The sequence below is a fragment of the Rosa rugosa genome, chromosome 1 (genome assembly GCF_958449725.1).
Source record: "Rosa rugosa chromosome 1, drRosRugo1.1, whole genome shotgun sequence".
NCBI lineage: Eukaryota > Viridiplantae > Streptophyta > Magnoliopsida > Rosales > Rosaceae > Rosa > Rosa rugosa.
The window spans coordinates 34,494,179-34,638,357 of NC_084820.1; the positions used below are offsets into that span (position 1 = coordinate 34,494,179).

The 144,179-nt window shown below is 38.7% G+C and overlaps 5 protein-coding genes, 6 long non-coding RNA genes and 1 pseudogene across 37 annotated transcripts in view; 5 read left to right on the forward strand and 7 right to left on the reverse strand.

The window, feature by feature from the left end:
* The window catches only part of LOC133735967 (uncharacterized), a 2,231-nt gene extending 528 nt beyond the window's left edge, over positions 1-1,703 (reverse strand). The window contains exons 1-2 of the long non-coding RNA XR_009859369.1: positions 1,144-1,703; positions 513-589 (exon numbers count right to left, since the gene is read on the reverse strand). This is a non-coding gene — a long non-coding RNA (uncharacterized LOC133735967). The remainder of the gene's footprint in view (positions 1-512; positions 590-1,143) is intronic.
* Positions 1,704-5,814: 4,111 nt separating this feature from the next.
* On the reverse strand, positions 5,815-8,835 carry LOC133735972 (uncharacterized). Its single transcript, XR_009859370.1, has 3 exons — positions 8,290-8,835; positions 7,659-7,735; positions 5,815-6,779 (listed from the first exon to the last, which is right to left on the reverse strand). It is a non-coding gene; the product is annotated as an uncharacterized LOC133735972 (long non-coding RNA).
* Positions 8,836-20,530: 11,695 nt separating this feature from the next.
* On the forward strand, positions 20,531-23,845 carry LOC133724733 (uncharacterized). The gene is made up of 6 exons (XM_062151562.1): positions 20,531-20,885; positions 21,255-21,361; positions 22,199-22,307; positions 22,401-22,562; positions 22,770-22,943; positions 23,567-23,845. The coding sequence occupies exons 1-6, from the start codon at positions 20,631-20,633 to the stop codon at positions 23,594-23,596; spliced, it is 837 nt and encodes a 278-aa protein (XP_062007546.1). The 5' UTR covers positions 20,531-20,630; the 3' UTR covers positions 23,597-23,845.
* On the reverse strand, positions 23,808-26,992 carry LOC133724734 (protein PECTIC ARABINOGALACTAN SYNTHESIS-RELATED-like). 12 transcript variants are annotated; one of them, XR_009853939.1, is made up of 7 exons: positions 26,878-26,992; positions 26,511-26,654; positions 26,403-26,433; positions 25,746-25,891; positions 25,185-25,230; positions 24,968-25,046; positions 23,808-24,130 (listed from the first exon to the last, which is right to left on the reverse strand). XR_009853939.1 is itself a non-coding variant. In XM_062151563.1 (7 exons), exons 1-7 carry the CDS (start codon positions 26,907-26,909, stop codon positions 24,117-24,119), a joined length of 489 nt encoding a protein of 162 aa, XP_062007547.1. In that variant the 5' UTR covers positions 26,910-26,992; the 3' UTR covers positions 23,808-24,116. The 12 variants fall into 12 exon arrangements, 3 of the variants coding, with proteins under 3 accessions (XP_062007547.1, XP_062007548.1, XP_062007549.1); XR_009853937.1 differs by having other exon boundaries at positions 25,185-25,347; XM_062151563.1 differs by lacking the exon at positions 25,185-25,230 and adding an exon at positions 24,713-24,755.
* A 7,537-nt stretch (positions 26,993-34,529) lies between these two features.
* Positions 34,530-34,843, reverse strand: LOC133723303 (uncharacterized). Its single transcript, XR_009852929.1, has 2 exons — positions 34,804-34,843; positions 34,530-34,723 (listed from the first exon to the last, which is right to left on the reverse strand). It is a non-coding gene; the product is annotated as an uncharacterized LOC133723303 (long non-coding RNA).
* Positions 34,844-35,497: 654 nt separating this feature from the next.
* Positions 35,498-41,712, reverse strand: LOC133724736 (uncharacterized). 15 transcript variants are annotated; one of them, XR_009853952.1, is made up of 10 exons: positions 41,177-41,702; positions 40,703-41,070; positions 40,525-40,617; positions 39,700-39,847; positions 38,729-38,779; positions 38,483-38,614; positions 37,030-37,313; positions 36,566-36,591; positions 36,230-36,270; positions 35,498-35,878 (listed from the first exon to the last, which is right to left on the reverse strand). It is a non-coding gene; the product is annotated as an uncharacterized LOC133724736 (long non-coding RNA). The 15 variants fall into 15 exon arrangements; XR_009853954.1 differs by having other exon boundaries at positions 35,498-36,111; XR_009853959.1 differs by adding an exon at positions 39,516-39,593 and having other exon boundaries at positions 36,230-37,313; positions 41,177-41,712.
* Positions 41,713-48,108: 6,396 nt separating this feature from the next.
* On the forward strand, positions 48,109-49,361 carry LOC133736270 (uncharacterized). Of its 2 annotated transcripts, none has more exons than XM_062163713.1 (4): positions 48,109-48,538; positions 48,620-48,695; positions 48,781-48,837; positions 49,143-49,361. In XM_062163713.1, exons 1-4 carry the CDS (start codon positions 48,408-48,410, stop codon positions 49,200-49,202), a joined length of 324 nt encoding a protein of 107 aa, XP_062019697.1. In that variant the 5' UTR covers positions 48,109-48,407; the 3' UTR covers positions 49,203-49,361. The 2 variants fall into 2 exon arrangements, with proteins under 2 accessions (XP_062019697.1, XP_062019702.1); XM_062163718.1 differs by having other exon boundaries at positions 48,109-48,511.
* A 119-nt stretch (positions 49,362-49,480) lies between these two features.
* On the forward strand, positions 49,481-50,320 carry LOC133712642 (uncharacterized). The gene is made up of 3 exons (XR_009847523.1): positions 49,481-49,566; positions 49,838-49,964; positions 50,076-50,320. It is a non-coding gene; the product is annotated as an uncharacterized LOC133712642 (long non-coding RNA).
* Positions 50,321-61,013: 10,693 nt separating this feature from the next.
* LOC133726642 (uncharacterized) lies at positions 61,014-62,485 on the forward strand (annotated as a pseudogene).
* A 2,224-nt stretch (positions 62,486-64,709) lies between these two features.
* On the reverse strand, positions 64,710-67,233 carry LOC133724737 (uncharacterized). Its single transcript, XR_009853961.1, has 3 exons — positions 67,065-67,233; positions 66,480-66,540; positions 64,710-65,435 (listed from the first exon to the last, which is right to left on the reverse strand). It is a non-coding gene; the product is annotated as an uncharacterized LOC133724737 (long non-coding RNA).
* Positions 67,234-87,197: 19,964 nt separating this feature from the next.
* On the forward strand, positions 87,198-91,199 carry LOC133735979 (uncharacterized). The gene is made up of 2 exons (XM_062163420.1): positions 87,198-87,373; positions 88,762-91,199. The coding sequence occupies exon 2, from the start codon at positions 88,788-88,790 to the stop codon at positions 89,949-89,951; it is 1,164 nt and encodes a 387-aa protein (XP_062019404.1). The 5' UTR covers positions 87,198-87,373; positions 88,762-88,787; the 3' UTR covers positions 89,952-91,199.
* A 5,993-nt stretch (positions 91,200-97,192) lies between these two features.
* On the reverse strand, positions 97,193-122,966 carry LOC133724738 (ferredoxin-dependent glutamate synthase 1, chloroplastic/mitochondrial). Its single transcript, XM_062151567.1, has 33 exons — positions 122,536-122,966; positions 121,070-121,382; positions 118,993-119,435; positions 118,757-118,888; positions 118,000-118,098; positions 117,072-117,142; positions 116,622-116,718; positions 115,554-115,646; positions 113,751-113,896; positions 112,475-112,634; positions 111,508-111,618; positions 111,156-111,371; positions 110,325-110,482; positions 107,967-108,096; positions 107,388-107,446; positions 107,071-107,176; positions 105,672-105,768; positions 105,249-105,364; positions 104,883-105,080; positions 104,669-104,779; positions 104,090-104,329; positions 103,900-103,998; positions 103,087-103,182; positions 102,789-102,986; positions 102,301-102,375; positions 102,015-102,143; positions 101,827-101,925; positions 99,711-99,853; positions 99,513-99,606; positions 98,789-99,027; positions 98,617-98,695; positions 97,868-97,951; positions 97,193-97,699 (listed from the first exon to the last, which is right to left on the reverse strand). Exons 1-33 carry the CDS (start codon positions 122,797-122,799, stop codon positions 97,538-97,540), a joined length of 4,857 nt encoding a protein of 1,618 aa, XP_062007551.1. The 5' UTR covers positions 122,800-122,966; the 3' UTR covers positions 97,193-97,537.
* Between the last annotated feature and the right edge of the window lie 21,213 nt (positions 122,967-144,179).

Genomic DNA, 144,179 nt, shown 5'->3' on the forward strand with positions numbered 1-144,179 from the left:
ACTCTCAATTTCCCTCATAAGGTTACCATATATATATTGACAATTATGAGTTACTCTCAATTTCACTCATAAGTTCACTCCACATTTGGCAGACAGACTAGAGCTCTAACTAAACGTAACCACTCGTCTGGCCACAGACGTGATTACGATTTAATACTATTAATAACCACCAGCCCGGTACGAGAGCGTGATTCACTAATAGATGCCATGGTCACCTCGTGACCTAGTGATCTCCACAGATCACAACAATTTATTGTTCCTCAACAATAAAACTCAACACCTCTCACAATATATTGTTTCTCAACAATAAACTCAATATCTCTCACAATATATTGTTTCTCAACAATAACTCAACACAACTCCAACAATACATATTATTTCACGTAATAATATATATACAGACATTCACACAGGAATGTCTAGTAACACCAACAATAGTTCATATGATTGCAACAAAATAAAGCAATTAATTGTATTGGGTTCGTAATATGAACCACGTGAGGTTTACTCACCTCTAATTCCCGTTGCGTCTTCTAAACAGCTCAACAACGATTTTACGAATCGTCCGCCAAATCAATCCGCCAATCACCTAATCAAATGTGACTTGAATTTAGCTAACAATTCCAAAACATACTTAAACGACAATCCAACGGTCGGATTCTAACTTATATAAAAATCCGACGGACGGATTCTCACGAATCGCCTCCCGAATCACTGTTTTGCAATTATACGAAGATCCAACGGTCGGATCTTCGCCCATGAACACACAAGGTCATTGGGACAGTCATACGATCAACATATCAAAACTACAAGTCCATCAGACGGTCCGATCTTCACAGATCATTAATCGAACAATCGAAATCGTTCGAAATCGTAAAATTCATAACTAAATCATACGATATCCGAAAATTGCGTATAATATATCGAAATGATCGTATTGAAATATAGAATCTAAAAATGCACAGAAACTATATTTTTGACCCCCGGAGTTGGCCGGAAAGGGCCGCCGGAGTTAGTGGCAGAGCCGCCGCCGACCACCGCCAATGGTGTCGGGGCCGGGCTGCTCCTCTTCATCTCATCAAGCCCAACCACTTTCCTAACTAGCATGAAGTCTAAAAATGACCGGAAGTGGTCGAAAATTACCTCAAGAAGAAAGAGGCCGAAATCGCCCAAAATCGCTCAAATCTGAAATTCGTCTTCCTCGGGTTGAATCGAGATGTGAAACTTGGTGAGTTTATAGAGCATGGCAAGGCGAACAAAGCCCAGTTGGTCTCCCCTCCTACCTTTGCCGGAGTTGGCTGGAATTTGAAGAAATGCATGAAAAATGGTCTGACCTTCTTTGCTTCGATTCGTTGTCTATGGTGAATGATAGGATGCAAGACATATATGAATGGAAAGCTGGTTTCAAGGCGAAGAGATTGATATCAATTTCATGGCCATAGGTGGCCGGATGAAGTCGTGGCGACGCCGTGAAGCCAAGGCAGCGAGGAGGAGAAAAATCTGGAAATTTTCGGGTTTCCTTATTGAGAAATCTGATTTTTTGTATTTATAGAAAATTCTCAATTTTAAAATATTCATAACTTATTCATACGAACTCCAAATAATGCGTTCCACATGTCCACGAACTCGTATCGACGAGCTCTACAACTTTCATGAAGGAAGTTTTCCCAAATTTTGAACGTATAAAAAGTCAACTTTGTTGACCCCCTAAAAACGTTCGTTTTCGAAAATAAAATCGTTCGAACTAATTCCACAACTTTTCCAAGCTTCGTACATCGCTCCTACTATCGTGAAATCATTTCTAAAAAACCATGGAATTTAATTTGGATTTTTCGGGGTATTACAATCTACCCTCCTTAAAGAAATTTCGTCCCGAAATTTGAGCGTAAGTCAATTCCTCTCGATTAAGGTTGACCTAATCATAGAATCTCCATCTTTTCCAAATCTGTAGTAATCTACAAAGCCACAATCCTTTGTATAAAAATACATTCCTAGGGCCACTAAATCCTTTCATCACAATGTAAATTCACAAAACAACTGCTCAACATCACTCCACATCAATTACACAAAATCATCACGTGGATCATCTCATAGATCCTTACATAGATCTTCACATAGATCATCACATAGATCTTCACATAGATCATCACTCTGTACTGGCATACAAGCACAGTAAACACTCCCACAAAGTGTTTCGCTACTCAATTAGCATCACGGTAAATCTCTATAGTAAAACTCAAGCATGCACCATTCTTCACAACAATAGAGATGCATCACTCAAAACAAATCATCCCCAAAAGCACGCCAATAAAATATGTCACCCAGTGACGATGACTTGGGCTTGTTCAATCCTTGGGCTAAGCATTAGGGCTGGTCAATTGGGCCGAAGAAACCGAACCATCCAAATTTCGAACCGGCCCAAACCACTTTGGGTTTAACATTTGGGCCTACTATTCGGGCCGAACAATTGGGCTTACTATTTGGGCCTACCAATCGGCCCACCAACTTCCAGCTCGGCTACGGTATGAAATTGTACATACCGTATATACGTATACATACCGTACAGATCGTGTATACGTATGCATACCGTACAACTGTATATACGTATGCATACTGTACAGACCGTATATACGTATGTATACCGTACATACCGTATATACGTCCGTATATCAAGCATATACGAGACCCAAAAATATTTGTAAGAGGTAGGGTTCGAACTCCCGACCTCAAACACGAAGGTTTTGCTCCCAACCACTGAAGCAAGAGCTGCCTTCATTAATATATGCTCACGTGTTATATTTATTATGTCATAAGCGACATAAATAAAATAACGGGGGAGGCAAGGTTCGAAACCTCAACCTGCCGCACGAAACCTTTGTCCCCCAACCACTGGAGCACAAGCTGTGCTTAATATAATGTGTACAAATTTTATACTTATTATGTCATAAACGAACATAATAAAAATAAACAAGAGGCGAGGTTCGAACCTCAGACCTCTTGTACACGAACTGTACACTCAACCACTCGAGCACGGCTGCTCACGTTATTATCCATACCAATCCTTTTATTTAAACCAACTGTTTCAACTGTTTCAACAATTCGGCCCAAAACATCCAAGACTGTTGCAGAAACCCAGCCCAACGTATCCAAAACTGTTACAGAAATCCGGCCCAACTCATCCAAAACTGTTTCAGAAACTCGGCCCATCATGTCCAAAACTGTTTCTGAAACTCGGCCCATCAGGCCTCCACCCACAGCTACAGTGATGCCTTGATCCGAGACAGGCCCAAGTACGGCCCACTTGTGTCACGGCTTATCCCTTCCGTGATTTACGGCAGTCAAATCTGCTTTCGGCTAAAGCTGTCTGCCACAGCATCTCGAGGTTCGGCCTGTCCCCTTACACGCTCTCCACGCGCCAACAACTTTTCCGGGTTTTCGGATGACTTTAATCCAACGCGTGGATTCAAATTCTGAGATCGTTCATCCAACGGTGGAGATCTGCTCACCTTGTTCTATAAATAGGTGCATTCTGGGGAAAAACTGTTCACTCCAAAAGAAAAGAAATTTTCTTCCGAGCTCAAGCCTTTCTCTCTCAACTCTTCAGCCTTTCTCTTCTCAAATCCTTTCTTCATCAATTTCAATCCTTCTCTTCTGATCTTCTCTCCCATCTAGTTGATTCAATCCCATCTTTCCTCTGAACTTTCAGATCTTCAATCTTTTCCTCCAAATCTTCAATCCTTCTTTCTCAGATCTTTTCTTCCATTTGAAGATTCGATCTCATCTTTCCTCTGAGAATCTCAGATCTCCAATCACCAGTTCAACAACTCCAATCCTTCTAACAAAATCTCCCTCAAACACTAAACCATGTATTCCTCGATTTCCACATCCTCTCACCCCATGACCCAAGAGCCACGAACTCTGCAACTAATGGAGCTCCAAACCCCGCAACAAATGGAACCACAACAACAGCAACCAACAGAGGAGGGAGGAAACACCCAAGCAGCTGGAAGTAGTGCCAACATGGATTTCTGGCGAAGCCGTACCAGGTGGATTCCTACTCCAGAACAAATAAGAATCCTCAAGGATCTTTACTACGTCAAGGGATTTAAGTGCCCAACTACAGAGCAGATCCACGAGATCTGTCTCCAGCTGAACCAGTATGGGTATGTTGAGGGTAAGAACATTTACTTTTGGTTCCAGAACGTCAGGGCTCGAGAGAAGCAGATGAATAGGTGTAATCAGGCTGCTCCAGTGCCCATGAGAACTAGTTCTCTTGGTACTGGTAGATCCATTGATCTCAATTTTGGGTCCACTGGTTCTACTGGTGCTGGTGGATCCATCGACATCAATTTTGGGCCAGCTGGTGGATCCATTGACATCAATTTTGGGTCCACTAGTTCTACTGATGATGGTAGATCCATTGATCTCAACTTTGGTTCCACCTATTCTACTGGTAATGAAGGATTTCTTGATTTAAATTCTGTTTCATATTCTTCCTCACACTTCAACACTAATACTAGTACAACTCTTTTGGCACAACAGGAGGACAAACATCCCTGCAACAACGAGGAGGAGATCACCAGGAGGTTCAAACTCTTCCTCTGTTCCCCGTGCACGGCGAGGACGTCTTTGGTAACCTGAAGGCTACTTCCGAGGAAGGTAGCGCTTTTGGTTACTATTCTGGTGGCTCAGGCGGTTACCACAGTGGCTCAAACGTTTCTCTTGAGCTCAGCCTCAACCCATCCGGAGCTGCTGACTAGGCTTAGTATAGCATAGTCCTCGTTTCCCTTTTTGTAATATAAAATCAATAAGATTGTGTGCATGTTTTCTTTTTCTTTTTTTGTTTAACCACAACAACACCAAGGATCGAACCTTGGTCACTTAATACTCTTTTCAAAACCATCGAGACTCTGCTGCACACATCTTTCAAAATGATTTATCACAAACAATCATTCAAAACCTAGCAATCAATTAAGTCACACAGAGGTCAAGCTAGTATCCTCTGAGTCAAACCAAACACAATAATTTCGTCGCTAGAATTAGGGATTAATAAAGCTAAACACTTCCTGAGTTAGCTAGGAAAAACCCACATCTTTAGAGTTACACTTACAACTCTAAAAAAAATCTCGATCACTCCATCTATCAATTGCTTCAACAAGCAATATGTACCATCTTAGCATCCACTAATCGATACTGGTACCACACTCAGTATCTCACCCACGAATCACCTCACTGCTCATTTGGTGGTAAGTCAACATCTAGTGGGTCAAAATTCTGTGATTATAGCACTTCACACTAATCACGTCATAATCCATAATCTGTCCTCACAACAGTATCTGGCCTCATAAATTAGTTATACAACCCTAGCACTCCTAGAGTTGAAAACAACGTTATTACCTAAGCTCATACATCAACACAATGTCTCTTCACAGTCAATCCTATCACGAGGTCATATCAATCTTCCCATAAGTCAACCATACACAAAATCCATCATAGTAACAACGAATTATGCATTACTACTCAACAATAGTCAGTGAACCAGCACTCCACAATAATTTCCAATACCATCCGCAGATCTCAAACCACACCCCGACATTTAGCTAATATATAGTAGCTATCCTAAACACCAAACAACTGTGCATGAATGAATGCTCCATTATAACACAATTCCATCACTAAGCAACCAATAACTGCTAAGTATTCTTCAACTCAAAACATCTGCATATCCAACTAATGGAAAGTATCACAACTACTAGTCAAATACTCGTAACGACTTTAGATACAAGCATTGGTCAAACACCATGACCCCAACAACCAACGACTACAATGCACATAAGGATACTGTTTTTCGTGAAAACCATCCTCAATAACTCCACCAGAGTTTAATCCAAAGGTTCCCATTCCTCAAAGGTGATAACTCAAAGAAGCTACACAAGCTCCACCACTTCACTTACAAAGTCAACCTATGCCATGATCACTTGACATACTACCCTTATTAAAGGTAACATAAGTATCTCCCAAATTACATCACTACACTCGAACACCAATATAGTCTTGAGAATTCTGTCTCATAATCTCTCACACTCCTATCATCTTGAGTTGGTGAGATCAATTCTCTTTTCAACTATTCCTAGGGTCTCAATCTCTTTCACCATTTCAACCCAAGAATAACATCCATCACATCAACTACAGGTAGACTAGGCAACTCAACCTCTAATGCCTCCACCTCATCCTCAACTGTCTCCATAGAAAGGTCATGTCCCTACATCAGACTCGACCTCTACCTCACCGACTCATCAGAGTTAAATCCAGAGGTTCCTATTCCTCGAAGATCACAACTCGCGGAAACTAAACTTATTCTAATACGAACTTAGTAGACAACTCTACCGTCCTACGGACTTACACGTTGTCTAGACCCCATACTAAGACATACCCAATGATTTTACCAGTACCGAAGAGTATATGATGGGGATCCGCTGCAGACGGGCCATCACTCGGGAGGTACTAATTATCACCAAATATGTACCTTACGCTCTGATACCAAACTGTCACGCCCCGGATTTTGAATGATAAATTCAAATCCGAAACCTGAATAATTACAATTACAAAAAAACCAAATCTCGAAACTTCGAGTTCATTATTACAATTCACTCTCACAATATATTATAAAGCTCAAATGAGCATAACACACCTCACAACTTACAATTGTTGTAAAACTCTAACAATTGCTCTAACCGCACGATCACCGTCCTGGTTCTCCTGTCCTGTAGGATTACCCGCTACACAATTTGAATAGTGTACCGGGAGTTGCAACAACACAAAACCCGGTAAGCTTTTTACAGCCAGTATGAGTAAACAAGAAAGAATTGTTGATTTATTAGATTTCAAGACTACCACAAACCCACGTTACTTTCTCACTCTCATATATATATATAGACACTTATGAGTTACTCTCAATTTAGCTCATAAGATCACTCACTCTCATATATATATATAGACACTTATGAGTTACTCTCAATTTAGCTCATAAGATCACTCACTCTCATATATATATATAGACACTTATGAGTTACTCTCAAATTTGCTCATAAGATTTCCCAACATTTGGTAGACAGACTCATATATATATATAGACCCTTATGAGTTACTCTCAATTTCCCTCATAAGGTTACCATATATATATTGACAATTATGAGTTACTCTCAATTTCACTCATAAGTTCACTCCACATTTGGCAGACAGACTAGAGCTCTAACTGAACGTAACCACTCGTCCGGCCACAGACGTGATTACGATTTAATACTATTAATAACCACCAGCCCGGTACGAGAGCGTGATTCACTAATAGATGCCATGGTCACCTCGTGACCTAGTGATCTCCACAGATCACAACAATTTATTGTTCCTCAACAATAAAACTCAACACCTCTCACAATATATTGTTTCTCAACAATAAACTCAATATCTCTCACAATATATTGTTTCTCAACAATAACTCAACACAACTCCAACAATACATATTATTTCACGTAATAATATATATACAGACATTCACACAGGAATGTCTAGTAACACCAACAATAGTTCATATGATTGCAACAAAATAAAGCAATTAATTGTATTGGGTTCGTAATATGAACCACGTGAGGTTTACTCACCTCTAATTCCCGTTGCGTCTTCTAAACAGCTCAACAACGATTTTACGAATCGTCCGCCAAATCAATCCGCCAATCACCTAATCAAATGTGACTTGAATTTAGCTAACAATTCCAAAACATACTTAAACGACAATCCAACGGTCGGATTCTAACTTATATAAAAATCCGACGGACGGATTCTCACGAATCGCATCCCGAATCACTGTTTTGCAATTATACGAAGATCCAACGGTCGGATCTTCGCCCATGACCACACAAGGTCATTGGGACAGTCATACGATCAACATATCAAAACTACAAGTCCATCAGACGGTCCGATCTTCACAGATCATTAATCGAACAATCGAAATCGTTCGAAATCGTAAAATTCATAACTAAATCATACGATATCCGAAAATTGCGTATAATATATCGAAATGATCGTATTGAAATATAGAATCTAAAAATGCACAGAAACTATATTTTTGACCCCCGGAGTTGGCCGGAAAGGGCCGCCGGAGTTAGTGGCAGAGCCGCCGCCGACCACCGCCAATGGTGTCGGGGCCGGGCTGCTCCTCTTCATCTCATCAAGCCCAACCACTTTCCTAACTAGCATGAAGTCTAAAAATGACCGGAAGTGGTCGAAAATTACCTCAAGAAGAAAGAGGCCGAAATCGCCCAAAATCGCTCAAATCTGAAATTCGTCTTCCTCGGGTTGAATCGAGATGTGAAACTTGGTGAGTTTATAGAGCATGGCAAGGCGAACAAAGCCCAGTTGGTCTCCCCTCCTACCTTTGCCGGAGTTGGCTGGAATTTGAAGAAATGCATGAAAAATGGTCTGACCTTCTTTGCTTCGATTCGTTGTCTATGGTGAATGATAGGATGCAAGACATATATGAATGGAAAGCTGGTTTCAAGGCGAAGAGATTGATATCAATTTCATGGCCATAGGTGGCCGGATGAAGTCGTGGCGACGCCGTGAAGCCAAGGCAGCGAGGAGGAGAAAAATCTGGAAATTTTCGGGTTTCCTTATTGAGAAATCTGATTTTTTGTATTTATAGAAAATTCTCAATTTTAAAATATTCATAACTTATTCATACGAACTCCAAATAATGCGTTCCACATGTCCACGAACTCGTATCGACGAGCTCTACAACTTTCATGAAGGAAGTTTTCCCAAATTTTGAACGTATAAAAAGTCAACTTTGTTGACCCCCTAAAAACGTTCGTTTTCGAAAATAAAATCGTTCGAACTAATTCCACAACTTTTCCAAGCTTCGTACATCGCTCCTACTATCGTGAAATCATTTCTAAAAAACCATGGAATTTAATTTGGATTTTTCGGGGTATTACAATTTAGCCCTTTTTTTAAAATCAATCAAACTTTCTAAGTGTTTAATGCGTTGAATGTGTTTGTTATTGGATTGGTGACTCATTAGCATACATGTTTAATAGGGTTAACTATGGTGCGTTCATCTAGTTAATTTAACTAAGGAAAGTAATAAGAACTTATGCATGCGTTCATGGTTTGTTCTTGATTGATTTCGTTCAAGTATGTGTTTGATTCGAAAGTTATGATTTGTGTCCTTGGATTCGTGTTAAAGGTTGTTAATTACATCACACATTCTCGTCCGTCCATCTTATCTTGATTCTTGGTTGATTGGTCATTGTAATTAGTTAGTTAGGTAATTAGTTTAGAAATAAAAACAATTCGAAACCCCCTTATCCCTTGTATATTTTGGTAAATATTGTGTAAATATACTAATATTATTTCTTTGATGCTTAAATGACAGGAGCACCCTCAATCCCCGGACAGAACGGTCCCTATTTGCTATATACTAACAATTGACAATAGGGTTAATTTTGAGAACTCATTTTGAGATCATCAATTTTTGGCGCCGTTGCCGGGGATTGAAAAGTCTTTTTGCATTTGTTGCGTCAATATTGTGTATATATATGTGAAATCGTAAAAAAAAAAAAAAATTAATTTGTTTTGTGTTTTTCGTTTATGATGATATTTGGTAGAAATAAGAGTTTTATTATAAGTTTGAAATTAATTTTGGAAATAGGTGAAGTCTCTTTTGTTAATATTGGCCTAAACCCTTTAAGGGCACCTAGTTCAGGTCCCTTAAGGTTGAGGGCGACCTTTATTAACACTTGTTGAACTGTCTTCACACTTATGACTTTTCTTATCTAAGTAAGTATAGCCTATGTGACGTGGTGTCTAGAAAGGGGACAACGTCCATAATGGGTTTTGAATTCAGAAGTGCATACAATTGGGCGTAAACCACTATGTGGGAGTAGCCCAAGCCAAAATGAATTCTACCTCTTGTGTTCGTCCTCCCCCACCTAGCCATTTCAGTAAGGTTGCCCAAAGAATTTGAAGGGAAGTTTGTGTCTAGGCGACTATACTTGGGCCGCACGTTCCAACCTTGATTTTGGATTTATAATCGAATTTTTGTTTTTATTAAACATTGGAAGAAGCGAAAAATACACTTGTAAAAAATATTGTAAAGTTATACCCCACAAAATACTTGTAAATTTCGTGTAACATGTATAATTAAACCTTATACTTGTGTTTTTCTTTACTTCTATTTTACTAACTTATTCTTTGAATTCCAGGAAAATCAAATGGCTGAAGGAACTCAGTCTATTAAGGACCTTGTGTCCTCCAATGTACCTGGTGGGCTCCCTAATGCAATTGTGTACCCTGCTGCTGAAAATGGGAAGTCTGCTCATTTTGAAATGAAATCTGGATTACTCCAAGCACTGCCCATTTTCCATGGCCTCAGCGTTGAAGATCCTAACAAGCACTTGATATGCTTTGAGCAAGCGCATAATTTAACCCTGAAAATATCGTTAGTAGTATAAGCAAATAGGGATCGTTCTATTCCGGGGATTGAGGGTACACCTGTCATTGTCAAACAATTAAACAATTAAAATTAAAACAAAGTATAATATTCACAAGTATAAACATTATTTACGAAATTAGGGGGGATTTTGTTTTGATTTTCGAAAATTAAACTAAGTAAAGAAAAAAAATAAAACACAAAAACATAAAATCACAAATGGAATGAGAGAACAAAGATCAAAACCGAAACTATGATTAAAATCGATTTAAAACCCTAATATTGTTCATCTAAGTCATGAGAAAGTGAAATATTCGAAAGCAAATAATTTCCCATATTTTACTTTTCAATGCTAATTAACCTAAGTGAAAGCACCTAGATTAATCTTATCAAACATGTAATCAAACCCTAGAAAGCTAGTCAATCATGACATGTTTAACGCATTAAACATAGAGGAAGGCTATCAACTCAAGTGTACAACTTAGTATGGAAAAATCCACCTAATTGCAATCCTCTTTAATTAAATTCGATCTTTGTCCATGTAGATACCTCTACTAGCAAGGCTAGTTTGCTATCTCACCAAGCATAAGTAACACCCACTTTGGGACATCCACAAGACATGGCAAGGCCCAACCGAGACATGCATCGTGTAGCCCTATGTTCGGGCTACGCGGCGGTATCAGGAAGTCGCAAATCCGCCACCGGGAAGCCACCTTCCCGCCCTTGCCAAGTTGCCTCCACAACATGGCTTTCTACATGCTTCTTGAACTAGCTAGAATTGTATGGTTGCTTGTCCCACATCGAAGAACAAGTAGAGGAGATGGCTTCCTTGACTTATAAAAGGAATGCCTCCTCCCACAACTCAACACATTCCATTACACCTCTTGTAATCTTGTTGGGCCGCAAGGCTCGACACACTAGTACACATTCAAGTGGACGTAGTCTCCCGCTCATGCGGAGGCGAACCACTATACTTCGCTTGTGTCACTCTCTCTCTTTACTTATCGTTAATTAGATCCCCACGGATCAAAGCATTAACATTGGCGCCGTCTGTGGGAAGCCAACACAAAGGCTTCGTCACGTACCATGAACTTCGGTAAACATCAAATAGGGGCCGGTCAATGCCCGGCGGAGTCGGTCAACGCCCAGCGGAGCCGGTCAACGCCCATAGGGTCCGGTCAACATCTGGTCAACGATGACAAGGTTGGTCAACGCTGAACCTTAAAAAAAATATATATATATCTGGGCGGCAAAAATTTCTCTGGGCACCTAGACATTTTTTCTGGACACCCATCTTCTTCTTCTTCACTGCGTTGTCTCCTTCCTCCGTCCAACCTGCAACTCCAGGGCTCCGTCCAGCTTCGCCGCTGGGAGTTCCTCCGCCCAACTTACATCTCCGCCGAACTGGTGATCCGCCGAACTGTAGCTCCGTCCACCTTCGACCGAGCTCGTGGTCTCCATCAAGCTCCATCTCCGCTCCACCGAACGCGAGCTCGGAACCTCCATTGAGTTCCGCACCGCTCCGCCCAACTTGCATCTCCGCCGGACTCGAGCTCAGAGCCTCCGCTCTACTTTGCAGCTCCGCCGGACCCGACTGCTGCTCCCTCTGTCAGCGACACCCAGCGGCAACGTCAGCCACCTCCGCTAGAACCTACCGCTGGCGCAGCAGCAGCTTCTGCCATGGTCAGTCCGCCTGGGCCCAGTGCCGGGGGCTCCTCTAGAAATTCCAGTGGCAGCGTTGTCAACCAGCACACCCAGCGGCTACTCCTTCCGCTAAATGTCCGTCAGCGGCCCTCCGCCGATGGTCAAACTCCATCTCCGCCAAGCTGCAGGCCTCCGCAGGCCTCTGGGATATCTTCGATCACCGTGGGGCTTCGCTGGGCACCATAACACATTGGCGGAGCTCCGCCGCTGGCAACATCCGCTAGCCTGGCTCGCCGGACTCCCTCTGCTGAGAAAAACCACCGCTGGGCACCGTGCTCTTCGCTGAGCTCCGAGTTTCCACCGTACTTCGCTCCGCTAAGCTCCGCCAGCAGCCCTCCCCGCGCTCAGCAGCAGCAAGCCCAGGCACCGCCGAACTCCCGCTGAGATCCGGATTCCGCCAGCCTTCTTCCTCCGCTGACGAGTTTTCTCCGCCGGACTTCTCAGCTTTGCACGTCTTGTCCGCCAGATTTCTCGGCTGGACGAGCTTCCTCCGCCGGCCTGCCACCTCCGCTGGACTTTTCACTGCTGAGCTTCACGTCCGCCGGCCAAAAGCTCCGCTGATGAAGCCCACTCCGCTAAAAACTCATATTCATCGCACCCAGCCACCGAGCAATTAGCTCTGTACACTGACGAGCTAAGTTTCTATTCCATTTATGGTCTCCTCCTTACTGTGCAAGCACCACGTGCTTCGGCTCTTTACATAATCCAGGAGACAGCTGCCTGCATATATACTTCATACATATATATCTTTATGCATGGGCCACTTATGCCATCACCTATGGACAATTATATGTTTAAACCTCTGTCAATTATCTCCTACACAAATACCCACTGTTCATTTATAGTTACAAGAATATGGGCACCGCTATCTCATTTGCTATTATGGGCCATATATTTATATAGTTAAATATATGTTGTCATCCACTTTGATTAAACAGAGCATGCCCACATATTTGGCCAGTCCAAAATTGCGAACTACAATGCATATATAGCATGCTCATCTATGCAAAATCATTAGGTATACATGTATAGGCTCCAGCGCCTACTACACATGATACCTTATTTCCATTGTTACTTTGAAATTCATAATTTCGTGGTTAAAATTGAAATGCATATTAGAGCACATAAATAAATGCCATTTGTTGCCAACTACAATTTTGCATATACACTTTGTTTAAAATTTTATCAAAGTACATATGCAAATTATTGGTGTCGATTTTACAAATCCGCATACTAATCATCCATTTTTGCAAGGAAATTCAACTATTTCTATCAAGCATTCAAGCGCAACTACGAGTTGACGGACATTATCGGAACACTTTATCCGCCACAAGCAATGGACCGTCATGCTTGGCCAACTCCGCTAACCTTCAAATCGGTATAAGATAAGTCACTATATCTTACCTCTTGCGCTCTTGCAATTAGAGCCTTTGCCATGACTATACATGTCTCCATGACACTTAAGCATGCCTACAACATGTTATTAGCAACTTTACTACAAGTACATGCTACACACATACATGCTTAAATGCACTTTCATGTGACACTCATCTAGAAGCTTGTGACACTTACGACTTAGTTAAAACATGCTCGGATAAACGACTTGCTTGGGTATCGAGTATGGCCACGACTTGCGCTTGGGCCACGCCTCGCATGCTCGCACAGCGCCTACACACTCAACTACACCCAACTTGCTCGAACAACCCAACTTGCTCGATCATGTCCAACATGTTTTACGTAAGCCCCAAGTTCACAAACGCTTCATTCTATGTCACCGGGACTACTCCCACAATTTTATATGGACACCCATTACACTTGCCACTATCTATTGTGCGTGTTATATGGCCATACGATCCACATATGCAACTACCAATATTTTACATGTTCATACACATTAATGGAATATTGAATTCTTCTACCATTTGTTGCTCACTACAAATCGAATTCTTTTCGCATTCCATTAATACGAACGGTAACCAATACAACAAAGCATTCTACATATGCGCGTTTTTTGTCTCATTGTGCAGGATCAAACGAGTCCCTTCTTGCTTACGGAGTTCGGGGACTTGTAGGGGCTCCGTACCGCCCGGTTACTTATGCTTGATGACTTCATGATTTGAACTCCCCAACCAAGAAGCTACTCTTACTTGGGGACTTCGGGGACTTGTAGATACCTCTACTAGCAAGGCTAGTTTGCTATCTCACCAAGCATAAGTAACACCCACTTTGGGACATCCACAAGACATGGCAAGGCCCAACCGAGACATGCATCGTGTAGCCCTATGTTCGGGCTACGCGGCGGTATCCGGAAGTCGCAAATCCGCCGCCGGGAAGCCACCTTTCCGGCCTTGCCAAGTTGCCTCCATAATAGGCATTTCTAGACTAGAATAGTGATTTTAGTCATCCCACATCTAAGAAAATGTAAAGGAGAAGCATTCTTTCACCTATAAAAGGAATGCCTCCTCCCACTTAAACATCGACTCCATTACAACACACTTTGTAATCATGTTAGGCCGCAAGGCTCAACACACACTAGTTAAGCTTTCAAGTGGACGTAGTCTCCCGCTAAGGCGGGAGGTGAACCACTATACTTCGCTTGTGTCGCTCTCTCTCTCTTTACTTATCGTTAATTAGATCCCCAACGGATCCAAGCATTAACATTGGCGCCGTCTGTGGGAAGCCAACACAAAGGCTTCGTCACTTACCATTGAGTTAAGTCATATTAACCGAGCTCAAAATAATTTCTTTCTTTGAGTTATATAATTGAAATTCTTAGCGGTAACTTGTGCCATCGGGGCCTGTCAACGCCCAACATGGCTGGTCAACGCCGGTCAACACGTAGTCAACGCCCAAGGAGTGGTCAAAACTTGCAGAAACTACTCAAAACACCAACATATGGGCCGGTCAACACGTGGTCAACGCCCGGCGGAGCCGGTCAATGCTTGGTCAACGCTGGAGATGGTTGGTCAACGCCAGCGGGCTGGTCAACGTCTGGTCAACGCTGAACCTAAAAAAAAAAAAAAAATATCTCTGGTGCCAATTCTCTCTGGACACCCAGAGAACTACTTTGGCCACCCTCCTTCTTCTTTGCTGCATCAAGCCGCCAGCAGCAGCTCGCACAACACCATCACCTCCGCCGAACTTAGTTAGCGGCACCGCCGAACTCAAAAACCTCCGCTGAGCTCCGAATTCAACCGACCTTCCACCTCCGCTGGACTGTTCACCGCCCAACTTCCTCAGCTAGGAACCAAGCGGAACCACCGCCCAACTCATAGGCCAAAGCATCTCCGCTAGCCAACTCCGCCGAGCACCAAGCTCCGCTCCGCTGGACTGCACTAAGCTCCGCTCGCCGGACTATCTCCGCTAGCCTGCATCCACCGAACAACCTCCTCCGGGCAATCCCCGCAATCCAGATCCGCCGAGCTCCAAGTCTGCCGTCCCTGCTGAACTCTGACTTCCGCCGGCCTTCTTCCTCCGCCGGACTTCTCAGTTGGACGAGTTTCCTCCGCCAACCCACTGGCCACAACAGCCGCTGCCTCTGCCAACTAGCAACCGCTGGGCAAAGCTCCAAATTGTACACACCCATAGCTCTCTTCATTCCGCCTCCGCTCTCTGCCATTATGCCGGTGTACAAACTGTGCTCAACCTGCAAGCATAGTCTGCGGAGTCGACCCACCCAGATCGGCTCTCAAATAGTGCAGCACCTTCAAAAAAAACAACTTGAACACCGACTCCCACTGGACCACAAAAAGATAAGCTCTCTTATTAATATCATTATTGTCCAGCTCTTACTAAGCTTCACATGCTACGCATTACAGCAACCACACACTCTTACATAGTTGCGCACGTGATTTGCCATAACATGCTTTTCTCTGTGGCCCATATCTCATTTTTCAACTCCTTACACTCCACAAGCAAAGTGCCACGCACTAATGGCATGGGCACTTGCCTGCCTATAAGCATGAACAACGTACACCTACGTACTCACCTACTCACCTACTCAGTTGCTTGTCACATGCAACATAATTTATATAGGGGCCTACTCACCTACGTACTCACCTACTCACCTACTCACCTACTCGGAGTGCAATGGGCTGTAACAACTACCTTTCCATGATTATGTTTAATCCAATACACCTTAATGTATCACAACATATTCTTACATTTTCTTTTTGTCATAAATATTATTGACATCAAATCTAATTCCAAGCGGTAAATCAAGTGGACGTGCGGCCCAAGTATAATCGTCTAGACACAAAGTCCCTCCTACATCCTTTGGGCAACCTTACTGAAATGGCTAGGTAGGGGAGGACGAACACAAGAGGTAGGATCGATTTTGGCATAGGCTACTCCCTCATTGAGGTTTACGCCCATTTGTAAGCACTTCTGAATCCAGAACCCGTTATGAACGTTGTCCCCTTCCTAGACACCATCTCACATAGGCTATACTTACTTGGATGTAAAAGGTCCTAAGTGTGAAGACAGTTCAATGAATGTTAATAAAGGCCGCCCTCAACCTTAAGGGACCTGAACTAGGTACCAATAAGGGGTTTAGGCCAATATTAATAAACACGACTTCACCTATTCCTTCTTTAATTTACAACTCACAATTAAACTCGTGTTCAATAAAATAAATAACAACCTAAGTAATTAATTAACTAATTTTCGACAATTACAAAATAATTAACAACTATTTTTTTTTTTTCGATCACAAAATAAACAAAACATATTAATCACAAAGTGACAAATGATTTTTCAATCCCCGGCAACGGCGCCAAAAATTGATACGCTTTGAGCAAGCGCATAATTTAACCCTGAAAATATCGTTAGTAGTATAAGCAAATAGGGATCGTTCTATTCCGGGGATTGAGGGTACACCTGTCATTGTCAAACAATTAAACAATTAAAATTAAAACAAAGTATAATATTCACAAGTATAAACATTATTTACGAAATTAGGGGGGATTTTGTTTTGATTTTCGAAAATTAAACTAAGTAAAGAAAAAAAATAAAACACAAAAACATAAAATCACAAATGGAATGAGAGAACAAAGATCAAAACCGAAACTATGATTAAAATCGATTTAAAACCCTAATATTGTTCATCTAAGTCATGAGAAAGGAGTTGATCATGTGAAATATTCGAAAGCAAATAATTTCCCATATTTTACTTTTCAATGCTAATTAACCTAAGTGAAAGCACCTAGATTAATCCTATCAAACATGTAATCAAACCCTAGAAAGCTAGTCAATCATGACATGTTTAACGCATTAAACATAGAGAAAGGCTATCAACTCAAGTGTACAACTTAGTATGGAAAAGTCCACCTAATTGCAATCCTCTTTAATTAAATTCGATCTTTGTCCAAAACCTTTACTACTTTGATTCAAGTTTACACAAAACAAAAAGTTGATTTCATGTTCTTAAACCTAGCAACATTCATATCAAAACCCTAAGTGTTTTGAACCACATAAGATTAAAATACAAAAGATATCTATAACGCAAATTTAATTAAACAAACTCACATAAGCAACTCTCGAATTACAATATTGAATCTGAAAATTCTCAATTAATCATAAAAATTCCAGAAATTAATATTTGTTCAAACATATATGTCAACTAGAAACAATTCCAACGAAATCAAACAAGGTTACAAAGAAAGAGGTTGAATTACACCGTGAGATGGAGATGGGGATGAAAGATAAAACGTATGGAGTCTTGAATCTCGAAAGCAAGCTTCAAGGTGGAGAATGGATGATGATGATGCTCACGGCTTGGTTCTTCTTCTTCCTTGGCCTTGCTTGAACTTCGTGGATTGCTCTAGAGGATGGAGAGGCTCACGGCTATGCTAGAGAATTTCTGATTTTTTTTTCTAAAGTGTAAACGTTAAAAGACGGGAACCCTTGACGTTGAGAAAGAGGGAGTATATATAGGAGCACGGCCTCCATGCTCTCCAAGCCATGCACTCCTCTTTATTTTCCACGAAATTAATGTGATAATTCCACATGACTTCCTCCAATGCTAGCTTGCCACATAAGCCCTATGATGTGGTCCAACCAATCACAAAATTCTCTAAAATACCTCCCTAAATATTCTTGCCGAAATTCCTTGAATATTTTCTGATTTTATCTCTCTTATTTCGGAGACATTTGGGAAAGAAATGGAGAAATGGAAACTTTCCTAATCCAAAACAGGAAATCCTAATTGAAGTAGGAATCCTAATGCAACTAGGAGTGAGCTCGGAAAAATGATGTTCAGAAATGAGAAATGACAGAGTCTTAGTTGGACTAGGAAACCTGATGACATGAGGAGTCCTGGTGGTGCTAGGAGATGCTGTGGCTTCAAGATGACTCAAGATAGTTCAAGAATGTTCTAGAATGCACAATGAATTTCGGCAACAAAGAAATGGGCTTTGAATTTGTCCAATTGAGAAGCCTGGCTCAAAGATTGAAGCATGTGACTTTCACATGAGTTTCTAGATCCTTCTTGGCTTTTTGGGAGAACCCTAAATCAATTATTATTGATTTTTGCCGAAAATTAATAGAAGATTCATGAAGATTTCGGCAAGAGTCCAAGTAGGGATTATTTCGATTACTTTGGAATTCTTGGAGAGAAAATAGAGGAAGAAGAATTGAAAGATGATTCTACATACAAGGAAGTCGAAATAGAGACTAGATACATGGAGAATTCGGCCAAAGAGAAGGTGACTTGTTCTCTTATTCAAATGGAATTTTCTTATTGGTTGAATGATGTCACACAAGAGAGAGTTCTTAGGGAAGTAAACCCTAGGCCGTGCACTATATAAAGGAGGGGATAAATTGCCGTGAAGATCATCATGAAACCCTGAATCAAAATCGCAATACCTCCCCTTTACTCTCTCAAAGTTTTAGTCTCTCCAAGTGTTCAAGGTTTTGAAGCCGTGAAGCAAGTTCTTCCTTCATCCTCCATCCTTGCCGTGATCATCCTTGCCGTCCACCACCTTTGAAGATCTTCTTGCGTTCTTGAAGCTCCTTTAAAAGTGTAACCATGAACCTTAGAACTTTGTTTTGGGTTTTGCTTTCTTGTAACTTTGAAATCAAATTGTGTAGCGTTCTATCTTTTTGGTTTTCTTGGATGATGCGATTTCATGTTAGATCAAAGTATATGTTTTGATGATTAATTTCCAATAACCTTGAAGCATGATTTCGTTTTAGGATTTTCAGATTTATAGTTTTCGAAATCTTTATATGTTCTTGAACGTTTGTTGGTTTTGTTCTTCAATCCCATCTTTCATGTTTCGATTTCTTTGTTGACCACCTTAGGTTTCGAGTTGCATGATTGAATTCATAATGAGATGCTAGCGTCTAGGTCTTGTTAATTAAAGTGAAAACCTATAACTACTTAGGTAAATCAACAAAGAGAATTGCATGCTCGATTAGCGTTCTAACTTGTGTGTTTTTCTTAAATCAATCAAACTTTCTAAGTGTTTAATGCGTTGAATGTGTTTGTTATTGGATTGGTCACTCATTAGCATACATGTTTAATAGGGTTAACTATGGTGCGTTCATCTAGTTAATTTAACTAAGGAAAGTAATAAGAACTTATGCATACGTTCATGGTTTGTTCTTGATTGATTTCGTTCAAGTATGTGTTTGATTCGAAAGTTATGATTTGTGTCCTTGGATTCGTGTTAAAGGTTGTTAATTACATCACACATTCTCATCTGTCCATCTCATCTTGATTCTTGGTTGATTGGTCATTGTAATTAGTTAGTTAGGTAATTAGTTTAGAAATAAAAACAATTCGAAACCCCCTTATCCCTTGTATATTTTCGTAAATATTGTGTAAATATACTAATATTATTTATTTGATGCTTAAATGACAGGAGCACTCTCAATCCCCGGACAGAACGATCCCTATTTGCTATATACTAACAATTGACAACAGGGTTAATTTTGAGATCATCATACTGTAATGAGAATTATGGCAACATTGTTTTAATTGAGAAATTTACATTAATAGAGAATAGATTCAACCTCACGCGTGTTATTATTAATAAAAGAAGAATGATTGTATAGTGAGGGAAACATACATATTATTATTATTAAGAGTTCGAGTACTGATATAGGAATCCTGATAGAGTACATATTGAATAATCACAATGAGTCTTATCTGATAAAAAAATTTGATATGTTAAAGATAAGAATATACGTTGTTGAAAGAATGCGACTGGGAGTGGAAGGAGACAAATGCGTTTGTATCACACACAATAATAGAAGAAAATGAGTAGCCAAGTGTGGAGGGTATTTTGGTAATGCTACGGGAAAGTTTCTAATATAAGTTCCCCACATGAAGGAATCTGTTGCTGAGTCACACCTCGTAGAGAGAGATTAGACTAGAGATAGAGCCAAAACGGAAACGAAGTGTGCTAATAAGTAGACCCTCAAATGAAGGCCGGCCATGGCGGCAATAATGTCAACCAGAACAAACCTCTTTAGGCTTCTCACCGCCGGAACACCAATTTTAGGATTCTCAAATGTTCGGCTGCGTTATTCGTCGTCTGCTGCTGGGATTGGGTCGAGGCAGATAGACATGGGGGCCGGCGTGAAAGATTATGAAGACTATAGGAGGTCTCTTTACGGTGAAATCACGCACAAGGCTCTGCTTGTTGATGCTGTAGGCACCCTTGTTGTTCCTTCTCAGCCAATGGCTCAGGTTCCTTGTTTTTTCTCACACAAGCATAATCAATATTCTTCTGCCTGTGTTCAACTTTTTGGTCAATTTCTGGTGGGGTTTTGATATGCATAGGAATTGAATATTTGGGCTTCTTTTTCTACTTTTCTTCTGAGCTTTGTTTATAATACATGCTAAAATAACAAGCAACATACTTGTTCTATAGGCATGGAAACATTGTACTAATGATATCATGCATGAACTGAGTTCCTGGGTTATATGTTGGCAGTGGGATTGCCTTTTCAGAGTTACATTTTACTATTTTATTAGTGGTTTTTTTTTTTTTATCTTGTGCCATTATCTGCCGAAAATTTGTTTACTGATGTGGTGAATATTGTCTTCTTGTCATAGATATATAGGAAGATAGGGGAGAAGTATGGGGTGGACTACTCAGAGGCTGAGATTTTGGATAGATACAGACGGGCTTACCAGCAGCCTTGGGGCAGATCTCGTCTCAGGTCTCTTCCCATTTTGCTTCCACAGATTTCTATTTTTCCTAGTAACAGGGGGTCACATGGTTTCAAATGATTTGTTTGCTTGTTTTGTTACAAGTTCAATATCACGTCTGTGTCTTTGTTTCACAATTTGTTATCATGAATTTCTGTGTACTTTCGGATTTGGTTTGTCATTATCTGGACTGTAATTCAGACGGGTTGCACTTACCTTTATGAGAAAGACATAATGAATTTAATTTCTGCCTTTAATAGCTATAATTTTACAGTTTGGTAGTATGGCTCAGAAACTGTCATGACTTTCTATAGTTTGACAATGTTGGTGGGTTTCTGGTACCCATCTAATACTTCCCAACATTCCGTTGACCTTCTTTTGTTACAACTCAGTATTGACTGGGATAGATCTATCAAATTAAGTATTTTGTGGTTCACTTTTTGCATTTTGTAAAGCGTTTTGCCTTTCCCAAGTTGTATGACTAGGGTCATACAATTTTCCCTGTCTGTCCAAACTCCAAACAATGGGTTTGATCAAGGGAGCAATCAAAGTTGACTAAACAATCAAATGTATAATCTCTCAACTAAATGGAAATAGGAAACAGTCTCGTCATGATTGAATCTTTTTGTTCCTTGTAAATTTGAGATTGCGTGATGGGTGTTAGTTGTTATTTTCTGGTTTTACTTTCTTTCTTATTGAAGGATCAAATACAGTTTCAAATGGCTTTATTATGGTAATTGGCACTCCGATCAGAATGTCTGGTTCTTGTTCATTCATTCTGTCATCATTGGAATGACTTTGATGTTTGTTAGAATCGAAGTGAGCCAGTTTATCTTATTCCCTTTCAGATATGTAAATGATGGGAGACCCTTTTGGCAACATATAGTCCGTTCTTCTACTGGTTGTTCAGATTCTCAGTACTTTGAAGAACTTTATAACTACTATACAACTAACAAGGTTGGGTAACTTATGAATTATGATAACTATATTCTCCATGTAATGTACAAAGCAAATTTAACAATCATATCTGTGCATTTTTTTTTCCTGTAGGCTTGGCACCTCTGTGATCCTGATGCTGAGAAAGTATTTGAAGCTCTAAGAAAAGCAGATGTCAAAGTAGCGGTTGTGTCAAATTTTGATACCCGGTTAAGACCTCTTTTGCAGGCTCTAAATTGTGAACATTGGTTTGATGCAGTAGCAGTGTCAGCAGAAGTAAGTGGTTTCTCCCTCCCCCCACCCCCTTGCAAAACAAAAACAGGATTCTTAGAAATTCCCTAATTGTATATACATACAGAAAACAAAGGCACCTCTTTTTCGTTACATAATTTAGCTGATTGGTAATTCTGATGAAAAAGTAGTTCTGTTGTTAGTATCCACCCTTGAACCATTGCTGATGACTTGGTTCTCTCCGATGAACAGGTAGAAGCCGAGAAGCCAAATCCCACAATATTTATTAAAGCTTGTGAGTTATTAGGGGTAAAACCTGAGGATGCTGTGCATGTGGGGGATGATCGTAGGAATGATATATGGGGTGCTAGAGATGCAGGTTGTGATGCTTGGCTTTGGGGAAGTGATGTTCATTCCTTTAAGGAGGTATGTTCTGAACATCTGATCCCATCTCTTCTAGGCTAAGGGTGTTTGTGTTGTGTATTTTTAATCCTATCTCTTTGACTGCTGGATAAACCATGCCATCTTCCGGTTTAAATTTTTCCTACCACATTTTCACTACCTTCCCTACTTGAAACTATGTATGTCGGGCTTGATTCTGGGTTTCTACTTACTCTAGTACAGTTTAAGAATAGTATCCTCAAGAGACCTGAATTTGATATTTAGTTATATAGATACATATGCTTTATCTGCCTCTAGCTCTGCATTTGTGTATTAGTTCAATTCTGAAAATTCTAATTTGCTGAACTTGTGGATGTGATGAAAGGATTTGACTGTTGATAGGAAACATGTCAAACACTCTTGGCATTCATCCTCATCATTGTTGTCCTTGTTGTTCTTGTTTTTGACATTTGTTATTGTCTGTGTGGTATATCTTTGGATTGCAAAGCTGTTGTGCTTTAGTTTTCTATGCCATCAGTTTCCTTGCATTACTGTTGTGTCTTTCACCCGTGTTGATAAAAGCTCTTTTTTTATGAAAAATATACATAATGTTTTGTTAGTCACTTCTCTTAGTCTAAAATAATTGTATTAATATTCTACTGATGCAGGTGGCTCAAAGGATAGGAGTCCACGTTTGATTTAATGTCTTCTGAAACATGAATCGTGGTCTCTTTGTATATTCTTCTGTGCTGTAATCTGTATAAGAGAGACATGAGGCAACAACACTGAAACTTGAACGAGTACACTTCAGAATTTGTTCCTTTCTGTCAAATAATGGTGTGCAGTTTTTTCCCTTTAAGACCTAACTAGCGAAATAGCCCGCGCGATGCTGCGGGTATATTATCAACATTATTGAATTCGACGATATACAATATTGAATTCGACGATATTGAATTTACAAACATTAGGTACACTATATAAGTGCGTTATATATTACATATTTACATTAGACATTGTTTTACATGATCCAAAATCTGGTAGTTTAGCCAGATTTCAAAATATGCTAACCAAGTAGGTGTATATGTGCATATTACAAAAAATGGTTAAACTTGGCAAAAAACTTGTCTATGACGCAGTTCAGACTCCGCATCTTTAGCTGGTTCCTTGTTCACAGCATTTGTTGGTTTTGAGTCTGCAGATCCTTTAATTTACAACTCCTCACGAAAGGTCACCTAATTAGCCAAGACAAAGTAAGAATGCAGCAGAAGGGAATAAGAATGGATACCAGTTGAATATGTAGCAAGTAGCAGCAAGTTTGCAGATAAACAGAGAAAACAAATAGTTCTTAAGAGAGCCATATTAGTAACTTCAAGAAAGTTCAGGTTATAAAGAGCTCTATCAAAACCTACAGCAAAGGCTAATCATTAGAAGAAAATTCAATGCCCAGAGCTGCAATGGAACTAAAAGTTTCTAGTGCATCCAGCAAGTATCAAACCACAGTAGTCACACAGCTAAAACTGACTCTTCCAAAGAATATAAGGAATCGACAGTGCAATTGTATAATGTAAGGAAGGAAAAGGGGAGAATCATCAAGGTGATTCAAATGCATGTTAAGAAATAACAAAAACAATGTGTTTTGCAAATATGTGACGATCACCAGCAAAAAAATTTGCAAATATGTGACGATCACCAGCAAAAAAACAAAATCTCAGGCATTTATTCTTTCAATTATAAGCAACAAAATCTCATAATTTCAATTATACAAACACTACTTGCATATCCATGGTCAAACTGAAGCATGCATCCTTCCTTACAGGTTTGAACAGATGAGGCAAATCCTTCTCCTTTGTTTAATGACTGCTCCAATGTCAATTTAAAGTTTTTCAATGCTTGAGCATGGTAGTATCAGCAGGGAACAAAAATTGGAAAGCTCAAACAAAAGCAACATTTAAACTACAATACGCATGGTAATGAAACAAAAAATGTAAACTGATTTCCAGGAGCTGTTTCAAACTGGAAAAACTTAACCAAAATTTGTTATATTAGAAACATAGAGAGAGTAGTCATACATCCAATGCTCTTGTTTCCAGTTGGTGTTGTCTTGAGTTCCTTACACCTTCATCAAAGTAGATGGCCTCCATGCCATATCTGTGATGTACATAAAACATCAAGGTAATAAAGTCAAAAATAGAGACAATAGAAGCCTATAAATCACTGACGATAAGAGTTGCTAATGCACATAAACAGAAACACAATTAACCACATAAAAACCAGAGTAGAACTTACTCAGAAAAATAAGTGTCTAGGAAGGAGCTGAGCTAGTCGCCAAAACCTGGTACCAGACATATTTCTTTATCATTTTCTTGATACCCGGCGACAAAAAATTTATTGATACTCTTTTGTGGGTTCTAAGCCAACCAAAGAGATGTGTTCTAAGCCAAAACCTAATCTGGAAATATCATGTATATAATCAAAAACAAACTATGCTCTAAATCTGGCGAGGCTTCTAAATCACTCTTGAAACAGACTATGCTCTAAAGCAACTACTACCTAATATGCCATTCAACTGATGAGAACATATCAGCCTATTCGACAAATATCCAATGTAAGTAAGATCTTTTCCTACACCATAAATGAGTTATTGACCAATCATAAATGAACTAACAAAAGCATTGACAAAAACGAAAGCTTCCACCCTAGCAAAACTGAAAAAAAAAAAAAAAAAACCAAAATTCTTTTTTGAAGCTAAACTTTCTTTAAGGCAGGAATAAGCATTGCCAAACTTGTTGTGCTCAATAATCCGATCGAATAAAAGTAGTAAAAATTAAAGAACAAAAGCAAAAGTACCCAATTGAAATGCAAGCAAAGCAATCTGGAAAGAGAAGGTTGCAGTAGCTTAGCTTATTACACAAAATGCAAGCAAAGCACATAAGCTTCTCCAAGGCCGGTCCTCCATCAGCACCCCTCATCTCCAAGTATCTCTTCAACCTGACCTGAATATTGGAAAAGACCAACATTTCAAATATACTATTAGTCAATCTAAAGGTGCTTATGATACCAGCAAATCTATGAGTTAAATTCCTATAGCCTCTCCCAGATAACAAATGTATACCAAAAGACACTTCTAAATAAGCTTGATAGCCAAAAGAGCAGTGATGGTGCAACCAAACTCTACTTTATGATCAAGGAACTACATATATGTTTTAATATCCAATAAAATAATCAACTCAAACCTATGGTCCTTATAATACTGAGAAGTCTATGAAGTAAAATTCCTATAGCATCTCCAACGTAAGGAGTCACATTTCTAAATAGGCCTGGAATGCAAAAGGGTAATGCTGGTGCCACTAAACTGTAGTCATATAATTGCAGAACCATATATATACTTTTTTTCCGGTAAGACATTCACCTTGAACTAAGTTTGCGTTTTCACTTCCAAGTACTATACAAACCGAAATTTGAATACCTTAGCATCCCCAAAAAATCACAGAAGGATAGACCTACCATCCCCTTCTCAAACCTAAGATGCAGGGCCCTGCCGAGTGGAAAGTTGTTAGAGAGAACCTAGCAGGAGTTTGAGCAGTTTTTCCTATTAAATGGAAATGCACATACATATAAGGATTGGAACTTCCGGTGCGGTTTCTCATCCTTGATGCCAATAAATCAGCCATCTGCTCTATTTCAGGAAGAAATTTAAGAGCGTGATAGTTCACCCCGCACCTCAGCCTGTTGATTTCTTGAGGAACATTGACATACCTGAAACAAAAATGGAATGATATTGTAAGGTTAAATATAGTTGAGTCATTCCCTAATAGCTTAAGCTTATATCTGGAAAAAATATTACAGCTTTACCAAATCAATAATCAGATTTCATAATAGAAAAGCAGCATGTAAATCTTTTTTTTTTTTTCTTTGAACCAAAATGTAACTTCTGAGTTCAGGGTAGGTCACACGTATATAAAATTTGTGACTAACGTACCCAAGTTGATTAACAAAAGGCTTCAGGGCCATTATCTTCTTCTCCTTGATTCGAGGCAGAACATTGTCAATGTAAAATTGTGCTGGTGCATGTTTTGGAATGTTTTGCCTAAAAGGAAAACATTTCACTGATAGGAGCATAATGTGCGACGATATTAATGAGTATATGCCCCATTTTAGCCTTGTTTCTCCCTTTAGTTTCGTGTTTTGAGTCATTGAGTCGTTTTTAGAGTCTTGTAGAGTGTTTGGTGTGAAATAGGCGGAAAACACAAAATTCATGAAAAATCCTAGCTGGATCAAGATTCCTCACTATCGACTGTTTTTGCGGTCTTTACATTTTAATTCCCTTTATTTTCTCTAGAAAATTCTGATATTCTCCTGCTTGTTGTAGGAAACCTTGGCTGGTGGAACTCTTGGAAACAACAACGATGGAGTCATAAAATAAAGCATTTAAGACATTTGACCAAGCAATGAAGAAGGGAAATAAAGGAGAAAGACGTTTTCAGTTGGAGAATAAAGGAGAAAGACGTTTTCTCAGTTGGGGAATAAAGGAAAAAGATGTTTCATCTGGAAAATAAATAAAGGAGAAAGACGTTTCAGCTTGTTAAAAGACCCCATTATGAGAGGAATTAAGGCCATAAAGGAGACGTTTCAGTTGGGAAATTAAAGGAATTATGATGCAATCCCATCCGTCCAATGATGAAGGGTATGATCGACAAAAGCCAACCAATGCTGCCCTATAAATAGGCAACGTCCAGAACAGAATTATCATCACTTCCCGGCGTATCACTTCCCGGCCAAAAGCTATTCCAAGACTTTGCCCAATTCACTCCTTAAACTTCCATCACCTACAAGACCGTGACCACCATCCATCCATCAATCTACGAAGTTCTTAGGCGCTGAGTCAAGGACGCTCCACCACCATAGCAGAGACGAGTTCATCACCTTGTTGCTAAGCCGCTGAGGAAAGCTTCAAAGTGTAACTATGACTCTACTTACAATTTTTGTTTCGGTTTTGTGTGTTTGGATTTGTGAGTTGTGTAATTGGAGACATGAAATTTTCAGAATATTTTTATTAATATTTTTGAGATTTTCAGTTTATTATTAAGTTAATTTCGAGAATTTTTTTATGATGCATGTTACAATCTTGTGCCCTATTACGTGTTTAGGTAATTTTCAGAGTTAGGTTCATAAGTTTGCATGCTAGAATAATGGTGAGAGTTCTTGTGTGTTTGCTTAATTTGCCAAGAGTAATTGTTATTTGTTAAGGCGCTGAGTTAAACAAGTAGCAATTAGTTCTAAAAAGTGGTAAAAATCATGCTTTAATGATTAAACGATTCTGGAAATTACGTGTTAAATTCTATGTGTAATGGTTAATTTGCACGTGTGAGTTGATTCGAGGGTTAGATAATACTACTAGTTAAGAGAATTACGCTGAGTGTTTTCGAAAATTAGTAGTATTAGGCTTGGTAAGGACTTTTCCGATCCAAGCCTACTTTAGAACGAATCAGATAAATGGATTGATCCGCTGAGGCTTTTCATTTGGGCTCTTATCTATGCATTCAAGATGGGCACAGTTTTGTAGCATGTTGAAATGAATTTCTGAGTGGTATTGGTCTAGGTTAGGGAAGTCGATCATTGTATATAGGTTTATTTGTTTCATTTTTTTTATTTTAAGTAGATTAGGAACCAAATCTCAAAACCCCCATTTTATTCTTTTATTTGTTAATTGACCTTTTTGTGTAGGTGTACCCTACAATCCCCGGACTGAACGATCCCTGCTTATCCTATACTGACAACTACATTTTGCAGGGTTAAATTGTGAGGCTATTTTAGCCGCATCAATTTTTGGCGCCGTTGCCGGGGATTGTTAAAATCCCTAGTACTTAAAGTGTCATTGATTTTGTTGTTTATATAGAATGCATGCTCAATTTTTGTACTATACTTGTGGAATGGTGACAAATTGCGATTTATGTTAGGCCAAGCTATAATTGTGATTTAGTTTAAGTTTTATGAGTGTTACAAAATTAAGCATGTCTTTTATAATTGTTGTACAATTTGTAGAAGTTTTTAAGCATGTTGTAAATTGTATGTGTTTCACTTAGATTAATATACTTAATTGTTGTAAATTGTATGTTGTCATGAATTTAGTTAAATACTTAATTGTTGTAAGTGTGTACAATCGTATTAGTAGACAAGGGCCCTTTTGTTAATATTGGCCTAAACCCTTCATTAGTACCTTGCTAAGGTCTCTTGAGGTTGAGGGCGGCATTTATTAGCACTTGGAGAACGGTCTAACACATAAGTTAATTTCCCAGCTGAGTAAGGGGCGCATACGGATGGTGTCTTAGGTTGGGACCCTGGGTGATGGGTTCAATTGGATCTCAGAGATACTATAGAATGTGCGTAAACCACTATGTGGGAGTAGCCGATAGGGGCCTAAACCTCAATGAGGGAGTAGCCTCCGTAGTATCACCAAAATGAGTCCTCCCTCTCACTTACCTCTTAATCTGGCCATCCAGCCTTCTGAAACAAAGGAAAGAGACTTATGTCTAGGCGACTATCCCTATATCGTATCTCACCAATAGTAGTGTATTCTATTGGGCTCGACTTACAACTTGGGATCAATTGAGATATTAACTATGTTTATAACAAACTCAAAAAAAAAAAAAAAAAAAAAAAAAATTATTGTTGTGTGGCATGCTTAAGGTATATTGGATCCTCTGTTCCAGTATCTTAGTATGTAAATGTAAATGTAACTTAGAAAGTTAAGGCATACTGTTTGTATCCGAATCTTGTATATGCTACTAACACTTGACCCAATGAATGAGCGCGTGTGAACAAGGGGAAGAGTCCCGGCTGAAGGACTATAAATATCAAGCGCTGCATGGGAGGCAACCCATTTCAACCGAAGCTGTGGAGGAGCCATCAACGAGAGTTTGACATTTCTATCCCTTCACTTGCTTAGGTTGAATTGTACTTGTGTCTTTGTTTGTTTATTTTACCCTTCCCTTATTTTCGTAGCCCCCCATATTTAGGGTCTATATACCATATTTCTTGCCTACATTGAGGACAATGTAGATTCTAAGTGTGGGGTGGGTTTACACCTTTATTTTAGTTTAAAAAAAAAATGTTGGTTTTATAGAGTCTTTTTGTTTGTTTGAGTCTTAGGATGCTCCTAACGTCTAGGATGAACATGTCTCTGAATTCATGGCTGAAGGTTTTCACAATCGAAATAGGACTTAATTGAATTCTGTGGTTAATCGACATTGTGATACTTGTATGAAGATTTGAGATAGGATTGCTAGGGTGCTCAACAGAATGCTAGTTTCAGCTTTTTCATTCTCTTTGAACTTTTCCGCATTTGAGTCATGATACTCTCTTTCCGTTGCCTTATCTGGGAAACTACCCTTCACAACGTCACTCATAAGCCTTTTCATAATCAACAGAGACATCTTATTGGCTCTAATCCACTCAACAGACTTCACCCTATCCTAGGCTGTGCTCTCATCAATGATCACATGTGCCTCTTCAGTCAAACAATTATCAATATTGTTCAACCCTAGGTACAGCTCAATATCAGACCTCCACTTCTTAAAGTTGTGTTCATTAAGTGGCTTGATCATAGCTAGACTTAGTCCTGAGTTGTTCATTGCTGAAAAAGAAAAGACAAGAAGTCTAAGTTTTCTTTCATGAAGTTTTATGAGAGTTTTAGTTTAAAGAAAAAAAAAACAATCACAAAACAAAAGCAATCTACAAGTCATGTAGCAATCAGATATATAACTTAAAATAGAACAGAATCAATCCCTAGTTTTTCTTTATTTTCATCTAGTCTCCCTATGTGTTAGAACATGATAAAACGTAGGTTCCATATCACAAAACCAATATTAATCAAGCTGCTATATTATATGTTCAGTCATAATCTGTGTGATAAGAAAAGAACAAGTAAACCTGATGCATGCTTGATCAAAATGAAGTGTGCTATTTTGCATTCGAAAGTATAACAACATGTAATCCTCCTGTAAGAGTCACAGTTGCAATTTAAAAGCAAAATACAATTTTCTTGATCCTGTAGCTTCATGAATAATAAAAATTTCAACAATTGTTTGCTATGTGCAAAATTCATCATCAAAACATCTACATTCCAGAACCAGCAACTGGTACTTTATGTCTTCACCTGTGAATATAGTTTAGAACACTAGCTATTCCTGCAGTTTAAAAATTTTAACAGAATATGCAGTTTTTGGGAGACTTTAGTTGTTAAAATCTTTTGCAGGCATATATACAGATAATAGAGATCGTATAATTGCAGGATTATGCATTCCATAGCACGCTTTCAACCGATAACACAATCACATAAGCAATCATATCAAATCACAATCCATCAAAGAAGAAACGTAAATTCCATCTAGGTTAACCAAACCTACAGATGAATAAATACATGCTTTTCGAAATTGAGAGACTAACCAATTAGCCATAACAAGCAAGAAAAAAATCAAATTGAAGCACATCACGTATGAACCCTAAAGCCCCAAAGTTCAGAGTGGAAGGAATGGCTGTTGTGAAAACAATGTTCAAATTTTAGTTTTATAGTTCTTAATTTTGTTTTAAAGCTGAAGCAAATCACTTCCATTTACTGGGGTCAAAAGCCAAAAACTCTAAACCCCATATTTGTTTCTTAACCCAATTGTAAAGAAAGAACAATTTACAAACTCTAAACATTTTCATGCCAAAATCGGTTTATGCTTTTATGAAATGAGCTCTGAAACCAAATGAAAACTGAAAACATATATATGTCATATATATGCAATTGTTTGCCTCAAAATCGTCTCAGTCAAAATGAGAGGCCGAGAGACTTGAAGTCCAATGTCCTTCTAAGTTGCACGAGCGTGCCATCTCGTAGTCGGTTGGCCAAGCGTGGTTTTGATTAAATTTGCGTGTGATCTGACCTCTATCAAATGACTGTGGACCGAGGAAGGAATAGTCTCGGCCACTGGGATCTCTTGCTTATGTTGCAAGGACTTTTGGTGTTTTCACCTTTGCTTTATTTATTTATTTATTTTTTATTTAAGTTTGTGAGAAATAAAGTGTGGAAACTAAAAGAGCAAGAATCTAAATGCGAGACTTTAAATTGCATGAAATTTAAAGAGACTGAAAACTAAATTGCAAAAAAGATAAAGCGCAGAAGGTAAAGAAAGCGATAAAAAATTAAGGTAGACTAGAGCAAGAATGAAAAGAATTGCAGAGAATTTGATGTGTTGTAATTGAGTTGTGTTGTGTTGGTCATGGACCATTTACAATGAGCTAGAGGGTCATTTTTATACAATTACATACATAATATTTTGGAAGGAAAGAACAATTAAATTAAATGAATATTTCGGTCTTTAATGACCGAAGAAGCTCACATAATTTCTTGCTATTTGCCGCTTCATTCTCCTTGATTTGCTAGTTAGTATAGCTATAAATATGAAATATAGCCCTTCAATGCCAATTAGCTCATAAATGCCAATTTGTTGCCATGTAACGCCGTTGCTCCTATAATAGGTATGCAATGCCATTTATTGTTGTTAAATACCAAATAATGAATCTCAGCGAATCTCAATGAATAGGGAGAGAATGTGTAGTGACCCGAGAGGGGGTCCCACAGCGCCGCGACTCCGAGCCAATGAGGAATCGACATGTCACGAATGGCATCTCGATAGCTCATCAACCCGAAACCGCAAGGCCTTTTGAGTTAGGTTGTTGGTTTACAAAACACTTTCTTGGACAAATCATTCTAGCAACCTAACAACACATTTTCAAAAGCGGAATTCGAAATGGGCTAAGAGTTTTGGGCTTGCGATCGGAGCCCAATTTGGAAAATAAAACTGTTCTCTAAGTAACGACAAGTATGGGAGACGCGCCCCAGGGTTACGGGTCTCCCGGAATTTTTGTAAACGAGTAGGAAATAAATAAAAAGTAAATAAACAAGCTACTACAAAATCCGATTAAGGACCAAAACCTTCTTTTGATAAAACTAAAGAGAAATGCGCCAAGCCGTGCCATGTGCCTCCCCTGTACGCTTCCCGACCACATGCTCGAAACCTGCACACTATAGTAGGGGTGAGCTTTCGTCCTCGCATGCCCAGTAGGGGCCGACCCAACCATGCTAGGTTTGAAAAATAATATACTTGAAAATATTTACTACATAATATTGTGCACGTTTATCGAAAATACTTTAAAAAGAGGCAACCACAAACATTTATTTCTTTTATAAAGCATATGCAGTATGCTTCACACAATTTGGAGCTCCGAGATACTTACCTGCCGGCTAAAATAAGATAAATCAGTGACCGACCTGGTTCGTCCTGAGTACGAGAACCAGCCAACTACTCTGTAGTCCTTGTGACTACAAGTAGCGAAAGTGTCCATTTCCTGGCTCTGAGTCTCCTATGACTGGTTCACTGTCTGTATTTGCCTTTCCTTGACAAACATAGGAGCACAGCCCCCTCCGGAGGTTCACGGTTATCGACACCGTGGGATCCCTAGGAATCAAAGCGTCTAGGTCCCATTCACTTTCAGGTCACAAGTACACACATACAAGGGTACAGTATCTCAACATGCAAGTCTAGCCTCGGTTTTCACAATTTGCAATTATCAGTTCTGAAAACACATGTATCACGAGGCATCGACTAATGAACAACCAAAACCGTTCTTACAGGCAACATACTATCTTAGTATAGCATTCCACATATATTGAAAAGCCTCTAACAAGGAAGGGACAGCTCACCCTACCTGGAATTGGAGTGCTTGCCCACATTCGGGTTCGTTCCCGACTTTCGATCCTTTATCCAAATCCAAGTGCACACGCTCGGGTCCTTTATAATAAAATTAAACCAATGAGTAACTTGACGTCACTATAACCAATTAACCGAGCAACCAAAGCATTCATTCAATTCTCTTTAGGTCCATCGAATTATCCTTTAACAAAAAGTATATTCGATAAGTAACTAATTCATAACTCATTTGCTCAATTTCTTTGAGTCACCAATTTATTCTAAAGCGATACTTAATGGTAACCATTCCCGAACAATTCACTTAACGGAGTAAGCTCATTCGGGAGATGGTGATCACACTTCTTTCCATGTTAAAATTTCGGTCAACCAATTTGACGTCAATTTATTTAGCTTCTAAACCTTAAGCAATTAAATAATAATTACCATTCCCGAATGATTTCGCCTTTCAAACTCCTTTCGGGATATGGTCATTATACTTATTTTCTTAATGTATTCCAAGTCAACCTGTTTGACCCTTTTTACTCAATCGTTAAATAATAGCAAATAAATAGTAATTACCATTCCCGAATGATCACATTCTTACGATAACTTCGGGATATGACGACACTAGAATACTCCGATTTTTAACCTTATTTCATGAACATTAATCCAACATCCTAATCTAGCTCGATCAAATAAAATCCACCATTTTCATTACCCATTTCCACTCAACATTGATAATTACTCAAGCTCCTTATTTTCTTTCACAACATCCGTTTACTTTACAATATGACAAACTCAAACTCCGTCATCATTTTAACTAATGACACTAATCTTCTCCACACACATTTAGCCATTTCATGCTTGTCCACAATTAAGTTAAATTTACAACAATCGATCACTTAAAGGAGCATTAACCATTCAAGCAGCATACCAACTTTTCATTCCATTCAATAACAACCTCTAGAATTTTACAATCACCATACCAAAACCCACAGTTTGGCAGGGACCAACACTTACCATTTCTTCTTTTCCAAACGGAGACTCGAGTCACCATAGCTGCATTCCCACCATCTTCATCCATTCTGATCCCTAACAGGCACAACACCATTAACAGTCCATCTATTGATCAATTTCTGCATTCCAAAACAGAATCTGAACATAATCCTTACCATTTCCCACTTCAATCGAAACAGACTCAAGAGCTTCTCCTCTCACTACACCAATTTTGTTATCAGACAACGGCAGAAAACCGTTGTGTGATTTGAAGACCCACCGTTGTAGAGTGAGCCGTTGTCTGATGAAAAATCAGACAACGGTGGAACACAGTTGTGTGATAAACACACAGACAACAGGTATGTGTTATAACTGTTGTGTGATAGCTCGGCAGATGCCAAGCGCGCAGCTGCGCAGCAGTTGAGGGGCGTCTTCAGACAACAGTGCCAGTTTGCAACCGTTGTATGTTAATCATGTCAGACAACATTTTTTTATTTTGTCTGTTGTCTGATTGCTCTTCAAACTTCAGTTCTTAGACTATATTTGTTGTGTGATTAACTTTAGGACAACAGAGTTCAATTGCTTCTGTTGTGTGATTAACTTGTAGGACAACAGAGTTCAATTAATTCTGTTGTGTGATTAGCTTTTAAGACAACAGAGTTCAATTAATTCTGTTGTCTGAGTATTAATCAGAAGACACTGATTCGTTAAAAATCGATGTGTGATATATTGATTACAATGTGTTTTTCTCCCATTTTTGGTCATTCAGACAACAGGCAGTGATCATTAGCTTTGGTCTGTTGTGTGATCATTTGAACATTCCATTCCTGAATTAGATTGTGCATTCATTTGGTATATTTATGAAATGAATAGTACTCTATCAAATACAAACATTGCAAACCATCAAATGATTCATATAACCATTACTTTAAACTTCAAAAGCAAAAGGGATGCATTTCCCAATCATTGAAACCAACATTTTACACAAGAAAAGCATTCTAGTGCAAGCCCATCTACTTGGGACATCAAAAAGCTGATACACATATATTGTTCCAAAACATGCCACACATGGTGCATGACAATGTACCAGCAGAGAAGCACAAAAAAGATGCTTTCCTTATCTAAAATGTACCAGAAACAAGTGCGCTACTTCATGACTCGTGCACATGTGTTGACAACAAACTTCCCCTACTCATTTCGCACTTGATCAATATCCGCTTAGGTGTATTGGTTGCTGCCTCTCCTCTCCCACTGAAATCAGTTTATTATATCAAAAGGATTAGTTAATCATTTTGGTGAATGAGGCATGGACATAATAACAATGTGCTAGTACTGTGTTTTTTGTTCTTCAAACATAACTTCCTTTGCTTTTCTTTCTTCTAATTTCCTTTGCTGTTCTCTAATCTCTACTAAGTTTTTGTTCTTGTCACCCAACTGATAACATTGAGCTTTCCTCTAACCTTTCAACTCAAAATTAGCAGCATCTGTCCATATATAAGAAGCAATATATATCTAAGGCAGGACAAGTTGAGCATGACAAGTTGCTTTTAGAACCTAGTTACTAACACATGAAACATTCAAACTAAGATATTGAGTACTGACCTCTGTTCAGAGTCTTTGCTTATTTATAACCAATGATTCTCCTACAGTAGCAAAATATAACATTAATCATATTGACAATATCAAACTAAGCATGCAAGAAAGATACTGTGATAGGACATCTCCGGAAACTAATAATTTTTCTTTAAAAAGAAACTTAATTTCCAATTTAGTAAATCTAACAGCTCAAACTAAAACAATTGTAGGGGTGATAGGAAGTTGGAACAAATTGTTCAACATGTCAAAAATTCATTCAAAGTATCCCAGTGCTGACAATAAAAAGTGGTCTCAAGGGGGCAGGGAGGAAAAAAAAAATTTGAACAATGCATCAAGTTTCACCTCTTCATCAGCTCTTGTGCCCATCACTGAAAATCACAAAAAAGGAGAAATGGTACCAATATTAAGGTCAAAGGAAGTTCCATAGCCATAGATAAGGGGCAATTAAATTCTCAAACTTGTAAAAATTTGCCTGAAAGAAACAAAACAAGGCTAAAAGTATATGTAAGTTTGAACTGCCTGAAATTCAGCCATCTTCTCATTTAATTTCTTTTTCAAAGCACTATAAAAGATGAAAGTGGGCAAAGTAAGATTTGATTGAGTTGGCATATACAGTTCTAACTTGTACCACCAAGATGGGCTATTAACTACATTGACCAATAAGAATGATTTAATCTACATAGTAATTCAATACCAGTCACCAAGAGAAATTCCCGTGCAAACATGGTAAATTCAATACTAGTGTGCCTTGAAGTAAATTGTGAGGAAGTAAAGAGATGCGAAGAAGAGAGAGAAGAGAAGCTTACCAATTCTAAAGTGTTCCTGGGGATATACTCCTGAGGCGGCCATGAATTCTTCCACAAATTTGAATTCATGCAAGTGATTTAGAACCCTAAACTTACAGTAGAGGGCATGGCAGTTGAGCCCATTGTAGGTGCTCTTTCTTTTGGCTGCTCAGGCCTGCCTGACACGTAAAGACCATTGCTAAGCTGATGAGATGGGAATCTGGAAGTCATCAAGCTTCTCTCGCGGTCGTAGAATAGATATACGAGATGACGGATATCTAAGAGATGAGATATTCAAAGTCCTACTGAGAGAGAGAAACAGAGGGATAGTCAAGTACTGTTCTTAATTATAATTCATAAACTAGCATGAACAATTGAGCTAACTATCAATTGTGAAATGATAACTTTTGAGAAACGACCAAATCAGCCACACCAGCATATAGCAAAGATCAAATACCGAACTCTTTATACTATCTCAGATTTCAAACTTAACCAAAGTATTAGCAGTTTCTGAACATATACTGTATATTAGGCATGGACTCAGAGATCACTTCAAAAGAACTTTTCTTTTTAGGAGGCACAAATGTATCTACTAAAATGTAATTTAAATTCCAATATTGCAATGGTAGAAACCTATGAAACTTGACAAAATTACCTAAATGAACAAAAGACTACCAAGGAAAATAATACCAACTCCATTAGTTCCTAAGATTCAATCAGAAATCTATCACCCAAGACTTAATTTTCATCAAAGGAAGATCTGAAGCAAGAAGATCAGTGATTCTAGGATATGTGTCTCCTCATGGATCTCAGGAAAATTCACAGGCAGAAAAAATAAAAGCTCTCAAAAATCCCAACAGGTCTCCGTTTGTCCTTTTTTCCAGCTCTCCCAAAACCCACATTCAATAGTCACTCTTTCCTTCACACATTTCGCTAATCCACCGACCAGAGTGTAAAAAAGAACTAAATCTATGACGTGTAATAGATAATACAGGAAAAACCAGACAACCCTCCACACTAAGCAAGGTACATTAAAGACAAAAACATAAAAAACCAATCATTGACATCCAAAATCAGAGAAATAAGCATACCCATATCACCATTTAAAGGTAAAATTCCTGGAAGTTCAACAACTACCAAGTATTAACTGTGACTTTTTACAGTCAATATTTTAGAAGTGTAATTAAGGTGAAAATAATCGTGTAAAAAAATTAATGTGAAAATAACTAGCTTAAAACAATAGCAGGTTGTAAATTAATGCTTCCTCCCGTACAGTAATCAACCAAAGTTACTACACTGTTGATTAAAGATTCAAAATATATTGCAAGACTAGTACATAGCAGAAACTCAGAAAATTATTCCAAAAAGAATAATTATCCTTTATGGCTCCTTGTTTTCCATGGACATCTGATTTGAACAAATGGGGTACCAAGATAATTAGATAATGCATGAGTAACACATGTAAGACATTTACCAAACACTGGGGGAGAGATTCCATATCAACTAGCTGCATAGTTGCTTCCTTGCTCTCTTCTTTCAACCTATCCAGCGATTCAAATCTTGCATTCCCAACTTCCACTCTTAAAGTGGGATACTGCTTTAATTCCTACACACCACAGGGAAAACATCCCATTAAAAATAATAGATTAAACAAATTTAGGATATAATGAATAACTAATAGCTATCCTCTTAGGTAAATTCAGTATATTCAAGAACATACCATGGTCGCATTGAAAGACTTCTGAGCCAGCTCCTTCAATAAGGCATGAACCTGAAATCACGAGGAAAGAATATCAAGCAAAATGATTTGAAGCACACATAGTGCATTTTATGATGTTATTCTAGCAGCAGCAGTAACCCTGAGTCTGAGACAATGATCAACATAAACATATATGGCTGCTGTTGAAACCAAAAAACATTCACAAATCCAATTCGATGAGGGGGCAGCTGTTGAGATAAAAAAAAAAAAAAATTGGTGCTACATATATGGCTGCTGTAAATTTCCTTCATATGCGAAAAAAAAAAATCAAGAATCTTTGTAATTAAGGCATGATTCAAAGAATGAATCAAAGCCTTCATGCCGCACCTTTATTCTGAAAAGAGACAAAAAATGCAATTGAATCACAGCTTGAAACAGTGGTCAAAAGTGATGTAGTGAACAAGAAGACAAAGGACCATGTTTAATTATTCAAGTATGCAAACACAAAGAATGGTGGAAAAATTTGTTAACACAAAGCACTCAGTGGTGGATGTGTGCTTTCTTCGGTGGTGGCAATCAAAGTAATATAAATATGGCATGATAATTAATTGATCTTTTGAAGTGGATGACAACAACAAAAGCAATGTCCAGCAATATTAATTTTTTTTGCAAGTTGGTTTTGGTGCAAAGAAATATAATGCTATGTGCCCATCTCCCAATGGAGGAGGAAGGAAAAAAACTACAGTAGAGGAGAGGACGCACAGAGCAGAAACAAAGAGAAGAAGATATGAGGCATTTTCACAAACACCTGGTGGGAAAAACAAAAATGCAAGCAACCCTCAGACCATAAATTTAGCTTAAGCAGATTTGGAATCCTCTTTCACTGCTGCAAAAATGCATTGAAACAAATCAAATAACAAAAACCAATCGGACCCTGATTCCCTAAATCCCTAAACCCAAATGTGAAAGAGAGCAAAGCAGTGAGAGAGTACCAATTGGGGAAGTGGGGCTTCTCTGTAGATGGCTTTGAGTCTGGCGAGGGGTGAGTGAGTACTGACCTACATCTTAAAAGGTGCAGATGAACAGAGGAAGTGGCGATAAAAGCACAGCTAATACAATCATCAAACGAGAGCATATTCTCTGCAATCATGCAAATCACCAGAATCACATAAAGCATCAGCTCCCAACAAGCAGTCATACACCTGAATCAAATATTCATCAACTCAATTCATCATTCAATTCAACCATAAACCACGCAAACTGCTCAACACAATAACCATGCAAATCAGAGTTCACCCAAAATGAAGTAAATAATCAACAAGAAGCATGCAATGTGTTTTTCCTTGGAAAATAGGAATTGGAACGAATACCAAATATTTTGAATGTTGAGGTGACAAAACAAAGAAAATTGGCTGGTAAAGCCCGACCCACCGTAATTTTAAGCACCATTCCCCGGTCCCTGATTTCCCACAAATGACAGCCCCGGTCCACCCAGAGGATGATGCCCCAGCGGAGGTTGGCCACCCAAAAACCCCCCATACCCAAAACAATCTATGAATGACATTTTCAATACCTGTCAAAGAACTAAATGAAGCAATCTAATTTCAGATTTATCAATTATCAGTCCTAACAACAATGTGACCTTATCGGACATCAATATACTTGAAATACTTTGATGCAAGCAAGTCTACCAAGAAATTCGGCTATGTTGTAGAGTACACCTAGTGATAACAACAGAATTATCATAAAGATCTCTTCAAATAGCAATAGAGGAAAATCAAAGCCTGGTCAAGTCTATAGAGAAAACCATAACTTACAATGTTACTAAGAAACCTAAGGACTATAGCAGAGTGAAACCTTCTTCCATTTCCCAACTTCAAAAACTCCATCAATGTATCCAACACCACCTCCTAACAACATTATCAAATTTCAAATTAGAAGCAGTAAAGATATCTATAATTATCTGAATGGCTGTAAATTTAAAAAAAAAAAAACCTTGAGAGTTTCATCGGATTCCGGCAAAAGAAGGAGCTGGATGAGGGACTCGACGAGCTCGTCAAACTTGGACCAGAGCCAAGTGCTGTATATGAACTCGGGGTCGTCATCCTGGGAGTGATTGGGCTTGGAAGAAGAGGAAGGGAGGTCAGGCAAGACGGGAGTGAAGAAGGCTTGGATGGAGAGGAGAGATTTGACGACGTACTAAGGCGGTGAGGTTAGGGTGACGTAGGAGAGGAGCTTGGGGAGGTTGTTGATGTGGGTTCTGGAGCTTCCGAGCTTGGTGGTTTTCTGCTTCTGCTTTTGCTTCTTCGGGAGAATGGAGGCCACAAATTTAGCTTCGGTAGATTTGGAATCCTCTTTAACTGCTGCAAAAATGCATTGAAACAAATCAAATAACGAAAACCAATCAGACCCCGATTCCCTAAATCCCTAAACCCAAATGGGAAAGAGACCAAAGCAGTGACAGCGTACCGATTGGGGAAGTAGGGCTTCCCTGTAGATGGCTTTGAGTCTGGCGAGAGGGATGAGAGCAGAGTCGGTGTTGGCTTCAGCGTAGAGCTGTTGCTTCCAGTCCCACACTCCCACATGGTCTGCTAGGTGGCCTTGTTCGATTTGATGAGGGAGTCCTTCTCCGCCTCTAGAGCTTCGATTTTGTTTTTGCTGCTTCACTGACCTTGCGCTCAGAGCGATGGGGACCCCGCATGGGTAATAAGTTGGAGAGAGCGAGTTAGGGATTTGATGGTTGACGAAATTTTGGGGTTAAGAGCTGAGGGGTTGATGATTAGGGATCGGGGATGCAGGTTTCAATGGAGAGATGATGAAATCCACTGGACGCTTCGATTGGAAGCCCGATTTTCATTTGAGTCGGACACGGAGGTTGGTTGTGGATGAAGATGAAGGTACTTGTCTTTCGGGGAGAGAAGAAAAGTGATGAAGAAATAGTGCTTTGAGGTGATCTGTCTGGGTGTTGGAAATAAACAAAGTGGGAGACAAAAGTCACTAGCCCTAGCCAATTAAGTTGTCAAACGCACCGGTTGTTGGCTATTTTTATTTTGTATTCATGTATCAGACAACATAACTTTGCTATGTGTTGTCTGATTCCGCACAAATTAAATTTGAGTTGTGGCAGCAAAGAGGAAAGTTCCCGCTATGTGTAAGTAAAGTTCAATTTGGGAGCAAAGGAATGAGTGGCGTATGGAGATGCATCGAAACCTCTAATATATTTTCCTTGATCATACAACACAAAAACAAAAACTGTTGTGTGACAATTTGCAAACTACACTCATACAACAGATATAACTATTCTGTTGTACAATGAAGTACCAATTTGGAGCCAAATTTGGAGTCGATCTAGGAGGGAAATCTACCGCTATTTTTTTTTCATTCACACAACGAACTATTCTTATAACTGTTGTGCAATGATCTACTAGCTAAAAAGTTTAGAATTTTAACCACCTTATACAACGCAAGTTTTGTAAACGTGTTGTGTGATTCACTTTTCTTCATCACACAACACTTTTTTTTTTTTCGTTGTGCAAAAAGTGTTGTGTGTTAACGTTTTTGGTGTAGTGTCTCCAGAAATCCCAAATTCGCAGACTCCACAAAACCTCATACAATCCCAATTAAATGACAGCATTAGGGTCCTTAATCCAATTCAAGATAACCAAGATGGACTTGACGAAAATCCAGCTTACCGGACGAAGTGAATGACCTGGTGGTGCTCACGGCGGCGCTGGGTAGCTCATACGCGTTCGGTGGCCCTGGTCGGAGACAGAAGTCGGAGCCATGGGTTTTGGTGATTGGTGAGGCGCTGATCCTATTTCTGGGGGTGGTGTCGCTCAGGAGAGGTCGGAGGTGGTATCCCTGGTTTTGCAGATGCCCAGATCGCCAGCGAGGGTGCATACGGTGTTCTCCAGCTTCGGGTTAGCGACGAGGCTTTGGGGTGATGCTTAATAGCCTACCCCGAGCTCGTAGGCGGCGGCAGAGTGTTGGAATGATGGCCGAAAATTGACGAAGCTCGAGGAACAGTGGCGTCGCGGTCATGGGTCGGCGAGTGTAGAGGCTGCCGGCGATGCATGTCGGTGCTAAGGCTCGGGTTGGGTCGGATTTGGATGAAGGTTCGATTGGTGGTGGCGGTGACATGAGGTGGTGGCCAGAAATGATGTTTTCCGGTGAAGGCAGAGGGAAGAAGAAGAGAGAGTGAGGTCGGGGGAGAAAGAGAGAGATGCGGCCGAGAGAGGAGAGAGGGAGAGAATGGGAATCTAGGGTTTTTCCCTTGCCAACTTTCTATTTATACTTGCGTGTGTGAAATATCCATTTTGCCCTTGTGACAAATTACGAAACTCTTCTTGCTAATTGCTTTCGGTTTTGGGTTCGTAACTTTTCTTTTACTCATTTTTCATCGAAAACTTCTTAAATTACTTCTCGATTTCGCCCTAGGCCCAAAACTCGATTTTGTAAAAACTCAAAATCCAAACATTGTTACAACTTAACTTATCGTCTTCGAAAATTCAACAAACTGTTGCCTCACTAAACTTTTGTAACCTTCTGGGCCCAAAACGAAGGACTCTGGCCCAAGCTTAATTTATAAGGCCCAATAGGTGGTCTCGACACCAAAACAATTTCCAAAATCGATTTCTTCACTTAAATCACCTTGCGAAAATCTTATTAGCGAAAAATTACATTCTAAAAATTAAACAAAATTTTCGGGGGCTCACAGAATGAGTTGCATGTGCTTTCATTGATAATAGGGGTCTCTTTATATAGAGGATTACAACAAGAGAATATGAGTTTTACAAGGAAACTGAATCATACAATGAATAAGATATCTCTGAAATATCTGTAAGACTAACCCTATTACAACTTGGACAAGTCACTAGAGTTTGGGCCAGACACATAAATTAGATGTCCTTAAACACTCCTCATTGTGTCGCCCAAACGTGGTGCCCCTCTCGTTGCCAAGTCAAAAATCTTGCCAAGTAACAAAAACCCAGTAGGACAAAAATAACCTTGGTCGATGGAGAAAAAGAGTACAACACACCCTTCACGATTCGAGACCAAAGATGTAGACATCTCCCCCTGATGACTACTCTAATGGAAGTTCGGATAACTTCCATAAATGATGCTACCAATGTGTTTCTCGAATGAGGAATTTGATACGCTCAAAGCAAGCATATAATTTAACCCTAGAAATATCATTAGTAGTATAAGCAAATAGGGATCGTTCTATTCCGGGGATTGAGGGTACACCTGTCAATGTAAGACAATTTAAACAATTAAAATAAAACAAAGTATAATATTTACACATATAAACACTATTCACGAATTTAGGGGGGTTTTTAGATTTTTGGTTTGTTTTTCGAAAATTAAAAGAATTAAAACTAAGTATAAACAAAAACACAAATACAAGGATGAAATGTAAGAAACAAAGATTAAAACCAAGTTCATGATTAAATTCGAATTAACCATACATTGTTCTTCCAAGTCATGTGAAAGGAGTTGATCATGTAAATTGTTAGAAAGCAAACAATTCCCATATTTTACTTTTCAATGCTAAATTAATCTAAGTGAAAGCACAAAGACTAATCCTATCAAACATGCATTCAAGCCCTAGAAAGCTAGTCAATCACACATGTTTAACGCAAGAAGTTCAAAGAAAGGCTATCAACTCAAGTGTACAACTTAGTATGGAAAAGTCCACCTAATTGCAATCCTCGTTAATTAAATTCGATTTTTGTACAAAACCTTTACTACTTTGATTCAAGTTTACACAAAACGAAAAGTCGATTTCATGTTCTTAAACCTAGCACCATTCATATCGAAACCCTAAGTGTTTGCAACCAGATAAGATTAAAATACAAAAGTTATCTATAACGCAAATCTAATTAAACAATCACACATAAGCAACTTTGGAATCACAAAGTATGAATCAAAATCTTCATTCAATCATAAAATTTCAGAATATAAATCTTGTTCAAACGTCAATGTTAACTAGAACAACATCCAACGAAATCAAACAAGGAGAATCAAAAGTGATTACAAGAAAGAAGGTTGAATTACACCGTGAATGGAGAGATGGATGAATGATTTGAATGATGAACTAATGAAACTTGAAAGCAAGCTTCAAAGTACACGGCTTCAAGGTGGAGTGGATGATGATGCTCACGGCCTAGTCTTGCTTCTTCCTTCCTTGCTTGAAAACGCCGAAAGTTGAACTAGAGAATGGAGAGAGCTTCCGCGCGTAGAGAGAATTTTCTGAATTGTGTAGTGGTCCCTTCTGCGCGTATATATAGGAGACGTCAAGTCTTGGCCTCCAAGCCGTGAATTTCTGATTTATTTTCCAAGGAATTAAATTAATAATTCCACATGCCTTCCACCAATGAGAATTTGCCAAGTAAGCCCTAGTGTGTCATCCAACCAATCATAAAACTCCAAGAAGATACCCTAATATATTCTTGCCGAAATTCCTTGAATATATTTCTGATTTTCTTCTTGATATTTCGGCCAAAACATGCTTAGGGTTTCTAGGAATGAATTCTTTCCATAAACTTCACCCTAGAAAATCTCTTGCATAATCTTTTATTCTTTCTCTGATTTTCACGCCACTTTGCCTCTCCTCCCTTTGGTTTTCACGGCAAAGCATCCCTAGGGTTAGGGTTTTGCGTCACAAACCCTAATGTCATGGGCTTTGATGGGCCTTGATCCATTTTGCCGAAAATCCATAGAGTTCTTGGGCCTCATTGCTTCATCTTCAAGCCTTCTCATTTTCCAACGCAAAACACATTGTTTTTCCATTTCTTTTTCATAGTTGTGTTGGAAACTTGCTAGGGAAGCCTTCCTCCATTTCGTAGGATTTCCTGGTTGGACTAGGAAAGCTTATTTCTTCATTTCTGCTCAAATGTGTGGGCCGTTTTCTCTCATATTCGTTCGTCTTCATGTTCGCAGGCTCCTCTTTCCATTCGTGCGTTCATTTCCACTTTTTAGCTCGGAGGTCCTGAAAATAGAAACTGTATTAAAAACAGAAACTTTCTAAAAATGAAAAATAGAAACTTACTAAAAATGAAAAATAGAAACTTTCCTAAACTGAAAATGGAAACTTGCCAGAAATGAGAAATGAAAACTACAAAAATGGAAACTTTCTATAATAAGGAACTTTCCCAATCAAAGAATGGAAACTTTCCAAAACAAGGATTTTTCAAGGAAATGGCGCAGAAAAATGTAGGAAAATGCATTTAAAATGTCGCATTAAAATGCTCCTATCAGAATTAGGCAATCACTTAGTGAATAAGTCTGCCACACTGTCCTCAGATCGAACCTAGTTCGCTTTGATCTTGAGGAGAGTCTGTTGTTGCTAATTATGCTTGGTGTTGTCGCTTTTGATGTAACCTTGCTTCATTTATTCAAAACAAGCAGCATTATCCTCATAAATGCTCGTAGGCTCATCTATTGTAGACTTCAAACCACAATTGCTTCGAACATGCGTAATTATGGATCCAATCCAAATACATTCAAGAACCACTTCGTGAAGAGCAATAATCTCTGCATGGTTCGAGGATATAGTGACAATGGTCTGTTCAGTAGACCTCCAAGATACCGCAATCTTACCCATGGTGAACACTTAACCAGTTTGGGAATGACCTTTGTGTGGGTCAAAAAGATACCCAACATCAGCAAAACCTTCCAAAACACATGTCGTTTTGAGATGGGGATAGAGGACGCAGGCCAGTGTTGGCGGCGTTCCTGATGTGTGATGGGTCCGAATCCATCGTCTCTCTGTATGGATAGAACAAGCCCATGTCAATTGTACGTACATCTCAAGTACTGAAAGATATCTTTTACACCAATCCAATGGCGTCCTGTTGGCGCAAAACTATATCTAGCTAACAAGTTCACGGTAAATGAGATGTTCGGTCATGTGCATTGAGCTAAGTACAATAATGTGCCTCTAGCACATTTTCGTCATCATCCTTTGGACAAAGAGGATCCTTTTCAAGATCAAGACTACGGACGATCATGGAAGTGCTTGAAGGCTTGACCTTGTCAAAACGCCTAAGCATCTATCAACACGATGCTCAAGTTTCAAACTGAGACATAATCGTGTTCTCCCAAAATCTTTCATCTCAAAATCGGATTTCAAGTGTTCAGCAGTTTCTCTTAACTCTTTAAGGGCTTCCAATGAAGATCATGTCCAACATAAATCGCCATAGAATCCGAAACATGTTATGGAAACACGTGGGCATATCCCTTCCCAATCTTATTGTAAATGCGCTCTGTGGTCTAGAGCCACTTGGCATGGGTAAATGAAGTTCATCATGAACCTTCATGTATATTCCGTATCTAGATCCCCATAGAGATATGTAGTGACCACATTCGTAAGCTATATGTTTAGTTATTCGGAAACTACCAAACTGACAGGGTAGTGGGGTGCAATGACATCCATTACGAGAGAATATGTCTCATCGTAGTCGATTCCAGGGCATTTTGTGAGAAGCCTTACGCCATAAGGCGAGATTACCATATTTTTTTCTCATCAAGCTTTCTAACGAAGACCCATTAATCAATATGTTTTATGTTAGGAGGTGTTGGCATCACTGGCTCGAAAACCTTTCTCTTCGTTAGAGAATCCAACTTAACGTGGATCGTATCTTTTCATTTAGGCCAAATTTCTCTACATTGGCATCCATTCATCAACGGAGTGTGGTTCGATATCATCGGACTCAATGAACTCATGCGCAATGAAATGCGCGAATACATCATCAATCATGATGGAGTTTCTATCCCACGTCCCATGTACACCAGTGTAATTTTCATAGAGCTCTATATTCTCAGGAATAGGTTTCTGATGTTGAGGCGTCCCTCAACGATAAACATAATCTGGAAGATTCTCATGAGATGGATTTTGAGTGTCGATGATCAAAGGATTGAATTGTGTCAAAGTATCATTTGAACCCACGGGCCTCCCACGCATCCTAACCAGGGCCATGGCCTATAACGCCAGAGTGGCACTCCCTATGGCGTTGGCGCCATGCCTACCTCCGTGTAGGGTGGTGATACATCTTCTCGTAGGGACTTCCATCACTACCAGAAAAGTTATCTTTTACGGCGCGAAATTTACGGCGTGCATATATTGTGCGCCGTAAAAGATAGTCTTTCACGGCGTGTTTCCATGTGCGCCGTAAATGACTTCCGTTTCTGGTCTTTTACTGCATGTTTTTAATGTGCGCTGTAAATGTTGCATTACATTTACGGCGTGTTTTTTTTTGCGCGCTGTAAAAGACTTAATCTCTGGTCTTTTACGGCATGTTTTGAATGTGTGTCGTAAATGTGATAAAATTTTAGGACCCGCTCAAATTTTTAGCCAAATTCTAATTTCCCTCTTTCATATAGAAACTGACGCCAAAAAATATAGATAAGGCTCTCCTCTCAAGCCTTAGCTCCGAGCTCAGGCCACCACTACAACCCTCTTCTACTCCTCTCTCTGAAACCCTAGAATCATGTACGGCGGCGGTGAGTACACTCAAACCCTACCAAAACCTACATTCTCTTAATTTCTCCGTCTCTCTATATCCCTGGAGTTTGACGGCTTGATGCCCTAAATCCAAAACGAGTCGTCCTCCGATGTCCCTTCTAGATCCCCATCACACTTTGCTGAATTCGAAATCCCCAGTTTTCTAGGGTTTCAATTTTCAATCTCAAGAGGAAAATGTTGAAGCGGAAGGCGTCACAGAAGAAGATGTTCTCCCCTATCATCTCCGGTGCGAGCCCTTCAAGGCCATCACCGACCACAATCCAAGCGGTCGTCATCAGGTCTGGGAGCCCAATCTCTAGTCCAAGGTTATGATTTATATATACTGCTGATCCTCTCCGTCGATTCGGTCTGGGTCCTTCAATTGATATTCACTCTGTTTGTTTTAGGTTGACCCAAATTTCAAAAGAGGCGGAGCAGACCACACTCACCACAGTAGTGATCCATTTGAGGCTACGTCACCGAGTAGGTTTTGTTTTTATTTGATTTGATTCATTGATTAATCAGTTTTAATTGATTTAATTAAGTGAATTCTATTTTCGATGTTTAGGCTTCGGCACAAACCTACAATCTCGATGCGAATCTCTGCCTTCTTCGTCTCTATCAGGTGAGTGGTATTGTTCTATTCTCTACCGATTTACAATTTAATTGTTTCCATGAACAATTGAGTAGTGCACTAGTTGTTTGTAACTCATTAGTGGTGGGATTTCTTCTGCAATTGTGCTGGGATTTCTCTTCTGCAATTGATTAGGGTGTTTTATTTTCTTCTCTTGGTGAATGATAACTCATTAGTGGTGTCTACTGGTCAATGATGGTAGAGGGGTGGGTGAAGCCCTTGATGAAACAGTGTGCATCAAGGGATTACAGAGAATGTGTATTTTACACTGAAATTTATTGACCTTTGCTTTTCAGAGTAGGAAAGGAATCAACTTCCGGTGGGAGAGAAGGAAAGGAATCAAATACAACAGATAAAGTGACTAGCGTTGGCCGGCCTTGGTTTCATGCAAATATAAATGTTTTAGTCCTAGACAGTGAAGGAGATGCTGAATATTTTACAGGTTATGACTCAGACAGTTGGGTGCAAGCCTCAAGCATACAAGCTAGAAATTCTCAGAGATATCAGTGGCATCATCAAACCATCAAGGTTAGAATTTACGAAAATGCGCTTGATAAAATCGGTTTTTTTTATTTGCTTGACAAGAGTTTATGGGTTGCATTTACTTACTGCCTTACTGGTCTCAATTTGTACAGGATGACTCTATTGCTTGGCCCTCCAGGCTGTGGGAAATCCACTTTATTACAGGCGCTTGCAGGGAAACCTAACCATTCTCTCAAGGTTAATCATTGCACTATTCTACTGTTTTAATAAACTAATAACAAAATTGAAAAGAAAAGCATTAATGTATACATCTGCTAGCATTACTTCTATAGTCTTTGCTGACTTCTAAATAAATGGGTTCATTTGATGATGTTAAGGTGATGAAATTGATTCAGTTCTCATTTTGTGCCTGATTCAATATATACTCTTAAGAGTCTAGATCGTAGAAGAGATGGAAGTCATTATATCCCAACCATTGGGAAATTCATGGCGTAAGTCTTTATTTCAGGTCAAGGAGCGGGTACCACTAGCAAGGACACAAAAAACATCGGCAAAGATCAAGCAAGGTCGCATGTTTCTTCAGATTGTACTCTCAAGTACATAATAGAACACCCATAACCTATATGTGAGTTCAGGTAAAAAGAAAACAATTGGGGCATTTATATTACCCGCTGCAAAGCGCGGGCTCTGTAACTAGTGACAGACTAGATTTCATTGCTCTGTTTCTGTTTGTTTTGGTTATGCAGGTAAAAGTTGGCATCAAACATAATATGAAGATATTTAAAAGGCCACAGCATGGATCACTGACCATTTATCTTTTGCAATCAACAAAGACAATTCTAATCTAGGATGCTCTCTGTTAATCTAGAATGTTTTACATTTTAGGACGGTGATGATAAATTGTTGGTTAAATTAAGTTGTTTTTATACAGTATTGTTGTCGGCATATTAATTTACATTTTGTAATGTGATATTGCAATTTGTTATCTCTATTTTCATCTCAATAAATTGTATAGATTTATATAGATTTTGAAATGGTATCCAAAATTTACAAGAAAAAAAAAAATCGGTGCAAATATTACATGCTGTAAATATATCCTACAACCACATTTACGGCGTGTTTCAGATATCAATTACGGCGTGCTTTTGACATCAATTACGGCGTGCTTTCTTATTTTGAAATGAAATAAAGAATCTCTAAAACTCTTTTACGGCGCTCATTGTTGTCTTTTACGGCGTGCTTTTGAGATCAATCACGGCGCGCTTTTGATATCAATTACGGCGCACATATTTGGTCATTTACGGCGCGCTTTGTATTTGAAAATTGAAATTAAGAATCTCTAAAACCCTTTTACGGCGCTCTTTTATGTCTTTCACGGCGTGCTTGTATGGTCTTTTACCGCGTTTCAGAAACACGCCGTAAAAGATTTTGGTCTTTTACGGCATGTCCATTTACGGCGCATTTTTGTGTGCCGTAAAATGTCTTTTACGGCGCTCTTTGCGGGCCGTAAAAGACCATTGTTCTGGTAGTGCATCCTTGCAGGCATGTTTGTAGCATATATGTGTGATCTCGTCACTTTAGCTGGGATTGAGATGAGACATAATGGGGATAGACCACAACAATTCCTGTCGTTCCTAGTGAACATTCGTGGTCTTATCTCCCCCTAACGATGGGAAGCATCAAAGTGATAATCCGCAAATCTAGCGGTAAGGAGATCGCCTAGCAAGGACATTAAGTGGCGGACAATTGTTGGAGTCTCAAATCCAACGCAGTTGCCCATTCGTTTCTAAGGACCCATCATTCTGTGCTGTGGCGGCGTAATTGGCACATGATACGCTTTGAGCAAGCGCATAATTTAACCCTGAAAAGATCATTAGTAGTATAAGCAAATAGGGATCGTTCTATTCCGGGGATTGAGGGTACACCTGTCATTGTCAAACAATTAAACAATTAAAATGAAAACAAAGTATAATATTCACACATATATACACTATTTACGAAAAGGGGGTTATTTTTTATTTTTGGTTTTCGAAAAAAAATAAACTAAGTTAAGAAAACAAATAAAACACAAAAACATAAAAACACGAATGGAATGAGAGAACAAAGATCAAATCCAAAACGATGATTAAAATCGATTCAATTTCTAACATTGTTCATCAAAGTCATGCAAAAGGAGTTGATCATGTAAATCGTTAGAAAGCAAACAATTCCCATATTTTACTTTTCAATGCTAATTAATCTAAGTGAAAGCACAAAGACTAATCCTATCAAACATGCATTCAAGCCCTAGAAAACTAGTCAATCATCACATGTTCAACGCAATAAGCACCTAGAAAGGCTATCAACTCAAGTGTGCAACTTAGTATGAAAAAGTCCACCTAATTGCAATTCTCTTTGATTAAATCCGATTTTTGCACAAAACCTTTACTACTTTTCGATTTAAGTACACAAAACCAAAAAGTTGATTCATGTTCTTAAATTCATAGCACCACTCATACATAAACCCTAAAAGTTTCGAACCATTTAGAATTAACATACAAGAGTTATCAATTAAACAAATTTAATCAAACAATCACACATAAGCAACTTTGAATCGCAATAAAAGAATCTGAAAATTCCTCAATTAATCATAAAATTTCAGAATTAATTATTTGTTCAAACACATATGTCAACTAGAACAAAACCAACAAAATTCAAAGCAAAGGTTACAAAGGAGAATCAGATTACACCGTGGATGAAGATGAGATGGATGATTCACGTTGTGGTTTCTTGAAACTCGAAAGCAAGCTTCAAGGATGGATATGGATGGAAGTGCTCACGGCTTCTCTTCTTCTTCCTTGGGCCTTGCTTGAACCCGTGGAGATGACTAGAAGATGGAGAGTCTCACGGCTATGCTAGAGTATTTTCTGAAATTTTCAAGTTTTAAACGCAAAGGAGAGGACCCCCAGACGTCTTCATTGAGAGAGTATATATAGGGAATGAATTCCTTGCTCTCCAAGCCGTGCACATCTCTATAAGTTCTCACGGCAACAATGATAACTCCACATAATTTTCCTCCAATGCTTGCTTGCCACATAAGCCCTATGATGTGTTCCAACCAATCACAAAATTCTCTTTTAATTCCCTAATATCTTGGCCGAAATTCCCTTGATAATATTCTGATTTTTCTCTTTGAATTCGGCCAAACTACCTTTAGGGATTTTAGGAATGTCTAGATACATCTTTTAGCACTTTTCTTGGTCTCCACACTTTTGCTTTCCTTAAAACTCTCCTCTCTTGCCGTCCAAAGCTAGGGTTTCACGTTGCTTTCTCTTTTCTCTCTTCATTCTTCACGGAAAAACCTTCTAGGGTAAGTCTCCAAGTATATTTCTTTCCATAAAAATAGCCCTAGAAAATCTCACCCGAAATCTTCTAGGTTCTTCTTGATTCTCACGCCTCTTCCCTTATTTATCTCTTGATATTTCACGGCAAAGGCTTCCTAGGGTTTCATCCATTGCGTCACAACCCTAATTCCATGGGCTTTGTGGGCTTTTGATCCATTTTGCCGAAAATCCAATAAGTCTTGAGAGTTCTTGGGCCTTGTTGCTTCTCATTCAAGCCTTGTCACCTTCCAACGTCATAACACTTCATTTTTCTATTTCTTTTTCATGGTAACGTTGGAAACTTCATTGGTAAGCTTTCCTCCTTTTCGCAGGGTTTCCTGGTTGAAGTAGGAGAACTTCTTTTCTTCATTTCTGCTCATTTCTGTGGTCCATTGTTTCTCATTTTTGCTCCCCTTGATGTTCGCAAGCTCCTCTTTCCATCTATGAGTTCATTTCCACTTTTTAGCTCGGAGGTCCTGAAAATAGAAACTAATAAGAAAAATAGAAACTTTCCTAAAATGAAAAATGGCAACTTTCCTAAACTGAAAATGGGAAACTTTCTAAAAATGAAAAATAGAAACTACCGAAAATGGAAACTTACTAAAAATGATAAATAGAAACTACAAAAATAGAAACTTTCTACAAATAGGAACTTTCCCAATCAAAGAATGGAAACTTTCCTAATCAGGGTTTTAATAAGGAAATAACGCAAGAAATGTAGGAAAAGGCAAGTAAAACGTCGCATTAAAATGCTCCTATCAACACATAAATGGCACACTGAAACTAGCTGTAACGCAGAGGTAGATTGAGTGGCGGTGGGTCGTAGACGAATTAACATAGCTGCATGCGATATTGCATCACCTCAAGCGGATATAAGGATATTGGTGAGCATTACCAATTTCCAGGCTAGTATCGTAGTCGTTTTCGCGAGACCATTTGGGTGTGTTCATGGGAATATGATGTCCAACATCAGTCCCAATGCAATAACCATCGAAAGTCTTCGATGTAAACTCTCTAGCATTGTCAAGTTCAATTGACTGAATATGATGATTCGGGGAGTGAGCCCGTTGTCATATGATATTGACACGCTCAAAGCAAACGCATAATTTAACCCTGAAATATCGTTAGTAGTATAAGCAAATAGGGATCGTTCTATTCCGGGGATTGAGGGTACACCTGTCATTGTCAACCAATTAAACAATTAAAATTAAAACAAAGTATAATATTCACAAAGATATTCACAAGTATAAACAATTATTTACGAAAAAGGGGGGATTTAGGTTTTGGTTTTCGAAAATTAACTAAGTTAAGAAAACAAATAAAACACAAAAACATAATTACACGAATGGAATGAGAGAACAAAGATTAAAACCAAGTTCATGATTAAATTCGAATTAACCCTACATTGTTCTTCCAAGTCATGTGAAAGGAGTTGATCATGTGAAACGTTAGAAAGCAAACAATTCCCATATTTTACTTTTCAATGCTAAATTAATCTAAGTGAAAGCACAAAGACTAATCCTATCAAACATGCATTCAAGCCCTAGAAAGCTAGTCAATCACACATATTCAACGCAAGAAGTTCAAAGAAAGGCTATCAACTCAAGTGTACAACTTAGTATGAAAAAGTCCACCTAATTGCAATCCTCGTTAATTAAATTCGATTTTTGTACAAAACCTTTACTATTTTGATTCAAGTTTACACAAAACGAAAAGTCTATTTCATGTTCTTAAACCTAGCACCATTCATATCGAAACCCTAAGTGTTTGCAACCACATAAGATTAAAATACAAAAGTTATCTATAACGCAAATTTAATTAAACAATCACACATAAGCAACTTTGGAATCACAAAGTATGAATCAAAATCTTCATTCAATCATAAAATTTCAGAATATAAATCTTGTTCAAACATCAATGTTAACTAGATCAACATCCAACGAAATCAAACAAGGAGAATCAAAAGTGATTACAAGAAAGAAGGTTGAATTACACCGTGAATGGAGAGATGGATGAATGATTCGAATGATGAACTAATGAAACTTGAAAGCAAGCTTCAAAGTGCACGGCTTCAAGGTGGAATGGATGATGATGCTCACGGCCTAGTCTTGCTTCTTCCTTCCTTGCTTGAAAACGCCAAAAGTTGAACTAGAGAATGGAGAGAGCTTCCGCGCGTAGAGAGAATTTTCTGAATTGTGTAGTGGTAGTTGAGACGTCTAGGGTAGAGAGTATATATAGGGAACGGCCAAACTTGGTCTCCAAGCCGTGAATTTCTGATTTATTTTTCAAGGAATTAAATTAATAATTCCACATAGCTTCCACCAATGAGAAATTGCCAAGTAAGCCCTAGTGTGTCATCCAACCAATCATAAAACTCCAAGAAGATACCCTAATATATTCTTGCCGAAATTCCTTGAATATTTTCTGATTTTCTTCTTGATATTTCGGCCAAAACATGCTTAGGGTTTCTAGGAATGATTTCTTTCCATAAACTTCACCCTAGAAAATCTCTTGTGTAATCTTTTATTCTTCTTTTGATTTTCACGCCACCTTGCCTCTCTCCCTTTTGATTTTCACGGCAAAGCATCCCTAGGGTTAGGGTTTTGCGTCACAAACCCTAATGTCATGGGCTTTGATGGGCCTTGATCCATTTTGCCGAAAATCCATAGAGTTCTTGGGCCTCGTTGCTTCATCTTCAAGCCTTCTCATTTTCCAACGCAAAACACATTATTTTTCCATTTCTTTTTCATAGTTGCGTTGGAAACTTGCTAGGGAAGCCTTCCTCCATTTCGTAGGATATCCTGGTTGGACTAGGAAAGCTTATTTCTTCATTTCTGCTCAAATGTGTGGGCCGTTTTCTCTCATATTCGTTCGTCTTGATGTTCGCAGGTTCCTCTTTCCATTCGTGCGTTCATTTCCACTTTTTAGCTCGGAGGTCCTGAAAATAGAAACTATCAATAAAAATAGAAACTTTCCTAAAATGAAAAATGGCAACTTTCCTAAACTGAAAATGGGAAACTTTCTAAAAATGAAAAATAGAAACTACCGAAAATGGAAACTTACTACAAATAATAAATAGAAACTACAAAAATAGAAACTTTCTACAAATAGGAGCTTTCCCAATCAAAGAATGGAAACTTTCCTAAACAGAGTTTTATTAAGGAAATAACGTAAGAAGTGTAAGGAAATGCAGTTAAAACGTCGCATTCGCAGGCTCCTCTTTCCATTCGTGCGTTCATTTCCACTTTTTAGCTCGGAGGTCCTGAAAATAGAAACTATCAATAAAAATAGAAACTTTCCTAAACTGAAAATGGGAAACTTTCTAAAAATGAAAAATAGAAACTACCGAAAATGGAAACTTACTACAAATAATAAATAGAAACTACAAAAATAGAAACTTTCTACAAATAGGAACTTTCCCAATCAAAGAATGGAAACTTTCCTAAACAGAGTTTTATTAAGGAAATAACGCAAGAAGTGTAAGGAAATGCAGTTAAAACGTCTCATTAAAATGCTCCTATCAGATATGTGCTAGGAGTGTAGCATAAGCAGCATTACAAGTGGACAGTGGCACAACACGTGACCAGCGTGTTTGCGTGTCAACCAACATCATGAAATATTTAAACGTCCGCAAGTTGGTTGAACCAGTCCACAGAATCCCCATGGATTCTATGTAAGAACAGAATGAGAATGTTCATATCATTTGCATAGGACGGTATCAGTCCTAATTTCTCTAATGAACTGGCTTTGTAAAACAAGCAAGAGACCTTAGAAGCAACCAATGAGAATTTTGGTTGGGCATGAGTTGGTGATTGCAGCATCACCTGGGGTGCCATCACCATGACGGACGCCATCCATGGCGTCATGGATATTGACTGTGCTAGCCCTAGGCTAGTGTTGGAAGGTGGCGACGCTAGAGGCAGAGGCGGTGGTCACACTTAGTCCAGGAATCAACTTTTTATTCATGCTTCGTTTCGCTCGAGAGAATGGATGTCCGTGTGAAGTCTTTAGCAGACGGATCATAATATCATGACTAGGATGACCTATCCTGTCGTGACAAAGGCAATAAGTGTCTAAATCCAAGATATCTTCTTTCATAACTTTATTGAATTTAATAGCTCGAATAGTGACATAGAGTCCACTAGAGAGACACATAAACTTCTCTAAGATGCAATCATTAGAGGAATTGCAAAGGAACTCATTTTTCGTTCTCTACATGCGTTTCTGCATGGAATCCGTTGGCTATTCATAGGTGCGATTTTTCCTAGGAGCGTAGAGAGTTTCTGTGACAGTATTATATCAAGGTGCCATTTGGCATGGGAAAATTGGGCTATTCCATGTCCTTGAATTAATACTGATGGCCCAGCCATCGTAGTCACAAAGTAATATGCTCAGAATCAAAATGGAGTCATAATGAAAAGAACTCGAAAATTTATTCATAAGCCAACGGAGTACATCATTATCTCTTAACCATTAGGACAATCTAATCCAAATGCTAGCTAATGCAAAACAAAGGTAGTTGTTTGACTTCTTTCGGTAACTCCAAAATAAATATGACCAGGTGAGTAGAGAGATGTCGGTGGAGCAAAGCTCGCTTAAGTACCACTTATCTCAAAACCTTCCTAGACATTATACTCATTTTGGATGAGCCTATGTGAAGAAAAACTAAACCAATGACATTTACTATAAAGTATATGGCAATTGCCTATTACATCTCTCGGAAAAATAAAGACTTAAACAGAATTGGTGATCTATTGATCCCAGCCAGATTTGAAGTCTTCAACCCTTCACTCTACTTCTTGATCTTCTTGTTCCACAAGCTTCTCTTGCTTCACAATATGCTTTGTAGGCGGTGACAATTTCTTCACGAGCTCTACAAATGTGTGCCCAATGATCGGACACTCCACATCAGGAACATACATCTTTGTGCTCAGACTCCATTGATTGAGGCGCTTTGAAAGCATCATTTGGATGGTTCTTAGTATTGGTGGTGCCACCAACATGGCCAGAGGCATTGCCTCTCTCTCTCTCTTTCCACGTTGACCTCTTCGGTCCCGTGTCCTCCTATTTTGGCGATTACCTTCCTTAGCAGAGCAATTATATAGACCAAAACGTCCAGAAGTATCCTCAATTACATGGCACGTGCATGTTTGAATCTCATCTATCAATAATCAATTAAGAGTGCTGTAAGTGGCTATAGGTTTATGCATATGGAACACATAAATAAGCGACACGTGTATTGTAGTTATGCACCATCAGAGAATATTATGTACAGAAGTAAGCATGATAGACGTGGTCTCATGTAGTCCGCACACGTAAGCATATATTGCTTGACTCTTATTATGATTATTCTATAAGTCAATATAGAGGCTGAACGAGTAATTGATAACTATTGGTTTTTGAAAACTTATCTCGTTGTCAGCTTGGCTGAGATTCTTTGAAGAGCTGTCTAATAGTTCGAGGACGAATGCCCAGATGGGTGTCAAGGCTAGCCAAATCAAGATCCTTCTTCTGTTTTTGGTCGAGTCATGATAGCTGGGTTTGCTGCAAAAGTGTAAATGAATGCAATGCAGTGACCAGAGCACAGCGGGAAAGCTCAGCGGGGGTCGCCCGGAGTAGAATCTCGGCGGGGGTCGTCCGGAGTTGAAGCTCAGCGGAGGATCGTCCGGAGTCATTCCCAAACTGTGGGGACGTGTGGCGGAGGGAGCCTTGCTCGGCGGAAGATATGGCCGGCGGAGCGGAGGTGCCAGAACTAATGGGCGGTGCATCAAGATTGCCTTGAGGTTGTGTTCCGCGGTGCTGTGTCCGACGGAGGTGGAACTGCCCAGCAGTGGATGCCTTGGTTGGCGGTGAAGCTATCCGGCAGAGCGGAGCGGAGCTTGGTGCTCGGCGGAGTTGGCTAGCGGAGATGCTTTAGCTAGCTGAGGTGGCCAGCGGAGGCAGGATTGGCTAGCGGAACGGGGCATTTGACCGGCGGTGCGAAGAATTTGACCGAGAGCAGAGCAGTCCACCGGTTGCAGGTTGGCGGAGCACTCTCCAGCTGAGCGGAGCTATTTTGCCAGTGGTGCTGGTGCTTGACGAAGAGGATGATTGTTGATCGTGGGTGCCCATATCAATTGTAGTTTGATGTTTTGTGGCCGGCGGTGAGGCTTGGCTTGCGGTGGCAGCGAAGCTAGCTGGTTTTACCAGTAAAGCTTTGGCGGTGCCTAGCGGAGTTTTACCCGCTGAAGAAGTGTGACGGAGCGGAGCCCTGTGCTCACCTGGAGCTCGACGGAGATTTGACGCTAGCTCAGCGGCGGATCGAAGTTCGGCTGAAGACTCGGAGCTCAGCGGAGCCACGCTCAGTGGTGGAGCAGCTCGGCGGGTGAGAAGTTCGGCGGAAGACTCGGAGCTCAGCAGAGACAACTAATGGGTTGTTCGGCGGAGTCGCTGTTGCTAGCGGTATTCTGCTAGCGGAGGCTATAGTGGGTTGACGCTAGCGTGCCGCTGGTGACGTGCCGCTGGTGCTGATGATGATCGAAGAATGATCATAGGTGGCCAAAGGAGATCTCTGGGTGTCCAGAGAGAATTGGCACCAAAATTATTATTATTATTTTTTTTTTTGCCAGCGTTGACCTTTTTTTGACCGCGGTTGACCAACCTTGAATGGTGTTGACTGGAGTTGGGCGTTGACCAAAGTTGACCAGCCCTAATTTGATGTTTACCGAAGTTCATGGTACGTGACGAAGCTTTTGTGTTGGCTTCCCACAGACGGCGCCAATGTTAACGTTAGTGACCGAGGGGTCTCTAGTTAGCTTCAGAGAGAGAGAGAGAGAGAGATAGTGACACGAGATGTATAGTGGTTCGTCTCCCGCCTTAGCGGGAAACTACGTCCACTTGAATGTTGCACTAGTGTGTTTGAGATTACAAAGTGTGTAATGGAGTGGATTCTAAGTGTGAGGAGGGGTCCCTTTTATAGGTAAGGGAACCCCTCTCAATTACATTTTCTTAAATGTGGGATGCAATCAACACTATTCTAGTGCATAAAGCCTAGTTGTGAGGGCATGTTGGCAAGGCCGGAAAGGTGGCTTCCCGGCGACGGATTTGCCACTTTCGGATATCGTAGCGTATCTTGAACATAGGGCTACAAGATGCAAGTAGCGGTTGGGCCTCACCATGGCTTGTGGGTGTCCCAAAGAGGGTGTTAATTATGCTTGGTGAGATAGCAAACTAGCCTTGCTAGTAGAGGTATCTACAGAGCGTAATCGCTTCCAAGAAATTAGGGATTTCTGAGCATAGTCGCTTTCAAGAAATCTAATTCCAAGAGGTATTAGATTAGATCGAAACAATGATGTAAGTGGTCGATCATAAATTCTCTACAAACTCTAAGTTTGGAGATCTCAACAAGCTCCAAGCTTGGAGTAGCACGAACCCCCACAGTTCAGCTTTTGATCTCCCTACGAAGAAGAAAGGGGGGGGGGGGGTAGAAGAAAGGAGGTTTCAAGTCCCCGAGAAAAAGAAAAGAAATTGAAAAAACTCAAAAACGGGAACTTTTAGTAAAACATACCTCTTAGGGTTAGAGTGCCTTTGATCATTGTTGTAGGATTGCAGAGGAGTTTCAGTCCTTGTTATGTGCAGGCGGACGAACTTGCAGGATTGCAGTGTGCTTTCGATCCTTGGTTGGGATTGCAGAGGCTGCTTCAATCCTGATTACGTGCATGTTCTTTTTCGATGTAGGGTTGCAGTCGAACTTCGATCCTAAGCTAGGATTGTAACTAGTTTGCAATCCTGGTCGCTGCAGATGGTGAAGCAGGTACTAGGTGGATGCGGTGCTGCAAGGGCAGGCGACTGAACATATGCATAGGCTCGTAGCGGTAGAGGCTTGTAGCAAGAATAGGCACACTGGCGCGTAGGGGAGGTGCAAGTCGAATGGCAGTGATCTTTATATAGAGGAATTGTACAAAGAAACATAATCGTACATTGATTGGAAATCTACTAAGATTCTCCGAGAATCTCTAATATAAACCATATTTCAACCAGAGCAAGTAATCTCGAGTTTGGGCCAGACATATATTCTGGATTTACTTAAATAATTTTCACATTCTAAAAAAAAAAAATAAAAAAATAAAACAAAACAAAAAGAAAAAATAAAGAAAGTCCGCAACAAATACGTAATAAGCCTAAAATGTTGTTTACCTCTGCCGGTGTCCCTAGCGTTCCATTTGGATCAGCTGGGCGGGCGTGTGTCCCGTGATTTTGTTTTTAATTTGTTGTTGTTTTTCTGTCAGCGGAAAAAATAAAAATAAAAAAGCCTAAAATGCTACTTACTAGACAAACAGATTAAGCCCAAAATGCCCCTTAAACCATCGCATTAGGATTTGGGCTATTTCTCTCTTTCTCTTCCTCTTCCTCTTCCGCCGCGGGCCTTGTCGGGGTGACACCATGTCCGTGAGCTCCAAAAATGGTAAGGCCATATGCGGTGAAGAGAAAGAAACGAAAGAGGAGGGAAGACAAGTATGACAGAGATGAAGAAGAACAAGAAGAAGAAGCAGAAGCAGAACAAGTAGCGATGGTTGAGAATAAAACAGACCGACCAAAATGGAACAGAGTCAACAGGCCAATTTGAACTTGACGACATTCCAATTGCCCCAACTAAACAGAAACCCAAGAGCGGACCTGGGTTATTTTTATCCTTGAGAAAGCTTCTTTGGAAATCGGCAAAGTTGGAAAGGTTCAATTCTGTTGCTATTTTTGTTTTTGTTTTGGATTTTTGGTTAAAGCAGTTGCTTAAACTAGTGTTTAGATTTTCCTTTTCATTATTCATTCGTCTTAAGTATTTGTTCTATGCTCAACAGACTGATCAACTCTTGAATACTGATGATCACGCAAATTTTTTGCCCGGAAGAAGGGCAAAAACCCTGCTCATTTTAGGCCTGATACTCTTCATCAGGTTAGCTGACTACTAGACTAGGGCTGTTGTTGCCTATTCATTGTATGAACTACATGTTCTTATATTCTTTTGTTAAGTTAATTTGAGCTACAGAAATGATTGATTTGAGCTGTACTATGAGATAAAGCACAAACTAGATTCAAGAAGCTTTTAGAACAGCCGTTTCTAGAATTCAGTTGGTATATTGCTCACCCGTATCTTTAGTTTCTATGTTACAATTGGTCATTCTTTTTGTGATATTCTGCTTATGGTTTTAGATAACACCAATTAATAAAGACGGGAGGCTACGATGTGTGTATGTGAAGATGGAGGATGATAAACTTATTGAGATTAAGCCATATGTTCGTATCCCAAGGACATTTAAGCAGTTCTCTGGTGTCACGCGTAAGTCCATTTTTTTCTCTTATCTTACACACTGCTTTATAACTTGTTTCTGTTCTTTACCTTTTCATGGTGGTTCTTTTAATCCTGACATTCACCTTGCAGTGCAGCTGCTACAAAAACTGAGTATATCTGCTGCTGGTAAGTGTGAAAAACTTATGCGTATGATCAAGAACCCTGTGACCCAGTATTGACCTGTTAACTCTCGTAAATTAGGTGAGTACACTGTACTTTATAAGCATTCATGTCACATCTATCATGGATAGTGAAGATGTATTTTTGCATTTCAGGACTCTTGTACAGTTCAGAAAATTAGTTAGCATTCAAAATTACCTTGCTGGTGCTGAAAGTAATACAGACCTGGTCTTTGTGGTATGCTTCGTACTAACGTGGTTTTATCTTTAAATATGATATAGTAAATATTGTAATTCTGTTATAATACTATATCTTCACTCTTCAGGTCAGTGCAAATGGCTCATGGTGAAGTTGAGACAGACTATACTGGTGATTTTGTATCAAGTAAGTTGATTTCCAATCGTTCTCTTTCCATGATTCTATTTACTACCAAAAAGTTAACAGACCTACTGTTGGGATTCAAAATCATCTGAGCGGCCATTTTGGTGAATGATTAATAAAAGTTTGATTAGTTTAGAAAGCTTGTGATAACATTAAGATTTAGATGCAACATAAATGGACCTAGACATTTTGGTATGCATTTCTTTATTGTGCATGTATTGAAATGGTCGGATGAGGTAATAATTTTTTTTTCTGCATAGAAGATGAAGTAATGATTTGAAATCAGGGATTACTCTGGTTAACTCTTCTATGTAAGATCTATTTATTGTTAATTGTTCAATCGAGCGTTTAAACTACAAAATATCAACCAAGTTTCTGGGATTCAAATTACTCATCCAAATGGGGTCATTTTGTCAAAATGTAGATGGTCAAGCAGGTAACCGGTAAATATCTTGGATTTATGTACTAGTGTCATGATGTTGGTCTCTGTGTTTTCGAGCCTTTATTTTTTGTTCTTTTAATTTTATTGAATTCTGGGATTGTTCTATGTAACATTTTTCGATTTATTCTTTTTTTTTTTTTTTGCAGTATGTAGTTATCCATTGAGCAGCTGCGTACTGTATCACAATGATTTGCCAGGCATTGGCGGGAAAGTGGAACATATTGTGATATGTAATACTGATTTTAGTGAAAATCAATGGTATCAATGTCTCTGTAATACTTTTATCGTAACAAAAAATATAAATAAAAATTCTAATAATGTAAATCTCATGTTTCTCGATAGGTTTTGTTTACATCGTATGGGGATCTTGTCTATTATTTGTTGAAATTTTGTTCGGGTGGCTGAAATGTGGATACGATATCAAATGACTTTGAACTGTAGGCCGATGCAGATAACATGGCCCTCCTCTTTCTAGTTTAGGGTTTAGGATACGAGATCATTGTCATTTCAACTTTTTAAAGGTTAAACACTCGTGGCACAGGTTTGGCTCATAAGGGGAATACTGGGTCCAAGTTCTTTGTATCTAGATTTAAGGCTATGTATATGTTCAAATTTAGGATTATTACAGCTCTAGCTTAAAAAGGAAAGGTGATTAGAATTTCAAAGGGGCTATTGGACCAAAAGTGAAACGGGGGAAGTGAAAGGATCTGAAATAGGTCTGGAAGCAACAGCATTAATACGGATTACAGGGCGAATTAAATAAGATGCGTGCACGTACGTTGAATAAAACCTTCAAGGTCAAGGTCAAGTTGAACAAGAACCGTAACCCCCTCATTTTTCCCGTTCGGCCTTTCAAATTAAGCTCGTGGATCCACGCCCCTAGCCCCCAACCAACCTAATGACCAAACCAAACCAAACACAACACCAATAGAAGAGCCCTCATTGGGTTTCTAGGCACAGCAACTTCTAGGACCCAAAAATAAAACGCTGCCTTGTTCAATATTCACCAGAGCCGTCTCAAACTCTTCGGAGGCCCTGTGCGAAAGTTTAAAATGCGGCCCTCCAAACTTCAGTTTTATATGAAATTTATACTTGAACAAACTCACATATAAAATCAGATAACCAACAATGTATGATCAATATCATTAGAAGAGCTCTTCCACATTATCTTCCCTCTCAGTGTGCTCTTCTGCCTCTTCATTAATGAAATCTTCACCCAAAGCTTCTGGTTCTCTAGTAATGAACCTATCAAGACTTCCCCTTAAAGATTGAACTAGCTCTGCATCTTTTTTCTTCTTTAAACGTTTTGCATGTCCGGATAAACCTTTTCTTTTAGGAGGCATGCTTCTAAATTTTAACACAAGTACACAACGATGCAACTTTCCGAGAAAATTCAAGCAAATCAATTTGCAATTTCGAACCTGATTCCTTGAAGACCAAAGACTCAGATAAGACTCTGAGTTTGCTCACTGCTCCTCCTCCAATTTTCCCAATTCCCAGAATGACAGAATCCCAGAAATTGATAGACAGCCACGACCTTTGCAATTTCGAAACCAAATCAAACCATTAGTAATACTATTACAATACTAAAGCAAACATTAATTTATTTGTAAATAACTAAATAACAAATCAAAGAATCATACCTAGTGGCTGAGTAATGAGGTACTGAGGTCGATGAGAACTGAGGAGGGGAGAGAGATAGAACACATGGGGCTTCTTCGATAATAACTGAGGAGGGGAGAGAGACAGAACACAGAAAAAGAAGGAAAGGATAAGTTTTGGTTGGATGGGCCTCTTTTTTATTATTTTAGTTTTTAATATTTATTTATTTAAAACAAAGCCATAAAAAATGAAAACTGGGCCCTCTCATTCTCTCAATCAAAAAAATGTGAACGCAGAAAGAAGAGTATGTTGGTCCTCTAGGGCCCTATTTTACATTCTTTACAGTTTTTAATACTTATTTTAATACACATAAAACCTTAAAAAAAAAATTGGGCCCTCTCAAATTTGAGGCCCTGTGCTGTTGCACTTGTTGCACATGTTGAGAGCCGGCTCTGATATTCACCACCCAGCAGAGAGCTGTTGCTGCATGCGAACGAAAACGAATTTACTTGGTAGCTAGCTAGTGTGTATTAAGTGTAGAATCTCTGTAAATCTGTATGTAATTAGGATTTTATTTAATTAGGATATCCTGTAATTATGGAAAGATTGTTTCCTATTAGAGTTAGACTACTCCTTTGTACTTGTATATATACCCTGACAGGACCCGCCCCGAATTTCACCCTGAAATCCGAGGTGGCCCTGCGGGGCCCACCTTAGAGATAACTCTACCGAGAACTGGTCGAGTCACCCCTAAAGAGGACTACCCAAAATAGTAACCCACAATAGATCAGAGCCAAACAAAGAAGCGCGGAAGCTATTCGTCAACTATGCCTCGATCCATGTACGCCCGACCTCAACTAATAGCGCCTGCAAACTGGGCATTAGAAACCGAAAGGCCCAGGGGAAAATAGACGAAAAACGTTAGCGTGAGTGGACAAAAATAAACAATTTAAAAGAAAAAGGATTTCATACTTTCCCTCATTTATTTCAATAAAAACCGATGCATGCAACAATTAGAAAAACACATTTAGCTTTAAATCCAAAAATTCCAAAACAATAAATCAACTAGCCTCGCTAGTCACGACATTCGAAAACTATATCGTAAAACCGAAATCTCGTTTCTCAAAAAGATAAGACCAGCCCCGCTGGCTACAGTGAAAATCGGACTAGCCCCGCTAGTCAAGCAACGATAAAATATGGGGAAGAAGTTTCACCATACGAAAGAAGGGAGCCTCCCAGGCTCGGGTCGGAGTGTCCCACACTCTGGAGCATCCCATGCTCTGCTCTTACTCACCCACAAACACATAGTAAGCAGGGAGGAGTACTAATAGGCTAGCTAGCAATAAATATGACGACCCAGGTATGGCGGGTAAAAACTAATAAAATCCAATAAATCCTTAAGGCTTCCCCATGTCCCACGAATAAAGAAAACACGGGTACGATTCCCAACCGTACCCGGAAATTCTCGTAAAACGTCGTATAAATCAACAGCGTGTCCCACACGCTAAGAAAATAATTAGATCATCAACAAGGCATTCCCTATGCCAAAACCGAAAGTCGATAGATAAATAAGAAATAACTGCATCGAAATCCCATTTCGAAAAGCTTTCCAGAAATCTCAAAACAACGAATAGAAATATAATTAATTCCGGAAATCACCTCGGAAAAATAATTCGTCCAAATTCAACATCAATTATAAATTCGAATCCGAGCATAACAAATTAATAATCAAAATTCACAACCGGTATAAATCATAATTACTTCATGAAAATCATTATTGAAAGCAAATCCACGAGATAAATTGAAATCAAATTCCAAAATCAATTCATATGCTCGGAAAATAATATGTTAATTAAATAAAGCATACTTTAATAAATAAATGCATGCATCACTTATTTGAAAATAAAAGTCCACTCACAGTACTAATGGGCGACCACGCAAACGAGTTCCTTCATCTAGCCGTAGCTCGCAACATTGCCCTGTACACAATTATATTTCCGTAAACGGCAATTCGAATAAAATAAATACGAACCTAAACGAAACCCGAAAATCTCTATCTCCAATACTTCTCAAATTCCACCCAAATCTCTTCCACAACACCAATTCCTCAATCTACATATTCCACAATGAAAACGAGGGAAATCCAACGGCCGGATTTCCCACAATTCCATCACAAAACTTCAAACTTCGGAAATTCACAAACAATTCCAAACTCCTCCAAAATTCACCAAACTTCACATACAAGCTCTATGATAATTATAGAATTTAACTAGCCAGAAAAAGAAATTAAAAAGCTACCCTAGCCGCCGCTACCGCCGCCCACAGTGGCGGCGCCGCCGCCACCGCCACCAGCTCCGTTGGCCACCAAACTTTGGCAGCAGCACCTACTCAACGGACCCAACGTTTTATTCAACTACCACTAAGCCAGAAAACGTCTAGAACTAGTTCAACAATTAAGGTAAACATTGAACCCGAAACCGTGAATAGTGCAAGAATTTCAAACCTTCAATTCTTCCTCCACGCTTCAAATCGCTGCAAAATATTTGGGGAGCATCATCTACATCGCAAGGCGCTTCCAAATGATTATGGTTTGTCGCCGGAGGTGGCCGGAATCGGGAGAAACTGGCGTTGACCACTTCTGCTACAGTGAAACTTCCACAGCTCGATGCGTCATTTTCCGGCCAAGCCGGCATGAGCCATCACCGCAGGCACCAAGAGGAGGTCGAGACGAGTCCGTAGCCACCGGTTTTACGCTTTTTGGTGGCCGGAAAGGGAAAGCAACCGGAGTTGCAGAGGTGAGAGAGAGAGAGCAAGAGCTCGGGGACGAGAGAGAGAACACGCGGGGGAAGAGAAAGAGAAAAAGAAAAAGTTACCGGCCACAGTGAAAAATTCAAATATATACTACTTACCATGAACAGTAATTTTCACATTTTCGCTTATAACTTTTGCATACGAGCTCCGATTTTTACGTACCACATATGTTCGCGCTCGGTTTAACGTCCCCTACAACTTTCATGAAGAACATTTTCTCAAATTTTGACCCGAACAAAAAGTCAATTTTTAGGGCCACTAAAAGCACTAAACCGAAAGTAAAAGTGAAAGTAAAGGTCGTTTACCGTCCAAATGACTAGTAAACAGGTAAATTGAGATACGGGACGTTACATACCCTCATTGTGGGATGAATAGAATTATCAAATTAACCCTGAATTGAAGTATTCTTTTCTACTTGGTATCAAAGCCAGGTTCAATCCTTTGAACTTGCGCTGCATCCTTTGAATCCTGAATCCTGAAGAACACCACAAACCGCTGCGTACCACCACCATTGAAATCAAACCATCCTGAATTTCAAACCACCATCACCCTACCTTTTTTTCGAAAAAAAGAAAAAAAAAATTTCTTTTCCAAAACATTCATATCCATCTTGAAACCCTTGAAAATCCAAACCTGCGAAAATCATGAATTCCTCAATGATGCAATCAGAGAAACAGGCTATTGGGCATTCGGTGACTACCGAATTTTCTTTTATGGCTCAACGCAAACAGGGTCCTCCTCCAGGCTTCTCAGGACCTTCTCCACGCCGTCTTTTGGGTAAACCAAATCCATATGCAAACAAAAGGTGCATTATCTGTGGGGAATTAGGTCATAGCAAGGAGCGGTGCTATGAAGTGATTGGTTACCCTGATTGGTGGGACTTCACCAAGAAACCGCGAAAGAATATGGGCAAGGCCGCTGTTGCTACTACAGAGGAAGTTTACCTAGACAATGCCTCCGCTAATGTAGCGCAGTCAGGTATGAAGGGTAAGGTTACTTTTAATAGTACATGGATAATTGATACAGGTGCATCTGACCATATGACCAATGACCCAAGTCTTGTGAAAAACCGTAGACGTTGTCTCTACTGCTGATGGTACTCCAACTCCGGTCACCGGAGAAGGTTCTATTGCTTTATCTGATACCTTAACCCTTGAATCTGTCCTAGTTGTTCCATCACTAGCCTATAATCTCCTGTCTGTTGGTCAAATTATTTTAGCTCTTGCATGTATTGTGACCTTCTATCCGTCTTTCTGTGTGTTTCAGGACATTCTGACTCGACGGATTCTTGGTTATGGTGTCAGAAGGGGGAAATTATATTATCTGGATCTGACAGAGACTGGAAAGAAACAGAAGCATCTTTTGGGACAAGCTAATCAGATCAACGGGGTAGAGAATGCGAAGGAAGCTGTATGGTTATGGCATCGCCGTTTAGGTCATCTATCCTTTCGTTATCTTAAGAAGCTGCAACCTCAATTGTTTTCAGTTGTTAGTGATTTGGATTTCCACTGTGACATTTGTGAACTGGCCAAGAGTCACCGTATTTCATATTCACCAAGTCTTAATAAAAGTCCTGTTCCTTTTATGAAGATTCACTCTGATGTCTGGGGTCCTGCGAAAATTCCTTCTCTTTCTGGAGCTCGGTATTTTGTAACGTTTATTGATGATTGCACTCGCATGACATGGGTGTCATTACTGAAGAATAAGAGTGATGTATTTGGAATGTTTACCGAATTTCACAAAATGGTGGCAACTCAGTATCAACAATCCATCAGAGTGTTTCAGTCTGACAATGGTGGAGAGTTTGTGAATGGTCCTATGATTGAGTTTTGCCGGTCACATGGAATTCGTCATCAAACCTCCAATTCTTATACTCCTCAACAGAATGGTTTAGCAGAACGAAAGAACAGGCAGTTGATGGAAGTTGTTCGTGCTTCCTTGTTTGGAATGAATGTACCTCGGTCCTATTGGGGAGAAGCAGTGAAATCAGCAGCATATCTTATCAACCGTACTCCTTCACGGGTGATTGAGTTTCAAAATCCTCATCAGAAGCTTCATACACTTTTGACCATCCCTTCTATGCCTAATTTGGAGCCCCGGGTGTTTGGGTGCACAGCTTATGTTCATATTCCCAAGCCTCAACGCATCAAGCTTGATCCCCGTGCCCGTAAGTGTATATTTGTTGGTTATGCTGACTTCCAGAAGGGTTATCGATGTTATGATCCTCTTATTGGCACTTTACATGTCTCTCTTGATGTTGCTTTTCGTGAATCCGAGCCTTATTACTCAGGGGGAGCTTCTCAGTCTTCCCTTCAGGGGGAGAGAGGTTGTGAAGGGAATCCTCGTTCTATTATTGATTTTGATGTCTTTGAAGACTTGGAAAATTTGGAGGATACATTTGAGGGTAGAAATTTGGAAACAGAAAATGCAGTTGCCGAACAGAGCATTATGAATTCCGAAATAGACAATGCGACTGCCGAACGAAGAGTTGCGAATTCCGAAACAGAAAATGCGACTGCCGAACAGAGTGTTGTGAATTCCGAAACAGAAAATGTAACTGCCGAACAGAGTGTTGTGAATTCCGAGACAGAAGAGACGACTTTTCTGGATAGTTTGAATCAAAATCAAGACGTATCTGAAGCTCGCACACAAGATATTCCCCCTTCTGCATCACCAACTGAAGATCCCGGTCAGAATGATCCTCCTCAGGTACCCCTAAACTTTAATGAATCTTCTAGGTTAGAAAGTGTCGAACCTAGGAAATCACAAAGGGTTACCAAGGGAATTCCTAAGAAACAATATGAACCAGATATCAAAGCCAAAGCTAAATACCCTATAGCTAATTTTATGTCTAACCATAGGATTTCTGGGTCACATGCACTTGTTGTTGATCAATTATCTACTGTATCTATTCCTAGTAACGTGCAGGATGCATTGACTGATCCAAAATGGACAAAGGCGATGAATGAAGAATTGGAAGCTCTTCAAAAGAATGCAACATGGGAGCTAGTACCTATGCCGGTTGGAAAGAAGACTGTAGGGTGTCGTTGGGTATTTACTGTGAAGCTTAATGCAGATGGAACTATTAATAGATACAAGGCGAGGTTGGTTGCCAAAGGATATACACAACGCTATGGGATTGATTATGAGGAGACTTTTGCACCTGTGGCAAAGATTAATACTGTCCGGATTCTAATCTCACTTGCAGCAAACAAAGATTGGCCCTTGCACCAGTTTGATGTGAAGAATGCGTTTCTTAATGGGAATTTGGAGGAAGAAGTGTACATGGATGTGCCCCCAGGTGTTAAGAATTACCCAAGTGACGTTGGCAAGGTGTGTAAATTGAAGAAGTCTTTGTATGGCCTGAAGCAATCTCCAAGAGCTTGGTTTGGAAGATTTTCAAAATCCATGAAAGCCTTTGGGTACAGACAGAGCAATTCTGACCATACCTTGTTTATCAAACGCAAGAATGGTAAGATTACAGCTCTTATTGTGTATGTTGATGACATGATTGTTACAGGGGATGATCCGAAAGAGAGGAATGAATTGCAAAAGTATCTGTCAAAGGAGTTTGAAATGAAGGATCTGGGACAACTGAAGTATTTTCTAGGTATTGAAGTTGCAAGGTCTAAGAAGGGGATTTTGCTTTCACAAAGGAAGTATGTCCTTGATTTACTTGCTGAAACAGGGATGCTGGACTGCAGACCAATGGAGACACCCATTGAGATGAATCACAGACTTGCTATTTATCCTGATCAAGTTCCAACTGACAAAGGGAGGTATCAACGTCTTGTAGGAAGGTTGATTTATCTTTCACTTACTAGACCTGATATTGCTTATGCTGTGAGTGTTGTTAGTCAATTTATGCATTGTCCTAGTGAAGAGCATATGGATGCAGTCTTTTGTATTTTGAAGTACTTGAAGATGGCGCCAGGTAAAGGGTTACTGTTTCAGAAAAAAGATGAATTGGAAGTTGTTGGGTACACAGATGCAGATTGGGCTGGTGATAAAACTGACAGACGTTCTACATCTGGGTACTTCACTTTTGTTGGAGGGAACCTTGTCACTTGGCGTAGCAAAAAGCAGAAAGTTGTTGCCAGATCAAGTGCAAAAGCTGAGTTCCGAGGTATGGCACACGGAGTCTGTGAAATGTTGTGGATTCGTAATGTCTTGAAAGACTTGGGTTACAAGCTTAAAAAGCCTATGGATTTGCATTGTGATAATACAGCTGCCATTGAGATTGCACATAATCCAGTTCAGCATGATAGAACAAAGCATGTGGAGGTTGACCGTCATTTTATTAAAGAAAATCTTGACAGAAAGGTTATTCGCATTCCATTTGTAAACTCAAAGGAGCAATTAGCTGATGTTCTTACTAAAGGAGTGTCCAGGAAGGTATTTGACAGCTCAGTTGACAAGTTGGGCATGATAGATATCTATGCACCAACTTGAGGGGGAGTGTAGAATCGCTGTAAATCTGTATGTAATTAGGATTTTATTTAATTAGGATATCCTGTAATTATGGAAAGATTGTTTCCTATTAGAGTTAGACTACTCCTTTGTACTTGTATATATATACCCTCATTGTGGGATGAATAGAATTATCAAATTAACCCTGAATTGAAGTATTCTTTTCTACTTAAGAGGGGAGGGGATGGATGCAATGCATGGATGGATCGGGGTGATGGTAATGTTGGTGTTCACAGTGTTCGTTCTGGTGCTTCCGCTGGTTTTGCCGCCGCTGCCTCCGCCGCCCGTCCTTGTCTTGTTCTTCCTCTTCTCATTTTCGCTCTTCTCCTTTTCTTCGCATTCTCGCCTTCGGTTCAAGTCTATCCCAACCACTCCGAGCCCGTTCCCTCCTTTTAATTTCTTTTGTTAATTAATATTTTGATTTCGATTAATATTGATTATAGTTCATCTTCTTGTTATCTGTTTTGTTTTGAGCAAGCAATCAAGCACATTTTTAGGTTTGGATTATTTTGATAATATGGTGCGGATAGTCGGATTCTTTATCCTGTGATGATATCCAGAAATTAAGGGAATATATTGAGCATTGTGATTTTCTGCCCAGAAAATCTAGACACAGCTAGCTAAGAATTATTTTATTTTCCGTTTAGCCAATTTGATTTTTTGACAACTAACCCATGATATTGTATTTACCTTCAAACTGAGATCCATTTTGTATTTTTTCTTGTTTCTTTTAGAAACAATGTTGATTTTATTATGAATAAGTAGCTAAAGGCCAGAGTTATACATACACACTTAACAAGAAATCGGCAAGAGTTTCTCACAATTAATGGGTAATCTAATCTAGTTCAAGAATTAAAACTCGAGTAAATCTAATGCCAAACAGGCTATCACTTGAGCTCCGACTCAGCCTGAGATCATCGTTGATGCGCAGCCACGCGCCACGCTAAGATCAGCTCACTGAAGCATCAGAAGCTGGGAACTGAAGCACATCAGTCCCACATCGAAAACAAGGAAGAGATCAGTCTCTCCCTCACCTATAAAGGGTCCACTCATTTCTCCTCATTAACTACGCATTTATTACTTACCTAACGTTATTCTGCCAACATAAATACACTAACTGACTTAGGCATCGGAGTAGAGAAGACAGCCAACCGCACTCTCCCTCTAACGCCCTTTGTATTTTACTTGACAGATAGCGGTAGCGCTACAACCTCCTCAGTAGCGGTCCAGGCTTGGATTAACGTTAACAAGATTTGGCTCCGCTGAATCTCAGACATTAACATTGGCGCCGTCTGTGGGAATCCTTGAACAAAAGGTCATCCCACCATAACCCACAATGACTAACGGTAGAGGGGAAATCGCTGATGAGCAAGTGGACAAGTCCGTCAACCCCCAACCCACCAACCCCACCGTTAACGTTAACTGTGCACTCTTCAACACTCCGGTCAACCCCAGCGTTGAACCTCAAGATACCCTTATAGGTCCGCACACCCAGTCAGCGGTGGAAAATCATTCGGGTAACAGTTGCCAATTGCCCAGCCAGGACCTCGCTGCCAAGTATGAGCTGGCACTAGCGGATCTCCACAAGGCAAATAGAGAGCGGGAGCAAGAACGCAAGGAGAAGGCCAAAGCCCAAAAACAAGTTGCCACGCTGATGTCAAAATTTGACGAACTAAAGAAAACGCTGGAGACAAACGTTAACCCAGCGCAGAGCGAACAATCGCAAAGCGCCAGGCTTAGTCGCCTCAGCAATGGAAGGATAATACCAGCACCAGTCATACAAATGAACGTACCGCTAAACCCACCCAAGCTGACAGGACTGGGCCCGCCTCCTCCGCCACGATTAATGTTGGAACAGGAGGCAGAGTTGTAACTGCACGCCAAACTCAGCACGGGACGAGCAAGAACAGTGGGAAATCTGCCAGCCCCCAGGCAAAACCTCAATCATGTCCCACGAATTTCACAACCAAGGCCTGACGCCACCACCCTAATCCTGCCAAAAATGCAGCAGTTGGAAGAAAGATTGGTCAGAGCATACGCGGGTACCCCAGCGCCAATCTAAAACCCACTTTTCTCAACAAGGCCAAGCCCATTTACCACTAGAATCTTGTAGGCCGTCCGGCCGGCGTATACAAAAACGCCCAAAATGGCTCAATACAGTGGCCTCACGGACCCCTTCATCCACATGGACACATTCAAAAAGGTCACTAATAACAAGGGGTTCGACGACGCCACCCTCTGTCACCTATTCAGTGAAACGCTGGATAGCAAGGCAATGAGTTCATTCTTCGAGTGCCCACCCGGATCCATTGATTCATTCTCCGTGTTGTCAAACGCTTTCTTGTCACGGTTCATCCTCTTGGCAGCGGGATACCACAATACCAACCAACTAATTCACCGTCAAACAGGGCGCTGAGGAATCATTAAAGATATTTGTCACAAGACGGAGGGCCTTTGCATCTCGATGTCGAGACCTTGACAAGACAATGGCACTGGCAGCCTTCAAACAAGGGCTCTTAAAGGGACCATTCCTTTACCATCTCAATTACAACTGCCTGATAGGAGCATAAAGTGTGACGATATTATTAAGTATATGCCCCATTTTAGCCTTGTTTCTCCCTTAAGTTTCGTGTTTTGAGTCATCGAGTCATTTTAAGAGTCTTGTAGAGTGTTTGGCGTGAAATAAGCGGAAAAAGATAAATTCATGAAAAATCCTAGCTAGATCAGGATTCCTCGTTTTTGTGGTCTTTACATTTTAATTCCCTTTATTTTTCTCTAGAAAATTTAGATATTCTCCTGCTTGTTGTAGGAAACCTTGGCTGGTGGAACTCTTGGAAACAACAACGATGGAGTCATAAAATAAAGCATTTAAGACATTTGACCAAGCAATGAAGAAGGGAAATAAAGGAGAAAGACGTTTTCAGTTGGAGAATAAAGGAGAAAGACGTTTTTCAGTTGGGGAATAAAGGAGAAAGATGTTTCAACTGAAAAATAAATAAGAGAAAGACGTTTTCAGTTGGGGAATAAATAAGAGAAAGATGTTTCAGCTTGGAAATTAAAGGAATTGCCCCATTATGAAAGGAGTTAAGACCATAAAGGAGATGTTTCAGTTGGAAAATTAAAGGAATTATGATGCAATCCCATCCGTCCAATGATGAAGGGTATGATCGACAAAAGCCAACCAATGCTCCCCTATAAATAGGCAACGTCCATAACAGAATTGGAATCACTTCCCGCCCTATCACTTCTTGGCCTATCACTTCCTGGCCAAAAACTATTCCAAGACTTTGCCCAATTCACTTCTTAAACCTCCAACACCTACAAGACCGTGACCACCATCCATCCATCAATCTACAAAACTCTAAGGCGCTGAGTCAAGGACGCTCCACCACCATAGCAGAGACGAGTTCATCACCTTGTTGTCAAGCAGCTGAGGAAAGCTTCAAAGTGTAACTATGACTCTACTTACAATTATTGTTTCGGTTTTGTGTGTTTGGATTTGCGAGTTGTGTAATTGGAGACATGAAATTTTCAGAATATTTTTATTAATATTTTTGAGATTTTCAGTTTATTATTGAGTTAATTTCATGAATTCTTTTATGATGCATGTTACAATCTTGTGCCCTTTTATGTGTTTAGGTAATTTTCAGAGTTAGGTTCATAAGTTTGCATGCTAGAATAACGGTGAGAGTTCTTGTGTGTTTGCTTAATTTGCCAAGAGTAATTGTTATTTGTTAAGACGCTGAGTTAAACAAGTAGCAATTAGTTCTAAAAAGTGGTAAAAATCATGTCTCAATGATTAAACGATTCTGGAAATTACGTGTTAAATTCTATGTGTAATGGTTAATTTGCACGTGTGAGTTGATTCGAGGGTTAGATAATACTACTAGTTAAGAGAACTACGCTGAGTGTTTTCGAAAATTAGTAATATTTGGCTTGGTAAGGACTTTTCCGATCCAAGCCTACATTAGAACGAATTAGATAAATGGATTGATCCGCTGAGGCTTTTCATTTGAGCTCTTATCTAGGCATTTAAGATGAGCACGTTTTTGTAGCGTGTTGAAATGAATTTTCTGTTTTTACACTTAGTAATTTCCGAGTGGTATTGGTTTAGGTTAGGGAAGTCGATCATTGTATATAGTTTTATTTGTTTTGTTTTTATTTTAAGTAGATAAGGAACCAAATCTCACAACCCCCATTTTATTCTTTTATTTGTTAATTGACCTTTTTGTGTAGGTGTACCTACAATCCTCGGACTGAACGATCCCTGCTTATCTTATATTGACAACTACATTTTGCAGGGTTAAATTGTGAGGCTAGTTTAGCCGCATCACTGCCCAAACGCAGCATACGACCACGTCATGGGTGAGGCTGTTCTCAACGCACAAGCAGAGTACATTACATATGGGGATGCGCCACCACCACCACCAACCCCTGCCAAAACAACTCAGCCTTCCTCCTCTCAGTAGGAAACCGCCACCAAATCTTCCGCTGCGCCTTTGAACAACAAAAAAAACAATGAGTGGCAACAGGGCAACTACCAGGATAAGCGGCAGAAGGATTAACAGTATCACACCAAGGGTAATCGGTCTTTTCATAACGACAACCGCAACAACAAGCAGGCTGCATCCTTCCAGCTGTATACAGTATTCACAGTACTCAACGCTTCCTATGAGGAAATTTATGATCAGTGCAAAGACCAAATCCCTCAGCTGCCACCGCGAAAGTTCCCAAGGGTAGGAAAGCCAAGAAACACTGGTAAGTGGTGCAAATACCACGAAGATAGCAGTCACAACACCAACAGTTGCAATGCCCTAAAGATTTCAATTGAGACACTTTACCGTGACGGCAAGCTGGAGCAATTCAAAGTCTGACAACCAGTACTAGTAGTCTTCAACATCGAGCCAATGCACCGTATCAACACAATATTCTCCTTCTACCCTTGCGTCCAGCGGGAACCTTCTCAGCAGCTTTCTCCTACCGATTACCAAACCAATTGCCCCCGGAGGGCTCCCCACGGAGGCAGGAGAGATGGCCTGAATCACGGCAGTCCCAGCGAGCACTAGATGCGAGTGATGTGGTATCTCATAGACAACCTCATCCTTCGAGGGTGTAACTTCCTTGGTCTACGGGTCGACCACCATCTTCCGCTCCTTCAGACCCGCCGCGAACATACCTTGAAGGTAGTTTTGCAGCTCCGCATTATCCATCTCTTTTTGGAAGGCCGCGCGACTCAACTTGTTACCAGGAACGGGATCTATAAAACCAAAGGGAAAGTAAATCAACAAAACACAAACTATATCTCTCCAAGTCCATTCCACTACCACAACAAACAACTTACTCAACATACCTGGGAGTCGAGTCAACTTCAACTCAACCAACAAGTCCCAGCCTGTCAGTAGACATAAGTCAAGAAGGTTGTGATTCTTCCAGCAGCCGAGAACTTCGCTACGAGGCACTCTTCCTCACTCGTCAACACAAAGCGCAACCCCTCTACAAAAAATAGAGGGACGAAAGACACGTCAGCCAAAAAAAAAACACAAACACACACACACACAATGTGTACTTCGAAGTTTGCAAGAACAACAAAAACAAGCAGGTCAACGTCAACCTCATATAGGTTAAAACTCTGAATTAATCCTAAAAGTCGGCTCTTCCTTGTTCACTATGGCGTCTTACTCCTAACCCTCGGTGGCAACACAAACGGTCGTTTGCTAGGGAGACATGGAATCCGGCAGATTCTCCATCAACTTTGGCGCCCCAACGCAACGGGTCAAATTCACTTACCTGCTACAGCCCTTCCTCTTCACGTAATCGAGCTCGTAAAAGTGAAGCACTTCGGCCACGGTTGGACCCTCACAACCGGACAATCGCCAAAGCAAAATCAGCGCTATAAGCATCTTCCACATGTTTGGGCAAACTTGCCCAAACTCAACGCTGAATTCACACAAGAGAATTTGAAAATTCTGCAACAGCGGGAACCTTACTCCCTAGCGGAACACTGCCTCGTGAATTGGGGCATATCCAGCCGGCAAGCGGAATGCTTTCTCACCTCTCTATGGCAACCTTAGCTTCGACACACCAGGAAGCTTGTATACGCTTGAGCCTGTTAATCGTCGTTTAAGTCATCGAACCTGCCGGCTCATCCACAAGAGTACCATTGGACAACACCCACGACGATTTGACACTACTTTCTCCGACGGGGCCATCGTCATCTTCATGGGAACCGCTAGCAGTACTATTACTTGCCAACCTTTCCTCCCGCTGATGGCTAGCGGTGGTATCCTCCCCCACAGTTGAAGTCTTCGCGCTACCACCATTGAGTTGCACACCCATGTTCGGATAAATCGTTTGTAGCGGTTCAATGTCTAGCGGCTCGGACAGTGAGATTCCTGCAGGGGAAGACGAATGCAACGAGTCAATAAATATCCTATCAGAAGCGTCAAACGACATGCCAGACTCGGAATCCTCACTGCTCGAGATCTCTACGACGTTAGCCATCACAAACACCCTAAAACCCAAACTATTAGTGCAAAATAGATCTAAACTACCCATCCGTTAGAGTTTATCTAAGAACACCAAGACCAAAACACCACAAAATCCAGAAAACCAAAGAAAAATCACAAACCTAGATTCGACCATCTAGCAAGTTAACCACACCAAAAAAAAAAATCCTCGCCCCAGCCACCAAATAGCCAAAATCAATTCCTAATACCACCTCACACTCTCAAACACATGCCTTAAACACCATTAAAAACTCCAAACACAAAACTTGCACAGAACCAGAAGAGCAAACTGCAAGTACAGCAAGAATTGAAAGAGAGATTTCACCAACCTGAATTTATGGCAAATGAATTTATGCAAAATCCTCCTTCACTCATCACTTTAGGCTTAATGGTTACTCGTCATCTCTGAATCTCTGTGTTTTGGCTAGCATAAAACTTAAAGGGGATTAAAGGGGAGAGTGAAAAATTGAACATGCAGAAGAGATGGAAGGAGACCGAAGTAAACAGTAGCAGAGTGAGAAAATCATGAAGCTGAAGCAAAGAGTCGAAGAGTGAGATTTTGGCTTCCATAGTTCGATGGTTTTTGGCATCGCTGTGGATGAAGGTGAGAGCGTGTTTTTGGGGACTCTAGAGTCTCATTTAATTGAGTCCCAGTTGTTGCAAACACGGGATGATGCCTGTTGGACTAGATAAGGCAGTTCACTCCTGTCCAATCCCATGAAACAAACAGCGCCGTAAAGTCCATGAATGTAAGTGCAAAAAAATAAGTGAAGGAAGATAAAGTACATGAAAGATAAAGAAATAATACTTAAAAAATCGACAAAGATATGGTGTATTAAATGCAATCGAGATATTTTGAAGATGTTGAATGGTATAGAGATGTTGTTTGGAAGACCTTTAACGAAGATACCTATGATTTTTTTTTTTTTTTTGCAACAGTAGCTAGAAAGAGTATTGAGTAAAGAAAAATCAGCTATCTTAAGGTTAACTGTTAAGATCATATTGATTATAATATGAAATTTTAAAAGTTGAATCATCTTTCTTTGCGCACAGCTATAAAAAAACTGACGACTTAGAAATTTTAAAAGCCAATTGAAGCTACAACCTCCAAATTTGGTAATGGCGTCTACGAATACACTATTCTCTCTTAACGGACAAAGCTGGCATCCAATGGCTCGATTATATCCTTAAGATTAGAATTCAGGCAAGGTTAAATGATTCTAACAAGAAACCTCACTAGACTAAGGTAATTAATTAATTCCCTCACAGTCCATTGAGATGGAGGCACAAACAATATCATGGCCAGAGACAAGGGCACAACTAGCGGAATTTGAGTTGTGACCTTCACATTGACCAAAATGGAAATGCATACTAGTTGGAGAAGAAGAACCAGAGGTAGCACGCACTGCATTTTTAGGTTGCCAATAGAGTCCGACAAGACTCCTAAAAACTTAGTCCCGGATAGAACTAGGGATTCAAGATATCCATTCTTTGGAAATTCTGGTAAGGAACCACGAAGCTCTGAATTAGTTGATATGTTAACAGAATGTAGTGTAGGTACCTAGAATATATCTTTGGGAAATGCTCCATACAAGTTACAAGCAGAGAGACTCAAGGAAATCAATCTTGAAAAATTGGCAACGAATTTTCGAAACCGGATCAGAGATGTTGTTTCCATACAATATTAATATAGATAGAGAATCTAGCCTGGCAAACGATTCATGAATAGGGTTTGAAAGATCACAATAAGACAAGGTCAACACACTCAACTATGGAAGTGAAGATGATATGGTTTGGACCCAGTGAGATCCCTCAGCTAATAGGTTTATATGATCAAGATATAACTCTGTAAGCTCTGTGAGGTTCTGAATTAGCATGCTTAAATTCAGGTTCTCAGCAAAAAAGGCGTAGGAATTATCAGAGAGATCAAGAGTTACCAACCTTGTTAAGCGAGCAACCTCGATGGGAATTTTCCCAGAAAAATGAGCACCACTTAAATTCAGATACCTCAACTATGTAAGCTTTCCGATTACAGATGGAATTGAAGAGTCATTGAAGTTGTTATAGGCTAAATTGAGTCTGTGAGGATGTTGAAGTTGGAACAGACTTCTGGAGTTGTCAATGTTGCATGAGATAGACTCACTGCTGATGTCAAGACCAACAATACTCTTTAGTGCTACAAGTTACACCGAGCCAATTAAGTATTGACTTGTGAGTCATTAATAGGTTTAATAAGAGAATATTTGAGTCATTAATATGATTAATAGGAGAATATTTGAGTGATCAATAAGAGAATATTTGTATTTAGAAGTTTCCTTGTACTGACTTGTAGCACAATGTGATGTATAATACAATAGGGTTGTATATAAACCCTTTACACGATTGTGAATGATATAACAGAATATTTTCACTCTCAATAATTTCTCTCTCTTCATTATTTTGAATTGGTATCAGAGCAAATATCTGAAAGAACTTTGTTTCTTTGTTTTTCTCATTGTTCTTTCCTCTTATTCAGAGGTTAGATCCTTGTTCCTTCCTCATAATCAGAGAATTGGATTGTTTCTCAGAATGCCTTCTTCGTTTTTTGCAACTAACTTGTTTTTCAAAAACTTTATTTTCGGCTAGTCAATCATCTACTCTCGACTAGTCAAACGACATTCTGTCTCAATTCCGCTGCATAATCATATGCTGTTTCTGAAATGGCATTCCCTCAATTGATTTGCAACTACTACAAGAACTTTGGACACACCTAGGCAACATGTTACAAATTGGTTGGCTATCCACATGGCTACTTTAACAACTCCGCATCTGGTGGTAAGATCTCTGCATTAGTTGTTCATAGAAATTGGGGTAAGGTTGGTGTTGCTTTACAAATTTCTGACTTTATTGGCGGAGATACTTGGATAATTGATTCAAGTGCCTTAGATCATATGACTTATGATAAATCTCATTTTTCCCATTTGTCGCCTCTGCCTGTCTTTCCCTGTAATAGGCATAGGTACAATTCGAGTCACTCCTGCTTTAGAACTCCATAATATTTTATATGTTCCAGCTTTATCCTATCACTTAATATCCGTACCACAGTTAAATGTTTAGTCTAAGTGCTCAATAACATTATTCCCTATGTATGTCATTTTTCAAGATCTTCTCACTAGAGAAATAATTGCTCGTGGATATTTTGTGAGGGAGATTTTTCCATCTTCATTACATGTATGGTGGAGAGAAGCCAACAAAGACACCCCGAGCTGCTTTGACAACAAGTTCTGGTCAAATTAGTAAGGTATGGTTGTGGCATCCCCGTCTTGGGCATCCTTCTTTTAGCAACATGAAAAAAAAACACATGCCTTCTCTGTTTCTTGGGATAAATGAGTCTGCTTTATGTTGTGAAACTTGTGTTCTTACCAAGAGTCATTGTGCTAGTTATCCTTCAAGTGTTTTCAATAAAAGTGCTACCCCATTTGAACTTATTCATTCTGATGTGTGGGGACCTTCTCGACAATCCACTCCTACTGGCATGCGTTAATTACTTTGTACTTTTCACTAGATTTTCTCCGGTGGTGTTGCTCAGAACTAAATATGCCATTTTCCCTGTCTTTCAAGCTTTCAAGAGTCTCATTCAAACCCAATACAATGGCCATATAATGAGTTTTAGGATTATCTCCAAACATAAAGAATTATTCATTAAACTACTTGTCCTCAGACACCTGAGCAAAATGGAGTGTCAGAGCAAAAGAGACGTCACCTTTTAAATGTCGCACGAGCATTATTTTTTGGTGCTCATATGCCTAAGAATCTGTGGGGTGAAGCAGTTCAAACTGCATCTCATCTTATTAACCGTTTTCCATCTAGTGTCTGTCAAGATCGTATTCCTTTTGAGGTTTTGTCTACCCATGTCTCTATTCCATCATTTCATAATCTATGATCCCATGTCTTTGATTGTGTTGCTTTTGTACACATACCTAAAAATCATAGGTCAAAGTTGGATGTCCAAGCTCTTAAGTGTGTGTCTGTGGGTTATGGTTCTCATCAAAAGAGCTACAAGTGTTATAATCCACCTATTCAGAAGTTCTATATCACAAAGGATGTGACATTTTATGAGGACTTGTGTTATTTTTTCCCCAACAACAATTTTCTTCAAGGGGAGAATGAGTTTTTTGACGATATGTTTGTTGGTGGAGCATTGAAGAAGAATCAGAAGGCTGAAGAAGAATGTACTGGGGACCATGATTTGATTAGTTGAATTATCCAAATCAACCAGTCGATTACAGATTCGAAGGAACATAGAAGCTTGAATGCTTGATTGACTGGTCGAACCTATCCATCAACTAGTCAAATCCAAAGGAGCACAGTATGGACCAATCAAATTTTAGGAGTATATGAGCCATGAGTTAAGGATTATCTCCAAACACAAGGAATTATTCATCAAACTACATGACCTCAGACACCTGAGCAAAATGGAGTGTCAGAGCGAAAGAATCGTCACCTTTTTGATGTCGCACGAGCATTATTTTTTGGTGCTCATATGCCTAAGAATCTGTGGGGTGAAGCAGTTCAAACTGCATCTCATCTTATTAATAGTTTTCCATCTAGTGTCCGTCAAGATCATATTCCTTTTGAGGTTTTGTCTACCCATGTCTATTCCATCATTTCATAATCTACCATCCTATGTCTTTGATTGTGTTGCTTTTGTACACATACCTAAAAATCAGAGGTCAAAATTGGTTGCTCAAGCTCTCAAGTGTGTGCCTGTAGGTTATGGTTCTCATCAGAATGGCTACAAGTGCTATCATCCACCTATTCGGAAGTTCTATATCACAAAGGATGTGACATTTTATGAGGACTTGTGTTATTTTTCCCCCAACAACAATTTTCTTCAAGGGGAGAATGAGTTTTTTACAAGATGTTTGTTGGTGGAGCATTGAAGAAGAATCAGGAGGCTGAAGAAGAATGTACTAAGGACCATGATTTGATTGGTTGAAGTATCCAAATCAACTAGTCGATTACAAATTTGGAGGAACATAGAAGCTTGATTGACTGGTCGAACCTATCCATCGACAGTCAAATCCAAAGGAGCACAGTATCGAGCAATCGAATTTTGTGGCAGAAGAACACATAAACTTTTTGACCAATCAGAAAATCAAGTCGAAGAACCTTTTACAGTGACTCCCGCTTTTCCATTATCCCTTATTGATCAAGATTTTCCAAGTTCTGAAGATCATCTAGAGGTATATTCTGAAACCATATATGAGTCCAATAATAATATTGAACCCACCCATGTTGAGTCTAGCCCTACCAGATATATCTTACCTAACCGGTCAACTTGTGGACAACCTGCCAAGAAGTTCTACCCACTATTCATGCTAAATCTAAATATCTAGTTGCAAACTTTGTGTCAGCCCATAGAGTGTCACAGTCATATGAACCTTTTGTGCATCAAATATCCTCTATATATGTACCGAATATAATTAAGGTGCAGGAGGCTTTGAGATATCCTAAGTGGGCCAAGGCGATGGAGGAAGAAATGGATGCATTAAAAAAGAACCACATTTGAGAACTAGTACCACTTCCGCGTGGCAAAAAGACTCAACATGGGTGTTGCTTTTTAGGTGTAGGTGGGTCTTCACTGTGAAACACAATGCAGATGGCATAGTGATCAGATATAAGGCAAGGTTGGTGGCTAAGGAATTTACTCAGACATATGGAATTGATTATGATCAGACCTTTGCTCCAGTAGCCAAGATGGGGACTATTCGGGTGTTGTTATCCTTTGCTACTAATTTGAACTGGCCACTCCGTCAATTTGATGTCAAGAATGCATTTCATCATCATAGGGAGTAAAAAGAAGAAGTTTACATGAATCTTCCTCCTGGATATATAGTTGACACACCTAGTGATGTTGTGTGTAGACTGAAGAAGTCCTTATATGGACTAAAAACAGTCCCCTAGTGCATGGTTTAGCATGTTCACTGAATCCATGAGGCACTTTGGGTACAAACAAAGTAACTCATATCATACTTTGTTTCTAAAACACCAAAAGGGGAAGGTAACTGTTTTTATTATATATGTGGATGATATGGTGATTACTGGAGATGATTTAGTGGAAATTAGAAGTTTACAAGAAAATGTGGCCTCATAATTTGAAATGAAGGATCTGGGAGACTTGAAGTATTTCTTAGGGATTGAGGTAGCCAGGAGAAGAGATGGCATCTTCTTGTGTCAACAGAAGTATGTACTGGATCTCTTGGTAGAGACATGTATATCGGATTGTTGTCCAATTGCAATTGAACATAACCATAGACTGGCAGAGTATCCTGATCAGGTTCCAACTGATAAACCACGATATCAAAGGTTAGTGGGACGTCTGATTTATTAATCACACACTAGACCAAATGTTACTTATGCAATTAGTATTGTGAGTCAGTTTATGCACAATCCAAGCGAACAACACATGGAGGCAGTGGTAAGAATTTTGAGATCTTTAAAGTCAACACCAGGAAAAGGTTTGATGTTCTCTAAACATCATCATCTTAATGTTATTGGATATATAGATGCAGATTGGGCTGGTTCTATCACAGACAGGAAGTCTACATCTAGGTACTTCACCTTTGTGGGAGGAAACCTTGTTACCTAGAGAAGTAACAAGCAGAAGGTTGTTGCAAGGTCAAGTGCAGAAGCAGAATATAGAGGCATGGCGCATGGAGTATGTGAACTCTTATGGCTACGTAATGTACTTCGAGATTTGGGATTGAAGCTCAAGTTAGCTATGCAGTTATATTGCGATAGGCCAAGCTGCAATTGAAATATCTCAAAATCCCGGACAACATGATCGTACTAAGCATGTGGAGGTTGATCGACATTTCATTAAAAAGAAATTGGATGCAAAGTTGATTGCCTTTCCTTTTGTTCCAACTGAGGAACAACTTGTAGATATACTTATCCAGCAACGTGTTTTATGACTCACTAGGCAAGTTGGGTGTTAGAGATATTTATGCCCCAACTTAAGGGGGAGTGTTGACTTATGAGTCATTAATAGGTTGAATAAGAGAATATTTGAGTCATTAATATGATTAATAAAAGGATATTTGTGAGGCCCTGAAAATTTTTATTTGAGAGAAAGATATGCATAAATAAAGGTGGAACTAATAGAATAACAATAAAATCCACCATGTTCACTTCAAAAAAATAAAAATATCCACCAATATGAACTAGGGCTTCCTTCACAAAGCTTTACAAAGAAGCTTCTTAGAACTAAAAGACGATTTATTTAAATGAACTTTATTTTTTTTTTCGAAGGAAGGGATCAAGCCATTAATAATCAAGAATGTAGGTAATTACAAAACATGGACCACCCTCACACGCTACATCAATATTGAGTCATGCAAGGCTACCTGAAAGCAACCTAAATGCAACTACCCTAGGATGAAGCTCCAGTAACAAAAGTAACCAAGACAATGTTAGGGATATGGACCAAAGTCCGCCCTAACTTATTCATAAAAGCCCAGGACCACCCCACGCCTCGGCGTATCCCCGGGTTCAAGTAAAAAATAGACAAAAGCTAGAATGCAAATGAACTCTATTGTAATCAGGAAAAAGAAAAACAAAAAAACAAAACAAACAAACATCAATTACAACACTTTGCCATTCTCAATTCGAAGCTTTTTGACCGTCTTCTTGAACGCGCCTCACGCGCCTTTCCCAAAAACCCTCAGTTGTTACCAAGCTTTTTCACCGATTGGTCATCGTCTTCACCTTCTCCGGCATCTCTCTGGTTGTCTGAAGGTACTGGTGGCGACCCCGGCGTTCATCTTCTCCGCCCTTCCACCTGGAAGCGGCGGAGCCAGCGACTCCTCGATGATTCAGCGAAAACGTACCAAAAATGGTGGGGATATTTCCTCTGATCTTGAAGCTCTGCGTATGGAAGACCTCGATTCCACCTTCCAACCCACTCCTACACTACAATCCGATTCAAGCTATGCTAGCAAACTGAAAAACCCTGTTGATCGATATCGACGGACCATGATGGAGGATTTTGAATTCACTGATGATGACTGCGTCTACACCCAAGGCAAGCATGGTCAAAACGTCTCTTTCTCGGAGAAGGTACACAATAAACTTGACTATGATTGGCGTTGTGCTGTAGTTGTTAAGCTTATGGGCAAACCAAATTCTACGAACACTTTTGATTTCATGCTTAAGGGCTTAAGAAGGAAGTGGCAAACTAAGGGGGGCTGGCAGCTCATTGATTTACCTAATGACTTCTTCATTGTTAATTCAATTTGGAAGAAGATATGAATAATGTTCTGTGTGGTGGACTGATTACACGCATTTTTATGCGCGTAATTGCACTCTAAATACTAGAATTAAGCTAACCCTTAAGTCAATTAATATGTAATTAATCTATTTTCATTTATTTTGTAGGAAATAAGTGAAGTTGCGGAAACGAGAAGAAATTACGCGAAAATGAGAGCAATTCGTGACTTTCGACAAAAGGACAAAATTATGGATGCCTTAATTAACCAATTAAGCATGGTTTAATTAATCAATGAAGTATTGGTTAATTAGCTACTTAATTCAACATGCATGCACGTTTGGTACCATTAATTGGTATGACCAATTAGGAGCTGACATGTGGCATTGAGCATTCAAATTATGCAATGACTAATCACGTGGGATGCGATCAGAAGCATTTTTTTTCTTCCTTTGTCTTGACTTTGAAAACGCACCGCATCGTCCATCCTTTTCTCTTCTATCTCAAGCAGTGGCCACGACAATTAATATAAATACCCTCTTCATCTTATTCTTTTGGGGAGAAAAACCTACAGAACCTGCAGTAGCCGCACCAGCACAAACAGGGCAGCCCTTTTGGGCTGCCCTCTTCTCCCTCCTTCCCCTCCATTTTTCCTCTTTTCTTTATAATTTCTTTTGAGATTTGAAGAACTACTCACACAAAGCTTCAAAGATCTATCAAGGAGCTCAATCTCTACAAGATTCAAGATTTGGGTATTTTGTGGGGTTGTAATTCAAGGTTAGTCATGCTAGCTCCATAGCTATTTGTGACTATCTTTGTTTTCTCTTACACTTCTCTACTCTTTGCTATTTGAATTTTGTAATTTTGATGTTCATTAATATGGGTTGTGAGTAGTTACTTTTGGGAGCTAGGGTTTCTAACTCTAGCTCAATTTTGATGTAATTGACATATTTTTCAAGTGATAAATAATGTATTTTCATATGGGTGCACTCTAATTACTATGTCAATTGATTCTTGATGCATGAATTTTAGGGAATTGACCACTCTCTTTGTTATGTGTTGAGATTTGTGTTGTGTGATACAATTGGTGGTTCTCTTGTTCACTAGCTTCATGTAATTAGCGTGGTGTGTCAAGTAGTTGCTTAATCGAGAATGAATGATTGCCTAAGTTTCTATTTTCTTGTGCCCTTCGCCTTTAATCCTAGACGTTGTGGCCCTAACAAGGCATAATGATTAGGGTTAGAGAGTTCATTCTTGCCTTAACCGGAAGAATGGATACCAAATAAGAGAAATTGACTTAGTGGCCTTAACCGGCATTAGGTAGAGAACTAAGTAATCGTTACATTTTAGGTTGTAACTATTGCATGCTTAAATCCCTAATTTCTAGAGCTCTACGCCTTTAGTTCATGTTTTGGTAACCCTGATAAGGTACTAATTCCTGAGTCAGAGAGTTCATATTTGTCCTAACCGAAAATGTGAATACACTTAAGGAAATTTGGCTTAGTGGCCTTGACCGGCATTAAGTACGGGATTTGGTTCTCATGAAGATATATTGTTTGTTTGCTTGAAATGTGTTCGTTGCATTGAAATTTCTAGAGAGTGATCCCTAGTACCCAAACCTATCTCTCTTTTATTTTTATTTTCTTTGTTTTTAATTGTTGTTGTTAATTTAGTTTTTGACTTAGTCTTTTTAGAAAATTAAATCACAATGTTTAATGACAATTTCTACCTCATTGTAAATAGTCATCATTAGGCTCTTAGTTTTGATTAGGCTTTGGTGAAAACCAAAGCCGAGCATTGCTAAGGCTTGGTGCCTTAGATTAGCATTTTTATTTATTTTCTTTTTCTTTCCCTTTATTTGCTTGTGACTGTAGTTCCGACTACCCAAGGATTGTGGGTTAGCCACTAATCCCCGTGGTACGATAAACTTTGGGCTTAATACTTCCCTATCTTGACAACGATACATACACTTGCGTAAAAATGTATCAAGTCAATGGCGTCGTTGCCGGGGATTAGGGTAAATCGGTTCTTTAGGTCACATTAGCATATTTTTGTTTCTTTATTAAAAAAAAAAAACAAAAAAAAATCGGTTGTTTATTTTGTTTGCTTATTCTCCAATTTTATATTTTTTTTTGGTTACTAATCTTTCTTTTGGGAACTCATAGGTACTTATTTTGTATTAATTTGAGCTATGGATCGATGGAGTTATTCATGGGAAAACCCAATGGGATATGAGCAACCTCCTCAAGATCGACCTTATGCACCTTCAAAGCCATCCATCGAAGAATTGTTTGCTCAATTCAAAGCTATAAGTGAGAGTGTAGATCTAATCATGGAGCAATTCAAGGCTAGCCTACTTCAAGAGCAACCTCCCACCACTTTATATTTGCAAGAGCCTTTCTTTGATCAAGTGGAGCCTATTTCAAGAGAAGATGTACATATCAAGCATCTTGAGCAAGAGTCGTTTATGCAAATTGATGATTATAGTGATGTTGATGTACAAGAAAGTGAGCTTGGTTATGAAAGTTCCAATGCAAGTGGGGTGAAAGACTACACTTCGGAGGAATGGGTGCAATATTGGAAATCTAAGCTTCCTAATGGAGGGGAGATATTTGAAGATGATTCCGATGAAGATGATGTCTTTTCTAGTGAGGAGGATGCGGAGTTTGAAGTGATGCACCGCAATCGCTTATTCATTGAGGCCATATTTGAAGATGATTCTGATGAAGAGGATGTCTTGTCTAGTGAGGAGGATGCGGAATTCAAAGTCATACACCATAATCCTTTGTTCATTGAGGAGGATGCGGAGCTTGAAGTCATACATCATAATCCATTATTCATTGAGGTTGATTTTTCCATGGAGGAAGAGAGTCCTTCACTACCTTGTGATGAAGAAGTTGAAGAACCAAGGACTTTCTCTCCTACCACATCCAAAGAGATCCATCATGAGTTTCCCAAGGTGGATTGTAGAATATTGAGCACTTATGTTCTTAATGAGAGGATTGGGATCAAGGTACTTTTACCTCCCAATCCACCATTAAGTGGTCAATGTTTCTACAATGAGGTGATGGATTGGAAAGGAAATGGAGCACTTGCACTCACCCTTTCCCATCACTCTCAAGAGCTTCTACCACCTATTGTTCCTATGGGTATCATTTCTACACCACTTGAGAAGGAGAAGGCAAGGATAGCTCCTAGAAGAAAAATTGAGAAGAAGAGGAAGATTAAGAAGCTATACTTTTGGCCATCAAATGGAGTATTCTTATGTAGCTCTTGGTCTTGTCTCTATGATACATCAAAGAGTCCCTTAGCCCCAAACAATAGGGTGGTCGCACTTGAGAAGTATCCACCTTAACAAAGTTCACGTTCTATGGACCGGCAATGAAGTCCTTAAACAAAGCGCTCGCTAGGGAGGCAACCCTAGCACATCATCGGTAGTATTTCTTCCTTGAGTAGTTTATTTTTGTTGTGAATAAAGCTTTTGAGTCATTTTTGGGAGGATGGGAGGTGTTTGGAGTTGGAAGTGTGAAGAAAGCAAGAATGTAGTGGTGTGCAGTTTCTTTCCAGAAATTGCAGTTCATTTTGGGTGACTAAATTTTCATATTTACATGTTATTTTGAGCTGAATTTTTCTGTAGACATTCCACTTGTGTCTACTGTCTTGTGCCAAAATTTCAGACCTTTTGAGTCCTTGTAACTCCAGTTATTCAATGGTCAATGCATGGAGGTCAGAACAGAGACAGCTACTGTAGAGTGATTTTGGGAAGCTACACCCTCTACATATTAAGTTATTTGGAGCTCAAATTTTCCAGAGATGTATCTTCACATGTCCTCTATATGGTGGTACAACAGTTTTTGATTTGAGCCTCTCTAACTTCGGATATGGTGTTCCAAGCAACAGGGGCCAGAAACAGGGCACAGCAGAAACTGCAGAACAGATTAGTGAGTTTGGAGGCCAACGATTTTTGACTCAGAAATTATATTTCAGTGAAATTTTACCTTATGGTAGCCTTATGAGTCTAGTTTCATATCTCATTGGTCTCACCCTCTTTGCACCTCTGGAGCTTCAGATATTGCAGTTTTGGTGATTGAGGGTCAGCAGAAAACTTCTTGACAGATTAGCAAGTTTGACCAGCTTTAATTTTCATTTCAATTGGAGATAGGTGGCTTACCTTATATGGATAGAAAGCTCTCTGAGTCTACTCTCCATTCCAAGTGGTCTCACTTCTTTGTCTCTTTCTGAGTATGATATATGAGCATTTGAAGACAGAAAGGTCATTGCTGGAAGTCTTCTGCACTTACTAGTTTTGTTCACTCGGGTTGGTTGGACTTCTTTGCACTTCATTTCATCTTTGGAGGATAATCTATGGGCAGTCGTGGAGTGTGTTGGATGTTTTCAAGGCCATGATCTTAATGGAGGACCCTTGTCCTTATTCTTTGATGGGCTATTTGTGATGCATTGCTCTTGGACACTACATATTTTTCAATGGAGTTGATCTTTTCATGAGCACCTAGAGCTATTATGGAGCATACGTTAAGGAAGTCAAGGTCTTGTGCCTTGAGGTTGGTGTCTTCTAATGGTCTTCTCCGAAGGTCGTGAGCAATGGAGGTTCACCACAAGGGGGTTTTCCGTAACTTTTCTCCACATTTAGATTTTCACTTTCATAGTTAATTTTTGTGCCTTCGCCCGGACTTCACTCTCATGCCTAAATCCGACACGGATTTTAGCTTTCGAACTCACTTTACAACATTGAGGACAATGTTGGTTTAAGTGTGGGGGTGAGGGCTCGGGCGACTAAAAAAAAAAAAATTAGATTAGCTTTATGTAATTATATTTTAGTGGTTAATGCCTTTTTCCAACCCCAATGACGAGACATGGACTTAGCTTGTTATGATTGTGGATAGATTGAGCATGATCTAGGACTTTAAATTTGTTTTGTAATTGAGCGTATATGTGATCTATGCTTGACTATATGTGTGCACATAGCCTATTGTTAGGTTGGTTCATCATAATTAGAGAAGCATATAGATGATTTGATTGACTTGCATACCTTTATTTGTGAGCTTAATTGTTAGACCTTAATTGTTAGGAAGTGGAAACTTGATTTTGATCCTATGAATGAGATTATTGGGAAAGTGGCCTTATGGGTTAGAATTTGTGGGTTGCCTGTTAAGTATTTCAAGGATTATACTGTTGCTAAAATTGGCAAGATTTTGGGAGATGTGGTTAAGGTTGATCAGGTTACTATTGGCCAAGCTAGAGGAAAATTTGCTCGAGTCTGTGTTGAAGTCGATCTAAGTAAACCATTGCGCCCTTTCGTGGAAGTGGAATCTGTGGCCTACAATGTGGTGTATGAAGGAATTTCTCTTATATGTTTTGAATGTGGATGTTTTGGTCATGCCAAAGATAAGTGCCCTTTTGTGCATATTGAGCCTAATATTCCTACTCAACCTCAGGACTCTTGCATCAACATTGAGGATCAAGTTATGGCCTCTACAGAAAAGGCTGATCTGCAGCATGTGTTGGACACTTCTAAAGTTCAAATTGCTGTTATTAAAGAAGATATGGGGCCATGGATGTTGATGAACTACAGGAATAAAAAGAAAACCAGTGATACTGGGGGAGTTAAGAGAAATGCGAATAAGGGTTCTAGATTTGCAGTTTTACAAGAGCAGGATGCAATTACTGAAGATGAACCTAAGACCATTGATGACAATTCTGCAAAGACATCAACTCCTTCTATAGTAAAATTGTGGACAGGCTTCCAAGATAAGAAGAAGAATTTGAACAAGGCCAATTCCACTATGACTGGTACTTCATCAGTTTTCAATGATTCTGGAGTTGGTAGTTCTGCTTCAGGGGCTATGAATGCTGCTCCTAGAGTTCCAATGCGCGCAAGATGTCTCTAACAATATTGTTAGCAGTAGTAATTCCAAGTCTGCTATGAAGTATCAAAGGAAGACCAAAGGTACCATCTCTTCTATTACTAAACACCAGCCTAATGTTCCCAAAAAACTTTCCTTTGAGAATATTGATGCTAATGTGCTTGGTAATGGAATCTCTGCTATCTTTGGCCATTGTCCTCCATAGGAGACTCGGATGGATGATGGGAAACAACCTTCCATACACCAAGCTTCTGACTGTTTTGTTGAAAAGACCTTTGCTGATAATAGCATGTTGACTATTGATGATAACCAGCCTTCCCAAGTTGGGGAAGGAATGGTTGATGCTTGATTTTGGTTTCTACCCTTCTCCCTCCTATTTGTTTGTATGGATCACATCCTTTTTTGGAATGCTCGTGGAGCTGGAGGTGAGAAATTTAGGTCCTCAATTCAGGACTTAGTTAAGATGCATAATATTGACTTGTTAATTGTTTGTGAACCTCGTATTCAGTTCAAGGGTGCTGAGAAGTATCTTCTTTCCCTTGGTTTTACTGATTTTAAAGTTATGGAAGCTAATGGCTTTTCTGGAGGTCTTTGGTTTCTTTGGAATAGAAGCAAATTTACTATTGATATTATAGACTCGACCTTTCAATCCATATCTGTGAAAGTTGTCTGGAATGGTTGTCAAACTTGGATGTTAACTGGAATATATGCCAGCCCATGTAACACCTCTAGAAGTACTCTTTGGAGCTACTTGGATAATCTGTTCGTCCAAGTTAATCTGCCTTGCATGCTTGTGGGAGATTTTAATGAGCTTCTATCTTTTTCTGATAAAATTGGTGGCTCCCAACACTATAGATTTGGAGGTATGAAAGACTGGGTCCATAGGAATGGTCTGATTGATATGGGCTACCAAGGTGCTGACTACACTTGGAAAAATAATACTGTTAAAGAAAGGTTAGATAGAAGCTTATGTACTTGTGATTGGAGGCTTCTTTTTCCTGATGCTTATGTGGTTCACTTGGCTAGGATGAAGTCTGACCATTGTCCCATTTTAGTCAAACTCAACCCCGATAATAGAAAGACACGAAGAAATTCACCTTTTAGATTCCAAGCTATGTGGATGCAACATGAAAAGTATAATGATTTGGTCACTGATTCTTGGAATAATTGCCATGGTGATCTATTGCATAAAGTGACTACTCTTGCTACTTCTCTCAATATTTGGAATAAGGAAGTGTTTGGTAATATCTTTAAGCAGAAGAGAAATCTTTTGGCCAGAATTTGTGGTATCCAAAGAAGCTTAGGAAGACATGATAATCTTTTTCTTCAAGACCTTGAGAAGGAGTTGATTTCCAAATATGAGAAGATTCGAGATGCTGAAGCTATTTTTTGGAAACAAAAATCAAGGGATAAATGGTTGTGTGAAGGAGATAGGAATACCAAATTCTTCCACTTAACTACAATGATAAGGAGGAGGAAAAATAAAATTGATGGGTTGTTTGATGATGCTGGGGTTTGGTCTATTAACCCTGCTATCATGAAACAAATTGCTGTCGACTTCTTTAAAAATTTGTTCACTGTTGAAACAAGACATGACTTGAGATTTCATATTCCTATATTGTTTCCTGATGTTGATGCAGGTGAGCTCCAGTTGATGGGCAAGGCTGTTTCTAAACAAGATGTTCATAATGCCTTGTTTAGAATTGGTAGGTTAAAAGCTCCTGGCGTGGATGGATTTCCTGCTCTTTTCTACCAACAACATTGGCCCCTTTGCTCCTCTGAGATCATGAATGTTGTTACCACTGCTTTTCATACTGGTAAAATCCCTTCTGGTCTAAATCACACTCTAATTACCTTGGTTCCAAAAGTCCAAGCACCTCAGCATATGCACCTTTTTAGGCCTATCAGTTTGTGTTGTACAATTTACAAGATTATATCGAAGATTATTGTCGACAGAATCAGACCTATGCTTGGTAAATGGATCAATCCGAATCAGGTGAGCTTTGTTCCTGGAAGGCATATTTCAGATAACATTATGATTGCTCAGGAAATCCTCCACAAATGCAAAAATTCTAAGGGTGCTAAAGGGTTTATGGCTTGGAAGGTGGACTTGTCAAAAGCGTATGACAAACTTAATTGGCATTTTATTGAGCAGGTTTTATATGAAGTGAAAATCCCTGATAATCTCATCAAGCTTATTATGAATTGTGTCTCTACTGCTAGCTATCAGGTCATAGTTAATGGTGAGCTTTCTGATTCCTTCAATGGTGGTAGAGGTATTAGACAGGGGGATCCTCTTTCTCCCTACCTGTTTGTGCTTTGTATGGAAAAGCTATCTCATTTAATTCGATCTACTGTTGAGGTTCAGCTATGGAAGCCCATTCAGTCCTCTCAATCTGGTCCTTATGTGTCCCATTTATTCTTTGCTGATGATTTAATTTTATTCTCTGAAGCTAGTACTAAACAGGCCAAGGTATTAAAGCAGTGCATGGACATATTCTGTGGTCTTTCTGGTCAATCTGTTAACTTTGACAAGTCTCTGGTTTACTGCTCTCCAAACATTAAGAATGACATTGCTAAGGCAATTAGTGGAATTTGTGGATCTCCTCTTACTAATGACCTTGGTGTCTATCTGGGTATGCCTATGGTCCATTTCAGGGTGACTAAGAATACTTATGTTGGCATTGTCGATAAAGTTCAATCCAGATTGGCGAGTTGGAAATGTAAGACTTTAAATATGGCTGGTCGCTTGACTCTTATTCAATCTGTTAACTCTTCAATACCCATTTTTGCAATGCAAACTGCTAAGCTTCCTGTTCAAATTTGTGACAAACTCGATAAGCTTAATAGAGATTTTTTTATGGGGAGACACTGAGCAGAAAAGGAAAATTCATCTCACTAACTGGGACTTAGTGTGCGTCTAGTGTAATGGTGGGTTGGGGATCAAAAAGTCAGTTGATATGAACAGGGCCATGCTTGCTAAGGCAAGTTGGAGAGTGGTCCAAAATGACCAGGAGCTATGGAATAAAATTTACAAGGAGAAGTACCTCCGTTCTGAGTCTCTTTTGCAGGAAAGTTATAAAAAGCCTCTTAATTGCTCTAGTACTTGGTCTAGTATTGTCTATGGTGCTGGTCTTTTGAGGAAAGGGTTGAATTGGAGAATTGGGAATGGTGCTTGTGCCAAATTTTGGATTGACAAATGGTCTCCTTGTGGTATCCTTAAAAATGTTGCCTTGAATCATGATACTATTAATATTAACTCTTTGGTTCAAGATTTTTGGATAAATAGATGTTGGAATCTGGCCCTCTTGCTTGCCAACCTCCCTGCTGATATTGTTGATATAATTGCTACTATTCCTATAGCTAACATCGATATACCTGATCAGGTTATCTGGGGAGGCAATTCTTCTGGTAATTTCTCTGTTAAATCTGCTTACAAGCTTCTTTGTGATGAACAAGGCTTTCAAACCTATCCTTGGTTGAAAAATTGGTCTCTTCCTATCCCTCCTAAGCTCAAGATCTTTCTTTGGACCTTTGTGTCAAGTAAACTTTTAACAAATGAGCAACGTTTCAAAAGAAGACTCACAGTTAACTCATCCTGCCATTTCTGCACCAATGTTCAGGAAAGTATGTTACATCTCTTTCGAGACTGTCCAATGGCCAAACAGGTATGGCAAACTTTTGATATCCCTGCAAATATGATGAATACCTTTAATTTAAATTGGGAGGAATGGATTTTAGCTAACTTGATGCATAAAGGTTACTACAAGGAAAATTTGAGCTGGAACATATTCTTCACTTTCTGCTGCTGGTTTTTGTGGAAATGGAGGTGTAAAAAAGTTTTCGATGTGAATTTTTGTTATCCTCATAATCCTCCTGAGATTGTTTTTAGCTATGCTGCTGAATGGTTTAAGGCTACTGTTAAGCCTAATGTGAAGATGAATTGTCATGTTGAAATGCTTTCTTGGATTAAACCTGCTATTGGAAACAATAAGCTTAATGTGGATGGCTCAAGAGCAAACAATGGCTCAATTGGAGCAGGTGGTGTTATAAGAGATGATTCTGGTTGCTGGGGTGGTGGGTTTATGATTAATATTGGTGCTGGTGAAGTTCTTCAAGCTGAAGCCTGGGGTTTGTATCATGGCCTTCACCTTGCTTTGAGTCTAAATATTACAAGATTGGAAGTTGAATCAGATTCTTCTGTTTTGATTAGTCTCATTCACAGTGATAATGTTGGCTTACATCCTTTGGGGACTTTGATCATGAACTGCAGAAACCTATTGAAAGACTTTGACTTTATTCAGATTAAGCATGTTCATCGTGAACGTAATATGGTTGCTGATTTATTAGCCAAAAATAGTACTTTGCATGCCAAAGGAGTTTGAATTATTCATGACCCTCCTGCGCTGGTGACTGAAGCTCTGTTAGATGATATTGTGGGAGCTCCTAGAGCTAGAAGATTTAATGCCAGCAGTGCTGGCTAGTTTTCCTCTGTTTCTTTCTTCTGGGCTGATTGCCCCACTTGTACCAAAAAAAAAAAAAAATTACAGCACTTTGCCAACTTCATAAATAAATACTTCTAGAGCTGGAGAATGGAGATGCCTTAGAACATAGCCAACATAGCACAAGTCCCATACCCAAACCCTTTTTCATACCAAAGCAATTCAATCAATTGAATTCGAGATTCAAGTTTCCGAATGAGAACACGATCTCAAAGTGAATTTCCTTTCATTGACAGAAATCAACTAAGGATGACAATCACACCATGCTTGAATTTTCAACATCAAGCTTTGTTTAGAAAAGAACATGATGAACAAGCTTGAATTTACAATTTAGGCCACAATCACTCACTATACAACTGCACTACACTGTCCCCCGGGGAATGGTGTTCCTCTTCTATTTTGGTGACCATCTCTGCTAAGGCCCTCTCCCAAATCCCAGTGTAATTAGCACAGGGTTTTCCAATATAACAATTACGTTTCTTCTATGATCTATACAGGGTGAGTTGGAGCTTTTAGGTTTTCTATCTGACTCAAAGCACTGTGATAACATTACTCTAAGCAGACTGCAAAGTCACTTCACCAGCAGCTGTTCTCACATAGTCTGCACACGCCTCTGGAGTGTCTTCTTCACTAGGGGGAACCAGCTGCCAGAACAGTGGCAAGTACTTGTCCCACTCTTTCAGAATAACAGAGCCCTTGCCACTTCCAGTTTTTTCCTTCAACAAGAAATCAGTGAAATAAGTAGAGTATTTGAGTATTGGAATTGTTGACGTGGACCTCACCGAAAATCAAGATTCTAAAATGGCAAAACGTGCAAGGCCGATAATCTTAGGGACTAGCGGGCATATGTTATAATCATAAAAGCATTAATTCGTTGCACTTACAACATGGGCTTCAATAAGGCTCTTTAGCTGCATCTGCCCCACAGGAGCATTGACTCTTTGGATCTTCACAATCTCCCTATTTACCTGTTCAGAGTTTTACAATATAATGTTAAACAGAGCTATGTAAATAAATTGGAATGCAAAAACAATAAACTATAAAAGTTATAATCATGGTATTGCACCATGCTATCATGAATTCTATGACACTGGACAATAGATGGAGTCAACAAGACAGTTTAGCATTTCCCATTTTACAGAAATTCATCATATCTGTAACTAGATTTCATTTCACAAATGATCCATTCGAAAAAATAACAACACACATAATGACGTTTGTATAAACTAAGGACATTCTAACTTTAGGAAAATCCATAACCAACCCAGATATTCTCTTTTCAACAAGTGAAAAAAAAAAAAAAAAAAAAATCAACAGCTAAATTTAAGAACCTGCCTAAACATAATTATCTTTTGAGATATGAGCTTTGTACATTTGTTATGGATAGAACAGTAATTTAGTTGGACTTCAAAGTAATATGTAACAGACAGATACACAATTAAGCTATCTAAAAATATGACGAAAAGTGCAAAGTCCTTAATCTTCAGCTGCATGGAGAAGAAATGAGCTACAGAAGACCCTTCATCAACCAAATGGATGCACATTTTATGTCGTATATAGATTTCAAATAATAACAAAGAATAGGATGTTAAGCAGGACAGTATGAGGGATAAAAAAAAGTATGAAAGAAGACCTTGGGGATGAAAGAATCGTCCTCATCAAGAAAGTATGCCAGACCTCCAGTCATTCCAGCAGCAACATTTCTACCCACTCTGTCAATTCAAACGTAGGAGTACCTTAAGAATTAACTCTTTACTTTCATATTTTTGTGTCACTATAAAGATGCTATGTAAAGAGATGCTCACTTTCCAAGTACAACTACACAGCCACCAGTCATGTATTCACAACAGTGGTCTCCAGCGCCTTCAACCACTGCTTGCGCAAGAGAGTTTCTTACAGCAAATCGCTCTCCGGCTTTCCCTCTAACAAAGATTTGACCCCCAGTTGCACCATACAAGCAGGTATTCCCTACAATAGTTGCATCCTCAGGGCAAAATCCCGTATTCTCTGCCGGAGTGACAACCAATTCTCCCCCCGAAATACTCTAGCAAAAAATCATTTTGCATGTATCAGACTGTTGCAAGTAAAACTCATTGAATCATGCAATAACTGCTCGAACATAGAACAAGAACACCAGTTGGCAAAACTGATTCATCTTATGCAGTAGCTGCTCAAATATAGCACTTGAGAAAATGGGTGGCCAGTAGAGTTAGAAATAAAACCAAGCGAACTTGAATATTAAATATCTAAAGATTAAAACTTATACAATAGAAGAAAATAAATGGTTCCGAAGACATAAATGGTTCCGAAGACAATGCAGACAATTCAACAAATCTTGTTGAACAATAGACTAGCAAGACACAAAGTGATAAACAGCTGCTAGGCCAATAGTGTCCTGTTAACACCAAAAACTCCAGTAGTTGCTGGATTTATAGCTGAAATTTTTTAACTGACTGAACTAATAGATAATCAAGTTTCTAGCTTAGCTGAACCTCAAATAGATCTAAAGATTTCACTATAGAAAGATACCTTTCCCACATAATCATTTGCCTCTCCAACAAGTCGAATATTCATCCCAGGAGTCAAGAAGCAACCAAATGATTGCCCAGCGCTCCCTGTAAAGCTGAAAGCAATGAAGACAAATGAATTAGCTCGCATCCAAATGAACAGATATGCCGGGCAGATACTGATGATATTTCTATATGTAATGACAAAGCCACATCTTACGTTATGTTCAGCTGCCCAGCAAAACCAGTGTCACCGTACTTTTTGGCAACCACCCCTGCTATACGCCCACAAACAGCACGATCCACATTGTATATCTTTACAGTCTTCTGAACCACTTTTTCATTCTCAATTGCATCTGATATCTGTACAATAACATACAAAATTTCCTCTAATTTTGGCTAATTTTGGCTACACATTGTTATTGATAGAAAATGCTAAAATTGCGGAGCTAATAATTCCTTTCTGTACTTAGTCTAAGAGATAATAGCCTTCAGCTTTAACAAATGGTCCAGCACCTATCTTGGAGGGTGGTGCGCTGAAGATTTCTAATCTGAAGAGTGCCATCCTTTGCACAATGTGGTACCTCAGCCAGGGATGTTTCGAGGGCCCTCTTTACCAGGTCAAATAACTTGTTTTTATCTTTATTGCAAAAATCTTTCCAAGAGTTGTACTTCTAAAAGCTAATATCCGTTTTCTTTCTGTTCTTTTGTGATTTCAGATTTTACATGTAGTAGATTGTAACTTTTTGTGACAGTTAACTACAACAAAGATGCCATGTTGGAAACTACCAAGTGTGGGGGATATAGTTCTCCCACGCCATAAACATAACAAACATATCTGTTGACCGGTTACGGTTACGGTTACGGTTACTCCTATATTTACACTGCTCTCATGACATATGCAGTGCAGCGATGTCGTCCGACATCAAGTCACATGGGTACCTTTAATTTTAGATGCGTCTACGCGTCTTGCTATCCTTTATTATTTTCCTACTTTATAAATGCGTTTGTGCATCTTGTTATGCTTTATTGTTTTTCTTTCGATGCTTTTGCATCGCTCCATGTACTTTTCAATTTCACTTAATATAGTTTGTCGTCTTTCCCTTCAAAAAAAAAAACAAACATATCTGTTGTAGATTTCTTCTCCAATTTTGCCTTCCACAAAATACTAGATTCTATTCTCTAGAATCTTCTGTAACCAATAGTTAATACATGAAGCTCCTACTAGTATATAGTTATCCTAATCAGAGACTATCATCAATACATATATCAAATGAGCCATACTGTGAGTTCATAGAAACTCAATGCAAAATATGAAAATAACACATGGGCAACACCAGCACATGCCATCACAAATATAAAGAAAATAGGAGCTGATAGTTTAAGTTGTGGATTAGTTTCTCGATAATTTGGTTCTTCTTGGGCTTTTCCTCTCAATATATCGTTGGAAATTTATAGGGTCTAATTTCTATATTTAAAATAAAATAAAATAAAAAAATAATGCTATTAACTTCAGAAATTCAATGCATACTAAATCTCATAAATAATCCTAGATATTTCTATATTTAAAATAAAATAAAATAAAAAAATAATGCTATTACCTTCAGAAATTCAATGCATACTAAATCTCATAAATAATGCTAGATAAATGCACAAATGTCTAGGAAAACAATAACAATAGATTGAGGCTAGTGTTACAAAACTATAGCCTTAAAACAAGGTTGCCCTCACAGGTATTCAAGGTTTGTTTGGCAAGTGTCTCCCAGAAAATGTTGATAAGCAAGAAACAGCGATCCAGAAACTGTTTGAACTTTCTCTCAAAAGACTCTTAATCTCCAAGTATGAAATGCACTATCAAACTAGAAAAAACTAGGCATGAAATTACTGGGAATCTATATTTGAATGCAATAAAGGTATTTCTATCAATAAGAGAGAATCCACCTGCTAGGAAAAGTTGTAATTCAGAAAAGCCAAGCATGAAACATTTCATATGTTACCAACCTTTCAAACACATTCCAACAGGTATAACCCTTCCAATATTCCATTCACTAAAATAAAAGATTCAATTTTATTTTTAAACTTCTAACATATATACCCATGCACATAAGCGATGGATATGCATGTAAATTATAATAGCAATCTGTGGTTGGGAACTATGCTCCATTAGATCAAATAAAAAATTTTGTTTTTCTTCAATAAATAGGGCAATGGAACATTTACTACTTCTACCATCCACGTAAACCTATATTAAAATCCCATCCTATCATAGTGCTCACAAAGCTTTTTGTTTAGAGAAGCAGAAACAAGAGATTGATTAGAAAGATAGCAAGTGTTACCTCTGGATCTCCAAGTAAAATATCATCCAGAACAGGACCGTTAGTATGAACATCCTGATTCCTGATCATGGTACTGCTCCATTTTGGCAACCCGACATTCTGGAATCAAAAGGAGAAGTTATACCAAAAGGAAAAAACATGGTTAAGAATATTAAATGCAAAGAGTAGGAAATTATTCAACCACATACTGATAGAATATAACCGAGATCAAGATGCTGTGTTTTCATTAGAGATATATCTCGTGGTCTAAACAAATCTGTCCGTCCAATTATATCGTCTAACTTCTCATATCCCAACTGTGCCAACATGCCTCTTACCTGGGAAAGATAATAATTAGGAAGAGGAACATATGCATCAACCTTGACAGGTTTAACCATATGGATGTTTTAAAAGTGCAATTATACACTAAAGAAAAAATTAAATTGAACAGGAAAGCACTAATCCTAAATTAAAAAAGTAAATAAAAGTTATTACCTCTTCGGCAACATACAAAAAAAAGTTGACTAGATCACCAGGCACGCCAGGAAATCGAGCACGCAGTTCCTCTCTCTAAAATAGGGAAATGGAATAACAAATGCAAACCCCATCTCCATTAGAAAGAAAGAAAGATGGTATAATAAAAGACAAAATGAAAAATACACAACATATTCCCAATGATGTAGGACGAGATTGATTTGGTCTTCTTAATATTTTGCCACTTATTTCTTTTTTATATTCCTTGTTGAAACTGACTAGAATCTCGTCCTACATCACCCAAGATCAGAACTTATCACATAATGTGGCTGCTGATGTGTTGCTTGCCATGTTTCTCCCTCACATGCACACCCACCCTGTGCATTTGTCTCGTATAGCACGAAACTAAATGGCAAGCCACATGGCATGCCATGTCATGCAATAGAGCAAGCTTGTAAGAATTCTGGAACAGTATCATTTACTCTCATCAAAATAAGTAGTCCTGATACCTGGCTGGCTACACCAACAGGACAATTATTCGTATGGCAAATGCGGGCCATAACACAACCTGTAGCAATCATTGCCACAGACCCAAACCCGTACTCATCAGCACCCATAGTTGCAGCCATTAGAACATCAACTCCGCTTTTAAAGCCACCATCAACTCTAAGAATGACTCGTTCTCTAAGTCCATTTTCTATGAGTGTCTGTAAAAATTCGAATACCAAATAATTAGATCATGATCAAAAAGCATCAATCACAGAGCAGTCATCAATTTAGTTCTCATATTTAGTTTCATTGAATCACCTGGTGTGTTTCTGTGAGTCCTAGTTCCCAGGGCCCACCAGCATGCTTAATGGAACTTATAGGACTGGCCCCAGTTCCACCATCATGCCCTGATATCTGCACAGTATAAAGAGTTTTTTTTTTTGTCTCAGAAAAAAGAGAAAATGATCAATAGAGTTGTCTCCCTCAGTGCCTTTCCCATCTGATGATAAAGCAACTATGCAAGTACTTTTACAATTTAGAAATTAATGCAAGTGGTGTTTTCAAGCAAGTACTCGAACAAGCTGTTGATTCGATGCCATAGTTTCTTATTAAGGAGAAAATGAACAAATACTGGTGGTCAAACCAAGTTCATTAAGAGGAAAAAGAAACTTACAAAATTAAAGAGGAACCAAGCAAGCCACAAAAGACAAAGACAACTCTCCGATCTAAATTAATAGGGAAAAAGGAACTGTGGCCCAAACCTTCTTAATCTATCGGTTTATAGGGATCAAACTGAAAATGCATTGTTACAGTAATGGTAGTAATACAACTAATTTACACCGTGGTTAGAGAATGTAGAAAATACAAGGGAAGGGTTTTTTTTTTTCTCTTTCTGTCCTCATTTCAAGAAGAAAAACCGATGATGTTTGGAAAACAAAACTACAAAAGTAGTCAATATATGATGGCTTTAGGTACATTTTGCATAAGTTTTACCATAAAGCCATTAATAGATGCAGAAAGAGCATAAGGATGTTGAGGTAAGTACATATGAGATAAAGATATTTTGTTTTTTTTATTTTATCTAAAGAGCAACACACTCCGTACAAAAAGATAAAAGTCCCTGAGAAGTACCTGTATGATATCAGCATTACCCTTTGCGACCCCAGAAGCAACAGTGCCAATTCCAGCTTCAGCCACAAGTTTCACTGACACCTTAGCTTTAGGGTTCACCTATTTATTCAGCAGAAATTGGTATCTTATCAGAAATCTTTCAACATCTAAATAAGAAATTAAACCCAACCAATTTGCATGATACAATTACCTGATGAAGGTCATAGATCAATTGGGCAAGATCCTCTATAGAATAAATGTCATGGTGTGGGGGTGGAGATATAAGTGGAACCCCAGGTTTCGAGTTTCTCAACCTTGCAATGTATGCACTAACTTTTTTACCAGGCAGTTGGCCACCTTCACCAGGCTTCGCCCCTTGTGCAATTTTGATTTCCAGCTGATCGGCATTGACCAAGAAGGTTGGAGTGACTCCAAAACGTCCTGAAGCAACCTGAAGTTGTTTGAAATAATTATAGGAAATGTAAGAAAATGATGCCTTTTGTGATGATAGCTCATAGGAAATGCATGATCAACTGTTTCACTAACCATTATCTAGGCAATGCACACCCTAATAAGATTGAAAGATGAGATGCACACCCTAAAAGATTGAAAGATGTCCACTTTCAGTTTCATTTTTTAATATTTCCCGTCTATTGAAATAAGGTAGAAATGGTGATTTGCCTATACTGCCATGAAGTAATGCTATATATAGATGCTGCCATAATGAATTGCTTAACTGATGCATTATGGGATCTCTATTTATTTCAGAGTTAAGTTTCAAAAGGGTGACCTGCTTGATAGCACTTGTAGCAGTATCTCCATTTTGAAGACCTTTTAGATGTGGAAGGGTCGGTGAATACCCATCAACAACATCTGCAAGTGGTTTCCAGCGAATAGGATCCTGAAGAATGATTACACATTGAAACAATGAACCGCTAGTCCAAAACAACATAATAAAAGACAACTGTGCACAATAATTTGCATGTAAACGCTAGACGATTTACCTCACCACCTTCTCCAGAATTGGACTTTCCACCTATTCTATTCATTGCAATGGCTATAGCCTCATGAGTTTCTCTGGAAATAGCTCCAAGTGACATACCACCAGTGCAGAATCGTTGAACAATGGATACAGCAGGTTCAACCTTTCCCACAGGGATTGGAGCACGATCGCTTTTGAACTCAATGAGATCGCGAAGAACCTAACATCAAATAACAATGTATAGTCAATATCAAATGATAGTCCAATGCTGAAAAGTTTCATGCTATCTTGAGTTGTAGCCTTCATCTTCTAGCTAGCATTTTCAGAGGACATCTTGTCTCGTGTTGTTCTTTTATTAAAAGTAAGTTTTTTAACAAAAAGTACTCACATTAACGGGCCGGTTAGCTAAATGCTGCTGATAAACAGAAAAGGCACTTTCATTCTTCTGTCGAACAGCTTTGTGTAGCAATTTCGACATCTCTGGGTTGTTTCCATGATACTCCCCTTAAAATAAAGAAATAACAAGTAGCCTTTAGTGCTTTTGAGGCTGATAAAAATTTGATCTAACAAAATTACTTGCATGTAACTAGTTCTCGAGTTTATATATGCTGGTATATACTTTTCTGAGATCTTACTAATTTGCATTTAACAATACCAAAGATGACATATTATTAGCTAGAAGTTGCAATGCTTTCTGAAAACTCAACCAGTTTAACCACCCAACTTTTCAAATAATTGACTAAGAGAAGTCAGGACACAATGTTGAAGGTAACAGCACTTGAAGAAATAAACACATAAACATAACAGTTACCTCCTGGTCTGAATTGTATAAATCCAAAATTTTCCAGTCGTTTAGCTGTATCCTCAGAGAAAGCCTTCACCCAGAAGGACAAAGTTTCCCTCGCCAGCTATAGAACAAAAAAAAAGATGCAAAATGTAAAATCACTGGATACGTGAGTAAGAAGAGTACGATAATTTGAAGACAATATTGTTGTGACAGTCTTCCCATAATATCCTAAGATTGGCTGCACAGTTGTATTCAGTAACCATGCACTCTTAATGTTCATCTGGATCAAATGGAATACCAATCCTTGTCAATTTTGTAAATCAGAAGTGTGTTATGGTGTTACCAATTGAACTGTATACTAGAAGCAGTATGCATCTCACTGTCTACAAAATTATTTAGATGACGAGAACATAACCCCTAACAAGAGATGAACGTATAGCTGTAAATAGGTCTCCTGGTTCTTGAGATCAAAATAAATGACTGGATATAAACACAGCATTAAAAATGCAATCCTAGAGCTATGTCTTTTTCATGCTTAAATGGAAAAATGTCTCCCCGAAACTTTCTTTCTGTAACATGTTTTCCCTATTCTTGTATTGCCAGTGTCGCCCCTCTCCTCCCAATCCTGAGTTTGCATCCAATATCCATAAGTGATGTCGGCCAAATGCGGGACATTTACTAATGTGGACGCTAATTATATGCTTTAGTGCAATTTAAAATGTTGAAAGAAAAAATAAATAAATAAACAAGATTCACCTGAAACCAATATAGCACAGCCTAATTGTCAATCACATTATGGAGCCATTAAATCCCAAACCCATTTTGAATTGGAGAAGGATACTATAACAACAAATGAAATAACTTTTATTACACACAGACCCCACTCCAATATTCAAAGCCTCATCAATTTGGTTTTGATACGGGGAGTTCAAAGTGTAACTATAGAGGCAGTGGTGTTGGAAAAGGTTTGTGACTTCATTTTAATTTTGATTTTTGCCATAATAGTGAGTGAGTGGGTGCCACACATGCACCTACATAGGCAACCTCACGTATATGGAAGTATGGATGGTATCCAAAGGATTTGACAGTGGAACATGGGGATTTAGGGTCATTTAAGAAATAAAATTTCACTGAATTGCCAGCTTGTTGGATGTAATTTTGGTATTTAAGCCTGTTTACAACTTGAATGTTCTTTCAGTTTCCTTGTTCCATTATATAATCATTTAACCCAACTAAAGTAAATATCAAGATTTGCCAATGAGTAACGACTGTGATACGAACTAAATTTGTCCAACACAAGTATTGACAATTTACAGAACAATACATGTACAGTGTTTATGTACAGTAGTACAAAATTCTTATCTATACAAATGCATGCACGATCTTATCATAGTAACCATATTTTGTTTTCTATGATTCTTACCTCATCAAAAGTTAATCCACCAATACTTGATATACTCCCACAAAATGCAAGATCAACAACCTCCTTCCCCAATCCATAAATCTCAAAAATCTGTGCACCGCAATAACTATAGACAGGAAAGAGGTATTACAGGATTTGAGAAATAACCAATAACGCTGACGATGAAACATATAGTAAAACAACTGACGACAAGTTCAAGATGACAGAACAAAAACAAACTACAATTAAAGGGAAAAAACCAAAAAAATAAAAATAAAACTGATTTCATACCATACAAAGAAGACAACACAATTGAAAATAGTTTATCATAATTTTACCTTGAAAGCAACGAGATCCCCATTTTGGAAAGAATTTTAAGAAGACCAGCCGTAACAGCCTGACATAGTAAGAAAGAACCAGTTTATCAGTTTAAAATATCTACATATGCAAAAAACTAGCAATTAATAGTCATCTTGATATAAGTAAGTTCAGAAAACAAGAAAGAGGTTGGCTAAGTTCATATATTGCATTTTCTACAAGAGCATTATGATCATCAATTTACTTATGAGCTGTGGCTCAGCTATTGAATCATGTGCAGCATGTAGAACAAGACAGAAACATAATAAGATAAAAAGTAAAAAATTAAAACTATTTCCAACATAATTTGCATAAAAAATTGACCAAAATATGGGTTTGCAGAAGTTATTGGAAACGTTTTTGCATAAACTCAAAAACTTGGGAAATTAATATGTGAACAAGAAAAGTTACAATAAAATAGAATTACCATCACCTGTGATGCTGCTTTAGCAAAGTAACAATCAAACTATACAAAGAATTGGCTTCACTTGAATAAAAATTATATATAAAAAGAGAAGTGCACTTTTCACACAATTTACTTCAAGTACAATTGTACTGACCTTGCAGAAGTTCTTTTGAGCCTGTTCAATCGTTACAGTAGGCATCTTCCCATTCCGCATTAGATTTACTGTTTTATTACTCAGACGCCACTGCCGACATGTCTCCAATGCCAAGTATGGACACACAGCACTGAGAAAATCATCAAAATGTGTGATGTACAGGCAATGAACTTAACATATGGAAGAAGTGACAACAAGACGAGCAAAACAAAAGCTTTCTTTGAAAAGAAACGGTAATATTTAAGTATTAAACAAAACAATGTAGTAATAGTAGAGAAGAAATCTACAGCATAAAGTAGATGACAAGAGCAAGAAAATCTTACAATGATATAAAATATACACACCCTTTAAGAATGTAGAAATCCTACACAGCTAAGCTTTTCATGAAATGTGTTATCAAATGAAAAAGTTTGGATAACTTGGAAAGAAAAGAGATATTTTGTGGACTGTGTGGGTGGAGAGGAATACAAGCATATGATAATGTGAAGGGCAAGGAGGTGGATCATTTATGGGAAAGGGTTTGTTCTTCGGTTCCATTTGGGCAGCTGCATCTTTAGAATTTAATGATTACTCTTTGCCTGCTATCTGTTAGATTGGGGTGATTTAACCCCAGTCCTCTGTCTTCATATGCATCATATACTCAAAAAGATGTTTCGAGTTGCTGAGCATTCGTTCAAAGCTTACGGAAAAGGACAAAAAGCTCAAAGATTGTGGAGCTGTTTGTTGATAGCAGTTTTTAAAGTTACTTGGATCAAGAGTAGTATATTTTTTTTTTTCCCTGACTCTTGGGTTAGGGATCAGTTTAAATGATCGGTCAGGTTTATGGTCTTCCATTACTGCAGATTTGGGGTTTGGGGGAGGGTTTTTTTATGACTACTTTGCGGGATCTGCTAGCTCCTTCTTCGGTTGTTCCTTTCTTTGGATGTTTTTTTTTTTTTTTATCCCAGAAGAAACAGAACTAAGCACAGTACAGTAGAGGACAAGAAATCCTCAAACTAAGAAATGAGAATCAGAAATCCAGAAAAAAAAGGCTTCAAGTGACTTAATCAAGTCATAGCAGCTTCCCAATCTAGCATTAAGGCTGGCTGATAGGGAATAATTTCCTAACTCTAAGGTCACTGAAGCCCGTTGCGCAGACCAGAAGCTCACTCAATCCCAAAGTTTTTCCACACACAGACCAGGAAAATCATCAAAAGTCCTCCTATTTTGCTCCTGCCAATTTACCCAAAAGACAGCCAACATTCTGCATCTCCATATAATTTTAGCCTTTTACCCCTTCTGAAACACTTAAAACGAACACTTAATAACTCACAGCACCCACTTGGATTAACCCAACTTAAACTAGAGTCACTGACAAATCTCCACCAAATTTGAATTGAAAAAGGACTAGTTGCACGTTCTTTCTTTGGATGTGAACAGTTGAACACCCACTAGTTGTATTTTTCTTCAAGTTCTTGAAATTTCATTTCTACTAGGAAAATAAAATCTTCAGTTCACCTCTAACACCAAAACTCTGCCCTGCTGTTTCTTCGTACCAATTTTACCACTAGGACAATTTAAGGTATTCAAATCCAGTACTTACTGGAGTCAAAATAATTCCTAAAATTTTGAATCCATCATAAAGTTAACCTCTAAAAACATATAAAACAAACTTAAAAGTGAACATCAACAAGAGATCAATGTACTGAAAATGTTTGCATACTATGATAATCAACACATATACTCACCCAAGGTTAATAAAAGAGAGTGAACAAATGCATTTTTGATGGAGAGCTAATGAAAAAATGCAGGCACCTAGTCTATCTTATGTTGAGCTGTATTTGTCAATGTTTTGCAAAGGTCTGTTTTATAGTAAATCCATTATAACTAAATTGTTCCTTTTGTTTTTTAATGAAAGTATCATTTCTGATTAAAAAAAAACAAGTAAATCCTTGTTTCATATAACTTTTAGAATATGGAAGAGTTGCAGATACGATGCTGGAAACACTCCCTACAATTAGAACTGGTGCACAGTTATTTGGTACAAACTTTTCATATAATGCAAAGATGTAATGTGAACCAAATAATAGAGAAAAAGTATTAAAGTAGAGAAAATAGGACTAAGAAAATTTTGCATAGGACTAAGAAAATTTTGGCAAAGATCTGTAATCTCAATTAAATGACAAAGACGAGAGTTCAGATAAATTGGTATCACATGCCTAATAAAAATACTCACATAACATTGCTGTCAAATCACTATATGATTATGGATTCCAACTTCCAACGAAAAACTATATATGTCCATTGACCCAGACACCAAAACAAGCATAGGAACATCACAGAAGTCATTCACAAAGATTTCACTGAAGGAGAACTGACCTTGCACCATATCCAATCAAACAGGCAAATTGATGAGTGCTAAAGCACTGAGCAGTATCCACTATTATAGAAGCTGACATTCTCAACCCATTTTGAATAAGATGCTGATGAACAGCACCAACAGCAAGAAGGATTGGAATTGCAGGATGAGTTGCTTCCTGAAGTAAAAGGGTAATCATCGCAGAATCATTAAAAGCTTTAATATCTATAGAGAGCAATGCCAATCTGATGAAGAAAAAAAGCTAATCACATAAAGAAATCATATTTATTTAGTAAAATCTGCACACATGAGCAACCTATTCTAGCTCACCACATTTTAGAAAATAGAGAGTCATATGTTTTGTCCCTTGGTTGCACATTCAGAGAAAGACTTCCCATATTACAACAAGGTCTTACTCGCTTAAAACTATAAATAAAAAATAAATAATAATAAAAATAATAATAATAATAATAAATTAAAAAATTCAAATGAAAAACAAAACAAACGAAAAAAAAAAAATAGAAATAGAGAGAGGAAAAAGGAACAGAACAGAGTGCCGCAAAAGAAAAGTAAAAAATTACAAAAAAGGCTTTAATGCAATCATCTTTCAGGAAAGTCTAAGATATATGCTCCTATATGAACATATTATCAATCATAAAATGAATTTACTCTCATTGTACAGGATATATCATACAAAAGTTGAATAAAGAACTAAAGAACAAGTTGAAACATATTATCAATCATAAAATGAATTTACTCTCATTGTACAGGATAGATCGTGCAAAAGTTGAATAAAGAACTAAAGAACAAGTTTTGCATTAGTATACAGTGAACCTAAATTGGATCCTCACCAACTCATCAGACCGGTCAGACAGAACAAGCAATTGGCAACCATTTTGAACAGCATCATCAGCAGCTTCACAAAGCTTATACAGCGTTTTTTCCAAGGAACCATCGACCCCTTTATGAATATCAAAAAATGTAGGTAAAACTTGGGGTTTTAGCTGAGCATCCTTAAGCAATGACTCAAGTTCTCCTTCATTGAGCACAGGACTTGACAAGATAACCTGGTCCAAAACATAATAAATAAATTTACTTTGCTAGATCTACATCCAAAAAATAAAGAGGGAAGTTTTCGCAATAATCACTTCAACAATATTATGGTTGCAATCAAAGTATAACTAAGGAAAGAGCTTAACAAACCTGCGATGCATTTTCAGGTCCAACCTCCAAAATATTTCGTCGCTCTCCAATGTTGACTTCAAGAGACATAACTAACCCTTCTCTTAGAGGATCAATGGCTGGATTTGTAACCTGCAACGAACAAATTATACACGACTTTATTAGATCATAACACCAAACAGAATCAAAGTCGTTAGATATGTCTTGGGATGCAATATACAAGATGGTACTAATCCAGTGTGCACTTGAGTAGTATATTATAATAATTATGTTGATTTACCATGATTTTCAAACTCAAGTTATTAGGATGTGGGTTCATGCTATAAATAAAAGGGGCCTAACATGTGTAGTCATAGAACTAAACAGAAACCCAAGCTAGCATATCTATTTAGGTTACTATTGCTCCTGAAAACACAAAAATTGCTAGGAGATGTCAGCCAAAATTATTTTTGTGTCCAAATGCTACCAAAATAGTTCTCCAAGGTTAGCAAGAGGACATATTGAACAGAACAGACATAGTAACTGCATCCAGATTAGTGTATTCTTATCCCTAAACAGACAGAGGCGCTTTGAAAATGTTAAAACGGAAAAGAAGAAGGGAATACAATACAATGCTAAAGTAGAGAAACCTAATGAAGCTAAGTACCAAACCTACCGCTAAAAATATAAATCCTAATCTGATTTAGAAGTCCTACTCTGTTTAATTTTAATAATTTAATATGAAACTATGTGCATTTCTTTAACAGTAATTATTATTTACAACCACCACACTTATGAAAGACTGATTCTGTTCTACTCATTCGAGAAGCTATTCTAAGTATCTATATAACCAAATTAAACTCAAAGATGTTTGTTTAGATCAATGATAAGAAAGTTTATATATAGAATAAAAAAGACTGCTCAGATTAAAAAGGCAGTTATTGTCAGCAGAGGTAAGATTGGCAGCCAGCTTCCAGACTCAATTACATATGTAAACAAATTAACAAACCTGCGCAAACCGTTGCTTGAAATAGTCATATAGCATATGTGGTCTCTGAGATAAAATCGCCAATGGAATATCATCACCCATGCAAAATGTAGGCTCCTTCCCCTGTGAAGCCATTGTCTCGATAACCATTTGGACATCCTCACTCGAGTAACCAAATGCCCTGCTCCCATGAAGTACAAAATATATAAGCCAACTCAAGAAAATGATTATTTAACCGTTACAAAGTAAAATCTTGGCCATCACAAAACACTGGACATGACAGTCAAATAGACCTAGTGAAATCAAGCAACCCAGTAGCATCAACAGGATACAATAGATAGAAATTAATTTTCCATTTTCATAATGCAATATTATCTACAAAGTTTTCACTCTCTACTTTCCAAAATGTAATTTTGTTTACTAAGCTTTTGTTCTTACCAGATCCTGCAAACTAAACCTTAAAATTTTCTCAGAGGTTCCAGTGCCCAAATGTGACATTATATATGCAAGTATTACTTTTCCTGTGGAAATAGATCAGACTTATTACATGCTCAGAATTTGTGTTCCAATAGATGATAAAGCAGTTCCAAACCATGACAAAAGGTGAACTCAACAAAGCTAAAGTGATTGTATTTTCCTGTATGTATTGTTTCTTGCACATATGTGCAAAACAAAGAGATTAAGTACATTTACAGACCCCATTATCTTGATTCAACAATTATAGTAAAAGAAACCCCACAAAACGAGAACATTTACTTCTACAGTTAGAGAAATTGTGCTCTTCTGGTCCATAGCACAAAATAAGGAATTAGAAAAACACATCAAACCTTTCAGTAACCTGACCCTAAAGAGGCAGTGTGGTCTTTCTGAGGCCAAGTGTCATTTCTATACAATGTCCAAAGAAACGTCTGTGCTCATGGTTTATGTTTGGGTGCCATTTTTGGTAAATCCCCAAAGAAAACACCCTTATCAAGACTCAATACAGAAACCGTAACCTACAGCTACCTGGCAAATATAGAAAAAAAACAAAAAAATAAAAACTAGACTTGGAAATCCACCAGAGCACAGGGGCCACAAGGCCAGCACCAGCACTCCTCTACACAGCTGCACCTCTATGCACCTTTAAAGAAATAAAAGATCTTTTCTTTCTATCCAGAGAACCCAAATAACAGCCAACGCACGGAAGTTTATTCTCATTTTATCATTGTAATCACCAATTCTACCTTAGTTAGTTTTGCTATGGTAGAATGTCAGAAACTATGGATCACTGTTGCCTTTTTTTAAATAGAAGACTCACTGTTGCCGTCTCAGTATTGCATCATTGTCCGCGATTGTGGATGAAAGGAAGTTCACAGCCTTTAAGGTCCGCATGTTTTCCTGCACCCACTTTCCATATGGATTTGACAAAGCCACTCGCTTCTTAACTTCTGTGTTCTCATAAACCTGCAATTTGAAAGCTTAAGAATTTAAATTAGCTCTAAAGCAGCCAATCCTAGATAATGAGTTCTACAGCTGAAAATAAGAGAATGTTTGATAAAAATATATTTTGGAAGAAAGCTGAGAAGAGCAAATATCTTCAACCTGTGTATTCTCATGACCAAGAATATGAAACACTCAGATTGAAACACAAGCATTATGCAATTCCAAATCCAGTTCTCACTCCCTATTTCTTATTATGAACACATGCATTGACATTGTACATTTGAAAGAAATGATAGGAATAGCTAAACCGTTTCAGTCAAGGACTTCTAGAGTTGAAAATGTAAATGATTCATTATAAGAGAAACAATTTTATTTCTTTTCAAGGAACAGTACAATTGTGGATAAGCAATCCACATCAAAAGAAAACGAAACAACCCAAATACATTAGACTAAAAACAAACCAAACAAAACTCACTCCACCACAGCTAGCAAATTGAAAATTTTACTTGAGACAGAAACCCTCAGTAGCATCTGCAGAAAAACAAGCCCAGAAAGCAGCCCAAAATTTGACTCTTGATCCAAAGCTCCTCCATAACAACCACTAGAAAATCTCAAAGATACTCCTACTAAACTCCATCAATACAACAACAAACACCTCTACAGAGTACCCTTCCCCAAAGCCTTGAACTGAATGCTCAATAATTCCAAGCACTAAAGCATTCTTTTGTATCCGCAATCTCCTCCCCTACTTTATTAAAGTACGCACAGGTGTATGGAAGACCAGACATAAAGCATTTTCTTTTGTACCCCATTGCAAGTATTGACACTGACTCACGCAAGCCACCAAAAGCCTGGGGTGCCTTCAAATTCCAAATCTGGAAAGCAGGCAGTAAAAGAAAATGGCAGGTGCTTTCCCATTACACCAAGTATGACCACCACTGACCAGGTCTATCCCTCATTACATTCCTAATTCCCTTCTCTGCATCAAAACCACTTAATTCTCTCCAACAGGTGCTACATCAATGCACCACCTGCAACACACATCACCCCCCAACCAGTTGTCCTCTTGAAGTCTAGTCCTCTGCCCATTACCCATCACAAACTCGCAACAACATACAAAAGATGCCCATTCCACATAGCATCTGATGCCAACAGAGATTTCCACAACCATTTTATGATTTTACCTAAAGTCTGCTGCGCCTTTTATTTCAGGTGTTGGATCACCTACTAACTCCTGCTGGCTCCAATGCCTCATAAGCATCTAGTGGCACTTGTAAATGATCAGAATGAAAAGTTCTGATATTCTTAAAGTACCCAACTCTAAATAATTGAATGTCTACTGTATTTTCTCCCCAAAAAAAAACAAAATTATCAATGACTCGCAGTTTGAAAACAATTCTCTAGGAAAAATATTCCCAAACTTTAGAAGTATACAAATAGGCAAGTTCAATTTATTTCTGGATTTTATTGACTCACAGTTTCTTCACAACCAAAATCCACCTAATAACAGCAGCAAGATAAATCAAAATATAGTCGTGCAAACTTGATCTATAAATAAACCCTAAGTTATTAGTTACTTTGTACTACCATCCTCGCAAACATATCCAAGCAACAATAATATAGACGAAACATACAACAGGAAAAAAGAAAAAATAAATAAATAAAGTGTTTTACAAACCTGACCACTTAGTAAGTCAACAGATATCATCATTCCAGGACCTAGACGACCTTTCATTGTAACTTTTGAATCATCCACTGGAAGAACCCCAACCTGGACAAGATAAAGAACATACCATGTTTAATCACATCCAACATATTATGCAACAGCAGTGGAACCTAAAATCTCTTTTGTTATGTATAACTGGAGAAAGAAACCAACTAGCGGTTTATTCAAATGCTTTTCAGAGCCTGGATGTGCTTCTTTAGACATCCGTTTGTTGCTATCATACAATCCATGATTATATTTTGGCTTGCTCCAACCTAGTATGTTTTTTTTCTTTTTGGTCAAGTAGCTAAACAATTTGCTGTGGAAGGTTTTTCACATCTTTCTTTGCCACGTTTTCTATTGTTTCTTCATTAGGTACCTCAGGGTTCTTTTCATTTGTCTTATGTTATTTCCATGCCCAGACTTGCACCCGCACAACTAAGATATGATTTGGCTCTATACCAGTTGATGTAAGATAAAAAGAATCTAATCACACTCATGTGTCAAAAAATAAAATCTAGTCCCAACCATCAGAAGCAACAATGAACAAAGCAGCAAATAAATCAAACAATAGCCAAGAAAAAACAAAACCTCCTAAGAGATAGGGCATTTCCAATGGAGCTTAGACTGTTTTTTGTATCTAAGGAAAACACAGATACCCAGGGCAACACCAAAATCTAGCTTTGTTCCAAAACAAATCCACCAACTCATCATCATTAAGTTCAAATGAAATTGTTACTTTCCGTACTTCTTCAGATTCTGAACTCACTATCCGACTTCTACTATTAGTGACTGCCTTTAGAAATCATTAATGACCAGGAACAGTAAACAGTATTACCAATTATCTGTCCTTCTCTTTTTTGGATAGGGAAAAAAAATTCAATAAAAATTAACAAATATATCACTCTCCAGGCTAAAGTTAATCTCAATCCAGTGGCATACTGGCACGAGCCAATTTTGTGCTCACCCAAAAGCTAGTAATTCATCTAACACTTTAAAAAGGTTCAAGCAAATAGAATAACTAAAAAACACCAAACGAACCTCAGATGCGACATAAACAACGTTATCAGATGTCCGCCAATATCTAGCAGGCCGAAGTCCATTACGATCAAGACATGCCCCAACTGTTTTTCCATCACTGTACCACATAATTTATATTAGCAACAAACAGAAGAAAGCTGTATAGTCCAAAATAAATAAATAAATAAACTATAATAAATAAATAAAAGTGACTTCCTGCACAGAAATCAAGTCTGTTGCATTATAAATTATTAAAGCAAGGCTTAACGTTTCTGATGCGGAATTTGCAAGCATCTCTTAAGCCAAATGCACAATTTTGAACAATTCAAAGAAATTCAACTATAGGGTAAATCAGATTGATCAAAGAGATACGTACCTGTGCCACAACTACTAGTTTAGAGATACGCGAAAATAAAAATTGAGTTGATGTTTTTATTGCCTTTACTATGGAGAGTTGACTTTAAGCTTTACCTGAATAACAATAAAGCAGGTCCATCCCAAGCCTCCATCTGACCCTTGTAATAATCATAAAAATCAACCACCTAAAAGAAAATAAATAGAGTTCAGTAGAGACACAGTATGTTCAAAATGTGGGATAACTATTCTAAATACAAGAATTCTGGTCAAGATCTAGATGTTGAGAGTGAAAAATATTTTCCTGTTTCTGTATTCTCAAATTCTGCTACTCATTAAAATCCTAAAATAACGACATTTATCAGCTAAACAAAGCAAATAGAGAAAATCAAAATATCTTTTATGAATATCTAACTGCACTACCAAACAAAAAATGATGTGTTAAACAAAGGAAAAAAAAAAAACATGTAATATGACTACATCACTTCCATAGAATCTCACGAGTTAACAGTGAAAACTAAGAAAACTAATACAACCATATGCTTTATTCATAATGAAGGCTTTCTAAAGTAAACAGACATAAGAATGCGTAGACTGGGGAATTAAAAGGATACTTCTAAAACTAAACAGACCTTAAGACACAAAGGACATCTGGGTAGTATTTTGAGACATAGTCACTATTTACAGCTCAGCATGTAGCTCCCCAGTTTTATGCTCAGCTCATAACCTGGGAGCTGGACCTAAATTCTGAGCCATGAATGAGATTCGGAAAAAAAATAAATAAATAAATGAATAAAAGATGTAAAATTCAACCCTGGGGAGATGTAACTGTCTCAATTGCATGTAACTGTGACACAAATCAAATTGAAACTAAAAGCTGGGGGGTGATCAGAAAAACCAAAGACATTTAGGGTGCTACGAATAAATGCTGCCCGAACACACAAGAGCTATGCATCAGGAAAAGGGAGACAAACTATGGTAGTACAATACAAGTACAACACCATTTATACTTTAAACAGAATGGTGAAGCATCATCTTAGTGTACCTCTGGATAGTTAATCATCAGAGTTGGATGATTTTTGTATCCCTCAGGGACAAGAATCATCAGAGCCTCCTCAGCAGTCCGGCCACTTCTTAGTAAGAACTACAAACAGAAGGAAAAAAATAATAAATAAAACAAAGTAAACGGAATATTTTAATTTAAAAGCAATTATTTAACTATAAAAAATAATGATGGTCCATTTATTAATAACCGAGACAATGTAGGAGCATCAATAGGAATGAGAGATTGTCAGTGTCCAGAAATAAAGGCATGGTTGTCAAAGATAGCAACAAAAAACAAAAGGTTCCAAGCATGGCTCATTTTAAATGTCTCTAATTAGAGTTCGAAACAACTAGAATTTAGTTTCATCTTCCATCATCAAACAAATATGAACAATTAAAATTGGCAAAGAGATACTACAACAAATTATCACACTCATAATGCTCGAATTTCCGTAAACATAAACCACCAAGTTGCATTTATATGTAATTCAAGCAATACCAAAATAAGCATCAAGAAAGCTATAAGTAATACAGCATTGGTTGTGAAAGCAAGGTTTGTAATGCAATGGAAATACTGGACCCACTTCAAAAAAATAAAATTTAAAAAAAAAAAATACATAGGAAGCCAACTTAAAAGTCGTTTACGAGTTAGTTATTAGTTTTAATTTTTTACTGATTTATTTCCAATGAATCATTATATAAACAGAACTCTTTGAATTTATTATAATCGATAATCAGCTATATTGCTTATCTCATACTTCAGCCGCACTGTCAAGATTCGCAGAGTCTGAACCCTTTGGATTGCCATATGGACGAAGTTCATTTTCACGATCATGCCATACAGGTGACTTCAGTGAGGCTTCACGTGATTGCATCCAGTTCAAGTTCCCCTGAAATAGAAATGTGGTGTCATCTTAAAAAGAGGTAAGTGCAACTCATAGAACCAATTTAAACCCTAAAATCTCAAATGACTTTTCAAGTTATAAATACAAACCTGTATGGTGTTGATCTCTCCGTTGTGACCAAGTAACCTCATTGGTTGTGCAAGGGGCCATCTAGGAGTGGTATTTGTGCTATACCTTCGATGATAGATGGCAAAAGCGGATTTATAAAGGTCACTTTGGAGGTCAGAATAAAATAAACCAAGAACTTCTGAGCGTAGCATTCCTTTGTAAACTATTGTTTGATTGGACAAAGAACAGAAATAAAGATCACTGCCCCAACTTTCTGAGCTTGCTGCTCTTTCGATTAACTTCCGGCATATGTACAGTTCTCGCTCAATGTTGTCAACTTTTTCCTCTTTAACAACTTTGACGAATACCTGTTGTATGCTGGGCATTGTTTCTTTTGCATAGAAACCAACTATAGCTGTATTCACTGGAACAGGTCTCCACCCAAGCACTTCAAGACCCTCTTGTTTAAAAATATTCACAATAGCTAAAGAAAGAAACAGAAACAAAACAAAACAAAATAATATTACGGTCAAACCACATACTATATTGAAACAAACTTTTGCTCACTCACAACTGACAAACTGAAGCAATGGATAAACAGACAGATAGTCAAAAAGTGAAGGTAGACAAGGTAGAGAGTAGAATGAAACAATAGATGGGGACAAGAGGTCCACATTCCACGAAGAGAAAGGGATTCGAAAAAAATTAGGAGAACAATAAACTTAACCCAATAAATAAGAACTCAAATCTTATAAAATAAATATTTCTTAATGTAATTGACAAAGATTTCCGTTAAGCATTGAAAACCCTTTTTTGTCTCACATCCTATAGTTTTGCTGCTCTTAATACATCGATCAATATTGGTCATTCGATTAATGCAAAAAATTATGGAGCAAAAATAAAAAAAAAAGAAACAGGTCTTGAAATAGAATTTTTGAAAACTACCATCAAGCCTCAAGTCAGTTTTGAGAACAAACTACTCAATGTGGTAGAATAAACTGTAGGTTAGGACTGTTTCTTTATTTCTTACCCCTCTTGCTAGAAAAAAAAAAAATTTCTTTCTTTTCCTTTTTTTTTTCTGGAAAGGAACATATGTATTGATCACAGAGAACGATACAATAAAAGTGGACAGACACCACAAAGCTAATCACATGCAATTAGCAAGTTGCAGACAAACCAACCTAATAATGTTTGTAACGTTAGACTACAGCTGCCTTCCAGACTAATAGAACATAAGATAGGTTAGAGTCTTTGAAGTGTACCCCTCTTACTAAAACATGAGCACAAACGTTTGTTTTAGTGTCTACTACAGCAAGCAAAACAATCTGGAAAGAGATCACAGATCACACATCATGCTTACTCAACGTGAGGCCAGAGAGCAGATAAAAAATTCTGTCAAGACGGCTGAATTAGCCATCTTTAAAGCCGATAAATTACCAAACACACTAATTACTGTATACACAAAAAGGACTGGAACATACTGACAACACTATGAAGGACAGGTTGTTGAATTTGGAAGGTTGGTGTGACCGTTTAAGTGCCAATCTTTACCTGGATGGGGGGATTCATGAGAAGCTTAATACTATACAATCCAAGGAAGTCCTTACACGTGCTTATCCCCACTTTAAGTGCTTCATTAAGAGGGGACAGTGCTTCACATTCTAGCAGTTGTTGGTTCTTGTTGGTGAAAAGTTCTTCAATTTAGAGGTAACTACTCTTTTTTAAGAAACATAAGATTTTTTTATGAAGAAAGAGAAACTGGATTTTGTTCTGGATAGAATTAACTTTTAGCTTCTCTTTGGAAATCTTTTTTTATTAAACATTCTAGAGATAATTCCTGTTTCATCTTGATTGAGGGTTGGGGTGGTTGACTTGAGTTGCTTTGTATTTTGGGTATTCTCTTCACATACAATAATAAAGATCTTATGACAAATAATAAATAACCACATAATATGGACAAATCAGAAATCAGATTATTGTTTGAGATTCCTTTACTTATACTAACTATCAGATAAAAAATTGTCAGGACAGGTGCACAATTCATGCAAAATCGAATAAGATCATTCACCGTTAAAACAAAAGGAAGTTATTGTAAATAATGTAATTGATAGCAATCACCTTTTTTGGCTTCTTTCATAAGGTTGTCCTCTTTGGGGAGGAAAATCATTCCAACACCAGTGTGTAACTTGTCAAACGATGCAATCCCTTGCTTGTCAGCCCAATTGTTAAATAGATCCCATGGGATTGAACTCATCAATCCTGAACCATCACCAGAGTCATTATCTGCTCCACAGCCTCCACGATGTTCCATGCAGCCAAGAGCTGTAAGAGCATCCTTAACAATGCCATGAGATGCTTTGTTGTCCAGATTGGCAATGAATCCAACTCCGCAAGCTCCTCTTTCTGATATTATATCTTTCAGGTCCGCAACCTGTTGAACATGGAATCAGATTTCTACAGATAACTGATTGAAAATACAACTCATTCAAATGCATGACAAGTAAACCTTAAACCAAAAATGGAAAAAAAAAAATAATAATAATAATAAAGAAGAAGGCAATAGAAACTGCAAGTTTCTGACAAACTTTCATGAAAGACAGTTATAATGCATTTCTCATATGTGTGAAAGTAATTTTTCATAATTCTTCTGAGTTTTGTATGAAACAAAAAAAAATGAATAATTATACTGAAACTCATCCATATTTTGTGAACACACTAAGAAATTTCAAATCTACGAGCAGTCCAGATTTTAGGAAAACACTAAGAAATAACAGGTAATGGATAAGAAGTCCATAAAAGACACAAACAAGATCACCAAAGCCCAATGGTGGAAACATAGTTGAAGTAAAGGTGAACCATGCCTCAGCAATCCAAGATTCTACAATTCCTTTGCCACACGTGATATTGTGTCTCTAACAAATGCTACTCTTATTTTGTATCTTTCAAGAAACACAGTACAGGGAACAAGGTGTCCCCTGATCTACCAGGCAACCTGGTTTACAAATCGAAACAGTAACAATCAGCACTGATCATTTCACCTATAGTTTTAGATTGGAAAGCAGTTGTAACTCAGGGGTCTTTCTTTGTCTAAGCAGGTTTCACAAAGTTGAGACCTCAGGTTTGTTGCTCTAACTCAGGTAGCTTCTATATTTTTGTCGACTCCTTCTCTGCTTTAACTTAATCAAATAAGGCTGTTTCTCTGGACTAAACTCCTTTCTTCCTCTCCATCCAAAATGTCCCAGCTCAACCCCTTCTCCAAAGAGCTAAGGCGACCCGACAGCATAAAAATAAATAGTTCACACACTTGGCTCCTACTAAGAACTAAAGCAATCCTGTATCTGAAATGACTCCTCATTTCTTGGCGGCTTTAAAAAACAATCTAAGCATGAGGAGGTGAGCAAGTGTTGTATTATTAGTCCTGTTGTTGGCCTATGACATTCCTATTTCCTACACAGGTGATAGAATAGTTTTGCGCTCTATGAGCAAAGTTAGAAGCAGTTGTGCATTTAAGATAGATAAGTAGAGAGCCAAAGGAAGAGTGGCTTAGAGACGAAGTGATTAAAACGGCGTCGTAGCAGAAATACCTGAGGTTTGGAAGTCGTAGTAGGAGGAGGAGGAGGAGGAGTTGAGTGATCGGTAGAGGAGGGTCCAAGGTCGAGCACGGCTTTGGAAACGAATTGAGGGAAGCTTGTCCGTAGAGGCTGGGATGCTCCGTTGAATTTACGGCGAGTCCTCTTTGATTTGCAGTAGCCGACAAAATCGACGAGAAAGAGTCCTTTCATCGGGGAGCGGCCATTGGAGGAGTGAAGCAGCTGAGGAACAGGAGCCAGTGACTGCAACGCCGCCATTGGAGGAGTGAAGCAGCTGAGAGGGAGAGAGTGAGAGAGAGAGAGAGAGAGAGAGAGGCGTTTGTGGAGAATGTGGAAATGTGGTGAGGATTGAGTTTGTGTGAGAGAGAGAGAGATAAAAAGAGATGAGAGAGAGGTTCGGAACCAACCACCCGCCCCACCTCTCGCGTCTACTTCTTCGTCTTCGTCTTCGTCTTCTTCCTTATTCGCTTTCTTTTTTTATTTCTTTTCTTATCCCCTGTCTCGCGCCTCACCCTACTCTCTTGTTACCGCCCCTTCATCTCCCTCCATCTCCGTTCTCGACTCTTTGGAAACGCGAATTCCATTCGCCCACTCTTCACGCTTTCGTTGGTCAAACAGAATCTGTTACGTACGTATCTCTGACAATTTTAAAATAGGGGTCGTGACCACTTACCCAATTTTAACCAAAAAATTGCCCACTTGCTCCACTAAGAGTTTTTTGACCCCATTTACCCAATCTAACTTCTACTGACATAATTACCCTCCTTTTAATCTCTCTCTCTCTCCCCCCTTCACCGATCTCTCTCTCTCTCTCTCTCTCTCTCACTGAACTCCGTCACGCTCGACGAATCCGGCGACCCAGACCGCAACGACTTCTCTCTCTCTCTCTCTCACTGATGCTCAACCCAGGCCTCCGGCGACCTAGGCTTCTGACGAATCAGATCGTCGAACTTCCAGTGCCACTGGAGCATCTCCACTGGTTGTACATGTCCAGGTCCATCGGGTTGTCAGAGACCCAAACCGTCGGGACAAACTGCTCCTCCTCGCCGGGCACGTCGGGTGCTATCGTCGTTCTCCTCCTCGCCGTGGACGACGTCGATCCGCGTCAGAGCTTTCTCCAATGACCAGTCGAAAGAGGTCGTCAAGCTTCTAGAGAAGCAGTCGACGTGCACCGCCGATGAGCTCCACCATCAACCTCGTCCCAAATCCAATCAATTCTGGAGCTTCAAGGTGCAATTTCACAGTTCTGGCCGGCCGATCAGACAGCAAATAGTGCGCCGGTGCCTCCGTCCCTTGTCCTTCAGATCCGATGCCCAGAGCAATTTCTGGGTGCCAGAAGCATTTTTTTTTTTTTTGTACATTGTGAACCCCGAGAATGAGGAAGGAATTGCAATGTAACTGTGGGGTTTGTTTGATGGTCTACTGGGGGCAGTAGACACATTATTGGCCCCCAGTAGACTTCGATATGATGGACAGGGATCACTATAGTGTGGTGTTTTGATAAGTTATATGTTGTTTTCTGTGTATTAAAGTCAAATTATCTGTGAATCCTACAAAAAGGTGCATTTTTGGTGGTCTATTGGGAGGCAGTAGAAACATTAGACTTTGTATTGGGGGGCAATAATATGATTACTGGGGGGCAGTAATATGATTATAAATTGATCAATTGTTCCTGTAGTGTATTCATTTTGGTTTTGGGAGTTCATACAATTCACTGGACGTCAATAATATGATTTTTGGGAGGCAATAATATGATTACTGGGGTCAGTAATATGATTACTGGGGGGCAATAATAGCCGGATTCTGGAATCCGGTCACCGGTTGTCGGAATTCGGTCACCGTTCGCTAGAGTCCGGTCACCGGTCGCCTGAATCCGGTCACCGTTCGCCGGAGTCCGGTCACCGGTCGCCGGAGTCTGGTCGCCGGAGACCGCGCCGGGCACTGGTCACCGGAGCACAGCAAGGTGGAGGGTGACTTCTCTCTCTAAGTGAGAAAGAAGGAGAGGGCAAAAAAGTCTCAAAAAAAAAAAGAAAAAAGAATTAATTGGGTAAAGGGGAAATAATCCCTTAGAGTGTTTTGGGTAAATGGGGTTAAAAAACAGTTGGTGGAGCAAGTGGGCAATTTTTAGCCTAAAATTGGGTAAACGAGCATTTTCCCTTTAAAATAAAAAAATTATATGAAGTCCAAGACCGAATCTGCAGCGGGTGGGTAATGCATATTTTGGCATATTTTGGCTAAATTTTTGTGTTAAATTAGTCTCTTACTATAGGTCACACTCTGTTAAGATTTACGTCAAATTTACTGATATAGCAATCTATTCCACGCTACCTCAGCAATTTACATGCCATGTAACTTGTAAATTGTCTAATATATACCCCCTTTGCATTTTCTCCCATTCTTCATCCAAAATTCCTTCCAAATTGATTCACATTTTCACTCCAAACCCCTAAATACCTCCAAACTGAGGTGTGTGTGTATATATATATATATATATATATATATATATATATATATATATATATTGGCAACAGCAACAAAAACCACAATTCATCAATAAACTCCAAAATTCATACAATGAAAAGCATTCACTTTCATTCAAAATAAGGCATAGTATTTACAGCAAGCTATGAAAAAGCTCTAATTTACTAAAAACAAAAATTAGAGCATTACATCATTCATCAATTGTTCAAGTATGACTGTAATTTAGCTCTTAGCAAAATATTAGAGCTAGCAACTAAATGACGCAGCACAGAGTTGCACAAAAAGATGTCTACAATCAATTGCTGCCTATGTTAATCCAAGAGGTCTATATCACTACTAATTTTCATCTCATGTACCTGAGCTTTGTTTGATCCTTTGAGATGATCCTGTTGAAGTTGTTGTAGGACCAAATGTTGCAGTGAAACAAAGTCAATACATCAAATCTAAATCACACAAGAACACAAATGATAATAGGCATAACTGAAGGATATAAGTCTCATAGTGGGATTTGAGGATTACCATTAGTGGGATTTGAGGATTACCATTATTCTGGGGTTCAACGTATTGACCAGCCATCTCTCTGTAGCTTTAGTAACAAAGATCCCATCAACAACTTGACAGCCACAAATGTCCCTTGTCTGCATAGCAACTCTAGAAGCCACAAACTCCAGAAGCTCCAATGCACCAAGACATAACCAAAAACAAAACAAAAGAAAGCCTTCTATGTTATACTACTCTAAGCTTTCAAAATGGGACTGAACTCAATGCTAAAAACGTAGTTAACACAGGGACTTTATTCTGATATATATAGAGGCCTAGTATTAACCTTGTGCTCATCCCATAAGGAGTCCAAGATTTTCTAAAGATTTTATCAACAGAAACTTGATGTTTATCATGTACATACGCTTAATGTTAATCAGGTTCATTAACAGATAAGTTTCCTACTTCTATTGAGAGACATAGACTTCAATTTGATAACATGATAGAGTCCTAGATATGTATTTCTGTTAGTTAGTTTCACATTAAATCAAAACTATTATCTCAATACATTTAGATAATGACAAGTTCAAATTATTTTCCAACATTCTCCCACTTGAACTGACATTATCTTTATGCATAGCATTTGAACCATAATGAGAAAATAATCAACAAATGAAGTGTGCACTGAAATACAAGGACAAAACTCATAACTTATCCAGCTTAGTCAATGTGCAGAACTGATGCAAAATCTAGAACTGATTTTGATCAACATGATCAAGTCAGTTAAAGTCCACTAACACTAATTGTTGTACATCACATAAGCTCAAAATGATAAACAGAAGAGCAATTGGAAAAATAATATGTCTATCTATAAGGTTCCTTGCTCATAGTCCAACATAATGATTTTGACAACTCAAAATCTCATCAGCAAGCACTGAAAATTAGTGAATTTGTTGCTTGCTCCCTTAACCTGAAAAGATTCACTTTGATAATACACAGACATAATAATTTCAATAGTTCCAATGAATCAAAATGGTACCATAAATAAAACTGTAACTGGAAAATTGAATTTATTAATAAATTACACAATGAAATTTACAAATAAGCTGAGGAATTAAAAAAAAAAACGACTAAGAATTAACACAAGCACTCCTTCTTAGTCGTTTTGCTTTTCTGTTTGGGTCTTTTAGGCCCCGCTTGTAACCAAAAAAAAAAACAGTTCAAATAAAGCTTATTACAAAGATTTGAATTCTAAAAATGAGAGGTGACTCCCATTGAGCTCAAGAATCTAATTGTGATAAAATTTCCAGATTCTTAATGTGCTTTCGAAAGCATGCAACTGGTAAAGGCTTTAGTGAATGGATCAGCAAGCTGAGCTTCTGTATTAATATTCAAAACTTCAATGTCTCCAAGGTCTACCCTTTGTCTCACACTGTAGTATTTAAGATCAATGTGTTTAGAATTATTTGATCTTTTACTGTTCTTTGCAAAGAAAACAACAGTTTCATTATCACAGAACACTTTGAGTGCTCCTCAAACTATAGTTTTGAGAACTTTAGTTTGCATCAAAAAATTCTTAATTCATAAACCCTCACAAACCCCTTCATAAACAGCTATGAATACTTCTTGCATTGTAGAGGTGGCAATCAGTTTTTGTTTCATGGTTTTCCATGCCACAGCACCTCCAGTAAGCATAAAAACATATCCACAGGTGGATTTCATAGAGCTAGGATAGTTACCTGCAAAGTCTAAATCAGTGTAACCATATAACTCTAGGTTTTGCACTATCTTATAAACTAACATGTGAGCTTTTGTTCTCTGCAAATACCTAAGGAATTTCTTTCCTGCAACCCAATGTTGATGACTGGGGTTAGATTGAAATCTGGATAGGATGCCTACTACAAAGGATAGATCAGGTCTAGTACAGACCTGAGCATACATTAAGCTACCAATGAGTCTAGCATATGGTCTGCTTTCCATGTCACCACTCTTCCACCCATTTTTAGAATTTTTAGAAAATTTATCTCCTTTAGACATAGAGATCGACTTCACCAGAAGCACAAGATTCCATGCCAAATCTTTTCAAAACCTTACATATGTAAGCATTTTGAGATAAGCCTAAAAGACCTTGTTTTCTGTCCCTCTTTATTTCAATTCTCAAGACATAAGATGCTTCACCTAGATCTTTCATATCAAAATAGTTAGACAGATGATATGCTATAAGTAGCACGCAATTTAACCCTGCAAAATGTAGTTGTCAATATAGAATAAGTAGGGATCGTTCAAGCCGGGGATTGAGGGTACACCTGTAATTGCAATAACAACTAAAGAATTAAAATAATAAAATATTATTTACAAAAATAATATAAAGAATAGAAATATATACAAGTGAACACAAATAAGGGGGTTTTATGATTATAGAATCGGAATTAAAATTAAATAAAATAAAGAAAATGTAAAAACACATTTACAAGAGTGGAACGCAAGGAACAAAGATCAAAATCACAACCATATGCAAGAAATTCGATTACAATTCTTATAGTTGGTTATATAATGTCATGAGAAAGAAGTTGACCATGTGAAACGTTAATAAGCAAACAATTTCTCATATTTTACTTTCCTTGAATAATTGATTTAAGTAAAAGCACCTAAATCGATCCTATTGAACATTCAATCATAGTCTAGAAAGCTAGCTAATCAAGAACACATTCAATGCATGAAGAACAAAGAAAGGATGTCAACCAAAGTGCACAACCTAGTATGAAAAAGTTCATTTATTTGCAATCCTCCTTAATTGATTTCGACTTTTGTCCAAAGCCTTTACTACTTATGTGTAATACCCCGGAAAAAAATCCAAATTAAATTCCGTGGATTTTTAGAAATGATTTCACGATAGTAGGAGCGAGTACGAAGCTTGGAGAAGTTGTGGAATTAGTTCGAACGATTTTATTTTCGAAAACGAACGTTTTTAGGGGGTCAACAAAGTTGACTTTTTATACGTTCAAAATTTGGGAAAACTTCCTTCATGAAAGTTGTAGAGCTCGTCGATACGAGTTCGTGGACATGTGGAACGCATTATTCGGAGTTCGTATGATTAAGTTATGAATATTTGAAAATTGGGAATTTTCTATAAATAGGAAAAATTTCTGATTTATTCATTAAGGACGAAACTTTTCTGTTTTTGCGGAATAGTCCCCCGGACTCTCTCTCTCTCTCGATCGAAAACCCTCAGACCCGGCGGGTCGAGCTCGACCCGACCCGGCTTTTTCACCACCCTGCGGCCACCTCCAGCTCAGGACCCGGCGCCTCCCGAACTCGCCGCCGCACGCCCAGTCGCCTGGTGGTGTCATCTTGCTCCGCCGCTGCCCCCAGAAGTGGATCGAAGCCCACCCGAAGCTAGAACCCGACCCGACCGGAAAACCACTTTTCCGGCGTTGCATGGGCCGATCGTTCCCATTTTCGTGATCTCCTCTTCATGCTGATCATCCCCATGTAAGCCTTTCATCACGATTTTGTGTATAGAACGCTAGATCATGGTTTGACTTTTTCAACGTCCCTGATTTAATCTGAAATCTGATCAGACGCACGAGATTAATCCAACTTCAACGCTTGATCTAGGACGATCTAGGCCAAACCAGACTTAGCTCCAGGTATGAAAGTCGACCACCCTTTCATTTTGAACCAGTTTGTAGTTGGTCACTTTGCCATCTGAGGTGGTTGACCGGCGTTGACCGCCGCGTTGACCGCCCACTGACCACCGCTTGTGGCGGCGCATCAGACCATATTTCGAGTTTTCATTATCTAGGCGATGATCTATGCATCCATACGAGCGTTTTGATATATAACATGGTCATGTTAGAAAAAGTTGATAAATAGTGGATTTACGTTTTGACGTTACTATTTAACGTTTTTACGTTTATCTTCGGTTTACGATCTGTGAAGATCTGACCATCGGTTTTGCTTCAATTTTGGATATGTTGATCGTATGACTGTCCCGGTGACTTTGTGAGGTCACGGGCGAAGATCCGACCGTTGGATCTTCGTATAATTGAGAAATAGTGATTCGGAAGGCGATTCGTGAGAATCTGACCGTCGGATTTTCATATAATTTTATGGAGATGTTTGTTAGAGTGATTCAAGAAGATCTGAGTCTTCGTGATAATTTTGGAGGATGATCCTAAAGGCGATCCGTGAGGATCCGACCGTTGGATCATCATTAAATTCAGATCCGACCGTTGGATCATCGTATAATTTCGATCTGACCGTTGGATCATCATTAAAATTAGAATCCGACCGTGGGTTTCCGTATATGTGTGCTTTTGAGTTGTTGGCTAAGTTAAGATCATTATTGGATTAGGTGATCGATGGATTTATTTGGCGGACGATTCGTGAGATTGTTAATGGAGCTGTTAAGAAGACGCAGCTGGATTAGAGGTGAGTAAACCTCACGTGGTTCATATTACGAACCCAATATATTTAATTGCTTTATTTTGCAATCATATGAACTATAGTTGGTATTAATGGGCATTCCTGTGTGAATGTCTATCTATATATATATTATTTATGTGAAATAATATGTATTGTTGAAATTGTGAGATATTATGTACTGTTATGGTTGTGTTGAGTTTATTGTTGAAAAGCAACAATATTGTGAGAGGTATTAAATTTATTGTTGAGAAACAATAAATTGTTGATTTGTTGAGATATATTGATCTGTGGAGATCAATAGGTCACGGGGGTGACCATGGCATCTATTAGTGAACCACGCCCTTGTACCGGGTAGGTGGAAACTAATAGCATTAAATCGTGAACCACGCCCTCGCGCCGGGTAGGTGGAAACGATCAGTTAGAGCTCTAGTCTGTCTGCCAAATGTTGAGTGACCTTATGAGGGTAACGGGGAGTGACTCATAAGTGTATAATATTTATATATATATATATTTATATATATATGAGAGTGAGAAAGTGAAGTGGTTTTGTGGTGATCATTGTAATTGTGATGTTTCTACATTTCTATACTTGAGTTAAAGGAAATGTATTTTATTAAATCAACAGTTCTTCTTGTTTACTCATACTGGCTGTAAAAAGCTTACCGGGTTTTGTGTTGTTGCAACTCCCGGTACACTATTCAAATTGTGTAGCGGGTAATCCTACAGGACAGGAGAACCAGGACGGTGATCGTGCGGTTAGAGCAATTGTTAGAGTTTTACAGCAATTGTATGTTGTGAGGTGTGTTATGCTCATTTGAGCTTTACAATATTGCTTGTGAGAGTGAATTGTAATAATGATCTCGAAGTTTCGAGATTTGGATTTTGTAATTGTAATTATTCATGTTTCGGATTTGAATTTATTATTCAAAATTCGGGGCGTGACAGTTTGGTATCAGAGCGTAAGGTGCATATTTGGTGATGTGTCAATACCTTCCGAGTGATGGCCCGTCTGCAGCGGATCCCCATCGTGTGCTCTTCGGTATTGGCTAAGTCATTGGGTATGCGTGAGTGTTGGGAGTTGTTTAGGCCGCTAGGTCGTTTTAGGAACGTGAATACCTTCCCTATAGTATTGACTTGGTTAATATGAATTTGTATTTGACTTATACTGTGTTTTAAGTGTTATACATGTATTAGCCAAGCATACTATACTCCTTAGGTGATGGATATTCGAAGGGGTTGTACTTAGAACCTTACAGTTGTCTTGTAGGTTCGTATGGGAATAAGTTCAGTGGCCGCGAGTTACAATCCTTGAGGAATAGGAACCTCTTGATTCAACTCTGTTAAGTCAACGAGGATTGTTTTATGGAAGTGAGGTTCTTTTGGATGTTGAAGTGTTTGGGTGAAGGCATGATGTGGATCTATGCACGTACCTAGGGTGGATACGAGTATTGATTGATAGAAGTTTACCTTCTTAAGTTAGACGTACATATGTTTTTGGATGAGATGTACATGTCAACTAATAGATATCTTGTTTTGTAATGAGATGTCCTTGTGGAGTTTGTTAGTAGGTTTGAGGTTAGGGAAGAAATTATTGTGGTTACTTCTTCCTTGTGCTTGTAAGTTGTTAAGCAGGGTTTAAGGTGCGAGACAAGAATTTTATTTTGTGCTCGATGGTTAGAGATGAGAGACCATTGTTTTGGGTTGTCGTTGAGTACTATAATTCCTTCAGAATCAGGATTGTTGGTAGAATTGGAATTAGTAGTAGTTTTGGTGATTCGGAATTTGAATTGAGTTCGCAAGATATGTCTTATATACGTGGTTGATGTTGCTTGCATCATTTTGGAACGATACGTTGCGATTCACAAGGAAAACTGGATTTGAAATTTATTCATTTGAACACCATGGGTTGATGACCTGACCGTGACTTGTGAATATAGTTTTGTTCAAGTGAATGAAATTGAATTTTGAGGCATATGTATGGTGCTGGAAGAAGCATGGAAGACATGTTAGAGTCAGGCAAGGGTTTGCCTTTGGTGATTGATTTTAGGTGATATAGTTAAACGCAATTTCGGATATTGATTTTAGTGACCTTGTTAGGTATCCATGGTGGTTCAAGTGAATTACTATGTGATATGGAGTTTGATTCGAATTCTGAATCGCTAAATGTTAGGGATTGAATTGTGGTGAGTTTTTGTTGAAGCAATTGATAGATGGAATTATCGAGATTCTATAAGAGTTGTAAGAGTAACTCTAAAGACGTGGGTTTTTCCTAGCTAACTCAGGATGTGTTTAGCTTTATAAATCCCTAATCCTATCGATGAAATTGTTGTGTTTGGTTTGACTCAGAGGATACTAGCTAGACCTCGATGCGACTTAATTGATTGTTGGATTCTTTTTGAGTGATTGTTTTTATTGCATCATTATGAAAGATGTGTGCAGTAGAGTTGTTTATGGTTTTGAAAATAGTATTGGGTGACCAAGGTTCGATCCTTGGTGTTGTCGTTGGTTAAACAAAAAGAAAGGAAAACATGCACACCATCTTATTGATTTTATATTACAAAAAAAAAAAAAAAGGAAAACGAGGACTATGCTATGCTAAGCCTAGTCAGCAGCTCCGGATGGATTGAGGCTGAGCTCAAGAGAAACGTTAGAGTCACTGTTGTAACCGCCTGAGCCACCAGAATAGTAACCAAATACGCTACCTTCCTCGGATGTAGTCTTCAGGTTACCAAAGACGTCCTCGCCGTGCACGGGGAACAGAGGAAGAGTTTGAACCTCCTGGTGATCTCCTCCTCGTTGTTGCAGGGATGTTTGTCCTCCTGTTGTGCCAAAAGAGTTGGACTGGTATTAGTGTTGAAGTGTGAGGAAGAATATGAAATAAAATTTAAATCAAGAAATCCTTCATTACCAGTAGAATAGGTGGAACCAAAGTTGAGATCAATGGATCTACCATCATCAGTAGAACTAGTGGACCCAAAATTGATGTCAATGGATCCACCAGCTGGCCCAAAATTGATGTCGATGGATCCACCAGCACCAGTAGAATAGGTGGAACCAAAGTTGAGATCAATGGATCTACCAGTACCAAGAGAACTAGTTCCCATGGGCACTGGAGCAGCCTGATTACACCTATTCATCTGCTTCTCTCGAGCCCTGACGTTCTGGAACCAAAAGTAAATGTTCTTACCCTCAACATACCCATACTGGTTCAGCTGGAGACAGATCTCGTGAATCTGCTCTGTAGTTGGGCACTTAAATCCCTTGACGTAGTAAAGATCCTTGAGGATTCTTATTTGTTCTGGAGTAGGAATCCACCTGGTACGGCTTCGCCAGAAATCCACGTTGGCACTACTTCCAGCTGCTTGGGTGTTTCCTCCCTCCTCTGTTGGTTGCTGTTGTTGTGGTTCCATTTGTTGCGGGGTTTGGAGCTCCATTAGTTGCAGAGTTCGTGGCTCTTGGGTCATGGAGTGAGAGGATGTGAAAATCGAGGAATACATGGTTTAGTGTTTGAAGGAGATTTTGTTAGAAGGATTGGAGTTGTTGAACTGGTGATTGGAGATCTGAGATTCTCAGAGGAAAGATGAGATCGAATCTTCAAATGGAAGAAAAGATCTGAGAAAGAAGGATTGAAGATTTGGAGGAAAAGATTGAAGATCTGAAAGTTCAGAGGAAAGATGGGATTGAATCAACTAGATGGGAGAGAAGATCAGAAGAGAAGGATCGAAATTGATGAAGAAAGGATTTGAGAAGAGAAAGGCTGAAGAGTTGAGAGAGAAAGACTTGAGCTCGGAAGAAAATTTCTTTTCTTTTGGAGTGAACAGTTTTTCTCCAGAATGCACCTATTTATAGAACAAGGTGAGCAGATCTCCACCGTTGGATGAACGATCTCAGAATTTGAATCCACGCGTTGGATTAAAGTCATCCGAAAACCCGGAAAAGTTGTTGGCGCGTGGAGAGCGTGTAAGGGGACAGGCCGAACCTCGAGATGCTGTGGCAGACAGCTTTAGCCGAAAGCAGATTTGACTGCCGTAAATCACGGAAGGGATAAGCCGTGACACAAGTGGGCCGTACTTGGGCCTGTCTCGGATCAAGGCATCACTGTAGCTGTGGGTGGAGGCCTGATGGGCCGAGTTTCAGAAACAGTTTTGGACATGATGGGCCGAGTTTCTGAAACAGTTTTGGATGAGTTGGGCCGGATTTCTGTAACAGTTTTGGATACGTTGGGCTGGGTTTCTGCAACAGTCTTGGATGTTTTGGGCCGAATTGTTGAAACAGTTGAAACAGTTGGTTTAAATAAAAGGATTGGTATGGATAATAACGTGAGCAGCCGTGCTCGAGTGGTTGAGTGTACAGTTCGTGTACAAGAGGTCTGAGGTTCGAACCTCGCCTCTCGTTTATTTTTATTATGTTCGTTTATGACATAATAAGTATAAAATTTGTACACATTATATTAAGCACAGCTTGTGCTCCAGTGGTTAGGGGACAAAGGTTTTGTGCGGCAGGTTGAGGTTTCGAACCTTGCCTTCCCCGTTATTTTATTTATGTCACTTATGACATAATAAATATAACACGTGAGCATATATTAATGAAGGCAGCTCTTGCTTCAGTGGTTGGGAGCAAAACCTTCGTGTTTGAGGTCGGGAGTTCGAACCCTACCTCTTACAAATATTTTTGGGTCTCGTATATGCTTGATATACGGACGTATATACGGTATGTACGGTATACATACGTATATACGGTCTGTACGGTATGTATACTTATATACAGTTGTACAGTATGCATACGTATATACAGTCTGTACGGTATGCATACGAATATACAGTTGTACGGTATGCATACGTATATACGATCTGTACGGTATGCATACGTATATACGGTATGTACAATTTTATACCGTAGCCGAGCTGGAAGTTGGTGGGCCAAATAGTAAGCCCAAATAGTAAGCTCGAATAGTAGGCCCAAATGTTAAACCCAAAATGGTTTGGGCCGGTTCGAAATGTGGATGGTCCGATTTCTTCAGGCCCAATTGGCCAGCCCTAGTGCTTAGTCCAAGGATTGAGCAAGCCCAAGTCATCATCATTGGGTGACATAATTTATTGGCGTGCTTTTGGGGATGATTTGTTTTGAGTGATGCATCTCTATGGTTGTGAAGAGTGGTGCATGCTTAAGTTTTACTATGGAGATTTACCGTGATGCTAATTGAGTAGCGAAACACTTTGTGGGAGTGTTTACTGTGCTTGTATGCCAGTACAGAGTGATGATCTATGTGAAGATCTATGTGATGATCTATGTGAAGATCTATGTGAGGATCTATGAGATGATCCATGTGACGATTTTGTGTATGTGATGTGGAGTGTTGTTGAGCAGTTGTTGTGTGAGTTTACGTTTGTGATGAAAGGATTTAGTGGCCATAGGAATGTATTTTTATACAAAGGATTGAGGCTTTGTAGATTACTACAGATTTGGAAAAGATGGAGATTCTATAGTTAGGTCAACCTTAATCGAGAGGAATTGACTTACGCTTAAATTTCGGGACGAAATTTCTTTAAGGAGGGTAGATTGTAATACCCCGGAAAAAAATCCAAATTAAATTCCGTGGATTTTTAGAAATGATTTCACGATAGTAGGAGCGAGTACGAAGCTTGGAGAAGTTGTGGAATTAGTTCGAACGATTTTATTTTCGAAAACGAACGTTTTTAGGGGGTCAACAAAGTTGACTTTTTATACGTTCAAAATTTGGGAAAACTTCCTTCATGAAAGTTGTAGAGCTCGTCGATACGAGTTCGTGGACATGTGGAACGCATTATTCGGAGTTCGTATGATTAAGTTATGAATATTTGAAAATTGGGAATTTTCTATAAATAGGAAAAATTTCTGATTTATTCATTAAGGACGAAACTTTTCTGTTTTTGCGGAATAGTCCCCCGGACTCTCTCTCTCTCTCGATCGAAAACCCTCAGACCCGGCGGGTCGAGCTCGACCCGACCCGGCTTTTTCACCACCCTGCGGCCACCTCCAGCTCAGGACCCGGCGCCTCCCGAACTCGCCGCCGCACGCCCAGTCGCCTGGTGGTGTCATCTTGCTCCGCCGCTGCCCCCAGAAGTGGATCGAAGCCCCCCCGAAGCTAGAACCCGACCCGACCGGAAAACCACTTTTCCGGCGTTGCATGGGCCGATCGTTCCCATTTTCGTGATCTCCTCTTCATGCTGATCATCCCCATGTAAGCCTTTCATCACGATTTTGTGTATAGAACGCTAGATCATGGTTTGACTTTTTCAACGTCCCTGATTTAATCTGAAATCTGATCAGACGCACGAGATTAATCCAACTTCAACGCTTGATCTAGGACGATCTAGGCCAAACCAGACTTAGCTCCAGGTATGAAAGTCGACCACCCTTTCATTTTGAACCAGTTTGTAGTTGGTCACTTTGCCATCTGAGGTGGTTGACCGGCGTTGACCGCCGCGTTGACCGCCGCGTTGACCGCCCACTGACCACCGCTTGTGGCGGCGCATCAGACCATATTTCGAGTTTTCATTATCTAGGCGATGATCTATGCATCCATACGAGCGTTTTGATATATAACATGGTCATGTTAGAAAAAGTTGATAAATAGTGGATTTACGTTTTGACGTTACTATTTAACGTTTTTACGTTTATCTTCGGTTTACGATCTGTGAAGATCTGACCATCGGTTTTGCTTCAATTTTGGATATGTTGATCGTATGACTGTCCCGGTGACTTTGTGAGGTCACGGGCGAAGATCCGACCGTTGGATCTTCGTATAATTGAGAAATAGTGATTCGGAAGGCGATTCGTGAGAATCTGACCGTCGGATTTTCATATAATTTTATGGAGATGTTTGTTAGAGTGATTCAAGAAGATCTGAGTCTTCGTGATAATTTTGGAGGATGATCCTAAAGGCGATCCGTGAGGATCCGACCGTTGGATCATCATTAAATTCAGATCCGACCGTTGGATCATCGTATAATTTCGATCTGACCGTTGGATCATCATTAAAATTAGAATCCGACCGTGGGTTTCCGTATATGTGTGCTTTTGAGTTGTTGGCTAAGTTAAGATCATTATTGGATTAGGTGATCGATGGATTTATTTGGCGGACGATTCGTGAGATTGTTAATGGAGCTGTTAAGAAGACGCAGCTGGATTAGAGGTGAGTAAACCTCACGTGGTTCATATTACGAACCCAATATATTTAATTGCTTTATTTTGCAATCATATGAACTATAGTTGGTATTAATGGGCATTCCTGTGTGAATGTCTATCTATATATATATTATTTATGTGAAATAATATGTATTGTTGAAATTGTGAGATATTATGTACTGTTATGGTTGTGTTGAGTTTATTGTTGAAAAGCAACAATATTGTGAGAGGTATTAAATTTATTGTTGAGAAACAATAAATTGTTGATTTGTTGAGATATATTGATCTGTGGAGATCAATAGGTCACGGGGGTGACCATGGCATCTATTAGTGAACCACGCCCTTGTACCGGGTAGGTGGAAACTAATAGCATTAAATCGTGAACCACGCCCTCGCGCCGGGTAGGTGGAAACGATCAGTTAGAGCTCTAGTCTGTCTGCCAAATGTTGAGTGACCTTATGAGGGTAACGGGGAGTGACTCATAAGTGTATAATATTTATATATATATATATATATATTTATATATATATGAGAGTGAGAAAGTGAAGTGGTTTTGTGGTGATCATTGTAATTGTGATGTTTCTACATTTCTATACTTGAGTTAAAGGAAATGTATTTTATTAAATCAACAGTTCTTCTTGTTTACTCATACTGGCTGTAAAAAGCTTACCGGGTTTTGTGTTGTTGCAACTCCCGGTACACTATTCAAATTGTGTAGCGGGTAATCCTACAGGACAGGAGAACCAGGACGGTGATCGTGCGGTTAGAGCAATTGTTAGAGTTTTACAGCAATTGTACGTTGTGAGGTGTGTTATGCTCATTTGAGCTTTACAATATTGCTTGTGAGAGTGAATTGTAATAATGATCTCGAAGTTTCGAGATTTGGATTTTGTAATTGTAATTATTCATGTTTCGGATTTGAATTTATTATTCAAAATTCGGGGCGTGACATTATGAAATAGGTTCACAAAACTATTAGGTGAATTGTTTACCTAAATCTAGCTCCAATTACATGCATATATCCCAAGTTGGCCACCAAAGAACACATACATATAAAAGTTTTCTATAATCCAAAATCAATTAAGCAATCTCACATAAGCAACATAGAAATCAACACAAAGAAATTACAACTTTATTTCAAAACATAGAGACGGGCTTTGAAGTTTGCCCTTAACATTATTTGTTAACTATAATTCATAGTTCTACAAATCCAAACAAAGAAAACCAAAAGAAGTTACAAGGAAAAAGATTGAATTACACCGTGAAGGGAGTGGATGATGAAGAGCTTGAGACGTTGATCTTGAATCTTGAAAGCAAGGCTTCAATATCACGACACAAGGTGGAACGATGGCGTCTAGAATTGCTCACAGCTTCTTCTTCTTCTTCTCTTTGCTTGAAGATGCAGAACTAAGAACTAGAGAATGGAAAAGAAATGAAACTAAGAACTAGAGAATGGAGAGGAGATGGTGAGACAAAGAAGATAAAAGGGATGAAGGAATCTGGATGATCTTGAGAGTGAGAGGAGAAGGTGTTTATATAGGAAAGAGAAAGAAGAGTGAAATGATGAATGGAAGAAAAAGAGAGAAACCAAGTATTATAGAAAATATGGATAGTGGTAATGGATCCCTAAAACAAGGGAAAAAGTTATGGAAAAGATGGAGTAAATTAGGGTAAGTAATGATGGAGAAAACATGATGATTACACCCTAAAACATGGAATGTTTTTGGGTGAGATGGTGGATTTTCTGCTCATTTCTTACTTCAATTGAATCTCCATCAAAACTTCGGATTTTGCCTTTAACCTCTTCATAAAAAAATGTTTCTCCATGAATGTAGATAATCCTGGTAAAATTTCAGAGTTTTTGGAATAGTATTTTGGCCGGAAATGCTTCCAGAATGGGTTCAGGTCCGATTTACAATTTTCGTCTTTTAGTCAGAACTTTGGACCGATCTTTTGAAGGCCTTCCACTCCTATCTGGTTCTTGAACTCTTCATAAGAAATGTTCCTTAGGATGTCTACAATGAATATGGAAAGTTTCAGCTCATTTGGAATTCATTTGGTCAGGTGGCCGCTCCTCCCTCGTTGCTTGACTTGGTTTCTCTTAGCCGGAGTAGGAAAATGTGTAAAATTGACCTTTTAGTGCATTTCCATTTTTCTTGATCATTTCTAGGTAATTATGGACCTAACGCTCATTTCATCTTCATCTACTCCAATGTACCTAAAAATAGAAATTGAGTTAAAAATCGATTCGGTTAAGGAATTAACTACTAAAAATATCACATTAAAATGCTCCTATCAACAGAAAAGCTTTAGTATCTTTCAACAATTTCATATTAGTACTAGCTAACAGAATATCATCCACATACAGTATGAGACAACTAAATTCATTCCCAGCTGTTTTTAGGTATACACACTCATCTACAATGTTTTCTGTAAAACCAAAGCATGAAATTATTGAATCAAACTTCTTGTACCATTGTTTGGAAGCTTGCTTAAGTCCATAGATTGATTTCTTAAGTCTGCATACATGATTTTCTTTTCCAGTTTTCACAAATCCTTCAGGTTGTTTCATATAGATTGTTTCTTCTAATTCTCCATTCAGGAATGCAGTTTTTACATCCATTTGATGTAGTTCCATATCAAAATGTGCTACTAGGGCCATTATGATTCTGAAAAAGTCTTTAGTGGAGACTGGAGAGAAGGTTTTTGTATAATCTATTCCTTCCTTTTGTGTGAAACCTTTAGCTACAAGCCTAGCTTTATGTCTTTCAATGTTTCCATTTTTATCTCTTTTGGTCTTGAACACCCACTTACAACCTATAGCTTTGTGTTTTGGATCTGGATTGACCAACTCCCACACTGAATTTTGACTCATGGAATCTAGCTCAGCTTCCATAGCCAATTGCCACTGTTCTGAATTTAGACTTCCAACGGCTTGCTTGTAGGTTGTTGAATCATTATCCTCTGCAGGAATATCATTAGTTTCTTGTAGATACACAAAATAATCACTGTTTTCATCATAAGTAGGTTTTCTTTGTCTTTGAGATTTTCTAATTTGGGGTTCAAGTACTGCATTTTGCTGTAAATCTAGATTTTGGTCTAAATCTATGTTTTGGGGTAATTCTGCTATTTGTTCAGCTGCAGCTATGTTTTGTGGTACTTCAGTTACTGGAAAAGGTGTGTTTTGATCTAAAGCTGTGGTTTTTGTGAATTCAGCAGTTGTAGTTTGGTTCTGCATTAAGGGTAGATATTGTACTAAAGTTTCATCACTTGTGATTTCTTCAAAATCTGAAGAAAGATCTTCAAAGATTGAGTTACACACTACTTCATTTAGGAATTTTGCTTTATTTGTCTCAAAAATCCTAGGAGTGTGATGAGCTGCATAAAATCTAAAACCTTTAGACTTTTCACAATATCCAATGAAGTTACAACTAACTGTTTCTGACTCAAGTTTCTGTGTCAATGCACTTGGCACTTTTGCCTTAGCTTTGCATCCCCACACATGGCAGTGATGCAAGCTTGGCTGCCTACCCCACCAAGTCTCAAATGGTGTCTTTTCTACAGCTTTACTGGGTGCTTTATTGCAAATATAATTTGCAGTCTTTAAGGCTTCGCCCCATAAAATTTAGGCAAACCACTAATGCACATCATACTCCTTAACATATTTAGAAATGTTCTACTCTTCCTTTTTGCTACTACATTTTGTTGGGGGTTATATGGAGTGGTATACTAGGCCTTAATGACTTGTCCCTGAAGGTATAATGCAAAAGGTCCCTTTTGTTGGCCTGCCTCAATGTATTTTCCATAAAATTCCCCTCCCCTATCAGATCTCACAATCTTTATTTTTGTTTCTTGTTGTAGTTCAACTTCAGTTTTAAAAATTTTAAAAGCTTGAAGTGCTAGTGATTTTTCTGATAGTAAGTAAATATAGCAGTATCTAGAACAATCATCTGTAAAAGTAACGAAATAGGAATTTCCACAGATAGTCTTATGCTTAAATGGTCCACAGATGTCACTGTGTATGATTTCCAAGAGTTTTTGACTACTTACTGCAGTTTTCTTACTTAAGTTAGTCATCTTACCCTTGTAACATTCTATACAATCTGACAAATCACTAAAATCCAATTCAGGTAGAGTTTTATTCTTAATCAGTGTTTTGAGTCTATCTTTTGAAATATGCCCTAATCTTCTATGCCACAGATATGCAGATTTATCATTAAAGATGGTTCTTTCAACACCAAAAACAGTGTTATTTGATAGGAGCATTTTAATGTGGTATTTTAATAGTTAATTCCTCACATTTTGCTTAGTTAATTCCTTAACGAATCGATTTTTAACTTAATTTCTATTTTTTTAGGTACATTGGAGTAGATGATGATGAAATGAGCATTAGGTCCATAATTACCTATAAATGATGGAGAAAAATGGAAATGTACTAAAAGGTCAATTTTACACATTTTCCTACTCCGGCTAGGAGAAACCAAGCCAAGCAAGGAAGAAGGAGCGGCCGCCTGACCAAATGAACTCTAAATGAGCTGAAACTTTCCAGATCCATTCTAGACATCCTAAGGATCATTTCTTATGAAGAGTGCCAGAGCTAGTTTTGAGTGGAAGGCCTTCAAACAGTCAGCCCAATTTCCTGCAGAAGCAAAATTGGAAAACTGGACCCGTAAGGAGTCCAGCAGAGATTCTGGCCCAAAGGCATGGAAATAAATTCTGAAATTTTACCAAAATGATCTACACTCATGGTAGATCATTTCATATGAAGAAGTCACGAGCCAAATCTGAAGTCCTGTTGGAGAAATAATTGAAGGAATAAAGGGGCAGAAACTGATCTAAAAACAGCTCAACACCACATGTTCAAGTTTCCTACCCACATGAAGAAAGCTAGATGCTTTTCTCTTTTTCCTTGGATATATTTTTCTGCTCCAATAGATCATCATCACTTCCATACTTCTGCACCTTCATGCCTTGCTTTCATTTCATCATTACTTCATCTTTTCCATATTTTACAAACCACTTTCATTATTTTTCTTCCATTTATCATTTCACTCTTCTTTTTCTTCCCTATATAAACACCTTCTCCTCTCACTCTAAATACATTCCTTCATCCATTCCATCTTCTTTGTCTCTCCATTTCCTTTCCATTTTCCTTTCCAACATCCTCTAGGGCAAGCCACGAAGTTCAAGCAAGGCCAAGGAAGAGAAGAACCAAGCCGTGAGCATCATCATCCATCCTCCACCTTTGAAGCTTGCTTTCGAGTCTCAAAGGATTCAACGTTATTCACCCATCTTCATCTTCCATCCACGGTGTAATTCGACCTCTACTTTGTAACCTTTGCTTTGTATTTCGTTGGTTTTGCCTTAGTTGACATATATGTTTGAACAATTGTTAATTTCTGGAATTTTATGATTAATTGAGAATTTTCAGATTCATATATTGTGATTCGAGAGTTGCTTATGTGGGTTTGTTTAATTAAATTTGCATTATGGATAACTTTTGTATTTTAATCTTATGTGGTTGCAAACACTTAGGGTTTCGATATAATTGGTGCTAGGTTTAAGAACATGAAATCGACTTTTCGTTTTGTGTAAACTTGAATCAAAGTAGTAAAGGTTTTGTACAAAGATCGAATTTAATTAAAGAGAATTGCAATTAGGTGGACTTTTCCATACTAAGTTGTACACTTGAGTTGATAGCCTTTCTCTATGTGTAATGCGTTAAACATGACATGATTGACTAGCTTTCTAGGGTTTGATTGCATGTTTGATAGGATTAATCTAGGTGCTTTCGCTTAGGTTAATTAGCATTGAAAAGTAAAAAATGGGAATTCATTTGCTTTCGAATGTTTCGCATGATCAACTCCTTTCTCATGACTTAGATGAACAATATTAGGGTTTGAATCAATTTTAATCATAAGTTTCGGTTTTGATCTTTGTTCTCTCATTCCATTCGTTTAATTATGTTTATGTGTTTTATTTGTTTTCTTAACTTAGTTTATTTTCGAATCCAAAATCCAAAATTCCCCCTTTTTCGTAAATATGTTTATACTTGTGAATATCTTTGTGATTATATTACTTTGTTTTAATTTTAATTGTTTAATTGTTTGACAATGACAGGTGTACCCTCAATCCCCGGAATAGAACGATCCCTACTTGCTTATACTACTAATGATATTTTTAGAGTTAAATTATGCGCTTGCTTTGAGCGTATCATTATTGCTTAATGTGTTTTCACTATTTTCAATAAACATGATTTCTTGTTTAGCTATAGAACAGTTTAACTGTAAATAATCATGCATAAAAACTCCACATCCAAGAAATTCTGAACCTTGAAAAATCTTTATTCCATCAAAATCAATCATAAGTCTGCAACCAAGTTTTACTAGCAAAGAAACTGAAAGCAAATTTCTCTTAAGAGAAGGAATGAAATAAACATTATCTAAAATAAGAAACTTTGCTAAACCCAAATCTAACTTCAAAGTACCAATGGCCTTGACAGCAACCTTCATGCCATTGCCAACATGCACTGAATCTTCATGCTTCCTTGGAGCTCTCCTCCTTGTTAAACCCTACAATGAATTGGTTATATGAATTGGTGAGCCTGAATCTAACCAATATGTATGTGGTTTAACATTAATGAAGTTTATTTCTAAAGAAAACACTGAACTATGTAAAGCAGAATTATTTAAAACAGAATTATAATCAATTAAGTAGTTCTTACCCTTTTTGATCATCCACTTTTTGAAGCCTTCACACTGCTTCTTCATATACCCAAATTTCTTGCAAAAATAGCACTTAATCTTTAGTAGTTTTGCAGCTGTAGTCTTCTCAGTGGGTGCCTTAATTAGCAATGGTCTTTTTGGGTTTGAACTTGTTCTGATTCTTTCCCTTGTTTTTTCCCCTCAGATTTACAGCAATGGTGGGTGCACTTTCCTTCCCCATCATGTCCTGTTCATCAACACAGATGGAAATGAGCTCATCAGCATCCCATTTCTCCTTGAGAGCATTGTAGGTGGTCCTCAGATTACTGTAAGTGTTGGGGAGAGAATTCAGGGCTACATGAACGACTTGGGCATCAT

What these genes read in the sequence shown, in the direction of transcription:
- LOC133724733 (XM_062151562.1), top strand. Translation starts at nt 20,631, where the DNA reads ATGGCGGCAATAATGTCAACCAGAACAAACCTCTTTAGGCTTCTCACC. An exon ending in CAGTAGCAGTGTCAGCAGAA is followed by an intron (nt 22,563 to 22,769) that starts GTAAGTGGTTTC and finishes TCCGATGAACAG; the next exon opens with GTAGAAGCCGAGAAGCCAAA. An exon ending in ATGTTCATTCCTTTAAGGAG is followed by an intron (nt 22,944 to 23,566) that starts GTATGTTCTGAA and finishes CTACTGATGCAG; the next exon opens with GTGGCTCAAAGGATAGGAGT.
- LOC133724734 (XM_062151563.1), bottom strand. Translation starts at nt 26,909, where the DNA reads ATGGCCCTGAAGCCTTTTGTTAATCAACTTGG. An exon ending in GGAAGTTCCAATCCTTATAT is followed by an intron (nt 26,434 to 26,510) that starts GTATGTGCATTT and finishes TCCACTCGGCAG; the next exon opens with GGCCCTGCATCTTAGGTTTG. An exon ending in TGGAAACAAGAGCATTGGAT is followed by an intron (nt 24,756 to 24,967) that starts GTATGACTACTC and finishes ACATTGGAGCAG; the next exon opens with TCATTAAACAAAGGAGAAGG.
- LOC133736270 (XM_062163713.1), top strand. Translation starts at nt 48,408, where the DNA reads ATGTTGAAGCGGAAGGCGTCACAGAAGAAGATGTTCTCCCCTATCATC. An exon ending in ATTTGAGGCTACGTCACCGA is followed by an intron (nt 48,696 to 48,780) that starts GTAGGTTTTGTT and finishes TTCGATGTTTAG; the next exon opens with GCTTCGGCACAAACCTACAA. An exon ending in GCCTTCTTCGTCTCTATCAG is followed by an intron (nt 48,838 to 49,142) that starts GTGAGTGGTATT and finishes TTTGCTTTTCAG; the next exon opens with AGTAGGAAAGGAATCAACTT.
- LOC133735979 (XM_062163420.1), top strand. Translation starts at nt 88,788, where the DNA reads ATGGATCGATGGAGTTATTCATGGGAAAACCCAATGGGATATGAGCAA.
- LOC133724738 (XM_062151567.1), bottom strand. Translation starts at nt 122,799, where the DNA reads ATGGCGGCGTTGCAGTCACTGGCTCCTGTTCCTCAGCTGCTTCACTCC. An exon ending in TTGATTGGATATGGTGCAAG is followed by an intron (nt 108,097 to 110,324) that starts GTCAGTTCTCCT and finishes TGATTTTCTCAG; the next exon opens with TGCTGTGTGTCCATACTTGG. An exon ending in CAAATGATTATGTGGGAAAG is followed by an intron (nt 99,028 to 99,512) that starts GTATCTTTCTAT and finishes ATTTTTTGCTAG; the next exon opens with AGTATTTCGGGGGGAGAATT.